The sequence below is a fragment of the Nelusetta ayraudi genome, unplaced genomic scaffold (genome assembly GCF_046127955.1).
Source record: "Nelusetta ayraudi isolate G7.1 ecotype Tasmania unplaced genomic scaffold, CSIRO-AGI_Nayr_v1 ptg000135l, whole genome shotgun sequence".
Taxonomy (NCBI): domain Eukaryota; kingdom Metazoa; phylum Chordata; class Actinopteri; order Tetraodontiformes; family Monacanthidae; genus Nelusetta; species Nelusetta ayraudi.
This window is the reverse complement of record NW_027466185.1, coordinates 8,257,285-8,379,358: the sequence shown is the minus strand read 5'-3', so window position 1 is coordinate 8,379,358 and position 122,074 is coordinate 8,257,285. Positions and strand designations below refer to the sequence as shown.

The window sequence follows — 122,074 nt, the reverse complement described above, 5'->3', positions numbered from 1 at the left end:
TCCACATTCACAAACACAGGCCCTAATGAAAATAAAAATACACCAAGTCAGAATAAAAGCTTCCTTGGGAAAGGATAAGAGAATTAGGAGATCTGCTTGGCGCCTAGCATAAACCCATAATAATACACCATACATATTCAGGTCATACAATGTGGATATATGGGGGGGAGGGGGGGGGGACAAGAAAAACAAACCTTACACAACAGTACAATACCATAACAACAAAGACAGGCCAGAGAACACAATTGCATTGAAGTTAGGCTCAACCCCCAAAACGGACTCAAGTTGTACCATGGACTCAATCAATCGACGCACAGGTCTAATGACCCTGCCCTCTGCATTTGATACCAGAGGTGGGTCTGAGCAGGCCAGCGATGGTTGCGGTGGCGAAGGGGAGGTTGGCAGGAAGTCCACGGCGGTGGTAGGATCATCTGGAGCGGGTGAGGCAGACACAGGGGAAGGTGGTGGGCTGTCCAAAAGAGGGGGCATATCAAAGGAGGACTGATCATGGATCCATGAGGCAGTGCGGCCATCATCCCAGTTATCAACACTGGAGAGGGACCCAGCAAGGGATGGGTTAACTGTTGCAGCTGCAGTGTACAAACCAGACATCTCAGCGTCAGTACAGTCAGTTGCAAAAGGTTCACTGATCACATTAGGAGCAGGCATGGACATAGGAGTACAACTCTCATCCAAGGTTGCAGCCAGGGCCAGGAAGTTGACCTGAAGAAGCAGGTTCCGGTGAACGACACGTTCATTTCCATCCTGATCCCTGATTCAGTAGATGCAAGGTGGGTTTTGCCGCCACGACAGTGTATACAGTGGGCTGCCATTTGTCAGAGAGTTTGAATTTGCCTTTAACACCTTTGTTCGCCAGTAGCACCTGGTCTCCGAGAGACAGAGACTGACCTTTGACCTGCTTGTTGTACTGATCACAAAGACCTCAACATGTTGCCTAGGGTGCGGTTAAACCTCTCCGTGCTGCTGTTCCCCATAGGATTCACAAGGCGCGTTCAAGGAATCACACGGTTTTCCTTTTGATGAAGGGAGACTCTGATGGCGGCGCGTACACACGCAGCGGCCCCTCTCGGTCCCGACAGTACGGTGTCTTCCTTTATTTGCGACAGTTCCTTGTCGGATAGTTTGTTGTGTTTGTCGCGTTCGTCTATGTCTGAATGCAAGTACAGTCGGCAGTTTCTGTTACACATCGGCAGAACTGCACAGCACAACTTTTTACAGGGTGCACAAGCGGAGACTCTGGGGGAGCTCGGGATACTACGCCAGGCCAACGTTACACCGGACCCTACTGCTCCTCCCCCCCCGGGCCGAAGACGCCGCAGGCGGTGCGAGAGGAAGCATAAGAGGGGCAAGCGCGGAGGTATCCGGGCTAGGTTAGCGGCTAATCCCAACCGGCCGGCTATTCCTTCCATTCTCTTGGATAACGTGCGCTCGCTGGATAATGAAATGGACCACATACGGCTGCTGAGGTCTGCGCAGCGCGAAGTCAGAGACTGCTGTGTTTTTGTGTTCATGGAAACATGGCTAAATGACAACACTCCGGACTCCGCAATTCACCTGGATCGGCTGACGTGCCACCGAGCGGACCGAGCCCTCGTCAACGGAGGAAAGACCCGCGGCGGCGGGGTCTGTGCTTACATCAGTGACGCTTGGTGTCGGGACTCTATGGTGGTATGCAAACACTGTTCACCGCTGGCTGAGTTCATGATCATGAAGTGTCGTCCTTTCTACCTGCCGAGGGAAATTACAGCAATCCTACTGGTCGCTGTGTAAATCCCTCCAACCAATAACAGCACTGCAAAAGCTGAGACACTGTGTGAACTGTATCAGGCCATCAGTGAGCAACAGACAGCGCATCCAGATGGATTTATCATCTTTGCTGGAGATTTTAATCATGCAGACCTCTTGACTGTAATTCCCAAAATATACCAGCATGTTGATTTTCCAACCCGTGGAAACAACACCTTGGACTTTGTTTACACCAACCACAAGGGAGCCTACAAAGCTTTCCCCCTCCCCCACATTGGCCTCTCTGATCACATCACAATCATGCTCAGACCAGCTTATAGGCCAAGGGTGAAAGTGATCAAACCAGTTTTGAAGCGCGTGAGGGTGTGGCCAGACAGGGCTTCCTCTGCACTTCAGGACTGCTTTGACACCACAGACTGGCAAATGTTTAAGCAGGCAGCCACATATGACAACAACACGGACATTGAGGAGTACACAGACACTGTTACTTCCTACATCACTAAATGCTTTGAGGATGTGACCCACACCAGAACCATCACCACCCCAGCTAACCAGAAGCCTTGGCTGACAGGAGAAGTCCACAAGCTGCTGAGAGCCAGGAACGCTGCCTTCAGAGCTGAGGACGTAGATGGCCTACGAACAGCAAGAGCCAACTTGTCCAGAGGCATCAGGAAAGCGAAAAAGGACTACACACAGAAGCTGACTAGTCACTTCAGGAACAGCAGAGATACACGGAGTCTGTGGAAGGGGATACAGACCATCACAGACTACAAACCCTCACCACCACAGACCTGGGACAACAGCATTGCTCTGCTCAACAACCTCAACAGCTTCTTTGCCCGGTTTGAAGCACAGAACAGCACACTTCCGCAGAAGTCTCCACCCCCTCCCCACGACCAGGCTCTGTGCCTGTCCGCAGCCAGTGTGAAGAGATCACTCACCACAATCAACATCCGCAAGGCTGCGGGTCCAGACAACATCCCTGGTCGTGTTCTGAAGGACTGCGCAGAGGAGCTCAAGGACGTCTTCACAGACATCTTCAACACCTCACTGAGCCAGACTGTTTTTCCAACGTGTCTCAAAGACACTATCATCATACCAGTGCCAAAGAAATCCACTCCAACCTGCTTCAATGACTACCGCCCTGTAGCACTGACTCCCATCATCATGAAGTGCTTCGAAAGGTTAGTCATGTCACACCTCAAATCTATCATCCCCCCTACCCTTGACCCGTTTCAGTTTGCATATCGGACCAACCGGTCCACAGAGGATGCAATCTGTTCTGCTCTCCATCCAGCCCTCACCCACCTGGACTCAAAGGACTCATATGTAAGGATGCTGTTCATCGACTTCAGCTCAGCATTCAACACAGTTATTCCACAACAGCTCATCTAGAAATTGGACCAGCTGGGGCTCAACAGCTCACTTTGTAATTGGTTGCTGGATTTCCTCACAGGAAGACCTCAAGCGGTCAGGATCAGCAGCAACATCTCGAGCACCATCACGCTGAGCACAGGGGCCCCCCAGGGATGTGTGCTCAGTCCCCTGCTCTTCACCCTGCTGACATATGACTGCACACCAACCTTCAGCACCAATCACATTGTGAAGTTTGCGGATGACACAACTGTGGTCGGTCTCATCTCCAACAATGATGAGACGGACTACAGGACAGAGGTCAGCCATCTGGTCAGGTGGTGAGGAGATAACAATCTCCACCTAAATGTGGACAAGACCAAGGAGATCATCATTGACTTCCGGAGGAACCGGCCCCCTCACCCCCCACTCTCCATCAACGGTGCTGCTGTGGACAGAGTGAGCAGCACCAAATTCCTGGGGGTGCACATCAGTGAGGATCTCTCCTGGTCAATCAACTCTGCATCCCTGGTCAAGAGAGCACAGCGGCACCTCTACTTCCTCCGCAAACTGAAGGCATCGAGAGCCCCCCCACCCATCATGCGCACCTTCTACCGAGGCACCATTGAGAGCATCCTGACCAGCTGCATCACTGTGTGGTGCGGAAACTGCACTGAGCGGAACAGGAAGGCCCTGCAGCGCATAGTGAACACAGCTGGAAGGATCATTGGTGCCTCACTCCCATCCCTCCTGGACATTTGCCACGCCCGCCTCACCTGCAGAGCAGCCAGCATTGTGGGTGACTACAGCCACCCTTCTCACAGCCTCTTCAGCCTCCTGCCCTCTGGAAGGAGGTACCGCAGCCTCCGGGCCCGCTCCACCAGACTCTCAAACAGCTTCATCCATCAAGCTGTCACGAAGCTGAACTCTCTCCTCTCTGCCCTCACAAAGCAGGCCTGCCTCCTAAACAGGAATTAACAGTCCTAATACCAACAATGCTGCTCTATCATTGCACTTTATCATCATTGCGCTTAAAACATCTGCTGCTGTTTTAAAAATACCTCCTCCTACATTTTATGTATGTTTTTAGTATGTTTTTATTATGTTTCTCTCTCTTTTTAACTTTTTAACGTATGTTTATATTTCTGCACTGTGGGCACGAGAGAAACACCTTTTCAATGAATCTGTATGTCTTGTACATACAGCTGAAATTGACAAATAAATTTACTTGACTTGACTTGAGGATGGGACGGCTCTATCTCCACCATCAGGCACCTGAGACAAGACCACCAAGGGAAGCATCAGTGGAGAGGATGAAAGGCCTACCAACGTCCGGGTGCGGCAACACCACACTGTTGAGGAGTTCAGTTTTAAGACCCTCAAATGCCTTCTCACAGACGGGAGTCCAATCCTGAAGAATCAGTTCTAGGAAGGGGCCAGCGCGCTGCCGACCAGGGCAACCTCCAGCTCTCCTCTTCTGTCCAGCAGTCAAATTGTAGAGCGGCTTTGCAATGGAAGAGCAGCCAGGGATGAAGTGCTGGTAATATAGCACCATTCCAAGGAAAGACTTGATCTTCCGTTGAGATGGAGTGCAGCCGTCCTCATTCATGAGATCCTCCTTACTGAAAGCTGTGATGACATTCACCTTCTCCCGGTCGACTGAGACGCCACTGTTGTCCACCACATGGCCAAGGAATCTCACAGACCTGCGAAGGAAGTGGCATTTCTTCTGGGCCAGCTTCAGGTTGTTGGCTCTGAGGCATGAGAAGACCATACCCAACCGTTTCAGGGCCTCCTCCTCAGAAGGGGCAAAGACAAGCAGGTCATCCAGATAACAGAGGAGACTGGAGAAGTTCAAGTCACCAAAGACGCTGATCATCATCCGCATAAAGGATGTGGGGCTGTTGCTTAAGCCCTGGGGAAGCCTATTATACTCGTACAGGTCTAAGGGTGTCGTAAAGGCCGTGTACCGCTTATCAGACTCATGGAGGGGGATGTTGTAGAACCCCGATGTGAGATCCATGGTGCTGAAAAAGGTGTTCCCACCAAGGGCGGCAAGACAGTCAGCCTGATGGGGCAGTGGGTGGGCATCCTTGGCGGTCTTACCATTGAGCCAGCGAAAGTCAGTGCAGATGACTTCCGCACATGGAGCAGGGAAGCCCCGCGGCTATGAAGATGCTGGCTGCCCTCTGGTGGCGCTGGGCACGTCTCTCGGTCCTTCTCTGCTGGCTGTTTTGGTGGACACAGACACATTCACACACACACACACACACACACACACACACACACACACACACACACACACACACACACACACACAGCGCTGCAAGTGAGCGAAGTGAAGGAAAAGCGAGCAAACGCTGTGAATGATGAACAGCCCCAGTATGGGAACATTTCGGCTTCAAACGAAACGAATGAGGTGAGCCCATGAACACGGACGAGCCGATATGTCGCATTTGTTCGAAAGTAGTGGTGGTGAAGAAGGGGAATACGACGAACATGCACGCGCACCTCAAGCACAATCATCCCCTCCAGTTTTCCCAACTGTGAAAAAAAAAAGTACTGCCCGAGGTTCCACGGAGCCATCGTCTCGACAGGCAACGCTGACTGAAGCGTTTGGTAAGCAAAGCAAATATTAAAAAAAAAACGGCACAAAATGGTGCGCGCTTACAGACAGCGTCACAGTCCTTCTTTCTTTCTTTCTTTTTCTTTTCTTTTATTGTTTTTAGTTGTTATCCTGGTTTTTAAGTGCTATTTTTGATAAAACAGAATGTGAGTCCATTTTATCTTTATTGTTTTTTTTTGTCTTTTATCGTTTATTATGTTCGTTCATCTTATTTGCAACCTCTTAATCTTGAGAAATGAAAGTTTATCGTTTTTGACATGGTGTACTTGCATTCTTATGTCATATATTATCATTACATATGATTTTACAAAAATGGTGTCAATAATATCGTTTATCGGCAATAATTTGTAGCACAATTATCGTCCAGCAAAATGTGTTATTGGGACAGGCCTAATACCTCACATGTCAAATTTTACTGTATACGTTTTGAAATAATCCTTGTCAAAAATGAGAACTAGAGTAATGTGAATGATAACGTTGCCTACTTTGAAGTCCCCCCAAATGGGCAAAAATGATTTCCCATGAAATGTCTCAGCTTATTGTAATAGTAGAGCTCCCAGGCTTTCCAATGACACCTCACATGTCAAATTTTACTGTATCATTTTTGAAATAATCCTTGTCAAAAATGTGAAATACAGTAATGTGAATGATAATGTTTCCTACTTTGAAGTCCCCCCAAATAGGCAAAAATGATTTCCCGTGACATATGTCAACTGATTGTGATAGTAGACATCCCTGGCTTTCCAATGATACCTCACATGTCAAGTTTTTACTGTATAATTTATTAATTAATGATAAACAAAAATGAGAAATACAGTAATGTGAATGATAAAGTTTCCTACTTTGAAGTCACCCCAAATGGGCAAAAAAGTAGTAGAGCTCCCAGGCTTTCCAATGATGCCTCACATGTCAAATTTTACTGTATAAATTCTGAAATAATCCTTGTCAAAAATGAGAAATGCAGTGTAATGTAAATTAAGTATTCTTGTCTTATTCCTTTCTTCTTATTATTATATGTTATCCATGTAATAATTGCTAGTGCAAAAGGCCGGTGAGCTTATTAATATAATGATGCGATCACTGTCCTGCTTACCTCCTGTCCACCTCCACCTCCACTTCCAGTTTCAGTCACGTTGATACGTTCCTGTCTAAATCTGTCTGTACGACTCCTTTGTTTGATCCCCGTTATGTTTGATACATGCTCACTGCCATAAGCACTGTAAGGGGCCAACATTGTCTCATGATGTTGCACAGTTGATGTTGACCCTCATCCTAAGGGCTGACCTCTCAGTTACCTCTCCTCGTGGTCCACCAGAGGAGGCTGTAAATGTGTCAGCTTGTGCGGATTCTCTGTGCTTTGTTTTCCTCTCTTCCTCTCCTCCCCTTTCCTTATCTCTTCCCCTCCCGGTCCAAGGTATAAGAGACCTTCATCTTCCTTGTCTCGTTGCACTTGCACTCGCATTCACTTGAGCGCCTGCACTTGTTGCATCTGTTGTGTTGTTTGTACTGTGCTTGTGCCTCGGAGCTCCGATCATTTATTTTCTGTTCATTAAATTGCTTATTTACTCAGTATTTCTGCATCAGCATCTTTACTCTTTTCCACAACAATTTGGCGTCACGAACAGGATAGCTGGAGACCCGTCGGTGAAACTCTGGGACGTCGAGGGCCGCGGACCGCGAGCCGTTTTGTTTCTACTTTGTTTTGGGGCCCCCAACGATGCGTTGCATCTGTTGCACTCACACCAGAGCGCATTTTTTTACTCCACACATTTCACTCTCCAAGGGCCCAGACGATGAGTGGAAGGATCTAGGTCCCTTTTTGACTGAATGCCTGGCGACCAATGACTGGTACCCAGACGAACGGGAGATGTTTTTACTCCCCCTCCCTGAATGTGCATAAAACTGACTTTTCACTGGAAACATCGGCTCTTCGCTCCCTGCATCTAGCAGACAAACATGACGGCGACAGAAATAACCAAAGTTTTACATGTTTCACTGACACATCCCAGCTGCCCGAAGAAGCGAGAAGAAAGCTGAAGAAGTAGCGAGAAGAAAGCTGAAGATAGAGAGGAAACCGAGAAAGGTGATAAACACCGAGCCGCCGCACAGCAGGTCACACACGGCCGCACAGACTCATCAAATGCCGATGGTTCAAGTGATGGGCCCGCAGGGGGAACCCTGCCACGTCTTCCGCCCCTGGACGGAAGCGGACCTAGCGGGCACCCTGGCTTTCCTCCCGCCTCTCGAGGCAAGTGGAGAAAAGTTTGCGGAAGCCATTGTAGCTTGCTGCAAAGAGTTTTCTCCCACCTTCGCTGAGCTGAGACGTATCCTGTCTCAGAAGATGGGACCGGTTGCGTATGGTAAGATACGAGAGAAGCTTGTGGGGGACGACAGAATGGTGTGCGCACTTCAAGGATGCAGACCCTGAATTGAGACACAGCAAGGGTCTGCATCCTTGAAGTACGCATTTTGAAAGGAAGTTGCGTCATCGCACTGCGCAAAGGCTTGCCCCAATTCCCAAGGGTGCTGCGAAAAAGATGGTGATGTAAAAGCGAGCTACAAATGGAAGTATTTTCTTAGTTAATAAAGATATAAATATTACGAAACCATTTTATTGTCTTAGTTTAAGACATTTTTATGGATTATTGACATCGTTGTTGCGTAACATTTTTTTTTTTACTTTACAATGTTTGTCAGCCGGACCGGCGGTCCTGGCTTCGCGTTACTTGTATACCTCGTTGTGTAGCGAAGGAGGACTTTCACTTTTTCTCCTTCTTCTTCATCGTTGTCGTCTTCTTGACAGACTGGACGTAGCTTTGGCGTAAGGTCGCCCCCCACAGTCTGAAGACGTAACTGCACTTAAGGGGTGTCCCATTTCTAAGCCCTTACACTTATTTTTGAGGTCCAAGATCGAGGGCCAAAGATTGAGGGTTAAGGGCGAGGGTCGAGATTGAGGAGTTAAGGGAGGAATTGGAATTGGCCCCAAGTGACTGCCTGACTGTGGAAAGATGGCGGCCAGTGCGGACGTTGGATTCTGCACCGTGAGACATCTAGCCTTTTGTAGATATCTATGGCCATACCCACAACGGAGGTGAAGCGCTGCTGACGTAACTTTCGTGCGCCGCGTGCTTACTTTGCGATTGCGTTTTCATTTTCAAATTTTGGTAACTCTTGTGCAGGGCAGGACCACAAAAATTAAAAAGCAATGCCCTCAGTTTTCTTTTTGATTGTGTCATAAAAGGTGCAACATAAATAAGAAAATGAAAATGCATATAAGAATATTTATTAATGATTATATTTATGCATCAGAAAATGCAGCCACGTTCTTAAAATGAAAAAGCATTCTGCTATTGCTTTTTAATTTTCAAATTTTACATTTGAAATTGAATTTTGGTAACTCATTGCTGGTGCATGTTTATAAAATTAAATCTCAAATGTCTTTTTCTTTTTCATTTTAATTAAGTACAAGAATGAGCAGTCTTGAATAAGAAAATGAAAATGCAGATGGATTGATTTATTAACGATTTTAATTAAGAGTCAAATAATGCTGCTTCATTCTTAAAATGAAAAAGTATTTCTGCTATTGCATTTTCATTTGGATTATGGTAACTATTTGCTTCCATAGTCGACAACAACGCCTGTTCAATCAAACCTCTCGTGTCTAGTGCTCTATTCTGATTGGTCCGATCTATGTATGTATGTATGTATGTGTGTATGTATGTATGTATGTAATGCTTTAATATTGCAGATGGACCACAAAGTCCCTCCATAACTTGTGTTATCGTTAGCATTTAGCATGCCATTAGGTCAACCCCACGTAAAAAAACAAAAACAAAAAAACTTTCCAGGTTTAATTATGCAACTTTTTATTTGCATGACAGTAACATATGCCTCTCTCTGTCAAATTCAGTTCCACCAAGATTTGCAGTTTTTTCCGATTATTGCAAGCAGACTTCGATTTAAACAATGACTGCTTTTCAACACAGATTACAATAGTAATCACGGCACATGTGCATTCGTTAGACTTTCAGCGCCAAACTGTGGCTGGCATCACTTGTTGTACAGTACGAGTTGTTTTGTTTTCCCTACTTTTTGGTGTTAAGTCTTAGCCAGGTGATCAGTTTACTCCAAAATCCTGGGTAGTATGCCATATAAACACAGTTATAGGTAACTTGTTAAATGAAAAATAATGAACTAGCCACATTCACTAACAATAAAGCCAAAGTGCTAGCTAAAACGTTAAATACTGTTTGTAGTTACAAGCTATGTCAGAAAGTTATGAGGAAGACGGCAAGTTTCCTTATACAGGGGTGCTACTAATTGGTCACAATTTCAGGGGGGGAAGGCAATATATGTCTTTGCTGAAAATATTAGTAAAAGGTAAGCACTAATATAAAAGAAGGAATGGTATGAAAATTAGTTTAAAAAACAGACAATCCTCATTAACCTATTGAAGAGACTAGTAAGAAAAGGCCACAAGGTTCACAGAGAGATAACATGAAACATGAGATGTTCTACAGTAAAACGCTTAAACAAGGCAGTCCAGCAAACAAATGTGCATTTAAATAGAAAGGCAAGTTTTACACTTATCACACACACACACACACACACACACACACACACACACACACACACACACACACACACACACACACACACACACACACACACACACACTTTTAATCATTCACATACAAGTTTATCTTCATTCTTTGAAAAGTTAGGTCCACATGTGGTAGCCAGTGTGTTTTTCTTACAAACTGTCTGGTTTCCTTCATGGATGTAGCTTTCAGACACATTAACTCAACAGCTTGTCATCACATTCTCATCAAGTTCAGTCATACCACTTCTTCTGAGCTGTACCTCACTTCACAAAATCAAGCCTTCAACATTACCTGGCACTTACCCAATACTCAACCCCTTTGATTTTTTAATTTAGCATATTTTTGAGTTAACTTAAAGGTGGATCTATTTTAAAAAGAGAGAATGAAAGGTCTTGGTGTGAAAAAAAAGGTATATTGCTGAGAGTATTTTTTTTTTTTTTTAGCAACTAATAATTAGCTCTTTTTTCCTGTTTAGATGTGGGAGGGAAGCCCATTGTCAGCATTTTCATTGTTTCCTTTCATGTGAAACACCATCTGAGACTTTGGATGGTGTCTTTTGGATTTTCAGCAGCCAGTACCCTGTGATTTCACATTACCCTGTCAGCTGTTGGGTAGGCCACTTCCAAAACAGTGCTGGGTCTGATTGACTTTTTTGTGCATGTGAGTGAGTGTGACAAGTAAGAGACACACTTGTTTTATTATTATTATTTTGTGTGTGGTCACAAATGTTTGAGAATAAGTGATTAGCTAGCCACTTCGACTAGAGTCCCTTCACAATTGTACAATGAGTTGGTAGAGGTTTACAGGTTGTACTCACAGCCTCATGTTGGATGCTTCTTTTGGTTGTGGAGCAACAGTCAAATCAAGGTGCTTTAGCGCCAATGCAATCTGGGAATTTGTTTCATTCGGTCAATCAAAAGATTGTAGTGAGTTCGATTTGATTAAGCCATGTTAGAATCAAGCACATTTTAAATAAATTGTAAGCAAATCAATCATTTATAAATTACAATTATAAAACTTATTAACCTTGAAAAACAAGAGTTGTGAGCTTTACGTAGTACTGAAATCCAACACTGTTTTGAAGATTCTAAAGCCACACCCAATACTCATTAAAGCCAAAGATATGGAAAAAGGTTCTAAAATTAGGTGGTCTGCAAAAAGCAATGCAAAGCAATAAAAATGTACTGTCAGAGGCGGAGCAGCGCTCAGCTTTCCCTTTTGTCTGCATCAAATACATTCAGAAAACCTTCGTTTATGGTTTTCACAAAGCAGGAACAAGAAATAATGCAGCTAAACGCCAAAACAAAAGTAGATAAACTAATGGCAGCAAACAACATATCTCGGGTGGGGAATAAAAATACAAGTTTAACAGTTTCAAGTGCTGTGGCCCGAACTGGCCCGGTGAATGGAAGTGTACCTCATACATTCAACTGCTCTGAGAACCTTTTTGAAGCTCAGCTGGTAGCGAACTAGGAGTTTGGGGTAATGGCCCCGGGCTTGACTTTCCACTATGGCGCATAGAGAAGGAAGACACTGACATCAATCCTTCAGGCTGTTGATGTGGGCGCAGATCTTGAGGGCGGGGCCCAGCTTGATGTTCATGGTCGACATGAGATGCTCCTCCTTCAGGAGCAGCAGGGCCTGTCCGTCAATCTCCTGCGACAGGAACTGGGAGGCCAGGTCCTCGCAGCCTGTGAGGCAGTGAGAAGCCGGTGGATGGATGAAAAAGTCAGAGATGAGAACAAAGACTTTCGACACAGCTGGGTGGGCCAAGGTTTTTACAGCAGAAATCCACCGACCTTGCAGAGAGGAGATAAAATGTGACACTTCCTCCACGCTCCACTGGCCGGGACTCGCAGGCGGGCAGCCTGGCGCGGGGCTCTCCACTGGGAGGGGAGGTGGTGGCTGGTGACAGGAAGCAGAGGAGGCGGGCGACAGCGACAAGGGGTCGTCCTCATCCTCCTCGCCGCTGGAGTCCTCCTCTGAGTGACTGGACTGTGCATGACACTGCAGACATGGGCAGAGGAGTTTGTGAGCTACGAATGGAAGTTTCACAAACAATAAGACTTTTTAATTTCTTTTTGGTATTTTCATTTTTTCTGATGCACGAATCGAACACTGTCGACTCAAAGGTGACTTCTGACTTTACTTTATGATGAAAGCATACTTTCAAACATTATTCTGCCTATTTTTTCACTCTAAAAACCACTTGGCAGAGATGCTAGCACCGTCGCCTCACAGCAAGAAGGTTGTGGGTTGAATCCCAGGCTTGAGGCCTATCTGTGTAGAGTTTACATGTTCTCCCTGTGTCAGTGTGGGTTCTCTCCGGATTCTCCGGCTTCCTCCCACAGTCCAAAAAACATGCATGGGAGACAAATTGGGAACTCTTAATTGTCTGCGTGTGTGAGTGTGAATGTGTGTATGTATGTGTATGTCTCTCGATGTGGCTATGGCTGGCTGATATGGGCTAAAAGTCATATCTCGATATAAGTGGGCTGAATATCTATATACGATACAGTATATGTCCCAATATTTTTTCCACAAAGTGAGAGAAAATGTTCAGTCAAAGTCAAAGTAGCTTTGAAACCGGCTTTTCAGTCAGCAGTGGCAAAATCAAATGAATACAGTAAATAATCAATAATAATAATTAATAAACTATAAAAAAGCTTATTAAAATAAAATTATAGATTTTCTTCTCCTTTCTAACAAATCCACAGATGCAAATGACGAACATTATAATTAAAATGACAAATCCTAGTGAGAGCAGCATTTATACACAACAAAATTTAAGTGCTCAGATTTTTCTTTCAGGTTGTGGATTTCACACTCTTCGTACTGCAGTTTGTGCCACTGTTATCGGTGGTGAAAAATATTTGTTGTGCTTCCACCCCATGGCTGCAACTTGTGTATGACACTACCTACAAATAACCTTTTTTGAATCCAAACCATCTCCAAATTACTGACCCACCGATTTTTCTTTAACCAACAAATTCCTCCTCCTCACGCTCTGCAGATGAAGTCACTTCCTCCATGTTGTTAAAGTGTGCCGGTGTACCAGTCTGTCTGTGAAGGTTCTCAACGATTCAAGTCATCTTAAGGTTAAGTGGACTCAAAGGCGTTTCTCAACTCTTCCACCTTCAGTGTGCCGGTTGGGAGTATCTGTTCCCGCACCTTCCGCCTCTGGGCATAAACAGGGAGAGGGGAGGGATGGGGCAGTGTTGCCAATTTGGGGACTTTCTCGCTAAATCTGGCGACTTTTCAACTCCCCATTTCGACTTTTTTTTTGTCAAAAGCGACTATTGACAAATCTAGTGACTTTTCCTGGTGTTCCTGGAGACTTTTCTGGTATTTTGGAGACCGACATGAAAGCACGTATTGTTCCTCAGCAGTTCCTGTTCTCAGCAATGATGCTGCCGCGAGCAAATAAAAGAAATCACTGGATTGAACCTAGACAGCATCAGTCACTTACTCAACCTTAATTCCAAGAATTTATAGTTCAACAACAATCCTCTTAAATAAGTAAGGTTGTTAAAACTAAAAGCTATGTGACACCCATAAAAGCAGCTGTGTGGCTCCGACGAGCCAAACCTCTTCACTAATTAACGAGCCAATGATACTGCGAGTTGAAACACAACTGAACCTCTCTTCGACACAATTCCAGAAAATGTCAATCATAAAAAACAATACTATGTTCATAAAAATAATGGGTAGGTTGTAGAAAATATAATTCATGTATTTTTTTTTGTCTCTCGCACGACGTTATCCATTACATCAAGTGCATATTGTCAATTATGCAAATTAGACGATTTGGCGACTTCTCGCGACATTTAGAACAGCCAATAGCGACTGTCCTCACTGAGGAGTTGGCAACACCGCTTCAGCTTGCCAGAAGCAGGGATCGCAACACAAATTTGAATTATATTGATATCGGCGGAATGGCCTAATTCCAAATCGCGTTTAAAAGAATGTATCGATATATTTCTCAGATCGATACATCGCCCAGCCCTGGATGTGGCCCTGCGATGAAGTGGTGACTTGTCCAGGGTGTATCGATGACTTTGCCCTATGACAGCTGGCGTAGGCTCCAGCAGACGCCCGCAACACTGAGTGCAGGAGCAAGTGGGTTTGGAAAATGAATGGACGGATGGATGGATGGATGGATGGATGGATGGATGGATGGATGGACGGACGGACGGACGGATGATGGATGGATGGACGGATGGATGGCTGGATGGATGATGGATGGATGGATGGATGGTGGACGGACGGACGGATGATGGATGGTGGCTGGACGGACGGACGGACGGACGGACGGACGGTCTTAAGCTCTTTCTCACCTTGCCAGGTATGGGCCTCCCTGCTATTTTAGCACTGGCAATCTCCGAGCTAGTTCTTCGCGGCACTCTCCGCCTGGCAATTCCCCCCTCGTCTTCAGAGTTGGAGAGGTGGCCTTGGCTGTGATCCCGGTGTGCCGCGCTAGCTTGACCTTGACTCTGACGTGCGCAGACGCGCTGACTGAAGCTGACGTTGTACCTGGGGAACCAATACATACTGTATCGTAGACAAAGAGTGACATATACGGTACTGAAGCCAAGATGAGCAACACATACAGTTTTTGGTCTCTTTGCGGCAGACACGGCGTATGTACCATACACATGTGGTGAGCAAAGAGACAAATACAAAGCAGGAGCAGAAATGTAAAAAAAACAAAAAACATATGCGGTTAGAAACAGTGCATACTGAGCATTGTTTCTCAAAGACGTAAATGATAGTAATAATTACATTTAAACATGGGGCAAAATCCAAAAGGAAGCAAAATAAAAGAATTGCAATTAACGGACACAGCTGGAACAAACAATACAACAGATAAAACATTCAAGCTGTGAAATATGCAGCAGAGGCCACTTTAGAACACACACAATTCCCTCATCATTATTATTATATCTAAATCTTTTTTTTTTCAACCTGTATTTCAGTGGGGCAGCCGTGCACAGCTACATTATACAACAATTACATAAATATAAAGGCTGCCACAAGGAGGACTCACTTCCAGAACTATAAGTTTTTTTTATCTGAGAGAAAGTTGAGGCTGTAGCCCAGTGAACATACAGTGTGTAACTGTGTCTAATTTGGCTTCGGCTGCACACACAACGTTTCATGCATGTTGAAGTACCTCTTGGCACAAGACATGGAGCAGAACCTTTTGGTTCCTCTGAACTGGGTGGCAGGAGCAAAGTTTTTACAGTACTCACACTTCAGCACTGAGGGGAAGAAAGGGTTTTTTGGGGGGGAAAAAACAGACTATGAGTGTATGCTCAGATCCAACTGTGCTGCAAAGCTACAATGACCACACACATTAAACACGTGACAAATTAATGAATTAATAATTATCGGCACTATTAGGCTGCTCAAAGGTTGAGATTAAAACCTCTATGGCTTATGTTTTGTTTTTGTTTTTTAGAGAAACCAGGGTGTGTTTTGCATGACCTCTGTGGTCATGTTGTTTACATTTTTATTTTTCAAGCTTTTATAATCAGTATTTCTTTTTTCAATTTTTATATTATCTGCCATCACGTTCAACCCTTGTTGGTTTTCATGATGTCTAAAATAATAATTGTCCAACTCTGTGGTACATAAACAACTCAAACTAAACAATAGTAGTTGCATTGTTCGATAGCAACGTGTGTATTGGCTGAAGCCATTATTTCGGCCACCTCCTCCATCCTCTGCTATGTCTGACAGGCAGCAGCTTGATCACACGACTTTGCATTTTTACCTGTCGCCGTGGTAACTATCTCTGCCTGGTTTGTGTCCGGACTCTCTTGGGTTGAATCCTCACCAGTTGAGTCTTTCACTGCACCACACACCTGTCAGCCAGACAATCAGGAGAAAAAGCAACTCAGACACGTGTCCGACACGATGAATGTTTAAGTGAAAATACTCCACGTATCCCATGAGCTCACTGGGAATGGCTCTGCCCCTTCCTGGATGACAAAGCCCTCTATGAGGTGTGTAAGAACACTGGGTTTAACCACAGCTTGGGGGGGAGGGGCTCTGTCACCCTGCAAGATCCCACGAGACCCTGCAAGCACCGAGGAGGGAGGGGAGGAGACTGGGGGTGAAGCACCTAAGTCTTGCGAAGGGAGAAAGGGACAAAACAAAAAATAAAAATGTTTCAAAGAGATGTACGTCTGGAAAAACTCCCAAACCTGGACCATGAAAATGTTTCTGGCCATACCTGCTTCGCTGGGATTGGCTGAAAGTGCCGAGGCGAGCTCTCGGACTGGCTGGAGCCGCGGAGGGGAGGGGCCTTCTTCGTCGTGGGGTGCGTTACTGTCAGATTTTCTTTTCAGTGTGCTCGTGGGTTGCTTTCCCTGTGATAGAAAAATACAAGCGTACGGTCTCCAACAACATGCAAACATTAAAAAGGAACTATAGCAAACTGAGGCACTTGCGCCCTGTGTCGCAAAATGGGGAACCCAGAACAAACTTTAGAATTCAAAATTCAGCAATTACTCAATTACTGCTTGTCTCATGGGTCATCAAAGGCATCCCTTAATAAATGGGTTAATAAACCCATGAAAGTCCTTACACACCGGGCAATAGGCGAAGCGATGCAAATATGCAATGCGAAAATGCTATTTTTTTCTGTTCACAAAGAATATGTGTGTACAAGCGCAGAATATGCATAATAATACGTATAAAATTCGCAAAACAAATAAAGTTTGGGGCTCTTTCTTTCACGCCGAAGGAGAAACGGTGGAGTCAGTTGACTACATCCTCAAGTGATGATGTCCTGGTGATGGTCGAATTGAAAAAGAAAAAGAAAAAGAATAGAAGTTAATATTGTTCTTGAGACAGGTGTTGCAGCCGTTAAATTAACGCAGTGACTGTGCGTCAGGTGGATGTATAGGTCAGGTGATGACGCGGCGCCGCAGAAGACACTAAATGTTTTGTTAAGAAGCGGCAGCCACAAACAGTTTTTTGACTCCATTATTTAAGTTCCCGTTGCCATAAAATATTTTTTTGTTTTTATTTGGATGTGCTCATTATTATAAAGCTTTCCTGAACCGATTTAAACAAAAGAATAGAAGATATGATTTTTTTTAAAGTGTGGCGAACGAGAAGTTTTGTTTGACATGCGTAAAACGAACCACTGCCTTCTACACCACAGCTTTTACAAGTACAAGCCGACATAAGAGGAGATGGGTGAGTTCACGATGACCAGGAGCTCTATTCTGACCCGGTGAAATCTCGCCAGTACTTTAGAATGTCTGTCGGACAATTTGAAGGACTGCTTCGTCAACTGGCTCCACGCTTGCAGAGGAAGGGAAGAAATTACAGAAGTTTTGATTTGACGTCATCAACATGCAAACATCATTTTGATTGGTCAGCGGTCCAGCTGGTCGTCTTTATGCCTCTGCAAAATGCGACACAAGAGCGAAAAAAAATAACAGCTGCATTTTTGCTACGTGGAAATATGCTGCCGGTGTGGAAGGTTGCATTGACTTTCATCGGTTTCAAAAAAAAAAAAAGAGCTAATTATTCATCTCGCGACACCGCTCCAGTGACCTTGAGAGTGCACTTAATCTTGAGTATCGTGCAGCCAGCAGCTGACCTGTGGTGTCTGACTTCCCGACGCTTCTCCGTTGGTGGCCACACTAGCTGCCGCTCCTTTCTGCTCTTCCCTGACCAGGGGGAGCGAGAGGGAGGATCGGGACATCGCCGCGGGAGGAGAGGAAATCGGGGAGGGCTGCGACGAGGCGGGGCCGGGAGCCGCGGGTCCATTCCGAGTTTGTCCCGAGCTCTGGCTGGCTTGCGGGTGCACCTGGGACACCTGGGACAAAGGCGGGGCCTCCTGAGGGGACTGGAGCGTCTTGAGTCCCGCGCCTCGAACGCCGCCGTCTCGGGATGCGATGGACGCCACCATGGTCAGCAGGCTGGAGGAGCTGCTGAGCACGGCGGTTCCGTCGGGGCAACAGTTCCCCCGCGCCAGAGCCAGAGCCTGGGTGTTCCCGAGGGTGCTCTGCCTCGCTCCCACGATCTGAACAGGGATGTGCGGTGGCGCCGGCTGCTGCTGCTGCTGCTGCTGCTGCTGCTGCTGCTGCTGCTGGGGCTGGGCAGAGCCGCTGGAATGCGACGGGGCGGGCAGGATGGGAGGAGGGTTCCTGGAGGGCAGCTGGAGGGGCAGGCGCAGCCCCTGCAGGGTTTTGGGCTGGATGGGGATGGGTCCGTTCCCGTGGCCGGGCTTCTCCGCGCCCAGCGAGCTCTTCTGCAGCGGCTGCACCACCAGGGTCTGAGCGCTCACAGCCGGCTTGATGGTCGCCGTGCCGACGGGGTAGCCGTGGGGCTGCGAGGCCGCGCTGGACGCCAGGACCAGAGTGTGCGCCGCCGTGGGGGCCGCGGTCCCGCTGGCGAGGGTCCGCGTGCTGTGAAGCAGGAGCTGAGAGAGAGGGATGGAGGACGAGGACGAGGACGAGGCGCCGGCGGAGGGAAGGTGGGCTTTGAGGTTGGTGGGCTGGGGGTAGGTGGGGATCTTGATGTGGGCCGGCTGAGGCTGGCTTGGCTTGGAGGGAGAGCTGGACTGGTGGGCGGGCTGGATCTGGGGGGTGTAGGCAGCTGAGGAAAAGACAGGGAGTTGCAGTCAATGTCTTTATGTTAATAGCCAAAGAGGAGAAATTAAAAAACAAAAACAAAAAAAACACCCAATTTCACTTTCTTGCAGTTCCTGCTTGTTAGCAGAAATGAGTCATTTGCGTGAAATTTCTCGTCATTTCACAACTAGAAATTAGAGGAAGCTCTTTTGATGAATAAGGCTTGGTGTAGGGGCAACACAAGACATGTATGTTCACCTAGTGGATGCTGCCCTGCCAAATTTTAGTGGAAGCACATCAGAAATTAATTGTTGAAGTTGTTCATATCTTTCAGTACAAAAATGCCAATGAGTCAGTACGACAGTCCTACAATCCTTTTAAATGCAGCTCAACTTGTGAAGACTTCCTGCTTCCAAAAACTTAGGAACAGGAGAACAATTAGATGTTTAATTCTGAGAACGGCTGATGAAAAACACTGGAAACGGGACCCAGATGGTTGGCTGAGGCTTGGCATGTGAGTGATCAGGCTGCACTATAGGGCTGGGACGATGTGCTTTTCTCCCGATTCCATTCTTCTAGCATTTTTTTTTCGGGATGCCAATTTTCTCGAGTTTAAGTCTGCTTTTTTTAACACCAGTGAAACAGTTGAATGATAATGAACGGAATGTTCGCGAAGCAGAATTGAATAAAAATATTTTGCCCTCTGCTGGAGAAAAGTGGGAACTATTTCCAACAGACTAAAATAAAGCATTTGAATTTGAACAAAAAAATCAATTTAAAAATCGTAAAACAAAAAATCCTGATACATGGGAATCGCTTTTTTCTCCCACCCCTACTGCACTACCTGCGTCGCTCCTTTCTGGGGCTTCAGTCTTGACCGCTTTGCTGCTGGAAACGCCTCTCATTGCTAGGTTCTGCGCCTGCAAACACAGAGGACATTGAGGAAGAAATCAAAACAAAAACAGAAAGGCGCAACGTTAGCACGCTAAAACTCCATTCATCCAAACCTGATCGTTGTCCGACTGACAACTGGCAGTGGAGGTTGGCGGCGCTTCCTGTTGCTGAGCCGAGGGCTGCTGGGTCACGGTTGCCACAGCGGCCGTGGCCGGTCTGCTGGGCATAAAGATGAGCTGCGAGGAGATGGGGGCCCTCAGGGAGCGGTTGACCTGCACGATGACAATATCAGAAAATATGTGTTTTTAAAGTTTATCACAATCCACACACAAACATGCAATGTCAGGCCCTTTGCTACAAATTTAGAATGACAGTCACCCTCAGGTACATTTGTCCCTGTCCCGCCGCTGTCCCACTCAGCAGGACCGATTGGCTGATTGTGGTTGTTGCCGAGGCGCCAATCGGACGGTTGCTAGTTGCTGACCCCGAAGCGGATGTGACGCTTACCTGTCAGGTGAGACGGTGGCAGAAGAATTATTAGACACTGTGACAAACTGAATTTTTAGCTCAGACGTGACACTGAACAACTGCTGAGCGGGGCATACAGCTGTGGTGCTGGTGGTCTGAGAGGAGGAGCTGCTGGAAGGACTAGATTGACGACTGGCGGCCAGAGTCGCCTGGAAGAGAGGGGGGAGATTTTTTTAGAATTAAAAAAAAATCTTACTGATCTAATAAGGAAACATATAATTTAATACAAAGGCCAAGAAGCAGCAGATTATAGGCAATTGAGATAATGAGCAGGACATCCACATCCACCAAATCATCACTTAAATGACATACTCCTTTGTGTACAAGTATTACTTTAGACATATAGAAATTCGGCATGATGACTAACTTGTTATTTCTAAGTCAAGTTTATGTTATGTTTGAATTTTGCCTTTAATATCAAATAACTCCACGCATACATTTTCTTCTGAACTAACGAGAGCAAGCGTTTCTGCTATGGTGGTCGCACTAATTCTAAAAGGTTGGAGTTAGAAGGAACGTACACACACCTTTACCTGTTGCACAGCAGCCAGGTTCTGCAACTGAGCGTTGTTGATCTGCTGCTGCAGCATCAGCTGCTGGAAGTACTGAGCTGCGTTCGGCTGCCGCTGCAACGCCTGGAGAGCCTGAAGGGAGCAAGAGGAAGAGCAAAGGGCAGATTTGAAAAACAAGGCACGACAAATTATGAAGAAACTTGGGAATCATCTCAAGGAGAAATAGAGAGAAAATAGAAGAGACGGATGGCAAACTCAAGGAGATGAGATAAACAGACTGACGCCACCAGTCAGGCCGGGGTCATAATTGTCTTCATTGAGGATGGACAAGACAAAGCCTTGATGAAACAGTACTCTCTCTTTACCACTTGAGTCCGCCAAAGTTGCAAACATACTTTGCTCGCAGATTTACATATTTCTTTCTTTTTTTAAAAGCAGTGGCCACATCAGACACACCAAGCCTGATAAAGAAGGTTTAAATTTTATATTTTCAAAAAAACTCAATGGACATCAGAAGAGATTGCATAATAGGTGAAAGAAGGAAGTGACGTCAAACTCTAGAACAGAAACTAGGGGGAGGAGCATCAGGGAGAAATGGCTGCACGCCCCAAGCCAGAGAAAGTCTTTACTAGCAAAGTGAGCATCGCTGTTGTCTTGCTGGTGAGAAGGGATAAAGACTTGATTTCTGGAAAGAAACCAAATGCTTTCAGTAAACAAACAACTCAGATTTGGTCCGTCCAATCAATTCTGCTGGGAACTCCATGTCTTCATCGAAACGCAATGATTTCTTTTTTGTATGACAGAGGCTGAGAGGGAAGTAAAACAGAGGAAATGTAAATGCTATAAAAGCAGGGTGGCGTGAAAAATGCAACAAGAAAAAAGTGAGTGGCGAGCAGAGGCAGCAGGGAGGAACGGCGCTGAACCTCCTGCCAGCTGCCTGATGTACGAGTGGAGCAGCGTGCAGCGGCAAGTCGAGTGTGGCTGGCAGGATTAAAGCGACGGGGTGAAAAAGACAGATGGCTCAGTTCTGTGACAGAGTGGTGTGAAAATTACAAAGCCTCCATCAACTCAGCACAAGTCAATGCCTCCTTTCCTGCAGCTCACTTTCACATAAATCATCAAGCACAAACACAGATACATAAACACCAACTCTCTTCACATCCTCCTGACAATGAGCAAGTACGCACAAACACACACTAACACACACTCATGCCACCCACCTGGACGGCCTGTCTTTCATACAGAGACATGGAATTCATGGCGGAGGGGCGGGAGCTTGTTCCTGATGATGGACTCCCATTGGTCGAGGCCCCCTGCTGATTCTGCTCACCATCTGTCTCCATGGCTGGACCACAGAGAAGATGTCACTCGACAACAAACGCTACAATATATCCTAAAATTCTAAAACAAAGTTTCACCGTTTTGTTTTTTGTCTACAAATTACTGCTGACCTATAATCTTGATTAAAAAAAAAAAAAAAAAAAAAAATGTTTTAATGTAAATTACAAGTAGAATTACAGATGTTTTGCGAAAAATGCGTATTGGGAACCCTTAATATTTTTTTGTAAATGTATTAATGGCTTAATACTTGTAATACAGCTAGACTTCACATTCAGCACAATAGGTCTTCAACACACCCTTTTGAAAAATACACTTATTATGATAAGATTATAATTCTAATTTATTCAATTATAAACCTCGCCATGAAATAGCTTTACCTGTTGGGCAAACAAATGATTTATCCATGCTGCGGAGACATTTCCCAAACAAACTAAAATGTTAGCACACTGCTGGAGAGGAAAAAGCTCTTTGTCTTCAAATATAATCTGATACTGCTCAGTTTCTTCACTAAAAACAGTAAGCAATACTGCGAGGGGGGTGGACAAAAAAACGCAAACACGACAATGAAGTGTTTTACCCATCCCGTCCATCATCATCATCATCATCATCACACACACACACACACACACACACACACACACACACACACACACACACACACACACACACACACACACACACACACACAAATAGCGCTGTGCAACAACCATCCTATTCCGCAGCTCCTACCTTCAGACAAACGATCACAGAGCGGCTGCTGGCTGGCTTTCGCCTCCGTGTTTCACCCCACTCCACAGGAGGCTAGACCTCCTAGCATCCAGCTACACGCCTCCTCCGTCTGGCTAACGGGAGGGAAGGGGCTGGTGGGCTGGTGGGCTGGCTCTCGGGTCGTCCCCGGCCTCCCCAGTCCGGCTTTCTCGGCCTCCTCCTGCAGTGGGCGAAGCGACCCCCCAGGCGGCTGAGCGGCCTGTGGAGCCAGCGGTAACAGCGCTTTGAGATATATATATATTTTTTTCTTTCTCTGCAGGACGGCCGCGGCGACAGAAGACAGATAGAAACGCTGGCGAGGGTGCCTTCGGTGTTTTGCATAAATTTGCAGCTGATGTGTTATCAGAGGGCAACGCCTCCTTTCTTTTTTTCTTTTTTTCTCTCTCTCGCCGCGTTGCCTTTTCCGGCGCGACGTGATGACGCAGTAGCAGGACGTAAAGCACGGACTGCAACGTTAACTGTAAAGGGTTTTATTTGATGTATTATAAAATGGTATGTTGTATTAGTAGCAAACTAATATTTTGTTTGAGTGACATATTGCTCAGTGTGTGACAATATGGCACATATTTGTTATTTAAATTAAAAAAAAAAAATCTTATCTTTCTTCAAAGTCTGTCCTTGTCTCTGTTTATTGTATTGCCTCGCTGTCTTTTTACGTGCTCCCACCCAGTGGTACCTCTCAGCAAATATTACAGATGTAACAACCCGGCGCACACACCCGTGCTCTGTGTGCTTGGTAAATACATAAAAGCACAGTGACCAAACCCCTCTGTATTTATTTATTGTTGCTTGAAGTCACAGACAGACTCTACCAACGGGTAGCAGCTGGGATGTTCTGGCTCAGTGTGATGTTATCCTGGAAGTATAGGTCCCATTTTTCTACTTCGATTTTTGTTTTTCTTTCTTTCTTTCTTTCTTTCTTTCTTTCTTTCTTTCTTTCTTTCTTTCTTTCTTTCTTATGTCTGGTGTATCAGAGCCAGCTTTACACCTTGGTCAATGAAACAGTACTCTCTATTTGCCACTTGATGCCGCTAACGTTTCAAACGTTGTTTGTTTTATGATCTCAATCTTCTTGACAAGCTCTGGTCATGTCTGCACACCATTGTTGCTTAATACCTTAGTGTTAAAAAAAGAAAAAGAATCATAGTTACTGAAAAAGGGAAACTGAGTCAGGGATGACGACTGACATAGAGTTTACGGTAAAAGTCTGATTTTTGTCAGTTAATCATGTCATATGATCAACTAAGAACACACGTGCTGTGTAGTTTTTGCTATGGAAAATCACAGTTCTCTTTTCTCTCTGCTGGTCTGCGCTCGCAAAATCAGTGTTATAATTATGTGGCAGTGAACATTCCTGAGCTGGTTTCATAACTTCTTGCTTCATTGTCGTGTGAATCCACAGAACACCTGGGTCACTGTTTTATGCAGCATTGCTGTATGGGTAACAAGAACAACCAAAGAGGAATAATAACGTGGTTTGGACAGTACAAATTATCCACTGAGTTTAGTATTTTTACATAACAAATACATTTTCAAAGAAAGAGTTTGTTTTTGTTTGTTTTTTTAAAAAAAGAAAAAAAAATAGAGAGCGCAGTGTGGCTGAGTTTGATTTTCATTTATTTACATCCCTGTTATTTTGCCTCTGTGTTAGTCAGAGCTGACACAGGCCAAAAGTAGAGTCACCGAGTCACAACCTCATTGTAAGTGATGTCATACACTAATTTTATCTCAGTAAAGTTCCCCATTCTTGAAAATGTGCTCAGCCTTTGCCGCAATCAAGTCAAAATGTTCTTTAAAGTCTTTCAGCTTATACAACAAAGAAAGGAGAGCCAAATAAATGTATATATTTTAAAATTGCTTAACTAAAATTCCAATCAACAATTAGGCACTGCAAAAGGATTCCTCCAAAAAAGTAGGAGTCTGGTTGTGCTCAAGAATTTTAAATTATGCGACATGTGAACAAATGATAGAGAATGATTCACAACACTTCGGCATCATTTTGCTATTTGACCTCATCTACTGACATCGAGAAATTGCCAAATTGATTAATCGGTATTGTGATTGAGCAACATTGGGAGACATTGTGAAGACTATCTGGATTGGATAGACTCCAGCTTGATCCTCCCATTCTCCTCCTTAGGGCTGCAGGTGAGGGGCGGAACAAACACAGGCAAGCTATATATTCTCTGCACGCACACGCTGTTTCTATCTTGCTGGACCTGAGACACTCAACACACTAACTCTTCAACGGGTGAGAAATATTTAGAGAACAATTTTTGAAGATTTTCAATGGTAGTTCATTCCTGTAACTCTCCATTTTTCTGGCAATCGTGGTGTAAAAGTGACTAGTTTATTTTGAATGCTTTCCTTTATCTGACAATTATCTATTTACTGATCTATTGATTTTATCAAAGGTGTTTTTTTCCTGGGCACTTTGCCAGTGGATTGATCTGTTTTATAAGACTCTCACATATGAAAGATTGCATTATAACAGAAAGTTAACTCGTATTTGAAATAACCCTTTCTGTATTTTAATGTTTCAGACAAGTATTTTACACTTAGCTGGGCCATCACCAACTAAATCCAACAGAAGCAGGAGGGACTTTTGGGAAGTCTCCAGGATGGGTTCCCAAGTGAAGCCAGTCGTGCTTCTCCTCACACTTTGGTGTTGCTGCTGTAAGTAAATACATTTGAAGGACAACAAATATGGAATAGATCAAAACGAAATGCATTGTGCAATAGTTTATATTTTCATTTATTTAATTTATTTTTTTAATGTGTCTTTCAGATGCTCAGCGGGTTAGCTACATTTGGCCACATCGAGGAAGCAGCAATGGAGCAACCCGAATCACCATTGTTGGAGAAGGTAAAGAATTGAGTATACAAGTTGAATGTTACTAACTAACTTTACTCAAAGTCAAATCACACTTCAAATCTGATTATAACTGAAACAATTTTAGATTCATGATTAATTTTTCCAACTTTTTTTCAGGTTTTGCCCAGGAGCGACAGTTTCAGTTGAATCCAGAAAATGAACATTTTGGTAACACTGTGACTCTGGTGTCCAGCACCCTGTCCGTCCCCTGTGATGTGGAGAGAGACTCAACACACAGCAACCAGATCATGTGTTACAGCAGGCAGGTTTTTTTTTTCTTTCTGTTTTCAGTTGGCTGACAAATAATTATATACTGAACATGTACATGTGACCTCAACAGCACGGGCATATAAAAATTCAATATAACAATTTTAATGTTAATTGTGTGCTTTGCAGAACCATGCCAAGGGATAGCTATTCGATCCGAGTCAGTGTGGATGGCGTTCCGTTTCCTGACAGTGCAATATGTAATGGAAATTTAAACTCTGGCCATTGCAAGTTCTATGTAAGTTTTCAGTTAATGCACCACTGCAGCGTCACGTGTCACAAGTTTGGAACTATTTCTTGTAAATCTTTTCTTTTCTTTTTTTTAATTAACTGTAACTCTCCTAGACTGTCTGGTGGAGAACACCTATTATCGCCTCCTTAGGCCCATTCACGGGCCCCCCAGGTATGATTCTTTATTTTGAATCGTTAATTTTTTTAAAAATTTTGATCGATTCCATTTCTTCGGTAAGTTGACAACGACTGAAAATCACCACAGGCACCTTGTTGACAATTCGGGGACGGATCTACACTGATGTGTATGGAAGCAACTCAGCAACGAGCTCGAATGGCCTCAATGTCCGATTTCTAAGGTGTGAAATTGATGGCATAACATGAGACACATAATATTTTGAGCTTACATCTTTTGGTACATTTCTTCAGGAAATAATAACTGCAACCACAAAGACATCTATTTGCATGATTTATATTTTCCAGAGAAGAATGAAGGAACAAAAAATAGACTTTTTAAAAGACTTGTGTTTGTTTTTCTACATAAACCGCTCAAATTATCTATTTAATCTAAAAAAAAAAAAAAAAAAAAAAAATACTTAAACGAGTGACTCCCAGTGAAATCAAGCAAGGTCACTTGCTTGACAGATGTTTATGTTTTAAGTACATAGATAAAGTAAAGACATAGTGCACTAGGTTACATTAGGTTGTTAAATTGAGTTAACTGTACCTTATGAAATATTATCAAACGGAAACTCCTAAAACTGAAACTTTAAAGCCCAAGGGCAAACTTTAAGTTTGTGCAAGTAAAAATTGGTAGAACATGTCAGATACTTTAACACACAAAATTGCTTTATTCTCAAAATTGTCCACAAACACAGGACAAGTCGTGAGATGTTGTTCATGAGGAACGTGTGTTTTCTGCTGATAGGTTGGCAGGGAACCAAGACCAGTTTTCACAAGCGTCTGTGTTACTTTAAGATTGTTTTTTTAGCCAAGGAATTCCTGCACTTTTGTGTTGTGATATGCTATTGTAATGTAGTCCAACTTGGTAACTTCTTCAATACATTTTCTGTTTTTAACCATCTGTTTTCTTACTTCCAGATCCTACATTGGCGGGATGCCATGTGAGTTGCTGAAGGCAAATTCAGATGAGCTGTAAGTACCTGTGCAGTGTTTGTGTTTATAGATGTATCCTAATTGACCTGTAATTAAAAATGATAGAATGATTTTTAAATTTGATGAGGTTAAGTAGTCATGCAGTAATTAATTATTTGCACCTATGTTTAGGTATCAGTTAAAACTGGACTCCGAATCTTCTCACTGGGGATACATGAGCTGTAAAATGACAGGATCATATGTCGGTAAGACGGTTAGGTAGCAGCTAAATCTGCCTCTTGTTGTTAATAATTAGGAATTTCTGATTCTTTTTCCTCTCTGCTTTATATTCAAACAGGACATCAAAATCTGAGTTTCATTCTTGATGCTGATTTTGGAAGGTAAACATCAGTTGTGAGGTTCTAAAAAGCTTTTGCTCACGCTGTACTAATGTGCTTCATTGCTCTATTCCAATACTGTGTCCCACCAATGATGGTGACACTTATTTTTGCAACTTATGTTGTTGTTTTCCTGTAGGAGTTTACCAAACAAGGATGTGTTCAAGGTTTTTGGCACAAACATTCAGGCCATGGTTCAGACATTTGCAGGTGAAGTCTTGTCACAGTGAACGGGATTACTTCCTGTAGCACGATTTGTTGTTAATGCATTCATCTTTGTAATTCAGAGGTGACGAGAGTGACCCCCTCCACTGGCAGCGTCATGGGTGGCACCCTGCTCACCGTCCACGGCCACTTCTTTGACCAAACTGAGCGTCCGGCACGGGTCCTCGTTGGAGGTAATCGCACGGAGGTTCAAAAGAATTCGGACAACATTGTTTGTCCCCATACCCATGACAACCCCTACCGATGTTGTTCACTCGCACAGTGCATAGCGTTCCTTGTGACGAGTGAGTCGCTTTTCTATGAAACAGAGCTCTCGTTGAGGCCCTCAGGACACGCGATGGTGATAATCCTTTTCAGCACCAAAGAATGGCGCGCATACCTATATTAAGAAAAGGAAGACGTTTGGTTGCTGCACGCAAACTGACAAACAATAGCAGGTGTCATGGGATTGTGTTGTTCCCTTGACATTGTGTAGACAGACTTATGAAAGATTGAAGAAAGTCCCTTGAATTGTCAACAGAAACTATTTGTCAACATATTTTCATTTTTATCAAAGTTTTCAATCAAAATATCAATGCATAATTCACTTTACCTGAGTTAGTAGAAAAAGCACACTAAGACACTAGTTGTTGTAGATGGCATCAAAATAAATAAAATTAATCACTTATAGAATTCTGAAATTCAAATTTGCCAAAAAATCTTTTCTGTTTCATAATCTTCAATGAAATTAAATTAAAAATAAGTAACATTCAAATGTTTTTGTTTTGTTTTGTTTTGTTTTGTTTTACAAAAAACTGTATGTAGTATGTATGTTGTTATAATATGTCAAAAAGTGGATACTTTCTCATAAACTACAAAGGCTTTTTAATCTTCCTTTTTAATGTTCCAACCCCTTCAATGAAGTCTTGTCACAACAGTTGGCCATTTGCTTTTAATTTGCTTTCAGTCTGGCCTTATGCTGCTGTGTTTTTCATGGACATGGAAGATTTAAGATGAACTATGACAACACTGTTCTTTCCTGTCTGCAGGCCTGCCTTGCAGAGTCGAGAGTGTCTCTGATGACATGATTACATGCAGGACTGCCAAACAGGATATGAAGAGCAACATGACAGTGTACCCAGGTGACAACACAACATCTCTCCTTTTGTCTCTGTGCCTCTTTATGTCACGCAACCAACGCTTGTCTCCGTCTTGTCATGTTGCCTATTTTTTTTGGGGCGCCGTCTGATTATATCGTTAACACAATGAGATAATCAGACGGCATGACCGCCGGAGGAAAAATTCGAAATATTTTTCCGTTCTGTTGTGAGAGTTCTGCCGTCAGAGCTGGTAACAACACTTTGGTATCATGTGTACTGTAATGACATGATATCTTGACAGGCTTTGACACACAAAGGCACATACCATTTTTTTTTTGGTGTCCTCCACAATACTAAAGGTGAACTTTCATCCCGGGCCGAGTGAAAGCAAACAGAGACATCAGAGGGTTTAAAGGGCTACTTAAGAATAGTTGCATCAGCATGCATGCAATTCCAACCACTACAGCTATTTGCACTGAAATGAGTGTCTGTCGAGGTGGGATTAGCAGTCTGACACTGTAACGACACGTCTGTAAGCATTAACTCCAATGACAGTAATAGTCCCGTGTGATAATCTTCCAAATCATTTGCAAATAGTTTTTCTTTCCCTTGAAGTACAAGTTTCGAGGCATCTCAAAAGGCCTTACAGTGACATTTGACAAGAAAGACGTTCGTAATAAAGATCCATTGTCATCTTCGGACATGCAGTTTCATTCATGTCCCTCTCAAATCCAGGTGGTCGAGGCTTGAGGACAGAGGTGTGGAATGAGATGAGACCCTCCAGGCTGGCGGACATCTTAACCTATAACAGCAGCAAACCAGGATACCTGGAGCTGTGGACCGACATGCCCCAGACTTTCCCCATCCAAAACCGTTTTTTTGCGAGCCGCACCAGGGGCTTTTTTGTTCCTCCGACAAGTGAAAACTACACACTTTACCTCCAGTGTGACGACCGGTGTGAGCTCTACCTCAGTAACTCCAGCCGCCCAGAAGATAAGGTCAATATAATATTATATATCACGTCTACAAAAATAAATCATGACACCAATAGGTGATACCAGTGTGTTAACTGGTGAGAACTGCTTTTGTGACATGACACTTTGTCTCCAGGCTCTAATCGCTTACCAGACGAGTTACACCAACAGTATCTTCTCAAGGTCGTCACAAAAGTCTGAGGAAATTCCGCTTGAAGCAGGAAAATAGTATGTACGAAACTCTGGGTGCCTTATAGGTTGTTAAGAGAAAATTCAGCGTGAGTGCAGAGCTCACAATAACTATTGGTCTTGTGACAATGAAATGAAATGTCTTCTTTCTTTTGTAGCTACTACATGGAAGTGTTGCATCAAGACTATGGAGGCCCAGCTTCTTTCAAAATTGCCTTGTTCAAGGGGGAGAGCTCATATACAAAAACCCAGTCAGAAGACGCCGTGAATGAGGAACAGAACCTCGTTGCTGAATATGACGTATTTGATGAGGAACAGGTGCGTAGCCATCCAGCTTATTAGTTATTATTTCTCCCCTCCAAGATATTTATCAATCATTATTTCAATTTCAATTTCAATTTCATTATTTAGAGTTTAGCCCCTAAAAAATGTCCCTGGGAAATGTCCCTGCTCTCTACAAAGTCAGCTATAGACAATTGCCATCATCTGCTAGACCCTCCGTTCTCCAAAATATTTTGAAGACCTCCCAAACTGTTCATGGAGACCCCAAGAAAAATGTTTGGGGGGATTTGAGGGAAGCTGTGACAAAGTGAACAACTGTTTTCTACAAGATGCCTTCAGTGTGAAATTCTTCCTTAATTCTCCTCTTCACTCTTTGTCACAACCGTGCAGGTCGTTACCCTTGAAAACTTGTCCAACAGTGTTACAGTCAATGAGGTTCAGAAGGTCACAGTGAGCAGCGACTGTTCCAGCCATCTCTGTGGAAACACCTTCTTCAGTCTGGGCTATGGAGCCGCCATGACTGGTAATGTTTTTATTTGTTCATTCATTTATTGCAAAAAAAGAAATAAAAAGAACTGTCAAGCTCTACATTTGCTGTCTGGAATACATGGCCTTTTCTTTTTAGCTTTAGTAGCAAGCAAACAACAGCCAGAAACTGTATGCCACTGCACCTGCGAGAACATTAGACTGTGAGTTTTGTCTTTTCTCCCCTCAGGTATGATTCCAGTCACTGCCTCGGCAGATGTAGTGGAAGCAGCTTTAAACAGCCTTTGGTCGATCAAACCCGACTCAGTCCAGGTCACCAAACAGGAAGACAACAAAGGATCTCACTTTACAGTCAAATTTAACTCTGACAGAGGTAAAGAAATGTTATTGTATGAATATCAAGTAAATTAGGATGACGCAATCCTCAAATGCACATTAAGGCTCTGTCACATAGAATGACATGTCCCATGAATATTTTTCAAATGTTCTTGTCAGTGTATGGTGCTCCACTGCTGCACTAGAGTTTAAATTATTCCTTTTGTTTGGGGGTCCTCAGGGGATTTTGAACCTCTACATTATGACGTTTATGGCTCTGACACCAACATCACTGTTGCCGAGCTCACAAAGGGGAGAAGCAACATGGAGACCTTTACCCTGCTTTGGGGGGGAGTGCCAACAAAGCCCATACCGGTCAGCGCCAATGAGACTGAGGTGTGTAGTAGGACATATTTTACTAAGTGTACTTGGTCAAAAATTTTGAGAATGCTAAAAATGTTGTGTGATAAACAGGTGCACTCTGCTTTGGAGGAGATGATGAGCGGCGAGTGTCCAACAGAGATCCTGAAAAGTGAAGGAACTAACGTGGCATACTTTAACAACTTTGAGAATGCCCCACAGGTTGGTGGTGGGGGAGGGGATGGGGATTAATTGAGGATTGAATGAGGCTGGAGATTCTTACAGTTCGCTGGTGTCTTTGCACTCATCAGTTTAGCGATGGCCAGAGCGGAACTCCGGTGAAGAATGCAGGTTTCTGCGGTGAGTGGTCGCTGAAGAACGCCAAGGTTCTCTTCAAGGACTCGTACACCAAAGACAATGGCGACTACTACGGTGCCGTTTCACTGGACAGGAATGCAATGGTAAATAATCCGAGTTCATCTCTCGCTGTTCATCTGAAGTATGTTCCGCGAACGGAGACAAAAGACTGACAGGCGACAAGCTGCCATTGTTGAACCGTGCCCTTCCGTTTCCATCCGAATGCATTTGGCAATCCCCTTTTCTTTCAGCTTTGCTTCGCGTACAAGGGAATGCTGAAAGATCACGTGGGTTTGAAGTTCTCATACGTCAACGCGAAAGGACGAACCTTGACAGAAATCGCAAAGGTCAACACAGTCTTCACTAAGAGTGACAAGTGAGTCAAATCCATGATCAGATTTTTTTAAATTATTTTTTTTAAACAATTCTCGAGAAGATTCCACCTGTAACTGCTGTGATTTGACTGCAGATGGGGATACAAATGCATGGACATGCAAAGTTCCCTGCAGATGGTTTACATTGGAAGCAGCTACAAACTGCTGGAGGTTTACCTGTACAAAGATGATTCTGGCGCAGATTTCTATGTGGATGTTGTGTACATGGGAAAGATGGCCACCACCATGGATAGCAATGGTAAATAGCTCGATAGCAATACAATCAGATTGTATTCTCTTGTTGATTCTACGCAGCATTTGTTTTGTTTTGTAGATATGTAGATATGTACATGTAGATATCGCAGTGTCCTCTGCCTTTCTTTTTTTTTGATTGACTTATGAATCGTTAACTGTTATCTCAGACCGACTCTGATTCTCCGTTTCCCTGCAGCTGTTCTCCTCAAGAGAAGGCCTCCACCCTTCGAGAGCTCCGGCCATTCTTTCCCCGCGATCCTTGTCACTAAAACCTCGACGAACAATTCCATCAGCTACAGGATCAGAACCACACCAGCCGACTGCGCCTTTGGTTTCCCGCTGATGAAAATCACCTTCATGGAGGTAACTTATACATTTGTAGTGCAGTTTTGTTTTAGCGTTTTGAAAGCCTGAGCGCCAATTGAACTTCTCAGCTCTCGTTTTTTCTTCATGGGACACACATGATTGTTAACAAACTTAGAGCAGACTGTACTGAGACTTTGACTGAGTCTCAGCACTGTGACTCACCTGTCTCACACAGAATGACTAAGGTTCTCAATGCGGTCAAAGTGTCTCCCAGATTCTGAAAAATATCAGCCAATCTGGTTTTATTTGGAAGGAAATAGACACCAAAAAAAAAAAAAAAAGTGATTTGGTCTGATCTAACTTTCGGGTCAGAATTCTGAAACGTTCATACAAAATACACAATGGTCAATGGAGAACAATTTAATGCGTACAACACAAAGAATTGCACAGTAAAATTCTGTTAAACTCAATAAGAAAAAAATCGAACAACACATCATTCCATTGTTCCAACTTTACTCGTCTTTCTTCTTCTCCTGCATTCCCAGATGTCCAACGGCAGCGAGGACACGGCCTCATACGTGGACGGAGCCACAAAGGCCAACATCACTCGGCTGCACAGAGCCACGCCCCCTCTGACCGGCACCTTCGACGCTGAGATTTACGGAAGCGGGGTGGAAGGTAGCTCCCACAGACATGCGTTGTTTTTACTGCGATGGAAAATAGCGCCCAGTGCGGTTTTTCACCACAAAGCTAAAAGCCTTCAGTGACCTCTGACTGACACCTGATACACGTCGTTGTCATCTAGTTTTGACAGGCAGTTATTACTCTGGACTAAAATGGTATTTATGAGGGTAATTAGACAACATGCCTCAAAACATGCCTGCAAGACAACGAGAGCTCATCACACACACCGACTTCAGTCTTCAATGGTTCATACGAGACAAAACCATTACATTTTAACTCACAGACGCAGACATCAAAATCAGCAATGATGACATGTCAAACACTGTCTGGTAAGGTTTGAGTCTATAAAATAAATACAAATAAATAAATACATAAATAAATGCATTTGGGCCCAGAACATTCATGGAGGAAAAATCCCAGGAATCTCTTGAGCAACAGGGATTGTTTTCACTTGTCTGTCAATCTGTCATGTACCATCAGTTGTCATGACTGAGTCTTAATAATACAGTATAATTAGTTGGCCGTCTGTGACGCAGATTGACAAAACCACATCCGTCTGCGTGTGTCTGCGAAAAATATTTGCAACAACCCCCCCATGCCGTCCCCACCCATTAGTGACAAAGTAAAAAAAAATCAATAAAGTTGAGCGATAAATTGAGCAGAGAACCAGTGTCTACGGAAACAGAAGTGACCCGATTGGTGTGCCCCCTTCAGGCCTCTCTGTGAACATCAGCGAGCAGGACCTGAAGTACGCCCTGGAGGGAATCCCTGGGATGGGGCAGGTCAGCGTGAGCTGGCAGGGAACCTGTAGACGTCCCAAGTGGAAGGTGGTGTGGCTCACCAGACCTGGGGACCAACCTCTGATCCAGGTCACAATGCAATTCTATTTCTCTGTCTATGTTATTCCAAAGTCTTTACTTCACATTGATCATTTGTGTCAGTTAACCCTCCTCAGCCCATTTGCCACTGCAGAGCTTTTTTTTTTTATTTAAACTGAAATGTATCCTCTCCCGCTTGGGATTGACCCTCCGTGTCTCTGAGTTTCATCGTGAGCTGAATGTTCCTTTGACTGTCCAAACCTCCTGTCAGACCATTAAATGTCGCACTCACACAAAGACGGCAGTGACTAAAGTCCAAATTGTTCACATTCCAGATCAATAGCTCATCCGTTGTTGGTGAAAATTTGGATTTCTCAGCCAAGGAGAGGGTCAAGGGAGGATTGCTAATGCGAAGTGCAACAGGAGATCTCTTCCGTGTCCTGGAGGACAAACCACAGGTGGGGCTGTGATTCACGGTGCCTTAGACGTGTCTGGTTTTGGGTCGTCAGCATTATGTGAGTGTTAGTAGTGTTCTTGTATCATGTTGAGTTCCAGAAGTCTCAGTCTGCACAACAAGTCTACTTTTATTCATTTCTCTATTTTTGTGCGCACGTGGTCGCGCGCGCTTGTGTGTGTGTGTGTGTGTGTGTGTGTGTGTGTGTGAGCAGATGCTTGACAACAAAAATGTCTGGCAGTCACATGGGACATAGATCGACAGACATGTGTCTGAGTGTCTTGTTGTTGAATTGTGTTTACAGGTGGAGGTGATCATTAATGGCATTCCCTCAAACTGCACTGGTGACTGCACGTTTGAATGGTCAGAAGGCTCCACTCCGGTTGTGACTGGAATCAGCCCGAGTCAAGGTGTCTTGCAAAATCTGACTCCACTAAACAGTTGCTTAGCAATTCAGTGGAACAAAAGAAACATTTGTGTCATTTTATTTATTAAAAAAAAAAAAACTGAATTATGGGAGAACATCTTAACAGAAATGGCAAGAAAAGCTGAAAAATCAGACTTTTTTTTCTTTCTACACTGCACATAGATAATGAAGACATCAAATATATGAACAAGATATATATAATTATGCAGCAAAGAAAAACACGCTACATAACTCTAAATATGCTTTTAATGAACAATGTCTATTTTGAGGAATTTAAATATAAAACACGTTAGAGTTATTTAACACTTTTATCATTTCCCTACATAATGCCATGTGTGTTCATACATAGTTTTGATGCATTAAGTGATAAATTGAAAAGTCAATAGTCATGAGAATGAAAGCAAAGACGTTAAATTTATAAGGTGTGTCCAAACCTTTGACTGGGAGTGTACAGGATACTTAAGCAACTTGATTTTGCAGGATCCAACGGTCTGGGGACTCTGCTGGTCGTCACTGGAACCGGCTTCGGCCATGAAAATGCCTCCATCCACGTGGGAGACTCTGAGTGCCACGTCGAGCAGGTCTCCAGTGAGTAGCAGACGTCCCCTCATCGTAAGCCAGTGTTCTGTTTGCTGTGCAGCGGCTGTCGCCGGCCTGAACGCGTCAACTGTATTCCAGACACCAGTCAGGTGTGCAGACTTGGCAGCGCCAGCGCCGGCACCTACCCAGTGATGGTCCGCTTCCCCTCCCTGGGAAACGCCCGCTACTCAGGTGGAAGCATGCTGTACTTCACCTACCAGCTGATTGTTTCCTCCTTCTCTCCGCTCTCTGGCAGCACGGCAGGTCAGACTTGCACAATCAAGTAGATAAAATGAAGAGTGAAGCAGACGGTCGTCATTTGTCTCAAGAAAAACTTTGGTTTTGTTTTTATTTCTTTTACCCTCAGGAGGCACGTTGCTGACAGTCAAAGGCTTCGGCTTCAGTGACAACTCCACGGTCTCTGTCGGCGGTCAACACTGTCACGTGGTTCACGCCAGTGACACTGAGCTGAAATGCAGAACGCCGGCAGTAAGTCCACAGAGCGCAGGTGCTCTTCATACGGATGATGTCGCTTCATATTATACCCCAGTCTGATGGGGTCTGGATAAACTTTACTTTATACTTTACTTTACTTTTAATCTTGTTTTAACTTGACTCTGAATAGATTGAGTGCCCTTTATGTGTCTTTTTAACTTGACTTGACTCCTTTAACAGCTGCAAAATTAGTTCCTGTGTGTGCACGAATAAATAGCAAATAAAAATCTTGAATCTTGAATCTTGCATTTCACCTCTTCTAAACGTTACATTCCTTGTTCTTTGGTTTCCTTCCCCAAGTGTTGAGTAAATCACTATTTGTTCAAGAGATGAATGTTTATTATTCCAGGGGGCTGCTGGATCGCAGAGCGTGACTGTGACGGTGGGGAACATGAGTGAGACGGCCAGCGCCTCCTTCACCTATGACGCCAACCTCACCCCTCAGATCACCAGTCTGAGTCCCAACTCTGTGACTGGGGTTGGTGAGTCAAGAGTTCTCCGTATATAACAAGCATTCATGCTCACGATGAACAATCATTGCCGTAAAATTGCTATCATGGGTTTCACAGTGGGTTTAGTCTGATGAAGTGGAAGTTGCGTTTGTTTGTATATGTAACTTGAAATATAATATATAGTCTTTATAGTAGTATATAGTATATAGTCTTTGTCCTGAATCAGACAACAAAGGCTGGAATCTTGTTCTCATGTGTAAATGGGAAGGATGGATGCTTCATTATAAAATAATACATATAATACAATGTATAACAAATTCATCAACAGTAAGCTTTTTTTCAATAGTAGCACCATCTCGCAAGTTTTTTCTATGAATGTTCAACAGCTCTCATCGAGCAATTTTAATTTTCTAGTGTAATTACAGTGAGTTTGAGTGACATGTTGTGTTTTCGGAGCATTGCACGTGCTTGTCAATGGCGTGAGTTTGCAAAAATGTTTATTATCGTGTCTAATGTCGGCCCTGCGGCCCCTTGCCATTTAAAACACGTGAAACACCAAGGATTTGACATGAGGTAACAGCCGGACATGTCACACTGTGTGATTTCTGTCATCAAAGCAGGACAGTCCACACTGGGGTATGTGTCAAAGAAGATGTCACGATAATTGTCCCTCACTGACAAAAGTTGCATTCCCCTCCCACTTATTTTTGTTTGTGCAGCCCATCACATGCTCACCGTACAGGGTTCCAACTTAGGAGCACAAAGCAATGACAGCGCGGTGTGGGTCGGCATGAAGGACTGCGTCATCGCACAGTGGACGCCCACAGACATCACCTGCCGGCTCCCCGTGCTGCCACCCGGATTCTATAGGGTCGACGTGCAGGTTGGAAACAATGGCTTCCCTCAGACAAGGTGCGGCAACTTCAAAGGACACTGATATGAAAAATGCTCATCAGTCAACGGGCCGCCTTTAAGAGGCGCTGATTTTATCGCAGGCCCGTTACGGAACATTTAAAATATCAACTCATCCAAAAAAAGATCTTCGCTAAGGGACTCACGTTGCTGCTTCACGTTGTTCTTTTTCTCAACCTTTGCATAATTTTGTTTAACACTTATTGACTTATTGCATATGTAATTTCATAGGACTAAAAAGCAACTTAAACAGCTTTTGAATGAATTGTGAATGTTTTTTAGACACAAATTATGTGAAACAAAAATATTTTTTTAAGAAACACATATAACGTTTAATGTAATTGTCAACTCTCACAGCAACGGTGTGAACACGACCATTGAATACATCCTGGAGGTCCACAGCGTCTCCCCCTTGCTTGGATCTCTGATGGGAGGAACCCGTCTGACCATTACTGGATCCGGTTTTAGCAATGTGACCGCGCACAACCAGGTGTTCTTCGGCAGCTCGCATGGTAAGACACAGACGCCTGTGGTACCACGGGCAGGAGGCATCTCGCCGAAAACATGCATATGCACAACTTTCTTCGCTTCTTTTATGGATGGAGCACCTAAAGGAGAAAGAATGTTCATGCACATTCGACCTTCCCTCATTCTTCTTTATCGAACAATCAGGCTTGACTCATTGTGTTAAGTGACTAGCATATTTTCTTTGACAACATAAAGGACAATCTTCGACAATCAGTTTGTTCTACAGTTTGTTTTTGTTTCTCTGCTATAAGCAGCAGGGCTGCCAGCTTCCTATTCTCCCATGTGACTGCACAAGCACAATAATGAGGTCCTGTAACGAAACTGCTGCGGGGCCAATTTTCACCAGCGATCTCACAGGTCTTTTGTTGTGGTTCCTTGCAGTGGGCGCTCAGTGCAAGGTGGAGGTGGCCTCAGAGAATGCGCTGGAGTGTGTTATGCAGTCGGCTGAGAAGACGCACTATGTCAGCAACCAGGGAGCGCACCCCAGTAGGTTCACACTCTTTTTGCTGCTGTCAAACAGAATGTGAGTAAGCCGGGCCAGGAACAAAAGAGTGAGAGTTAACTTACCGAAAAGTGCTGCGGGCAGGGAGGCGGTCACCAGGAGATTACAAGTGACACTCTGACAAAAGAAAACCCGCTCGCTGTGCATCTATTAGCCCCTTTGGGACACGGCTTAGCTTAATTTGCACCTGTTTTGCAGGTTACGGGGTGGGATACGCCTGGAGTCCTTCCACAGTGACAGTGTCCGTGGGCGACACGGTGATGTGGGGCTGGAACGCTCCAGCCTTCCAGAGAGTCGGCTACAGGGTCTTCAGTGTTTCCAGCCCGGCTGGCACCACCTACGAAGGGGGTCCGTTCAAAAGTGGCGACACCAAGACTGAAACAGGTGAAGCACCAGATCACTTTCTACATTGACCTGGGTCCATGTAAAAAGGTTCATTGTTATATCTGCAGGAAGATTTTTTCACTAAATATCAACGTTGGTCTGAGACTTTGTCCAAGTTTTACATTTTGGCCTACTGTGTATTTCAGTTTGACACCCCTGCAATAAACAGACAGGGAACATAAAAAACAATTCATAATGCGTAATCTCATAAGCTTAATTCTTATAATGTATAAATGTCCCCACGGCCTTAACTGAAGATTTCAGTTAAGGCATAGAACACCAGAAACTATAGAAACAAATGATAAAGTTGATCATTTCTGGCAGATTTTTCTATCCGCCACCCTTTTCAGCGTGTTTGAAAGATAAATGTACACCACATCTGGGATTCTTCCATAACAAACGCCTCTCAATCCTCTCAGGCACCTTCAAGTACCGCTTCACCGTGCCCGGAGTGTATTATTACAGCAGTGGGTACATAGACGATGCCAACGTCAAGGTGCTGCAGGGAGTGGTCAAAGTCCTTCCTCGAGAGGATGAGAGCAGAGAAATCACTGTCAGCGTGAGCGGCGTCCAAGCCCGGCTGGTGCCCGCAGGTAGATGCACATGACTGATGAAAGCTTCTTGTTTTGAGCAAAGAATGAAAGTCTGGCGATCTCATAACTGATGAAACCACCTCCCCGTCGTCAGGTTCTCGCCGCGTCTCTAGATCCGTCTCCCAGTGCGTCGCCTCGCCGCAGTGCAGTCCGAGCAACCAGAAGGACTTTGTTTTCGTCTCCTCCGCCTGCTCCACTCCCACCGTCCACTCCATCTCTCCCAACCAGGGAACCTACCACCAGGTCATCCACATTCAGGGCAGTGGCTTCAGCGCCACTTCCTGTGCCAATGAGGTGGGCTGCTTTTTAACCCTTCATTGTATAAGACTCATGTGTTACTGATGGTTCATAAGTGTTAAACTGCGGTTATGCAAGTATCCATCTTCTACCAATAACAAAACCTCAGCGTGCTGCTGAACAGAGAAATGAACAAAGATCTTTGATTGATTGATTGATTTAAATTTATTTTGAACATAAAGAAAGAAAACAAAAAAAATGAAAAAAAACATTAAAAAAAAAACATTTATAATATTATTACCATTAATAATAATACTACCAACAATAATATCAATACTAATAATCATAGCAATACCAATAGCACCAACAATAATAATGATAATGATAATCATCACAATAATCCCAATATTAACAACAAAACAACAGAAATACACACGTTTGCATCAATGACAATGAAAAGAAAAAGGAACATAATAGTCATAAAAAAAGACGAGCTCTGACTTTTTACATCTTTCGGTTGTAAAACGTCAGAAACTCATTTCAGGTCCGCTAATGTTAAGGCAAAACTGCTCCACTGGAATGTGGAATGAAAAATATTGATGTTTGAATGCATATAATATGGCTCCTTTAATTAAATAAAACAGGAGATGCAAAATAAAAAGCTATCATAATAAAACTGGAATAAATAGGATTTTTTTTGACACACCTCAAACAACCTGCTGTCTGTGCTTCCTGCAGGTCACAGTGGGAGGTCAATCCTGTCACCTGATCAGCAGCAATCAAACCGACATCGAGTGCCGCCTGAGCTCCGACAGCGAGCTCCGCGTCGGCGTGAGCCACCCGGTGGTCGTCCGCGTGAACAACCTGGGCGAGGCCGTCGTGGCCGTGCAGGGCGAGCTCGCCCGCCGCTTCGCCCTCCTGCCGTCCGTCGACTCGGTGTGGCCCGCCGTGGGCAGCCCCACCGGCAGCACCCGCGTCTGGATCGCCGGCTCCGGCTTCTCCGCCGGGGGTGTGGTGAGCGTGGCCGGCGAGCCGTGCGCCCCGGTGTCGCTCAACTACACCTCCATCGTCTGCGACACCGCCGAGTCCCAGCCGCACTCGGGCGAGGTCACCTTCCTGGCGGGAAGCATCCCCAGCTCCTGCCTGGCCAACTGCTCCTTCCTGTACTCCTCCTCCGTCACGCCCACGCTGACGGCCGTCTCCAACGGGAGCCTCAGCGGCCCGACCAGCGTCACCATCTCCGGCTCGGGCTTTGGGATCCGCGCCGACGACGTGGTGGCGTTCGCCGGCGCCGCCCCCCTGGGGGTCACCGCCGTGACCGACGGCGACATCTCGGTGGACGTCGGCGCCCTGCCGGCGGGCCAACACCCGCTCACCGTTATCGTGCGAAGCAAAGGCCTCGCATCCGGCGCCGTCTCGCTGACCAGCGTGGGCCAGGCCGCCCTCAGCCCCGGCGCTGGCAGCGTGGAGGGTGGCACCCCGCTGGTCATCGCCGGGAACGGCTTCGCTCCGGGGAACACCAGTGTGACGGTGGGCGGCCGGCCCTGTGCCATCCAGGCGGCGACGCCCAGCGAGCTCCGCTGCCTCACGCCTCCAGGGGGCGCCGGCCAGGCCGAGGTGAACATCCAGGTTCTGTCCGTGCGGTTCCCTCCGCTCAGCTTCAACTACTCTGAGGCCCACACCCCCGCGGTCACCTCCATCAGTCCAGCTACAGGTAGGTATCATAATAATGATAATAATAATAATAATAATAATAATAATAATAATAATATATTTTATTTATAACGCATTTTACATTTGTGGACAAATCTTAGATAGATAAACTTTATTCCAGACTCAGGTCCATATTAAAAAAAGAAATAAGTACAAAAAACCAGATGTACATAACAATACAAAAGTAAGTTTAAAACACATACAGACATCTATCCCAGTGCTTCCAGAGGTATGACAACGGTACATAAACTTTCTGAGAACAGCCTAAAAAGTAGGCACATTACTGCCACCAAACCTAAGGCTGGCACTTGACCTCCTTGGAACCCGGGCAGAATCGTAAATGCATCATTATTTGCCACCAGAAGTTTGTTTTATTTTTCCAGCACTCGACAAGCACCACAGGTGCTCTGGATACAACGAGGTACAATAGGACCTAAATAGAGCATTTAACATCATCAGTAGACTTGTTAAAATATGTGCAAGCATGTTGGCTTGTGCATAGAGTTTGCAGCACTGACGCTAAATGTCATCACATGTACAAGTGCACAAAATCGAACAGCAGATAAAGCAAACAAATCAATAAATACAGACAACAGATAAAATCATCATGTATCTTGAGGTTTTGCACGTTGTGGTTTTTATATTGTGCGCGTCCCTCTTGTGATGTCTCTCATGCGGCACTCATGCAGTTTTACACTCACTTTTTTTTTTTGCTCTTTCTTTTTATTTGCTCTTTGAGACAGAATGGGTCTGAGAAAACAGGCCGCTACCATTTCAGCAAACTTTGAATGAGGACTTTTTCCAGAGTTTTTCCAGAAACAACTTGAACCTTGAACTTCGCCTCTCTGTGTTTTTCCCTCGCAGGGCCAAGCGGCACCGTCGTCACGTTGTCGGGCGCCGGATTTGGTGCCGACCCGCAGCTCGTTTCCGTCACCATGAACGGCGCCGCCTGCAACGTGACCTCCACCTCCGACACAGAGGTCCGGTGCACCGCCGGGAACAACCCCGGCGGGACGTACCCGGTCGCCCTTCATCACCAGGTCAAAGGTCACGCCAAGTCGACCGTCTCGTTCGCGTACGAGCTGACTCTGAGTGCAGTGCAGCCCAACCAGGGTAAGACAGAGGCAATTCCACCCGAACTGAAATGAAACTTCAAGCCCAGTCGATGAGCAATCTCCAGTTAAAGTTTCATGATGAAACTGTTAAGAAATTTTTCAATCTTGAAATGTAATCCTGCAGAGTAAATCAGCCATGCGGTGTTGATACTACTGTAGTAAAACTAAATAAACTCTTGTGTTATTGCACTATCCCCTGTATGTGATCAGAATCGTTGCTTCTTCATTCCTCTCCTACTGTAATCCTCCTGAATCCACATTTTTCTTCTTCTGTTTCTGCAATTCAGGCAGCTTCGGTGGGGGGGCCCTGCTCACCGTGACGGGTTCTGGGTTCGACCCGCACAACTCTAACGTGACAATCTGCGGGGCAGAGTGCAGAGTGAACCGAGAAACGTCGACGTCGAGCCAACTGCACTGCTGGTCTCCCCTCAACAATGGTAATTAAGAAGCACTCCACAGCTTTTCCTCATACAGGTCCTCATTCAGGTCCTCATACAGGTCCTCATACAGGTCCTCATACAGGTCCTCATACGGTCCAAACCAAAACATTCGATGAAGGGTCCACTTCAGAAACGATATGATACTTTTATACTTTTTTGAGTTTGCATGTATTTTTTTCTCATGAGAACATGTGACTTCTTAATTATAGGCTTCTACAACTACTTGAGAGATTAGGAACTCAGAGCGCACAGCCACTGCTTTGTGATATTTTTGGCTCACACAAATGAGCCAAACAAGTTCTGTCAAAGGCAACAAACAAATTCTGTCAAAGCTGAGTCAAATCTGTCACAACAACGCTTTAAATAGTGTCGTTGTGACAGATTTCATGTCGTTGGAATGCTTTTTACTGCATGAGATAATTGCTGGAATGACACAGACGACAGTAGCGAGTCACGGGTGTCTCTTAATTCTTTTGCTTCTGCCCGATGTCAGACACTCAGTCGGAGGTGAGCTGCACGGTGGAAGTCAGCAACCAGCTTGATGCCGTCAACATATCCAGTGGCTTCACCTACAAGTCTCAGCTGACTCCGGTGATCTCGGAGGTTTCTCCGAGGAGAGGAGGCACCGCTGGGGGCACAACGCTCACAATCCAGGGCTCCGGTTTCAGGTGCAGCAAAGGAAAACAGCAGAACGGAGACACACGCCCAGATTAGATTCCAGTCGCTGAAAATCATTGACTCACTTCCTCAACATGACCTCATCGTTTGCACGCACTCATTGTCAGGCTTAAGGAAAAAATAAACTATAATTTTGTCCTTATGCTGGCCAAAATAGCATATATATTTTTATGTTATTTACTTTATAACAAAGTAAATAACATAGTAATAACATAGTAATAAATTATTATTTAGAATTAATTATGCATGCAAGAAGTAAGATTTTGATTAAAAAAACAAAACTATGCTGTTTTCATGAGCAAAATGTATTCAGCTGTATTGCAATATACTGTCTGTGTTTTCCCGATGTTTACACATGAGTGTACAACACATTCCATAATCCCCTTTTTCTCACTGAATCTCATCAAGTTCAATCCATCGTTGCAGCACCGACGTGAACGAAGTCAGCGTGACCATCGCCGGGAGTGTGTGTAACGTTTCATCCAGCACTGCCACGACCATCGTCTGCGTGACAGGAGCTCAGCGACAGTCCCAGGAAACCAAAGTCAGAGTCAGCATCGCAGACAGAGGCGTCGCCAAGATGGTGAGACGAGACGGACCTCCAGCCGCCGGCCATGTATCTTCACATCGAGCCGCGTGCGTGATCTTCACCGAATTCCTTCTTCTTCATTCGGTTTGCTTCCTTTTTTTCAGGACAATGCAGATTTCTTTTACATTGACGTGTGGTCATCGAGGTTCACATGGGGCGGTCTCTCCCCACCTGAGAAGGGCACCTTCGCCGTCATCACTAAAGGCCAGACCATCCTCCTGGACACCAGCACCCCAGTGCTGAAAATGCTCCTCATTCAAGGTAAGATTCCGACTCGACCGTGGAGTTCTGCGAACCACGTGAGCCGCATTTTCAGCCTGAAGCGCTACTTTACGTTGTGCGATTTCTACGTTTCCAGGTGGGACGCTGGTGTTCGATGAAGCGGACATCGAGCTGCAGGCGGAGAACATCCTGATCACAGACGGCGGGCGGCTTCAGATTGGCCAGGAGGGGGCACCTTTCCAGCACAAAGCCATTATCACCCTTCATGGAAACCTGCGCTCACCTGAACTTCCTGTTTATGGAGCCAAGACCCTGGCTGTCAGAGAAGGAGTCCTGGACATGCATGGTTTGTCACACGCAGGGGCGCATTCAAGAAAGACATATGAATTGCTGCAAAAATGCTTTTCAACAGCAGTGGAACTGCTGAAGTAGTAAAAGTAGTAGTAAAAGTTTAATTATCAATATGCCTAATTAATTAATTAATATTTAAAATATGATGATGGACCTAGTAAAGGAATTGTAGTTTTTATGTTTGTCCATTGCTTTATTATTACAAAAAATAAATACAGAGAGGATTAAAAAGTCCAAACTAATTTTTGAGTTGAGTTAATTTCTCTTCTCTTTTCATGGTTAGCTTTTTTTTTTTTGTTAAAAACAAAAACAGTTAACTTTTAGAGTTTTCTGTTGACAATACTAATGTATTTCTAGTTTGCTTTGTACGTGCTAATTTTTTGGTTATGTAAGGCCTCCTTCATTATCACCGTGAGGCTTTGAGGGACAGAACATTTACAAGTTAATGACCAACATTTTTTTTTTTAAAACTACCTGACTACATGTGCGACTGTCACATAATGACATAGTAACATGAGTCGTAGCCTCTGGGAGTTATTATTAGAGACACCTCATACAAAAACCCCTCTGGTACTGATGATTGTCAACAACCTGTTTCTCCAGGTCAACCGGTTCCTGTTCCCTGGACCCACTTGGCTCAGACGGCCACCAATGGCTCCAACACACTGACACTGATGAAGGCAGTGACATGGAGAGTTGGAGATGAGATTATTATCGCCTCCACTGGACACAGGTATGTACAACTCCTAGATTCATAGATGACAAAAAGCGTGAAAAAAGAGTGATGAGCCAAGTTTCAGAAACCTACTTGATGGAACTGGTTAAGAACACCTGCAAGATATGTTAAAGTTATGTTATCAAAAAAAATTATGAGATATTTAAGGATAAGTTAAAAGGTATTTTACAAATAGGTATTTAATAATTTTACATTAAACTTCTTCCAGTCTACAAACAAGTTCTTTCTGTCTGCAGACACAGCCAGAGAGAGAATGAGGTGAAGAAGATCGCTGCCGTGTCAGCCGATGGTTTGACCTTGACCCTGGATGAGCCGCTGGCGTACACTCACCTCGGCGTGAGCGTCATACTGGCCGATGGCACCAAGTTCGAGGGTCGGGCCGAAGTGGGTCTCCTCACCAGGAACATCGTGGTCCGGGGGTCTCAGCACCAAGAATGGAACGACACGATCGAGGCTTGTCCCGATGGCTTCGACACAGGTAATGTTTTTTTTAACATGACATCATTGACATAATACCTTGCACCTCTCGTGGATTATTTCTTTAATAATGTCATATTGCATTCATAGATGGTTACTAAGTTATTTTGCATAATAATTTTAGAGGTTAGCTAGGAACTAAAGGTTTCGGTATATAAAACAAAAACTGATCCCCTGCTTTATTTAAGGGTGTTGGAGATGAATAATGTAATTGGATGTAATAACATCATATGTAAGTAGGGGTAGTGGACTATTAACTAACTACTATGATTTTTATGTTCCTGTGATGCAGGTGAATTTGCAACTCAAACCTGCTTCCAAGGACGCTTTGGAGAGGAGGCCGGCAGCGATCAGTTCGGAGCCTGCATCATGTTCCACGCTCCTCGGCCAAATGAGAACCTTGCCATCGGCAGACTGGAATACGTTGAGGTGAGACGCTTCTTCCCACCTACAAGAAAGACCTTGCTGTACCTAGCAGGGTTGACCCAATTCCCTCAGTGTTTTTTGATACTCAGACATGTTTTCAAAATGCATCACACTATGCAAAACATGTCCTCAAGTACGTTAAGTACCTAAGTTTAAAAGAGATTGGCTGCACGGTGGCTAAACGTTGAGGTACGCATCGTGTTTGGTTAGACGTGTTCAGACTAGGGCTGTCAGCGTTAGCGCATTAATCACAATTAGTGATTAATGCGCATTCATTTTTTTCAATCGTATTTCAACCATCAGGCCGGGGTTCAAGCAGAAGCGCTGTGAAGTGCCGCGTAACGTAGACCGCTTCCTTTCGGTACCCTTGTTAACCAATGGTGTCGTTCACACCAGACGCGCAGTGGAGCGCACCTCTGCGGCCTGTCTCGCGCCTTGCAGCCATCGTTTTGGGTCTGGTCTATTTTATGTGCGAGCCGCGATCGATCCGTGTCAAACTAGACAGGAAGCCACTCAAAGAAACGAGAAAATCCAGAAAATTTTCAAAATAATGTACCGCGATTGACAAATGCGATTATGTTTGTCTATGTTATTTATGTTATTTGTCAGTATAACAAGTATAAACACAAAGGCACACATGCACACGAAAGAGAGCAACAGAGTGGACTGGCTACGGCGGTGTGAACCTGGTGTAAACCTTTTTGTCCCTTTTGCTAACCCGTAGTCGGCCCCTTTGGCTGATTTCTGGTAAGAAATACTTTGCATTATGGGGTTAAAACTGCCTTCAAAGGAAAAATAACAGAATTTCACACATGCAATTCCAACCGCGATTAATCGCAGTTGAAATTGCAGTTAACTATGAAGATCCTGTGATTAAACGCAATTAAAAAAAATTTTATCGTTTTTCAGCCCTCGTTCAGATAGATCCTAATTATTTCCTTTCAACTCGTGTGCACCAGATATTCCATGCAGGTCAGGCCTTCAGGCTGGGACGCTACCCCATCCACTGGCACCTGATGGGAAACATCGACTACCAGTCGTATGTCAGGGGCTGCGCCATCCACCAGACGTACAACAGAGCCGTGACCATCCACAACACCCACCGGCTGCTGGTGGAACACAATGTGGTCTATAACGTCATGGGCGGCGCCCTCTTCATCGAGGACGGCATCGAGACGGAGAACATCCTGCAGTACAACCTGGCCGTCTTTGTCAAGCAGAGCACCAGCCTGCTGAATGACGACGTCACCCCGGCCGCCTACTGGGTCACCAATCCCAACAATGTCATTCGCCACAATGTCGCGGCCGGCGGCACCCACTTCGGCTTCTGGTACCGCATGCACGAGCACCCCGACGGCCCCTCTTACGACCCAAACATCTGCCAGAAGAGGGTTCCCCTCGGCGAGTTTTACAACAACACCGTTCACTCCCAGGGCTGGTTCGGCATTTGGATCTTCCAAGACTTTTTCCCCATGAAGAACGGAGGCTGCCGCTCCTCAACCCCTGAGCCGGCTGTGTTCCGCTCCCTCACCACCTGGAACTGCGAGAAGGGGGCCGAGTGGGTCAACGTGGGCGCGGTGCAGTTCGTCGACTTTCTCATGGTCAACAATGAGAAAGCCGGCATCGAGGCCAAGCGGATCTTTCAGTGGGCGGTGAGAGGCTTCGGCGAAGACGGAGGGGCGACCATGTCCAACAGCACCGTCGTGGGCCACGTGGACGAGCTCGGACTGGGAGACGAGTACTGCACGCACCGGGGCATCATCGCACCGCTGGACGACGGCCTGAGCGTCCTCAATACCAAGTTCATCAACTTTGACCGCAGCTCCTGCGCCGCCATCGGGGTGACCAGGATCGATGGCACATGCATTGATCGATGCGGCGGCTGGTCGGTCAGGTTCGCTGGTATCCAGTACATGAATTCAGCCAACAAAGCCGCCTTCAGGTGGGAGCATGAGGTGCAGCTGGTGGACACCGACGGCTCCCTCACAGGTGCTCAGTCTTTTCTATTATCTTTCATCTTTTTTTTTAAACTGACTGCAGTAAAAGAAGGAAGAAAATCCAAGCAGCTTTTAATGCATCATTTTATACCCATGGTTATAGACTTGTGGCTTATTTTAAGATAATGGGTCAGACTTCAGTATGTTGAAAATGGACTGAAATCACGTCATTGGCAGTGTTCATTTTGACAGCAAAATTTTATTTAGTTTTAGTCACAGTCTTTTGACTAAACTGGTCTCCTCCTGCCACTTTCTTACTCGTCATGTCTTTCCACAAACGGAATGAGCTCCGATTGGATCTCGTCTCGTTTTTATTTGTCGACAAAAATGTCATCATTAGTCCTTGTGAATGAATTTTTATTTAGTTATCATCTTGTTTTAGTTCGTCAGTTAGTTGACGTTAACTACGATGAAAAATTTTCATCACTGAAATCAACACTGGTCATTGGTAATCGACCATTCAAACTCATCCTAATGCCCATCCGTGTCTCTTGTCTCGTGTATCTCCAGGGACCATCAACAACAAAGTCGTGCCCAAGAGCGGCCTGTTGGACCCTGCCCACTGCACCGACAGCCCCGAGTGGAGCGTGGGATTCCCCGGCGTCGTGTGCGACCAATCCATTGACTTTCATCGCTTGGCTCTCAACAAACCCTCGCCATCCTCCCTGGAGGCCAAGGACATCATCCTAACCAACCAATTCGGTACAAAATCTGCACTTTTTCCATAATATGCGTGGCAATCAAAAAACATCTGCTGCTGTCCATGTTTGCAACAGCGAATAGAGAATCTTTCAATCCATTGTGACAGGCACCAGTGCTGTTCCCTTCCTGAAGAAGAGGATTACACACAAGCTTGGCTGGATGGTTATGCTGCCCTCTGGAGAAACGTACAACTGGTTCTTCGAAAACATGGATCATCTCACCAACATCAGCTACAAAGCCAAGTTCTACGGCTTCAAAGTCAGAACCGCCAGAAATACGCTAGAGAAACAAAGGCCAAGGCAGGATTATGCTGACCGTACTGACGTTTCTTATTTTGTATTTCATCACACACAGTCGGATCAGTATGTGATCATCAACCACAACTTCACCCAGAGTCCAGACAGGTTTGATGTTATCGATTCAAGAAACGGCTCCACGTCACCTCTGAGCTTCAGCAACAATGAAAACGGAGACTGGTACTTCGACAACAGCACCAACGACCTCTACTACATCAGTAAGACTAAAGACGTTCCTACTGATTCATTCTAAGTACATTTCCAATCTCACCTGTTATTACTATATTATTGTATGTTATTATTGTTGTTTTGTGGCACAAATCTTAACTCACAGTCCAATATTTATAGTTTCGGGCAAGACGAGCCAGCGGCGGCGCCGTAACAGCGTTGACCGCTCCATGGTTGACACCGAGGTGAACTTGAAGGTTTTCCGCTGCTTCTTCCCAAACTGTATCCCACCACCACCGCCACCTCCAGCCACGCTCGCACCCATCCCTGACGGTCGGCCCGATGATTTCATGTACGTATAACCAGCAGGTCAACTGCAGAGGACTGAGTGCAGAAAATTTGCAAAGAATGAGCCTTCCTGGTTTGGTAGTGCATGATTTTGCATCAGCTGATAAAGGTCATCGCACACTTGATCCCACCTTCAACCTCTAGTTAAATGCTGTGATGGAGTGCCACTGACTTGCTTGAATGGTTTTTAGTCTTTATCGTTGCTTCCCGAGAGCCTAACATTTCCTCATGTCTGTATCTCACTCTCCAGTTTGTGGTCCAATAACTCGTACTGGGAAAGTTCAGCGGAGAATAACTTCACTGCGCCAGGACTCGGTGCTGATGTGGTGATCCCATCAGGTGATGTCACTGATGTGTTTCCTTGATATTGAGAATGAAAGGGGGGCCGCCAGCGGTCAACTCAGCTGATGTGCTGATGTGCTGTTGCTGCTCTCCACCTGGCCGCTGCAGGTGCGTGGGTTGTTCTGGACACCAACACTCCTCCCCTCAACAAGCTGACCATCATCGGAGTCCTGGAGGTGGAGGACACCTCAAGCAAGTCCCGGCAGGCTCGATCGACGCATGGAAGCGGCATCGTGGTGATTGACGCCGTCTACATCTCCATCCAGGTCAGTTTCATGGAGAATCTTTGACCTTCATGATGACGAGACAAGTTTTGCACCTGTCTTTAAATTCAGCAAACTAAACTAGATGTGCATCTCAAACGTGCTTTTTGTTGTCGTTGTTGTTTTTCACGGTTGATCCCTGCAGAGTTTTCTGACTGAGATGATATGTTTCAGGGAGGACGGTTGATTGCGGGACAAGTAGACGAGCCGTTCCAGGGCCATCTGCATATCACACTGAGAGGGGACCACAGCACTGCTGACTGGCCTCTGCCCGACGGACCCAACCAGGGATCCAAAGTCCTGGGTGAGAACTCACAAAAAATAAAATCCGTGAAGTAATACATAAAGTTTGCTTGTTGGATCTTTTTCTCTCTCCTTGTGTGACTTTATTTAACCTGGTTGTTGCACCACAGGTGTGTTTGGCACTCTGGAGCTTTATGGACAACCTCCCAACGTTTACCACACCAAACTGGCTGCCACCGCTGCCGCAGGATCCAACACCCTGACGCTGTCCAAAGCCGTCGACTGGAAGGTCAGCGCCGCTTCTTCGTACCTTCACATGGGTTGTTTGATCTGTCAGGCAACAACAGGAGTGATTTGTTTGTGTGTGTGTGTGGCAGGTGGAAGACGAGGTCGTCATCTCTACCAGCAGCTACAACGCGTCTGAGACTGAGAAACGACTGGTCACTGCCGTGTCAGAGGACGGCACTGTGCTGACCCTGGATCAGCCACTGAACCACATCCACATCGGTCAGTTCTGCCTGCCACGTCATTTGTTTCTCTTTTTTAAAGTGTCAGAAAGGTGTTTGAACTCAAAAGGACAACTCTGCCTCTCTGCAGGTGAGAGTCACTCCGTCGCTGGTACCACGCTGTCCTACACTCTGGCGGCTGACGTCGCTCTCCTGACCAGAAACATCAAGATCGTCGGTCAGGAGTATCCAAAGATGATGGAGGAGTCGTTCGGAGCCCGGCTGCTAGTGGGAACCTACTCCTGGGCTGGAATAGACTACAAAGGTCTCTGCTCTCATCGATATCGCCATCGTGTCATTCACTTTTGTGTGAATTCTTTCTTTTAATGCTGTATATTCCAGCATACAGCATGCGTATCCAGGCTGATCTTTGTTTTTTTGTTTGTTTTTTTATTACCCAAAAACAGGCCAGGCTCACATCAGCAACGTGGAGTTCTACCACTCTGGTCAGGAAGGCTGGATCGACTACAGTGACCCCCGCTACTCTGTGGCTTTCCTCAACCTGGGAGAGGTAACACACAGACATGCACACTTAAGGTCCCAAAAGGTCCTTACATACCAGGAGCAAATTGACAAGGCAAATAATTTGCTTTTTAAAAAAAAAAAAAAAAAAAAAATATGTTGACATGTCGATGACATCACATCGACGCTTATGTAATTTTTTTCTCTTCCTCTGCAAATGTGGAGCTAGCAGTCCTTCAAATTGTCTGATGGACAATCTACGCTACTAAGCCAAATTTCACTGGGTAAAATTTGAGCTCCTGCATGGTCGTGTTGAACTCACCCATCTCCTCTTATGTCGGTTTTAAAAGCCGTGGTGTAGAAGACGGTGTTTCATTTTATGCACATTAAAAAAAAAAAAAAAACTTCTCGGTCACCACACTTTAAAAAATCATTTCCTTTATTCTTTCGTTCCAAATCTGTTCCGAAGCTTTCTGAAGCACAGAAAACATTTGCTGGTGAAAAATTTGCATTTTTACATTCCTTATTGCTTTCGCTTTGCCTATTTCCAGGTGTGTAAGGACCTTTTGGGGCCCTTCCAATACCTAGAAATAGGAACATGAAAAAACTAAAATCGTAATCATCTCTTCTCAGGTCTCCTCAGACGAGTCCTACATCCAGGGCTGTGCCTTCCACGACGGCTTCTCTCCTGCCATCGGTGTGTTCGGGACAGCAGGACTGTTTGTTGACGATAACGTCGTCCATCACACTGTGGGAGAAGGTAAAAGAATACGCTGACGCTCATTTACAGCCACGGTCAATCCACCGGAACAGATTATTGAGGCGTTTGTGCGTGCCTGCAGGTATCAGAATCTGGGGAAACAACATCACCCTGAGGAGGAACCTGGTGATGCTGACGCTCTGGCCCGGGTCGTACCAGAACAGAGAGGAACCCTTTAACTTTGACTGGAACGCCGCCATTGAGGTCGGTCTTCTCAAACTGCAGCGTGAAACGCTTGGTCGCTTGAGGCGCTCTGCTTTTTTTTTTAACCGCTGGCTATATTTCCAGGTCAACGAGGGCACAAACGTCGTGCTGCAGCACAACATAGTGGCCGGCTTTGAGAGAGTCGCGTACCGTATCGATGGTGAACCGTGTCCAGGTACGACGGTGGACGTTGTTTCAATTTTTATATTTGGTTTTTATTAATAACCGTATGTCTCTTTGTATAAGTCACATCAGTCAAAAAATGCATCATAAAGAAGCAAAAAACAAATATAAGTCGCACTGGACTGGCCACACTGAGTCCACATGGACTCGCAGGTTGAACCGCCACGAACAAAACATGCCACCTAATGTACACGGAACACATTATTAACGCGCTAACACACACACACACACACACACACACATTTAACAGCAACATCGATCTCATTCCAAATCACTGAATCCATTCAGTTCTTCATCCTCGGCGTCACTTCTGAACAACTCAGCCAACTGCGGAGGTAGACGGAGCGCCACCTCCTCTTCTGCATGGCTGTCGTCAGACTTGGCATCAGTTCCAGCACTGTATACATGTTAATGTATAAGTCGCACCTGAGTTTTTTGTCACATGACTAGCCAAACTAAACTAACAAAAAAGTGTGAGTTATAGTCCAGGACAATATGGTAGTTTGTCCACTGGGCACTCAGATCGCAAGTGTTGTCTGCGCAGGCAGCGCCAACCAAAATGAGAAGTGGATCGACAACGAGGCTCACGGCGGCCTGTTCGGGGTCTACATGAACAAAGACGGGCTTCCGGGCTGCAGTCACATCAGGGGCTTCTTCATCTGGAGGAGCTTTGACCACGCCATCTACTTCCAGGTCTCAGAGCCTCACTTTCATTTCCATTATTTCCAACCCTAGCTGATTTCTCTGGTGGGAGTTTCCCAAACTGTTGTTAGCTTGTTGAGAAGAGTCTAAAGTGTTTTTGTCTTATTTCATTCTCCACAGACTTTCATGGACATTGTTATTTCGAACGTGACCCTGGTGGACAACGGCTTGGGCATCATGTCGCTCATCTATGCTCCTCCTTCCCTTTCTCATGTATTTGCCAACAAAACGGTCCACGTCCAGGTGCTCAAATAGCCACTTCTGACATTTTCTTCCTGTTTTAACATTGTGTAAATGTTTTAACAGTCTTTTTTTTTTGTCTGCTAGAATGCCTTGATTGTTGGCAGCAGCCCGAACTTCGACTGTTCGGACACTTTGTCCAACAGCGACTATAATCTTCTCATTAGCAGCAGCCATCGTGCCCCAAGACCTCTCAATGGTACAGTATGGGTTTCAATGCTGTTTTGTTTAGGGCCTTTTTAGCAGAAAAGAAGCTACTGCAAGCTTTTAAAAATGGTTTTATGATTTGGAAACAGTTGAAAGCTCAAAATGAAGTCTCTCCATAAAAAGTGTGATTTAAAACTTTCTTTTATCATTCATAAAATTCTGCAGGCGGCAGATCTGGAATCTGCTGGCCGAACTTTGCATCTGCACACAACACTGCTCCAGAGAAGCCGCATCATATCAACATGAACTACAACGCCATCAAAGGGCTGATGACAGTCAAGGGTGAGATAAGAAGCTTCTACGACTGCTGTTGTTCCCTCATGACCTTTATTACCTTGATGCTGATTTCAAGTCATCTTCAAAACATCTTCTTATTTTTTTTTTATTTTTTTTTTACGAACTAGATACAACGTTTGTTGGTTTCCGAAACGTCTGCTCCAGCGAGGCAAATTTCATGTTCATAACCAACCCCATTAATGAGGATCTGCAGCACCCGGTGCAGGTTTCACGTGTGACCATAGTTGACAGCACAGAGCCTGCCAAAGTCTTCATCCACCGGCCTGATGTCCGGTAAGTTATCACCCAAGAAACACCACCACAGCTAAACTACCCTCGAGTTTAGCAGGGTGATTGCTGAAGGAATAAAGGAATGCTGATATCTGTTAGTTTTGAAGTCTAGTGGAAGTCTGAAAAGTGAACCAGAAGAACTGAAACAGTGAAACTGTTGATGTGGAACATGAGAGCAATCCGCCCAGATGGATTCTGCTTTCTGAGTTTTTTCCTCACAGGTCCTGTAAAGACTTTTGAGAAGAACCAGTTACGATTATCATTATTGTTATTAACTTGACAAATAAAACACGTGCACGTGGTTTCCTTCGTCAGTTGCTCAAATAAAAATAATCGCTCGTCGTCCACTGCTTTTTCTCCAGCAAAGCGAACCCCTCTGACTGCGTGGACATGGACTGCGATGGCAAGAAGAAGACCATGCTGAGGGACCTGGACGGTTCTTTCCTCGGCTCGGAGGGGACCATCGTCCCTCAGTCTGAGTTCGAGTGGGGCGGCGATCCCAGGAGAGGCCTCGGCGACTACCGTATCCCCAGCGTCATGCTCACCCGCCCCGACGGCAGCCGCATCCCCGTGGAAGACATCGCCCCGCACAAAGGTCACACACGGGAAACGGGCGGGAGATAAGAAAGGAAACTGGCTGATGCGAGTGGGTTTGAAGGTCGGTGACGAAAACGTCCGTGCCGCTCTGCCTGCAGGTGTGATCAGGTCCGACTGTACGTACGTGAGGAGCTGGCAGGCCTACAAGTGCTTCGGCCTGGACTACAGGATGCTGGTGATCGAGAGTCTCGACGCCGACACGGAGACCAGGCGCCTGTCTCCCGTCGCCGTCCTCGGGGACGGCTTCGTGGACCTGGTCAACGGTGAGCGCGAGTGCCCGCGGCGAAACTGCAGATTCCCTCTGTGGTCTCACAGCGGGACTCAAAGATTCAAAGATTTTTTATTGGTTGCGTGTCACGTTATGTGATATGCCATTAGAATAGAGCAGCTCAGTGGTCTAGTGGTATAGTGTCCACCCTGAGACTGGTAGGTTGTGCGTTCGATCCCCGGTCGAGTCATACCAAAGACTGTAAAAATGGTGGGGTAAGATGACCCAATGAGTCCCGGGCGCAGCACTGCAGCTGCCCACCGCTCCCTCAGGGGATGATGGGTCAAATGCGGAGGAAATTTTGCATCCTTCGGGATGTGACAATCACTGGGACTTAGAATATATAATAATAATAACAGTTAACAGTAATAGTAACAATAATAAAGAATATTAGTAATAATAGTTGTAGTAATCATAGTGCAGTATAATATAATTTAATACTTACTTTACAAGTCATGTATGGACTCTTCTCTAGCGACAGATTTTCTTCCGATAGATTTTTGTTAAATCCGTCAGTGTTGTAAACTTGCCTTCATGTGGGACCTTTGAAATAAATACAGCTTCATCTTGACTGCTGCCTCCTTCCCTCCAGGTCCCCAGGACCACGGTTGGTGTGCGGGCTACACCTGCCAGAAGAGGGTGTCCCTCTTCCACAGCATCGTGGCCACTCATCACTCCTTCGACGTCTTCTTCAGCAGCGTCAGCCCCCAGAAGCTTCGCCTCATGATGCTCAACGCCAACCCCGCTGACGTCAGTGCCTAAGCGCGCAGAGCGTCCACCTGCACGTCAGACTCCCGTTGCGTCTAATACTGAGACTTTGTTTGTTTGTTTGCAGACCGTCCTGGTGTCCGTGTTTTACTCCAAGCCTCAGCAGTTTAACGTGTACGTGGACGACAGCCTGATCCCCCCGACCAACGCTCAGTGGAATGCCGATAACACTGACTACACTCTGAAGAGGCCGGTGTTTGCAGGTACTAATGCTCACCATATAATGGTGCATGCCCACTTTCACCACTCCAAAAACCAAACTCCCGTTTTATGGATACTGTCCATATTAAGTCTTTTCATCTCCACAGGCGTCCATAGGTATCTCCAACTTGAATTTGGAATTCCCGTATTGCCCACGTGAAATTTGGTGATAGTTGATCGCTGTTTTCAGACATTGTGCTATGTTAAGATTTTATACGTTAAGGGTCTTTAGAACATCCCCTTTATTGTATTTGTATGCAGCTTATAGAGCTAGACTCGACTCGATTTCTGGAACCCCATAAATCCTTTGAATCGCTGTGCTATCGTGGGTTCTTTTTCAATCTCGAGTTGATGCACTTCCGTAGTATGCTCACAGTAAGCACACTACATAAATACAGGGCTCAGTATCACATTATAATGTGAAAATTATCACGAAATAACGTGATATTTTCACGTTATAACGCAAAACTTTCACAAAATAAAATCTGAAACGATCACATTATTTTGTGAAGGTTTCATGTTTTTAACGTGATAATTATCAAGATATAATGTGATAATTATCAAGAAATGATGTAATAGTTTCACAGTATAACATGAAAATTTTCACGTAAAAACGTGACAGTTTCATGTCAACGTGATACTGAGCTCTGTGTTTTTTCTAGGGTGGCAGCAATGCGCTTCCATAAATTTGAACTATTTTATTTAAAGTTTCATATTTTTCAAGTCCGCACATAGGATATATTTTTTCACCTTGCTATAGGTCAGTATGTCCCTGAACTGAACGCCACAATGGGAACCAACTACTTCGACCAGGAGTACAAGATGCTGAAGGTTTTGGTGAGAGGCTCCGATCCGGTGGAGATCCGAATCGCCCCGGTCATCTTTGTCTCGTTCGAGCTCCCCGCCATGACCGAGGAGGAGTTCTTTGGGGACAACCTGGTGAGGAACCTCGCCGCGTTCCTCAAGGTGCCCTCCGACATGATCAGGGTCACAAACATCATCCGGGAGGACGGTGGCGCGCGTCGCAGGAAGAGATCCTCGGGTCTGAAGGTGGAGATCGAGATCAAGACGCCGCCCGTTCAGCAGACCACCAACACCACCGGCGGTGAGCCGAGGGAGTAGAGAAACTGGCTTCCTTTGCTTCTTGCCAACACGTGTGACACTTAACGCCTTTCTCCACCCCTCCAGACACGCAGGACTTCACGCTGTTGCAGAATATTGCTGACAATCTGGGCCAGGCAGCCGTTTCTGGAAACCTCAGTCGGTCCATTGGCTTCAACGTGTCTTCAATGGGTATCGTCTCGCCGCCTCCTCCTGCTTCCGACCCGGCGTGGAACGAGGTAACTGCTGCTTCAGCTTCAACCAGCATCCAAAAAAGACGCGGGTGAATCAATTTCGGCAAATCTGTGAACGTTTATCCCTTTTCCCTAAATTAGGAGGCCACGGCAGAAGTTACAAGGGAGGAGCCAACTGTGGCTTATGTGTCCACTGTAAATAACTTGCTGCTCATCGAGAGACCGATCGCCGCTGAGTACGTGGGCCCACTGCAGCAGCAGCCCAGTCTCATGGCCGTGGATGAGAAGGTGAGGCCAAAGAAGCTGAGATTTACAGTACAGTACAGAGTTCCCTTACTGAACATAATACATTTATCCCTCTGCTTTTTTTTAGAAAGTTATATATACCAAAATGGGTGCCAAAAGTATTTATATTGTTAATTAGATTTAAAAAATTTGACTGCATGTAGAGAATGTTAGAGGTTGTGATGAAGATGACGATACATTATTTCTTTTGATGAAGGACAAAGAAACTCATACTTTAATAACTTCAAAAGAGCTTCTTTGTCATGCATCAAAACATTTTAAGCAATCACGCAGTCAGATACATACTGAATTAAATTAAATAAATTAAACTTGCTAAAATTTGATTCTGTCAGCTATGAATTAGATTAGATTATATTAGATTAAAGATTTATTGCCATTTGTACAAGTTTAAAAAAGGTTAAAACAGGTACATTGGAATTGTTGTGCGTTTCGCTGAGTCAGTGTAAAAATACTGTACGGCAAAGGTGCAGACTCCTAAGACTAAGGTTTCATAAAGTACATTATGCTCATTGAAATTTCAGAAATTACTAAAATGATAAGGAAAAAGACCAAAAATAAATGGGAAAAGAACAATTAATGAAGAGCTAAAAAAAAGGTTTGACTTTTTAGGACTAATTAGATTCACGGTAGCTAAATATGCGCTGTGTTGTTGGCAGGGTAACTGCGTCTCGGTGGGAGTGACGACCATGACCGTCACAGCCACCCTGCAGGACCTCAGTGGGAACCCCATCAGCGGACTGGGCGGAAACACCACCATCCGGTTCAGCACGTGCTGGGCCAACTTCACCGACCTGTCCATTCTCAACAGCGGTACGTTTCCACTGAGCCTCACCGTGAATCCTTTCACGATTATTTCGACGACTGACAGTCATTATTTTTTTCCCTCCTCGTCTTCCTTCAGGTGAAAACATGACCATTGCGTTCACGCTGCAAGAGTGGAGCACCCGGGCGGGTGGCCTCACCGTTAAGGAAATGCCCACGACAGCGCCCCCTACCACCGCCGGCAACGTCACCACCACGTGCGACACTGAGACCACCACGGACGAAAGCATCTTCGGCTCAGGCACAGCCCTGTCGGCCGGCTGCCTGTGTCTGATCAGCGTCATCTACTCTGTGGCCTGCTGCTCGGACGGCATCCCCATCTGTTAGGCAGCAGGTGGAGGCTGCCAGGCTGTTTGTGAAGAATGACCCAAAGAATGTTGTGTTTCTCACCTTATGTGTCGTTCTCGACTTTTCGAGAGATTCAGGCACTTATGAATTTTTTTTGATATATTCTGATATATTCTTTTGATTTCTGCCACTTTAATATATTTATACATTGTGATTGCACAGAAGGTGTGAGTGCGTTGGACTTGTTTTGGGCACGGTGGGGATTACCAAGGTGAAGGACAATAATGTTACAATGACTCTGTATTTTTCTATCTATTAAATTCTATTTTCAATGGGGGAAAAAAATCAGAGCGTGTTGAGTTTTCCATATTAATCCCATAGTTTCCTAATTCCAAAACAAGACTCTGTCCATGGTGCTGAAGGAAGCTGATGGGAAAGAGTCTTGTTCCCTTTCTAAATCTGTGTCATGCTTGGAAGATCCTCCAGAGGGCAGCAGACTCGTGTAGTTTGTGCATTTACGCCGCGCAAGAACCAAGTAAGTGACATTAAAAAGAAAAAAAAAGAAACTTTGAGCCTTGTAGTAATCCCGTGGCAAAGACTTCCAAATTGAGAATTTCAAATACAGTCCCAGTGGTTATTTTCAAAGGAAGAAACCCACAAGACCAGAAGCTTTTCAGCGCACATCTGCCGGCCGGTAGAGAAGCGCCAGTCCAGCGAGGAACAATTGGCTTTTACAGCCATCATTTGCGCCCCTCCATTTAGCCCCCGAGACGAGCACGGTGGGGGCGTGATCGCGTCGCCCCTCCGTTTTAAAAAACTTCGCACCGCCCGTCCCTCGGAAGCTGTGCGCACTTTGCGGAGCAGCCACTCGCCGCCGCGCAGTGGATGCGGAGATCACCCCCTCCCACCCTCTCCGCCACCACCACCACCCCCTCCTCTCCCCACCTCTCCAGCTCAGGCTCCGGCTGGGACACCGCAGCGAGACCGGAGGGATGGATCTCCATCACTTCATCTTTGCGTTTGTCTGGGGGATCCCCTGCCTTCACGCTCTAGCCATCATCCCCGCAGCGGCGCCGAAAGGCGGCAAGGTGGCGCGGATTTATGACGGACAAGAGGCTTCCAGATACTTGAAGGAGTTTTACGCGTCCAGCGCGGCGACTTCCAAAGACTTGGTGGAGCCTCACGACTATATGCTGTCCATCTACAGGACCTTCTCCTCGGCGGAGAGGCTCGGGCTCAACGCCAGCTTTTTCCGCTCCTCAAAGGCTGCCAACACCATTGCGAGCTTTGTGGATATGGGGCAAGGTATGTGAAGATTCACTCGGTGTGTGTCTGTGTGCGTGTGTGTGTGTGTGTGTGTGTGTGTGTGTGTGCTTTCTCTGATTCCTCGAACTGCCAGATTCCACGTGTCATCTGCACATCTTTGCCGTGAGAATGTGCCTGACCCCCTCCGCTTTAATGATTTCCACAGATGACCTCCCACTCTCCCCTCTGAGGAGGCAGCGGTATCTGTTCGACGTCTCAACCCTCTCCAAAAAGGCCGAGGTGCTGGGAGCAGAGCTCAGGATATACACCAAAGTGTCTGGGAATTTCAGAATCTCGGAAACAGAACCCGTCGACGTGCAGCTCCTCTCCTGCCACGGCCAGCAGCTGCTGGACTCCAAAACGCTGGACCTGCAGGACTCCCAAGGGCCCAAGTGGGAGGTGTTGGACGTGTGGGAAATTTTCAAGGAGCAGCAGCAGCAGCAGGAGCACCTGAGCCAGGGCGAGCACTTCTGCCTGGAGCTCAGGGCCACGCTGGACAACCCCGAAAGGGAGCTGGACCTGCATCTCCTGGGCCTGCACAGGCAGGGCAGGCCTCAGCAGAAGAAAGCCATCCTGGTGGTCTTCACCAGGTCCAAAAAGAGGCAGACCCTCTTCAGCGAGAGGAGAGAGGGCAAAGCGCTGCTGGGCCTGGAGAAGAGGGTGAGGGAGAGGGGCGCCGGGGTGAAAGTGGGCCGGGGGAGGCGGAGGAGGAGGACGGCCGCGTCCAAAACGCGCCACGGGAAGCGTCACGGCAAGAAGTCCAAGTCCAGGTGCAGCAAGAAGCCGCTGCACGTCAACTTCAGGGACCTGGGCTGGGACGACTGGATCATCGCTCCGCTGGACTACGAGGCGTACCACTGCGAGGGCGTGTGCGACTTCCCGCTGCGCTCCCACCTGGAGCCCACCAACCACGCTATCATACAGACCCTGATGAATTCCATGAACCCCAGCAACATGCCGCCCAGCTGCTGCGCCCCGTCCAAGCTCAGCCCCATCAGCATCCTCTACATCGACTCGGGGAACAACGTGGTCTACAAGCAGTACGAGGACATGGTGGTGGAGTCCTGCGGCTGTCGGTAGACGCCGTGGTCACGCTCTCCCCGATGGGAATCAGGCAGCGGTGAATAGACTCCACAGACAACAGAGGGAACTGGCCTGATTTGCAGAAGTAATGTCACATTTAATACCTCAAAAAAAAATGTTGTTGTGCTGTTTCTGCCTGTGCCCTCTCTAATACAGTGAGTGCATATTTATTTTTACTTCATGATGAGAAAAACCTTTCTCCGGGTGTGGTCCAGATTGGACACCTCCGTCCAGAATACTTGGTATTATACCTTTCAAAGCTGCTCAAAGTGCATTCACACTTGGAACTATGCAAAGATGCGGTGGCAAAGTTGAAGTGGGTGTCAGAATGTTACATGATAATATTATAGTCTGTATTTGGTCGTGTACTATACTTCTAGTATGTTGATGGAATGATGTGATTTGGGACACAGAGTTTGCGTTTAAATAATGATGATGATGATAATAATATTGATTCATAAAACAGTCTCAAACATTCTGGCATATGCAGTGAAATTACAGTCTTGTACCCCTCTTGTGTGTACAAGTGTCTTCATAGGAAGCATTTCTCCTGGATATCTATTATATGTATTATCACTAGCACAGATACCATTTGAAGTACTTTTCACAATATTTATATGTGTACCAAGGAGTTGAAAATAGAGACGGCAAACCAGGCTGCCAGAGAGGGGACCATATTTGTTTTTTGTTCTTTGTTTTTCTGGGTCTTTAGTTTCTAATCTGCCTGTTAAGTTGGAACATATTTCTTGTTTGTTTGTTTGCTTGTTGTTAGTCTTTTGTATTTATTTCACATATTCGACTGTACAGAAGGGGAGACGGAGAGACAACATTTGATTTGATGCATTTTCTCTCCATCAAGCAGGCTGGTTAGATTTTTTATTGTGGAGTTGAGCCAGGCAGTCCGGGGCCTCCTATTGGTCGGGCAGACAGGCATTGCTGCTCTGCGGCCAATAAATCCTTCCTAAAGTCAGTCGAGAGAAAAGTGAAACAAATTAATGTCCAGGAAAGCCTTCAGTGCTGTTCTTTCTTCTTCTTTTTAATTGAAAATGCTGCTATATTTAACCCTATTTACCACTGTTTGGCATTAGCTGGGCTCAAAGTCACTTCCTCTTTTCCTTCTTTGTCTACTTCTGGATTTGTAATTTTTTTGAAGGTTTAATACCAGTTGAGCCAGTTGATCCTGTTTGCCAACTCTTTTTCGTAAGAAATACTCGCGATCCAACCGTCACTTATATAATTCTGATAAAAAAAATTTTAAAGATGGATGAGGTCTCACCCAGCAGCTCTGAGTACTTTTATCTTTTTATATCTCACAGCTACATGTGAGGAGTCTCTGATGTTGAGATCAGACGTTTTTAGGGTCATTGTGGTCATTTTCAAGAGTGTGCGTGCATGCCTGTGTGTGTGTGTGTGTGTGTGTGTGTGTGCGTGCGCCTGTCTAAAAAAAAAACTGCTACACAGATGAATTCTTCCAATCTGCCAGACGTCCACTGATGAAAAAGACTAGTTCAGTTGGTTTTAATTTAGACTGGAACAAAATGACACTTGTGTTTTTCAATTTAATTCGATCCCACATCCTTGACAGAGATCCTCGAGTCGAGACAAACGAGCACACGTTTGCTTGTTTTTTAACGAGACACTTAATTGTATGATGCACTGATGCCTGGGGAGTGACATTAATAATTATTTGATATCAATATCATAGTCTATGTTCTTCAAATAAATAATTCCACTTTCATTGTCTGCTTTGTTCACATTACAACTTCCAGACACTGTGAGTCCCACATGTGGTTGTCCAGCTTTAACTGAACACACATGGCCATTGTTTCAGTGACGCAACATGACAGCTACACTTTGCAGACCGTAAAATAAAGCGTTACATTCTGTGAATTTCTAACAATAATTACTTATGTGGGGGGAAAAAAAAATTCAGAGCCTAAAGCTTCAGCTACTTGTATCATATTGCACTCTGCTATATTATTGTATATAACAGACTGGACTGGCACTGTAGTGGAGTTAGAATTCCTTTATTGTCAGCAATTAGAGAAAAGATCTTGACCAGTTCTTGTTTTTCTCCTCTCACAAAACCATGCACAAACAGGAGCTTCGGTGAAGATCGAAAAATGAGTCTTGGTAAATGTAAAGCAAAGTGCAAAGTGTTGTGTACCTGCTGCTGCTGAACGCGTGGGCGTGGTGGGGAAACACTGGTTTGCCTGGCGTTTGAGGGCCAGGCAGGGTGAAAACAGGGTCAGCAGACAAGCGGAGGGAGCGCCATCTTCTATGGGTGGCCTGTGTGTGTGTGTCCATGGTCGTGGTATAATGTGACAAACAAATTGGAGGGCAGATGTAAGCCCCCCCCACACCCCCCTTCCCCGCCCTTCCCTCCTTTAGTCCAGAGCCACACTGGGTCCCCTGCCTGCCCGCCTGCCTGCCTGCCTGCCTGCCTGCCTGCCTGTGAGACAATGGCCGAGGAGGATCTCAACATCAGATTAAGCCTTCAGTTTTCCTCACCGGGGTCAGAGGTCAAGTGGTGCATTGTCTCCCGGAGGATTGAAGACACTAAAAAAAAAAAAAAAGTGTACGCGTCCCCTCAGAGAAGGGTGGCAATCAAGGAGGGGAGGGTGGAAGGAATGCGAGCGAGGGCCTCACTGTCACTGGCCAAACAACAAGGTGAGATATAAAAAAAAGAAGAAAAAGAAGAGGAAGAAGAAGAAGAAGAAGGGGGTCAGCTCGAGGCAGCTGCTCCGAAACAGCCAGCGAAGGACAAAGGCCTGGAATGCAGTGTCTCTATAGCGGCCCGCGGAGGCGTTCCTCCGCTGTGTCTCGCCGTGGCAGATTTGCTGTGAGATGGAGGAAAATATTTGCAGGGGGAACAAAAGACGAGTGTAAATCCAGCGCCGGATTCACCGGCTGTTATTGGAGGGGAGGTGCAGCTCCGGCTCCTTCTCCCCTCTGCATTCCTGCTGTGACATTTGTTTTAGCCTGCCGCGTTTAAAGGAAGTTTTTTTTTTCTCACAGGTTCCGGCGAGTAGGAAGAGGAGAATGAGGAGGAGGAGGGAGAGCAGAATGAGGGGAGCGGGAATGCCGAGGAGCTGGCGTCTCCTGAGTGTTTACCTGAGATAATCCCGACACTTGTCGCGCTTGTTTGCTCCGCGCCGAGGTCAGGAGTCCCCGTTTTCATCTTGACCCCCCGCGTGTTTGTCCCGGTTAAAGGCCCTCGAAGTGGAAATCCTCTTTGTGGTGTCAGGTGCCGACGGCAAAACAAAAAGAAGAGTGTCAAATGAGCGTCTGGCGACTCCTCTCTCTTTCACAAAGTCATTTCTCATTGCTCCCGGACCACAGCTGGCAACAGTATTCACATTCTGTAAAAGTTAAAAAAAAAAAATCAATCTGGTAAAAAGTAAAAGTACTGATTCCACTGCTTTACTCAAGAAAAAAATAGAGAGCAGGCTCTGCAATGTACTTAAATAAACATATATATTACACATATTTTATTTGCCATTAATGATTCAATACATTCATTGATAATTTTGAAAAAATGAAAAAGCTGTAACAAAAAGTCTTGACTGAACTGAGCAGAGCTCAGACGTCAGAGTCTTGCATGAGCATCTGAATCATTTTGAACAGCTTTGTTACCCTCAATACTTAATCTGTAATAATATTATGACCAGTTTTGAATGTTTACACTTCTTTATAACAATAATGTTTTTTTCTTCATTTTCATTTTTCTCTGTACTGAAAATGTACTGACTGGTGACTGGAAAGCTGAGGGACTGGAAAGTAAGGGTTTTTATTTGCGGCATTTCTGGTGATGTTTTCTATTTCAGAGTCACTTTTTCATTACTGTTATTCCTCAGAACAGTGATTCTTATTGTTACTTTTGCAAATAAAGATTATTTAATTTCAAAATTTGCTTTGTGCATTTTGGTTTCCTTCATCCAGTCCTGACAAAAAAGGGGAAAGGAAAAGATTTTGAGACTGGCAGTTGCTTACATTTAATTTCATGTGATTCACAGGTTTCATATTCAGCATAATTCATTTCATTTCAGTTTTTGCTTCAACACAGCTTTTCTAGGTCCAAACACTCCTGGTCAGTCTCATTTGTTGTTGTCCCCTCAAACATGTGATAGGTGCAACAAAACAACAATTTTAGTGGGAAGCCAAAATCAGGAATTTTCGAGAGAGGTTTTACGGCTACATATTGAAGGTTTTATTTCTTTGGACCTTGTGAAATCCCTGGGATGTATGAGGGGTGATGCATGCACAAAGTGAAGTGGAAGACGGGGCAAAGTGATGGAGGAGAAGGTCAGAGCTCTCATGCCTGGGCCGCCTGTGGGTCACCGTCGACGACAAACAGCAAACACAGACGTTTTCTCAGGGGGTCAGATTTATGACGCGTGTTTTTGTTTGGTCTTTTATTCGTTTTTTGCAGTGACAAAAACAAAAGCCTGGTCTCCAAAGCATATTCCAAAAAATATATATGCAAGGCACCCCTGAGTAGCAGCTGTTGGAGTTTGTGCACAGTAGCTGTGAAAAGATTAGCAGTGTAAGCGCAGCAATGCTTTCTCTTAAACCTATAATCACCATTGAGAAAAAAATGGGAAAAAAAAATGGAAAAAGTGAGGGTTGTACAGTGGAGCATGTATGTTTCGGAAAAGAATGTGAGAGGTGGATTTTCATGCTAATGTGCTTATGCATATGGCACAGTGACTTCTGGAGCTTTCTGTGCATGCATGGGTCTGTTTTGTTTTTTTACTAGTTGGGGAAACACAATGTCCCGACCGCTGGCAGATTTTGCCACACTGAGGCCCAAAGTAAACGCAGTCATGGGGCCCCTCAAAGTCCCGAGTTCTCCAGCAGTCGTTTTAAGACCCACCTGTAATGTCTTCCTCGGGCGTTGTTGCCTCGATCGCGCAGGTTTCCACTCAGAGCACGCGGATCTCGCCCACGGATTTATGCTAATGCATTAGCAAGTCGTGAAAAAAAGATGAAGACGAGTGAAAGAGAGACGTCTTCCTGGAGGCGTGCGCTAACGCGGACCCCTGAAGCTGGGGGCCCCGTGGCAGTTGCCTACTTTGGCCCTAATAGGTGACTCCCCTGGCTGGTGTTGGCAGATAGATATTGGCACAGCAACGAGCAAACACAACTGTTAATCATTAACAAAAAAAAAAAGAAGGAAATAAAGAGTAAAAGAAGACGCACTCACAAAAAGAAACATGTGTTACCCAGTCCATGGACTGTGACTATGAACACGTACAGTTAATTAACGACTTCCAACCCAGTGAGAGCTGGACGCTACGACTATTTCCCTGGTCTGTTGTTTCCATTTTTTTTTTCTTTTTATTATATGCACAATGCTCTTAAATCTTTTTGATGATTTGAACGTTTTCCTGCTGGACGTTCTGGCCGCGCCCTGCGGGGAACATCCATCAGTAAATCAGCCATTTCAGTGTCTTACACTTGGAGGAAAGGAGTTTGTTTTTATTTACCTTATTTATAGCCGTCGTTGTTGCCCATTTCCAACAACTCTCTTCTCACTCTCGTCCATCTCCACTCGAACGCATCGTGCAAAAAGATTACTCCAGTTTCTTCTCCTCTTCTTCTCTCCCACTCTCCATCCCTGCGGTCTAGCACTGGCCTGTGGCTTCGAGGGAACGCTTCATGAGATGATTCATATTTTTTCAACTCCACATTGTCTCAGAAGTTTTATAGAAATTGGTAAAGTCATTACGCCCCCCAGCCGCCTTTCTCAGCAATGGGAAAGGCAAGATTTAGGCCGAGAAATGTTCAAAACAAGACGCAGTCGTGGGCATCCCGCTCCCTGCTGCCTGGCCTAGAATCTCACACAGTGTCTGCACAGTTTAGGGGTTAATAAACACAATAATAATAAATAAATCCTCTTGTCAGCGGGGAGAGATCCCTGATGAACGAGGTGGGAAAAGGGTGAAAATTTGAAAATAAACTGAAGGAAAGTGAGTGAAAGAAAGGGAGGGAGTTAGACTTTAAATGGAGGAGAGATCAGTGTGTGTGTGTGTGTGTGTGTGTGTGTGTGTGTGTGTGTGTGTGTGTGTGTGTGTATGTGCCGAGTGTTTAAGCTCCCCGCTCCTGAGCCCCATCAGTCAGGGCCCTTTTGGCAGCAGAACAAACCGGGCTGAGCGGCGCTGCGGCGGGTGTTCCCCTCTCCTCCTCCTTCTCCGCAGCCTTTTACTGTCACACAGGGATCTAAATGATGAGGACGCACAGGACATGCAGATGTTTGCAATATCTCCCTAATATGAATTCTTCCCGCGCCGACGCAGCTGGCTCTGATTTGGTCCGAGATAGAGCGTGTAGCCCGCGTGCACTTGACATCAGTTCTTTTTTTCCTTCTTTTCGTGCGTGTGTGTGTGTGCAGAAAGATACTTAAAGGAGAGGGAGGGAGGGAAGAGGTGGAGGAGGAGGAGGAGAAGAGGGGTCGGCGGTGGGCGGCGGCTGTAAAGTGAAAACAGAGGAACTGTCGCTCACAGGATGATAATCAGGGCCGAGGCTGCTTTCATACGCGAGCGGCGTTGGGTGACAGCGCTGGTCGTGTTGTCTTACAGTCGGCCCCGCAGTTTGGAAAATAGGAACCAGACGTGGGACACACGCACGCACGCACACCCACCCACAATCAGCGCCCCCTGTGGTAATTAAAAGTGCCTGCTGAGGGCTCTCTGCTGCACGCGGCCACGGCGCTGACGGTCGTGGGCCGCTCGCAGGTTGGGTGACCTGTGATGAGTGAACGATGAGCTACTCACCCGAGTTCTGTCGTCTCTGCAGCTTCTCACCCACCAGGTGGAGCGGGGTGGGGTTGGGGGGCGTCACTTCTATTCCCAAACCCTTAAGATCGGAAGGGGAAAGTCCACTGAGCGATTTGATGCGACAGCTATCTTTTTGTTCTTCTGATGCGTTACTGAACATGTCAGCAGCTACGTTTCCACGACAGGTTTTTCGCAAAAAAAAGCAATATTTCTAAAGTTTTGTCGAAGTACAATTGTGATTTGCAGGTGTTTCTATTAAATGGTGCAAAGTGCATCGGCCGCAATTCTCATAAAATCTTGTCCCGTGAAAATTCTCGTAATTCTCGCAGGACATAATTCTCTTAAAATCTCATCCGAGATTAACGAGATTTACGTTTGCTTTTGTTTATTTACCTTTATGTTCTGTCAAGAATGGTTGTAATATTTCTCTCTTTGAGTGCTTGTAAAAAATATTCTGTCTCCTCCTCCGTCCAAACATAATGCCCCATTTTCACCTGAAGTGAACTGGTCACGTGACCCTGCACATCCAGTGACGTGCAAATGCGAAAAAAGTGTTTCCATGACCCTTTTGCAATATACCTTCATATCGATATGTCTGAAAAAGCACCTCCTGAGAGCGTCAAAAACTTTTAGTCATATTTCAGAGGTTTTTTGAAGTTTAGGTGTTTCCATGGCCAGTCTTCTATTGTGATATTTAGGTTTTGCGCAATTCTAGGGGTCATGGGAACGCAGCTTATGTCAGTGTGGAAGGGGGGCCAGGTGACAATAGGACAATTAGGATGACGAATGTGGGCGTGGCCATGGTGACACATTCAGGCTCAGTGGTTAAACTGCTCCCGAACCAGCCGGTGCTCAGGTCACCCAACAGTCGAAAAGCTTCCTCCTCGCTTGAAAATACTGTCCAGTTCTGATCTCTATTAGCAGCAGCAGCAACTCACTCAACTCTTCTGTCATTTTGAAGGGCAACTTGTGGCTCTTTTATCCCAACTGAAAGGACACTGACTGATTCCTCAGTACAAACTGGAGCTTTTCACCCCGATTAGCAAGATTTCAGTCTTGAAACAGTCGAGATTTGTGTTCCTTTTTCCACCTTCACCCATTTTATTCTTCTTTTACCCAGATTCAGAGTCTGTTCTTACCAGAGTTTGTTTACGCCTGTTGGAAAATTGCGGCAATGCTGTGTCAGACTGCAAGATGACCTCGGCTGCACACTGCAGCAGACACTTGGCCATCGTCGGAGATGCTGAGTGCTGGACATTTTTTTTTTTTTGGAACATCTTGGTCAAATGAATCGCAGGTGCAGTGGGCGAGGCAGCGCGGCCCGCCGGCCCCGGTCTGCCTCCTCGCTGCAACGTGCGCTTCCCCTTGAAGAAATGCGGGGGCGGGTGGTCAGGTTTTGCTAAGGGAGGGGCGGCAGAGGAGTGTGTGTGTGTGTGTGTGTGTGTGTGTGTGTGTGTGTGTGTGTGTGTGTGTGGGGGGGGGGGGTCCTTGGGTGAATAAAAATCAAAAAAGCAGTTATTGACTTTGAAGCCCTTTTTGCCATTTGAGGGAAACCCGAAACCGGTCCAATTGCGGCGAGCTGCTCTGGTTGAGTCCGGAGAGGAAATGCAGTGTGACACTAACAGGCTGGAGGAGGAAGTGTTGATGGACTGAATTAAAAAGGGAGGGGGGTGGGAGTTGGGGGGGGGGCTCGCACTGGCTGGGTTTTCGGGGGCCGTGACACTAATGTTTTCCATTGACAAGGGGGGGAAAAGCCCCGCTGCTCTGCCACACACACACACACACACACACACACACACACGCAGACTCATAAATTCATGCATTTATTCACAAGGCAGCCGGACCAGGGGCACTTTCCCATGCATACTTTGATGAAAACATACACAAACATTTGCTTTAAAGTGAAAGCTGGAAGTCTGATTGCGAGCCGCTACATCCATCCAGTTGACGTTGACCAAACGGCCCCTGAAGTTTCCCAGAGCGTTTCAAATAAAGCCCAAAAATGAGCGTCACTCCCCCGGATTGAAAGCAAAAGAAGTGAGGGTCCAAACATAAATCAGGCTACTGTGACTCAGAAGGTACACAATCTGCCTGTTTCCAATTATGGCCCTCGGACGCTTTCAGGAAAAGTGTGGTAACGTGGAGAGGAAACATTTTACGTGTCACGGATGTAATAGGGCAGCGGTTTGCTTTTGTGTAAACGACCAGAATCTGGGTTTTATCTGGGCACAAAAGGAACCCTGTCGCGGTGAAATAGGTAAATGGAGACAAAGCACACGTTGAAGGAAACAGGAACGCAAATAAAGGGTCTTTTTTTCACCGCCCCTTTGTAGTTTCATCACTCAGGACACTGATTGGTCCCAGTGAACTGTTCCATCTCGTTTGTCAAGTTGTGTTTATTCGTGTTTCATTTTGAAAAATCGAACTCTTGTCTTGTGTCAGGCAACTTGCAACTTTCTACCTGTGTGTTTCCTGTTGGTCTGATTACCAAGCCCCACCCTGATTGTGTCCACCTGTTCTCTGTTACCGTGTGTGTGTGTGTGTGTGTGTGTGTTTGTGTGCGTGTGCGTGTGCGAGTGTATGTGTGTGTGTGTTGTAGTTTAATATTTTCCTCTCTGAGAGTGATTTGACTTTGAGCTTGTTATAATAGAACTTCAGCTGGGTTCAGGTCCAAGCTCAGTCATGGCATTGTCCACCGCTACACCACCCTACACGTTCCACAAGCATTTTGACCTTGCAAAGCAGCTGAACATCAAATGTAAAAACTCATCCCACTAGTGCAAAGCCCCAGGCTGTAGTCAACTGAAAAAGATGAAAGATAAGATGAAGATCGATAAAGATAGCAGGAATAAAAATCTGATTGGTCCGCTGGAATACAGTAGACTGAATGATGGTCCAATCATCATCAATCAACACTTCCAATTTGCTCTTTATCTGATGAATACTTGACATAAGTCCGTACTTAAATGTTCCATTTAGCCTGTAAAGTTACTAGAGCTGTAGGTCACAGTGACTTCATGCAAGTATTCATGCTCTGAAAACTGATAGAAGTAATAAAATAAAAAGGACCAGATATGGAAAGACTCTCTGCAGCCCATGTTTCAACATGCTTCATTTACAATTTTCTCATATCTTAAATTGTAATGTTTGGGTAACTTTTGGTCCTTGCTCTCTCTCCCCCAGCCCTTATCAGCGATGAAAACCTTTCGTGCGTGGATTTGGTAGCCTCATGGCATGGGAGAGGTCAGCGTCTGACGGCCGTCAACAGCAAGTCAGACGGACCTCCCACCACGCGTCACATTCATCGCAGAGAAGTGGGTTCACTCCAGGTCCTTCACTCTCCGAGACCTTGATAAGGTTGTCCATCAGCTCCATGTTTCTGCAGGCTGCAGCAGCCTTCGTGCACCACAGTCACCCAGCCAAAATCATTTAATCCTCCGTCCAGCCTCTCTTTTGAATCATCGGCTTCATACGCAGTGTTATTCTTTCCTTTGATTAACGGAACTAGACGGAACTTTGACCAATATCGCCGGACATAATGACTTGTTGTCAAGCCTCAGTTAATCCCTCAAATCTGTCAGACTGTGTCACGTCTACTGATGAGAACCTGGATTTGGAAGTTTGCTCGAAATCATAGGCTGAGGCCCTGTGGAACGGAACATACAACATGGCCACTGGTAAACATTCAAGAGGCATAAATGAGATGTTTTTTTGATAGATGTATAGTGAATTGTAACTCTAGTAAGGTCACAGCGCTAACCAGGGCAAAGCACTCATTTCCACATCTTCAACTGTCTCCGGTTTGTTGAATCTCAAAGCATGATTCATTTTCCACCATCTACAGAATGGAATTCACACTCAGTGGTATAACCACTAGAAAAGGTTCCGAATTACCGTACAACCACTAAAAAAAATGCATATGAGTATGTTTCAAATACAGTATGTTTTTTGACACAGCGTTTATTTTCCCATTTAAAAATGTTTTTAAAAGGATGTTTTATATTCTGATCTGTTTGAGAGTCAGCCATTGCTTTGGTGTTGCTTTAGAGAATTTATTTGTGTTTTGCACCACTTTTTGCACTTGATCACTACAACTTTAACTTTTTTATATATGCATGTTAATTTTTTTGTTTTTTTCAATCTTTACAAGTTTGTCTCGTGACTGCTGTTCATTAGGTAATTAAAGTCCAGTTAAAAGACCATTAAAATCACAGTATACCCACTAGCATAAAACTAGACTACTCCACTGGTCACACTGTTAATTGAAAATACCACCTGCCCAAATGTAAATCGATGTCATCACTACAGCGGGTCTCTATTTGAAATCAACGCAGACAACAATGCAGGTAGAAACAACATGCAGCAGGTCACTGCGACGTGTTTGTGTTTTAAAGCCTGGAGTGCAGTGTTGACTCAGTGACTAAACTGTAGCTACTTGGCAGAGTCTGAACCCGTGATCCTCGCCGCCTCTCTTCCCCCGGACCACTGGATCGCAGTCGTCTTCTGCCGGTGACCCCGGCTCCCCTCCTTCACCTTTAGGTGTTGATTGCCGCTAGAGCCCTAAGTCTAGATCGAGGGCTTTTTTTTTCCCATGGAGATTAGACGATCTGGTTTAAAGCTGTTTCAACAGGTCACTTGTAAGGGGTCAAAGGTCAATTACATAGTAGTGCCTAATGGTAGCAAATAACGTCAATCACTTTAAATGGACCGGCGGCGAGACTTGTGCCTGACTTTGGACTGGAATGTGGAGAATCCAGAGGTTAAGTCGGTGCCGTGGACTGACTGGAGGCTTGCGCGCGTGCGCGCGCACACACACACACACACACACACACACACACACACACACACACACACACACAGACAAATGCGTACGCTGTCTGAGATTTCTCAGATTAATATAAATACCAAGGCATATGTAAAGCTTTGCTAATTAACTTCCTCCAGTCTGCAGATGATCATGTGTCCTGTTACCATGTTATTGATGTTAATGATGTCTAACAGTCTGTTTATGTAAGAATACAAACAAAGCTACTGAGCACTTAGCTAATTAGCTGCAGAGTATTTTTCCTGTTTCGCAGTAACCACTCGTTCCGAACATTGCGTCACAGAGCAACATGATGGGGGAGTTAGCAGAATGGCCGCGACAGCTTGTTCGGATTTGAAGTTTGCGTACATATGATTTATTGTTTCCAATACTAGAAACTATACTAATAACAATACATAATTCAGTTTGTCAGTAGCTGGCCAAGCTCGAATCCCTGCAGCTTTCCTCCACCTCTCCACACCTCTTTCATAGTAGCTGTCACCTCTTCATCCACGCAGCTGAGCTACAATGTTCCCTGCCAGCATGGAAAGACCGAACTCCTGTAAATTAGAGCTCGGCCGGCACAAACGTCTGCGTTTACAATTACGCGCGTGATTTGTGTGAGCCTGGCTGAGAGCGACCAGGCCGCTAACGATCTCGGCGAGGGGGCCGCGCAAACACGAGAACCAATGAAAGCAGAGATGACTCATACCACATCCACAGCGAGTCCTCACCTGGCCTCAAGTGCCGTCTCTGCCAAATGCAGCATTTCCTGCCCACAGGCTTGTTAAAGGTGCAGTGGCAGTGAGTCCACCACAAACGGCACGTTCGAAACAACTCGGTTTCAAGGGGCTCGTTGTTGTGGGTTTCTGGCAAACGTTTTATTACATCTAAAAAAAAATAATTAAAAAAACGGCTGGGATGAGCCCAGAAATAATGAATCAAGTTGTAGTTTCTGGAGTATAAGTAGTAGTAGTAGCTCCTGCGTTTCATTGGTGGATGGATACTTAAAATCAATTTGAGATTGGACTTCAAGGGGAAGAAATCAATCATATCTCAGATTATACGATTACTAGTCTTAATAGTCTCCTTAATGTAGCAAAGAAAGACGGACCATTTGGTTACTGACAACCCTAATCTATAGCAGAGGTGGGGAAACTTTTTGACTTGCCACAGTGGGTTCTAAAATGTGACAGAGAGGCCGAGGCAGCAGCAGATGGATGGAGTGTTTGGGTGACCCACCTCACTGGAGGAAAAAGTATATCATGGGATATGTAGAAAACGTGTTTTAATGTCAATTGAAAATTAACAAAAAACAAAGTTACAACAAGATATGTGTCTTTAAAGCCCGACGGCATTCAGCTAGTGGCTATATTATTGAAATGACTCTTATAACACTGAAAGAATGGGTGAAATACAGCTATTTCCTGACTTACTTAGTTTTAATACAATTTCTTCAAGTTTGGCGGGCCGGATAAAAATAAAGGTTGCCTTTTACCTACCGGTTTGGGATTGCAGGACCACACTGACTAAGTGAAGTGACAGCGCCCTCACTTTCCCACCACAGTCTCCCCACACATACATTGTTTGTTTCTATGCCTCCCTTAACAACATGCTGCAATTAGGCCCCCTTTATGGCAGCCAATCTGCCATTCAGCGGGGAGGAAGATTGACGACGCCTGTCCCAACTGAGCAGCACTCAGGGCGACGTGTCCGACACACACAACACACCCATAAACCTCCGCCAAACACAGTCGCAGACAAACACAAAGATGTGTCCGTAAATTCTTACTGTTTTCTAAAAAAAATAAAATTAAATAAAAGTATGCCAGAGTAGAAGAGAAGTAAAAAACAACAACATGATACTCTGACTCAGCTGTAAAAGGGAATGTGTTCATCACAAACGGCTGTAAAATTTCCCCCCTGTCCTTGCATTTTTCGATCAGGCGCCCTTTTGACCCTCTGACCAGACTTCTAACACTAACTAGACACAATGAATCCTCCCCTGAATGCTGCGTTAGCCGCCGCAGACTCCCTTTGACACTGGAGCGGAAGTATTTTTACGGCTCCCAAGCACCAGTGAACAAGTTTAAAGCGGCCTAATTGCGGCGTTGACCTGATTGGCAGCTAGGTGAATGTGTTTTGGTGGGGAAGAGGCCACAGACTGTTGCTGCAGCGAGGTGCAAAGGAAAAGAAAAGGTTAATGAGGCAAACGCAGGAGGAGCAGGCCGCCTTTCAAGTCGGGATTCATTTCTTTGCACAGACTTGTAAATGTGTCTTACGGGAGATGTGTGGTGGCGGTGAAAAATGCAATGTAGGGGAACACGTTGACTTGACACACTGTCACTACTCATCTACTTCATCTACTTATCCACATTATGAAGCAGAGGAGTTAGTGTAGTGGGACTTGTGATTAAGCATAGCATGTCACACAAAAGGCAACGTGCATATACGATGGCCAATGGGAAAGTGTGGGTGCAGCTTAGGGCCGTGAAGTTAATTAGAAGACACCTCAAGTGGCCAATGGAGGAACTGCAGTTTTTTTTGTTTTTGTTTTTTACCATTGGTTTAATTGTTTCCGTTTTCAGTTCATTCTTTTCTCTGCAGGCTCCAGTTATAAACTGATGACTTGTACAAAATCTACTCTTGTGACCCCAAGTGAGATGAATGGTTTGGTCAAAAAATAGAACAGTTGCACTATGTAATAATAGATTTATTATGTTCAATAAAATGTAAGGTGATAAAAGTCATGAAAAAAAAACAAATTTAAAATCTTACAGAAACGACATATTAGTTTAGTTGATACATTTATTAGTTTTCTTGCTCCTTTTATTTGTAGCATTTTAAAGTTTGGGTTTTATAGTAAACCGGATTCAGAAAATGGAAAGACTTTTACTTGAGAAATTTAAATAGAGATACTGCAAATGTGTTTTGTCTCAGTTGTTCCATCCAGTGTCACCACTTTCCATCTCACAGCCACTTCACGCGGCTGCTGCTGACTGACTTTTCACTTTCGTTTTCCTCCGACGGCAGAAAAAGCTCCGTGGGTTAATGTGACAAACGCTGCAAACTTTACATGAGATTTAAAGGCTTCTCTGGTACAGTAGAAACAGGAAATGAGGTAATGAGGGCCTCTCTCACAGCATGCACAGAGATGCACTGACCCATGGCAACCCAGACAGGCCCACTGAACTTTAAAAGTGAATCGGATCAGAGCCCCCGCCCGGCTCCTGGGCCAAAAAAGCTCCTGATGAGGGCTTAGCGGTGGCAGTGAAAGAGACCTAATGAGTAAAGAGACATCAACACTGTTGCCGGGCCTCCCTGTTACACCCTGACTTCAGGCCAGCAGCGTGTAATCCAGCGCAAAGCCAAACTGCGGCCAAGCCAATTCCCTGTGTGAGTGACTAATAAGGAGAGAGGAATATTAGGCCATTTATAAATCTATAAATCTTTGCAGTTGCTAAGCGGAAGGGGGACACGCATTTGATTAATAAGCTGAAGGGGATTTTTTTTCTCCCCCCCTACACAGTCTGTTTGCATGTGGGGCTCTACCTAAACTGATGACCTAACTACTTTTCATTGGCTGCGGTCCATTCTGTGGCAATCAAACAACGGCGTCAGTGCTGCACAGAGGCCATGACGAGAGTAAAAGCGTGCAAGGAGCAGCATGAAGTGAGACGCCAGTTACACACGTCACCTGCGCCTTTAATTATTTTCATCACGATCATTGGTCTCATGCTGAGATGTACATACATGCTGGAAACACACTTAGCTGAAAAATAGTTAGCTGAGTAACAAAGTTGTAATAAACAAAAATTCTGACAATTCCTACAAAACAAAAAGACCAGACAGTCTGCTGATGAGTGTTAGCAATGTTCTCCAGTTTGCCCCTCAGCAAATCCAAAAGTCTCTTTGGTTCTACAGTGATTTTCATCCGATCACGAACATCTTCGCAGGTGGTCTGCGACTGCTCTTTGTCGGGGGGGGGGGTTTCCCCGTCGCTCTTGTTGGATATTTGTAGTTATTGCAGAAAATTACAGCTTTGAGGGCTGTTGAAGAACGCTCGAGAACGAGGAGGAACGTTGCCAGACATTGTTGGAGAAAATGTCTGAAGCGTAAGCCAACGATGACGCCGAACCCACTCATTCGCGCAGAAACTTCTCGTTTCTCTTAATTGTGTTGATACAGCTGAGGAAAAAAACAAAAAAGTGCAGTATTGGCAAAGGCCTACATTATGTTTGCGAGCAGATCCCGTCGTCTCGAGGCCTCCCCCGTAACAAAAGTTCAAAAGTTTAAACTCGGGCCGGATCAGTCACTGGGTCGCTTTAAGCAACTTACGGACTTACGAAGCCGTAATCCTTTGTGTGTAACTGATTTAATGAACAAAGTAAAAACAGAGGGTTGATCTTCTAATCCGCACCCCCGCACACAAGCTACTTGAAATATCGTACCACATTTCTTTCCCTTGAAGTGAACAGGGCCTGTAAATCCGCAAGATTTTAAGATTCGGACTGATCAATCTGCGAGAGCGGAATGAGACAAAAGCAAACTGCTCGGAGGAGGATCTGCAGTATATCAAACCGCATAGTTTTCGATGGAATCTCTAAAGTGGTGCGTGCGTGTCTGCACACGCATGTGTGTGTGTGTGTGTGTGTGTGTGTGTGTGTGTGTGTGTGTGTGTGTGCTGGACTCTTTGCCATGTGAAAGAGATTGAGTTTCATAAGGAGATCTGGTCGTTAATTCGCCTGTTTATCTCGATGCCGAGCTCTGGACTAAATTTGAGCGCATAATATATGATTCCCTCAGACACATTTTAGCCATTGCCAACTTCTCTGCCGGACTCCTCCTTCTCTCCTCGGCTTCACCCTTAACACTGCCCCCTCCCTTGCTCTTGCCTATACAGGCACGCATCTCGTCAAGTCCGTCGCTGCCAAATACCTCCAAGTTAAAACAATAACAACACCGCAGCTGAACGGAACAACACTCCGTCCCTGCAGCTAATCCCTGCTCATCGCTGCGTTCACTGCTACGATTTTACAGGATGCACCAAAGCTTTCTGTCATTTTTTTCCCCTTACAACCGCAGGACAAAAAAAAAGATCTCTTTGATTTGAGGCATCACTTCTGATCAGGGGGAAGCGTTGATGCTCCGCAGCTGCGACGGATGTAATGAACCAAAGGAGGGCCTTGCCAGGTCTGGTTTCAAACGGCACTGATGGTTTATGTTGGCCACAGATCAGGATCCAAAAGTTCCCTTCTCACACTTTTTCACAATGCATTATTTTGATTTCTCCTGCACTTAGCATCAAAGGGCGGCCATTGTGAGGTTCACAGTCTGGAAGAGATTTCCCCAGGCAAATATTTTTAGGGTATTAAAATATCACAGGGGTGTTTTTTTTTTTCTTTCTTTTTTTCTTTTCTTTTCTAATGTAGAGACACACGTGTAGATGCGTGAAAAGAAACTTTAGCTACTTGGAAGTGTATAGTGCCACCTTGTGGTAGAACATGTGAACTTGGATTATTAGCTTACGGCCAAAATCACTCAGTTAAAGTTTGGAACAGTTAACTTAAATATTGTATAGTAAGTAGTTTGACTTAATTCACTCGAAGATTTTTTTTTTTCTTTCTTTCTCTCTCTTTTTTTTTTTTTTTTGTCTTTGTTTCAGTTTCAGTCTTTCTTGCAGAGAGGTTACTGGCGTTGTCTCCCGGTCGGAACCTTTCTGTCTGGGTCATCTGTTCCCCTCAACATCAGCCACGTCATCGTATTCATCGTCAATTTCCGAGTCTTGGTCTGGGCTCACTGGTGAGTAGAGGGGGCCGTCATCTTCATCATCTGATTAGGCGGAAATGGCAAAGATCAACACATATGTTCTCCATTTTTTCCTTGAGAAACATCTGATAAGATAGGTTTACCACTTGTTTGGTGCTGGTCGTCTGTTTGTGCTGATGGGGGATTGCTGTCAGTCCATGGAGGATTGCTAGTGGCCAAAACCTCATTAACAGGATCTGTATATTTTGAGAGAACACAGATTTTGGTAGCTTAATTATTTTCAGATTCCTTTTAAATCACTCACACATAACAAGAGTAAAGAATAGCATAGCTCCTTTCCTAACTAGAGTTAAGAAGAACGTCACTCCTTTCCAATTAAATTAAACAACCCTTTTAGTTAATTGTCAATTGATTAACTAAATTATTAAGCCGATGGAGGCAGATGACTTGATTTTTACTGACCAGGTGAGACCACAACATAGCCGTTGGTGTTCTCATAGCATTCCTCGGAGGAGGTGCTGGACGATTCAAAGGAGTCCACAGAAATCTTTGACACTCTAGAATACTGAGGCTCCATGTCCACATCTCCACAGTTTAGAAAGGCTGCCACAGCTTTGTTTCTAGCTGGAGGTGCTTCACAAGAAAAACAGAAGGGAACAAAGTCGGAAAGTTAGCACACTTTTTAACTTTTCCAGACCCAGGGGCGTTTGAAGAAGGAAAAGAAATATTCATTTCAGCTTCAGATACAGACACAGATATTCCCGGCCATAAAAGCAGCCAGTTTAATTAAAGACAAACAAAAACAAACCCTTTTTAGGCAGGTTAAAAACTCTGATGAGTGTTGAAATCTACCAGTCAATTCTGAAGAATGTGTACACCGCAACAAACCACAATGATAAAACATAGAGACTAACGATATGTGTGTGTGAAAGTGCATGAGGGACATATTTAAATGAAAATCCGCAATGAACATGATGGAATGATAGTCACGTGTCACTGCAAACCTTTGCAAACTAGAACAATCACCAACCTTCCTCAGCGAGGCATTCAAGACCCAAAGAGTTCAAAGGGTTCGAGTCAGTTTTGTACCTCTGGGAATCTGAAAATAGAACGACGCATTGGGTTAATCAGCCTTGCAAACTTGCAGCACATTCATCTCTGCGCGCGCACACACATACACACACGCACACTCAGACACACACACACATTTCAAGACACCCACACACTGTGCAAAGTTGCAAACATACTGCAAAAAGCTGCTGCAAAATGACAGAACCACGGCTGAGAAACCAGGACTAAACAAGAGTGAAGAGACGGAGGAAAAAAAGAACGTAGCTCACTGCGGAAAGTCGACAGAGTGACAGACGCCCCAGTGCTCGGCTCATACATGTTGTCAACACTACTAAGCTGGGTCCATTGATACCTGGGATTGGAGGGCGCTTTTTGAGACAGACAACACAACAGAGACAAACAACTCTTTGAGATGACCAGCAGCTTGGTGTACGTGACACAACTAGGCAACATAGTGAACACTGGCCGCAAACAATATATGCCGGGAGTGGGCAAACTTTTTGACTGGTGGGCCACAGCGGGTTCTAAAATGTGACAAAGGCAGCCGGCCGGAGCAGGAGCAGATAGATGGAGTGTTTTGGTGGAGAAAAAAAAATATCATTGGATATGTAGGAAACGTGTGCAATTGCAAATGAACAAAAGCATTACAAGAAAATATGTCTTTGAAGCACCCCGGGAATTTAAGTCTGTAATGAAATGACTCTTAAAACATTGAAAATATTGATGAGACACAGCTATTTTCCAGCTGCCGAACAGCTTTCTTCAAGTTTGGCAGCTGGACTAAAAAGCTTAACGGGCCGCATATGGCCCCCGGACCGTAGTTTGCCCACGCCTGATATATATTTTCAGTGTAAAGTGCAGGGGAAAGTGCATTGTTTCCGCATCATCATTTCTGCTCATGCATACACGTTTTACATCCACTTTAACATTTGAAACAGTGTTGACGGGATGCTCCAGCACTGACCATCTGCTTCACACGCGTTGCTGGTGACCTTGGTCAGGTTGACATTATCCGGGTAGCGTTTCTGGTGATGTTCTGAGGGGGCCTGCGGGTTGCTGCGGGTCTGCTGCACCAGAAACGCTGCGGGCACATGCAGTTCCAACCACAGGCATTATGAAAGAGAACAAACTGCTTTCAGCATGTGAACGATCAACGCTGCACTGAGATGTAAACAGGATACTTTAGAATCTTCAACATTATTAGGAGGTGCTGGTTTTAGTTCCAATTGTCACGCTACTGTTTTTAGTGCCTTTGACAATTTGTTTGGACAGAAAAAGAAACAGCACACCAAAAAATGTGATATATTGACTTATTTTATCATTACCTTTCTTCATCATAGTTGTTTTTCTATTTGATCCTTATTTTACTTCTATTTTACTTTCTACTCATTTTAAGTCATTTTTTTCATTTTTGTTTATTGATTTGATTAGACAGAATATTGCATTAGATTGTCCATTGTCTTTCTTGTCATCTGCTTGCTGTTACACTACACATGGATGGTGCTATATGATATTATCATGATTATTACTGTTGTTATTATTGTCATTTTTTCATAATTCCCAGCTGTAGGATCTGGGAAAGAAGATAAGATGATAGAAGAATAAGAACTGTGCCAAAATTCTTTGGAACAGTATTTTGAAAACAGACCACAAGAGATTCCTCATTAAAACTGCTTATTTGCTCCACCTGTGCCTAATCAGCTCTCTGACTTTGTCTCAATACGAGTTGAGTCTGAGTCTCTGAGGATTTCTTTTTAACCCCAGCACTTTCCTAAGGAGTTTATTTTTTATTTTTTCAGTCCCTTAGGAAATATTTCATTTCGTACATTTATATTTTAACCTGGTGGTGAGGCACACTATTCAACATTGCACCGGTAAGATTGAACAAATGAGAGTATTTCCCGAGAGCAGAACCAACCATGTCTTTTCCTGTAGTGGCAGCAGAGCACTGTGTTTGTGATCAGAAGCACCAGCAGCAGAAGACACAGAGCCATGGTGCTGAGAAGCTGTATGGACAGCAAGGACGACAGGCCTCCAGTATGGACAGGTGAGGTGGTGCTTTCTGAAAAGAAAAAACATCACTGTTACTGCTGTTACACCGTTACATTCTTCTTCCATTAAGTTGCTATTTTATATTATATTATACATGTTTTATATTATATTATATTATATTATATTATATTATATTATAATATTTATGTGTTTTACATAAAAAAGGAAAATATTTACCGAATATCCAGCTGGTTGTGGCAGGTGTAGTTGTGTTTGGTACGGTTATTGTGGTGTAATGAGGAAACCCACGGGAACCTGCAGACCGAGGAAAAAAGAAAAAAGCGTAGTACAGTACTGTTAGGATGTGAACTGACACAAGAGAAATTTTGACTTGAGTTCCATATATGAAGGAAGTGGTTCTATTTTATTGTGATGCCGTAGGTCCCAAACCGCAGTCAGTTGCACAACTCCGCGGAAGCAGTTTGTGGGAAAACATCATGCTCAGCCAATAAATTAAAACATATCACTGACTTAAGACAACAGGAAGAATACGTGGGCGAGATGGGGGTCTAGAAATACCGTAGATACATTTAAGGAATATAAATTTCACGAGCATACAGAGAGAAAATTCAATGCAATAAATGTTGTTATTTAAAGTTAAGAAGAATAATGATATCCAAGTGATTACTGGTGCAGCAAAGAGGTAAAAAGACAGTAATGTATTTATTGTCATCCTTTCCTTTTCAAAAATATGAATATTAATACTATGTATATTTATCATTTGAATACTAATATTTAAAAACAAAAACAAAACAAGCCTCATATTTTTAATTTCTCCACCTCTTGTGATGTTGTGTTAAATCCCATTTAACACAACATCACCACTGAGGAACAAAAACATTTTCCATCAGGGGCCCAAAAGCAGACGAGGTGTAATGCCCACCCACCGTTGCAGACGACTCCCGATGCCTTGGACGATAAGCACAGGTAGGGGTTTGTGCTGCCCTCCAGCTCCGTGCACTGCCAGAGTTCGCGCGCGTCGGGCTGGCATATGTAGAACCACTGGGCGCCGTGGTTGTGGGCGAGAGGCGGGTTGAACTGCGAGAACATTTCCGGCGTGGTGCCGCAGCCGAGCGTGGAGCACACCAAGGAGGCCATGCGCTCGTTCCAGCAGTTGTCGCACACCGTCCCCCAGCTGCCGTTGCGGTGGATCTCCACTTTACCAGAGCAGCGGTCCAGACCTCCAGACAGCCTGATGGCCCTCATCTCTGCGTAGATAAGATGGAAAGTGTGAGCAAATGATGGAGATAAATATAATTTAGAAAAACACACCACTGCGGTATGGTGGTTTTTATTTTATTTTGTTTTTTCCCCCCTGTCCAGTCTGGCCATAATGACAAGTAGAGGTGTGTCTGAATGTTTTATGATGGCTGACAGATTTTATTGGTAGAGCTTGTGAGCCGAGGGTGTGAATCACACGGGTCGGTTCAGGAACTACCTGATGAGTGGTTTTGCTATACTTTAATGGATGTGTGATATTCTGGCCATGACCTGACTGAGGGTCATGGCCTCAATAATTAATTATTATAATTAATTAACTCATTAATAAAAAGAATAAGATTAATACACATTAATACGGACAATAAACTTGTGTACGTGCGCATGAGTGTACAAATGTACAGTACATGTGTGTGTGTGTGTGTGTGTGTGTGTGTGTGTGTGTGTGTGTGTGAATGCTTGTGCGTGTGAAAGTGTGTTGTGTGTGTGTGTGTGGTTGTGTGGGTGTAAAGGTGTGAGGGTGTGTGAGGGTATGGACCTGAACAGACGACCCCTGCGTCCTCCTTGTGGCCGCAGTCTGTCTGCCGCCCCTGGGACGGACACTCCCACAGGTTCTCCTCCCAGCCGGTGCAGTTCAGCTCGTCCAGATGGATGGGCCCGCTGCCAGGTGGGAACGAGCCTCCCTGCCCCGTCACGTTGATGCCGTAGCCGCAGCCGAGCTGGCCGCACACCACGTGAGCGTCACGCACGTCCCACTCGTCGTCGCACACCGTGCCCCACGCCCCGTTCTTCCACAGCTCCACGCGTCCCGCACAGCGGTCCGGTCCACGGGCCAGCCGCACCACCTGGTTTTCTAGAGGGCAAAGGTCGCGTCGTTAACTCGCTCTTTTTTTCCTCTGACTACACCATGACAGAGGAAAACACCATCAGACAGCAAACACTCATGTCAAGACTTATTAATAATAAGAATAACAACAATAATAATAATAATAATAATAATAATAATAATAATAGTAAAGATAAAGATAAATAAAAGCTCCACCCCCCACCCCATATGGACCCACCCCCATAACTCCCAGCGTGGAGGGCCCCCATGAAGGAAAAAGTATAAATGCAAAGTAAGAGAGAAAAATAATAAATAAATAATAATAAAAAAATAAATAAATAATAGAGATTTGAACAGTGGGATAAAAATAGGCAGACATTATAAAAAGTATAAAAATCATTAAAGACAATAAAAGGCATAAGAATAGAGAGAAATAAGATTTTAAAAAAATAGATAGAAAGGCCATAATTGTAAAAAGGACTAAAAATCATTAAATGCGATAAACGGCATAAGAATAGTGAAGTAAGAGAGATAAGAGTAAAAGAAGTCAGTTAAACGCCAGATTAAAAAGGTACGTCTTGAGCCTCCTCTTAAAAATATCAACAGTCTCTGCGGCCCTGAGGCTCTCTGGCAGGCTGTTCCACCGAGTAGGGCCGTAATGGATGAATGCAGCCTCACCGTGGGTTTTGCTTTTGACTCGTGGAACAGTTAACAGGCCGGTACCAGAAGACCTCAGGTTCCGCGAGGGTTGATATGATAAAAGTAGGTCAGATAGATAAGATGGTCCAAGACCGTTAAGACATTTAAAAACGAATAAGAGAATCTTAAAATCAATCCTGAAGCGGACGGGGAGCCAATGCAGCGACTTTAAAACCGGTGTAATGTGATCCCGTCCTCTGGTCCTCGTCAGCACACGTGCGGCTGAGTTTTGTAATATTTGTAGACTGTTAATACTCTTTTGGGGAAGACCAGAGAGCAGGGCATTACAATAATCTAGTCTACAGGAAATAAAATCATGGCCTGAGAGAGGAACGGGCGGACTCTGGCTATATTCTTGCGGTGTTAGAGGGTAAAAGATTATTTTCAGTCATCTCAAAATGTAGAATGTTTTTTTTTAAAACATAGATACAATTAGTTATTTTAACTTAATTTAGAATCATGCAATGTACAGAAAGTTAGCGCTTCAAGTTAGCAACTGTCAAAGTAAAGAGATTTTTGTCTTGACATATCAGTTTATGGCTTTTATTAACACAATAAGTTTAAAAATTGAATGAAAGAATGAAAGAAAAGACATTAAATTCATAGGATGTGTCCAAGCTTTTGACTGGTAGTGTACATATGCATAAATACATACATAAACTCTTTCAGGGTCGGTTGCCATTCAGGTTGAAGTTATGTTAACGATACATTCATAAAAAATTAAGAAGAAAAGAAGAGATGGTGCCTCACCACAAACAGCCTCGGTAATCACGGTGCAGTTACTTCTCTCAGTCTGCGAACAGTTTTGCAAACCAAGATCAGCGTAATCACAGTTGTGAAAGCAGGTGGTTTTAGGAAGGGGGCTGTTTTGGTTGACATGATGGACGCTTCCACAATCCAGATCCTGACAGATAGACTTCAGTAACATCCCTGCAGACTCTGCTGGCAGTGCCACAATATCACCGCTCCTGTTTCCAGGCATCGTGAGCGTGAAGCTGCATTTACCAGCCAGTCTGTGAACATCGAGATCATCTAGGGAAACAAAAAGTAAGAAAAAATTCATCTACCGATACCAGTTCTTTTTCAACAGTCACAGTTCTTAGATTTTAAGAAGTCTAAACTTATAGCTACAGTATATTATTGATTTTGAGAAACATCAGCATTAAATTAAAGTGCAGCTATGTTTTTCCTGTTGAGACTGTTTTGCATTTTCTGTCGCTGCCTTCCACTGGTCTAAGGCAATGATCTTCTATCACACTGAAAGAATAAGTGATATTATTCTCCACAGCGTTCCACAAAATAAGATTTCAGAGTCTACCACTTCCTCAAATTTGAGACTGCTTATCATAACATTTTTGATTAATTTTCAAAATGATGTTCACTTAAAGCATCCGTATGGATGGAACTCAACATTTGGCATTTATAACTTGTTATTTTTTTCTTTTTTAAAAAACCATTCAATTATAGGTCATGTATTTTTCTGTGTGGTTGGACTTGCTTAGGTAAATTCCACAGCATGTGGCTTGAATAAGTTCCGCACTAATATCAACCTGTTCTTTTAATATTAATTCAAAATACACAATAACATTGCATTCATTTGTAGATTTCTTTTCTCTGAATGTCTGAGTGTCTAATGTAATTCTCTTTTTATTGTTTTTATTGATTAGATAAAATTACCTAATTTTATAAACAAGTCTTAATAAGAAGGTGAAGGACCTTCCTACAAAAACCAAAGCACCCAGTAACTAGTGCACAACATGCACCATAATTTGACATTCATGGTTTTCTGAGCAGGAGGATCTGTCTGACGTTGTATCGCAGTGCAGTGGAGGTCGCAGCAGAGTGCGGCGACACCACACAGAGACAAAGGGGGGTCGAGGGGGGAGCAATTGTGCACCTGCAGATTTCACAGTGATGTGTTTTATCTGTCATACCACATCCTGTCAAAATATGAGAAAGGAAGATAATCTACGTGCTGCATTAAGTGTTAAATCTGCACAAAGAAAGAACAAATGGGACTCAAAGCACGTCATTCCTGAGAGAGCAATGTAGAAAAGTGTGTCTTCCTTCTTTAAATATTTGTAAGAATTTGTTTTGCTTAAAATAATTCAGAAGAGCATGTCCTTACTGATGAGTTCCTTCTCCTCTGATCTCGGCAGAACAACAGTTGGGTCTGTTTGTGTTGACAGGGTTTGCAACGCTGAAATAGACATGTTGGAGGCTTTCAATGATATTTCTACATGGTCAAGACGTACACCACAAAAAAAAAAGGCAAAACCATCAGTGTAACCACTTGACAAAGAATTCTTGCATGAAGGAGGTCAGTGTGGCTTTTATATGAACATGAAATATACAACAGTTATACAACAAGTTACTATTTATTCTCCTAAAGTTTTTAAAAATGCACCTTAATTGTTCCCTTTCTCAAACCATTTTTGCTTCTTTGAAACTAAAATTAAGATTATTTATATGCTATTATGTTTTAAGTCTTTTCTGCATTTCGTTGAAATCCAGGGATGATAATAATAGAAAAGTGTACTGTGACCTGTTCTCAGGTTGTTCTCAAATTACTAATTTATAAAGAATCAGATTATCAGAAATGTCAATAATTGTTAATGTAAATTTTCTTATATCTGTATTTTTCGTTTATTAACAGTTTAAGCATATGCCAATATATTTTGTCCAGTGCATTTTGCTCCTCGGTTAGTAACAAAGCATGAAAAATATTTGTGAAAAATGATCAAAGTAGCCCAAGGAAAGCAGTGCGTTTAATGTTACCTTCTGAAAGAAATGAATTGTAAAATACACCCTGTATCCTTTACAAAAGTACAAAAATATAACAATGTATTTAAATATACATTTACTGTGAAAGACGCTACAGTTAAATTAAAACAACACTTTAGCTAAAACAATTTACAATAGCTTTTCGTTTTTTTCTATATATAGTTTAGTTTATTATGTTTTAATGAGCACATATTACCTTGACTCAAACAGTTCAGCAGGACCATTGAAAAAAATGTGACCGGCTCCATGTTCCAGATTGTGGCAGATTGACAGTTGTAAAGAGATTCTCCTATGGTTGTTCTGTCTGTTTGTTTGCTGCTTGTTCCCTTCGCTTGTGACTGACATGACTTCCGATTCTCCCCAGCATGTATAGTGGAAGGAAGTAGGCTCAACAGTTGTATGGCTGATAAATGACTGACTGTCGTCACTGAAGTCACATTTGGAGCGTTTTCTCTTTCTCTGCATGAGTAATAAATGTCGTAAAATATAAATATGACATTTAAGACATTTATTGATCTTCTTTTTGTTGCAAGTGTAAGTGCATTTCATGCACAAGTGTTTAGATTCAGCATAGTTCGCAACAGCCAGATAAAGTGAGAATATTTCGTATTTTTCTGGTCTATGCTGCAGTAATTCGGGGGTTCAATGATATATTGTGTATTAATTTTACTGAGATGACTAAAATTACCCAGCTGCTATGGTACTCTGTTAATTTAATTTAATGTAATTGTCTTTATCGAGCTACTTTTACCAACTCTTGTGGCTGCTGCTGCACCTGCGGCTGTTGCTGCAGAATGTGAATCGACCTCACTCGAACAGGAAAACACTAAATGTCAGTTATTTTCAACAGTGTAAAATATAATCCTTGACGCTTTATTGACTATTTTTTTTTAATTTTGCACAGCGTATTTTAACATCAACGTCAATAGTGTTTCATCCATTGGCTCCGGTCTGTTTCTTCGTTCCCACACTCCACTCCCATCTCTTGCGTATTTCGCCGTCTTTCGGAAATGCATGAAAACTAATACTCGAATTAAATTTAGCTAAGGTAGAACACAACGGGAGGCAGCAAAGTTCGGCTGTTTTGAGCTGGACGATATGAATGCGGAAGTGCTTTTCACGACGAAGTCAAGCAGTACGTCGACTTAATTACGTTTTCTCTTTATCAAAAGACAACAAAAACCGTAATTTGTAAACATTTTAACCTTTTCTTGTAAACCGTACCTACACCATCAGCTGTTTGATGCTGTGATTCCTTTGTTTTATGTTGAAGACCTACAATTTTGCCAAGTTTGCCCATTATTATACTTTTGAATTGAAGATTTTCATTTCTGTAAACTTTGCAAATCATGAATAAAGTGTTTTGTTTGTTTGTTTGTTTGTTTGTTTGTTTGTTTGTTTTTTTTGCGGGCGTATATTAATGCATTAGTTTATTTTCGCAGCCATAATCTGACAGCTCCATGCTTTGTTTACATCCTGGTTATGGAGCACGCGCTCGACTGAACTCGCACTCCTATTGGTTGTTTTGTACTGTAACCCCGCCCACAGCCGTCTGGCCGGAAAATACAAGTGACAGACAGGAGGACAATGTAAAATAAAAACAATATAATAAGTTAGCGTATGAATCCTGACAAGTTATCTTTGTTTGCTGTTACATATTTTTTTTCTACTTCCTAAGTCAAACAAAAGCTTTAATATACATTCACTCTTTTTCGGGAAATAATCATTAAAATTGTCTTTCTTATTTGTCTCTTCTGTTTTACTTTAACTGTTCACAAAAGCCAGGGAATGAAAGTGTTACAGTGAAAATGTATCGCGCAAATAGTGGGAAAATTATGACAATTTACAACCTTCCGGTTAAATTAATTAGGGTGGAGATTATACACATGCGCGAAGTGACGCAACCGTATTAAATTGGCGCGAGCGCCAAAGAGAAACTCGTTCAATTTGGGCTCGGAACCGAGGAAGGTAAGCCTGTCGGAAATATTAGCCATTATATTTCTACAAGTTTCTCTTGTTCGCTGATACATTTGCGCTTTGCCGACGGCTTCAAACATTGTGTGTGTGCGTGCACGTTCTTAGCTAGAATTGAAGTATCATGTATTGTTTTCCTGGTACATTTATGAAATCGATGCGAGGCTAGTGCTCAGCCAAATCAGTAGTGCTTGTAATATAACAAAAGCCTCGTCGCACATTACGTCTAATATACAGAATATACACACAGTGGCTGATGGTGTAGAACGTTGCAAAAACTTCTCTTTGCACTGAACCCGCAGATGAGTGACTTTTCGGGGCGACATGAAGTGTGGAACCCAAGTTACTTTGTCATTGTTGCTTTGCACAAAATGTCCTCCCCGGGTCTTTGTGTCGCTTGATAAGGAGACGCTTTAAATTCGGATGGGTTTCTATTTGTGTGTGTGCTTGGTTCATGGTTGATGTGCGTTGTTTTGCCGCTAGCTAAATGTCTTGAGGTTTTGGAGGCTTGAAGCGTATCAAAGTATAGTTTAGGCAGGTACAGTTTTCGCGGGAGCGGATGGCTTTGTCCGCGAGCCCTGTTACACACATAGAAGATGATATTAGAAAAAAAAAAAAAAAAAAAGCTTACGTGGTCAGTGCTGTACAACAAATTGAAAGGATCAAATAACAATTATTCGGTAAGTATATTTCGCAAGATCAGATAGGACAAGTTCGCTTCAGCCGGTTGCTTACTTCCTGTTTTCGTTCAACTAGAGCTAAAGGTTTTCTCTTGAAATTCTTTTGCAGGAAAAAAAAAAACTACAATAGTCATGACGAGACGACGGTAGGTACCCCCTTTGGTGTCTTAATTAATAATTGGAATTATTAATAATAAATAATGTGAATGAATTTGATTTTGCAGCGGTCGCTCGAAGAAAAGATGCGAAGAGGCTGCGAGAAGGCAGTTAAAGGTGGTAAGAGACCTGGAATTCTTTACACTCTTGATGTGAATTAATGTTTTAAATGGTTCGAAATCCGCAGTTTCTAAATCTTCCCGGTTGAACGCTCTCTTCCTCCAGCAAAGCAACAAGAAAAGGGTCCGTCCACTGTCAAAGCTGCGGACTGAGAAGGTATGTCCCCCTTTTTTTTTTCTTGTTGGTGCTTTTGCCTTCCAGAGGTTTGGTTTTTGGGAAAAACAAGGTCGCCACAATATTCTCCAACTTGTGTCCTGTGTATTTACTGAATTTGGGATCAGTAACCTACACCTATTCTATAACTGTGCCTGCAATCATCATCATACCCCCGCCCCCCCTTTTCAGACCCAGTTGGTACGACAAGGTGTCCACCAGGCCTCCCTTGTCATTGAGACTTCTGACAAGGCCGTTGAGGCGGAGTGTCGTGAAGCTCACCAGTCGCCTCTGCTTCCTTTCAGGTGATTATCGCAAAGCAGATGCGTCGTGTCAGTCTTGGGGTCGCTATTAAAATATTTGGATCCGACAGGTGGGGCTCTCCACGAGAGGCTCGCGCAAAGATAATCGTCGAGGAGCAGAGCTACAAACGGAGTAAAAGCTTTGTACAAAAGCACCCACGTTTACAGCCTAACATGAGATCAGTGCTCCTGGACTGGTTGATCGAGGTACGTCTGCAATTGTCCTGATTTCACGTTGCAGATACGTGAATATAATTGTTTCTCCTGAAATCCTGAATCCAAAGTTCTTTCCATCTTCATTGTTCTGCTAATTATTATTATTTATTTATTTTAAAACAAGGTGAGCGATGCCTACACTCTTCACCGGCAGACGTTCTACCTGGCTCAAGACTACTTTGATCGGTTCATGCTGACCCAAACCGATGTAGAGAAGGGCATGCTGCAGCTCATTGGGATAACTTGTCTGTTTATAGCATCAAAGGTGGTGGTGAGTGAGATGAGAAGTGAAACCTGTAACACAAACAACTTTGATACCTAAGGAAACTTTTTCTTGCAGCGAGACCGGTCATGAAATTTTTATGAACGCTTCAAATTTTAATTTCCACTTCCTGCAGGAAGCTTCTCAGCCAAAGCTCTCTCAGATGGCCTATGTAACTTCAGGAACGTATTATGAAGAGGAGATCCTTCAAATGGAGTTAATTATTTTAAAGGTAAGACAAATTTTGCCACAATGATGCATTTTCCTAATTTTTTAAATTATAATTGTGTCACTTTTTTTTTTTTTTTTAATGAGTGTATTCAATCTTTTCATATTGCAGGCATTGGGGTGGAATCTCTGTCCAAAGACGGCCATTTCCTGGCTGACGCTCTACCTCCAGTCGGCATTGATGAAGAAACGGTCTGATGTGCTGGAGCCGCAGCTTCCGCAGGATGTTTTTTTGCAAATGACATGTGTAGGTCTTTAACCTTGTTTAAGCAAACACAATGACCAAAAACGCCAAAGCTGAGTCTGAGTATCGAGTACCAGAAGTGTCTGCTTGTACCCGGCGAAGAGTCACTTGGTTAAATCACCAAGATGCCAATTTACACCTATACAATATTGACGACACTAACTATTATTTGTGTTGGCTGTAGTCTGTTTCATGAGTTGCAATGTTTCTGCTTTATCTCAGCTTCTGGACCTCTGCATGCTTCACATGAACTCTCTGGACTTCCAGTATAATGTGCTGGCTGCCTCCGTACTCTCTCATTTTGTTCAACAGGAAACGGTTGAAAAAGTTTCAGGTAAGAGTTTCTAAATTGATTCTGTAAAGTTGCAAACTTGCACAATGGGGTCATGCTTTCCAGTGTAAATTAAGACTGCTGTGCCTGTTTCAGGGCTGTCAAAAGACGCTATCCAGCTGTGTCTGAACTGGATGACGCCCTTCGCAGAAGTGGCAGGCTTGTTGGGCGTTCCAAAGCTGAGAGAGTTTGAGCGGGTTAAGGCTGAAGACAAGCACAACATACAGACACACACGGACTACTTGACCATGTTGGTCAGTATCTTCTCTTTTTTTATGGCTTTCTTGTGTGTGTGTGTTTTTATTTTATTTTTTTAATTAACTTGCTAAAGTGCATTTCCACTGTCAGGCAAAACGACACTGTTTTTAGGAAGTTCAGCCCTTTCCCGAGAATTTTAACCTTGTCCCCAAAGTCTAATGACAGTCTGACACAAAAGCAGGAAAATTCTGCAGTCATTTTACCTGTCAATGTGATTTCAATCTTGGTCTGACTCTCAACTTGTGTTTCTTTTTTAGGAGTGTGCCAGTAAAAAGGAGGTTTTCAGCCACTTTCCTACTCCCCCTAACAGCACTGAGAAGCAGAACACACACTGATTTCTTCAGGTTTTGGCATGAGGAGAAAAGAGGAAAAAAATGTAACTTGGATGCTGAAGCTTGTCTCAACTGCTCAAGCGAAATCTCACTGGATTCATTTTTAAAGCTATGTAGCCTAAAACATTTGAACCCTTTTTAAATCTTGACCAAAGTTTTTTTTTTTATATTCATGATTTTTAGGTGTTTTAGCAACCAGGTGCTATAATTTAAGTTTTTGTTTATTGAAAACTGATTGCTGTAAATTAGTCTCATTTCTAAGAAATGTTTAAGAAAAGATGTGCAACTATTAACTCCAGTTGCACATTATGCGTACAGCTGAATTAAACATCTCAGCATTACTTCTGGGTCAGTTTAAAATGGGGGCATTTTGAAATGGGTTTCCATCAACTGATGAAAGCCATTTCACATCACACTTTCACAGTATTTTCTTTTTTTCTGCAACTTGAAATGATCAGAATTGTAAAAGTAATGAATTGTATTTATTTTGAAATGTACTCTATTTTCTACCATTAAAAAAAAAATAAACTATCCAACCCCTCCAAAAGTCTCACACGTAGCCCTAGAAATACAGCTTGGCCATCGTCTGCAGGAATTTCTTCTTTCGTTTTTGTGCAGCCAGCTGCAGCACTTCCTCTGGGTTGCTTGTGTTCAGCTCCGTCTGGCCGATGGCTTTCATCTGAGGACCAAACACAATGTTACTAAATGATGGTAATATTTAGAACCCATTGAGAAGTAACAGAAAAAGTGAGGTTTTTTTTTTTTTTGTACGTTTTAAAGTCCAGTGTGAAGGTTGGGGGTGGGGCACTCGAAATACTATGATCTCATGTCAAGAAGCTACTTTCAATTAATATTTAAAAAATTGCAATTTTTAGTAGAAATCAAATTGTAGTAGATCTTACAGCAATTTGTCTCTTCTCAGTTTCTCCTCGTTTGTGGTGAATATCTGAGTTCAGTTGAGGAACACAGACATTACAAGTTAGGACTTGTACATTTACTCAGTTCTTCTGCATCACTGAAGGATGAGATCTTTTCAAGGATACGAGTGAGGTACTCCAGAATGGTCACATCCCAGATGTAATCATAGAACGAGTCCATGGCATCGTGACTGAAATTAAATTGAAAAGTTTTTTTTTGTTTAAATATACAGCAAATATGTACAATATGCAGTAATCAAGGTAGGTCATGCATATGCTATGTACTGTACTGAACCTGTTCTGTTCTTGAAGAGCTTTAAAAGCTGTCATGTAATCCACCTCGCGGAGAAACTGGCAGAGAATTGCAACCTAAAGACAGCAGGAAACAACTTGGTCTGAGAAAATATCACGAGTGGACAGTTATGTCAGAAAAACCAAGAGTCACATCAGAGTAAATCTTAGGATAATATGCTATTTGGGACAAACCTGTGTGTGACAGTTCATCATAGAACAGCACTTGATCATCCTCTTCAGGACCTGGAAACAAGAGTTTCCTATTAGAAGATTCATCCATCTAAATGTCAGCAAGAAGTAAAGAAGCTTGACCTTCATCGACAATGCAGTGAGTTCTGCCTTAAAATCAAATGTACACACAATGCAAGTGGTTGTGATTTAAATTTATTAAGACACTATTTCCAACAACCGCTCTTTTCCAGCGGTTGGTGTGTGGAGAAAGGCAACCTGCCTGCTCGGTGTAGACATCAGGGGGAACAGCTTTGGTGAAAAAGTCTGAGCAAACGGCTCCAGCCTGAAGGTAAAGGTTGAGCGCAGCCGAATACTGATTGGTCACTGTAAATAGAGCCAGAGTGTTTGGATTACTGTGAATGCATATACTCTTCAATGAATCAAAATACCCCTGAAGTCCGTGATTTAGCACAACACTAAAAAAACATTGCAGTGGAAATACTGAAATGTTCATCATCATCCACATCAGGGGCTGAAACAATAGAATTTTCCCCTTTAGTAAAAATCCCTCCTTCATCCTCACCAAAGTAGATGTCAGCCTGTGTGATGAGCCACGACTGGTTGTTGGCGTTGAGCGTCAGAGCGTAGGACACCAGCTCTTTGACGGTGACAGCAACAGCTTCCACGTCCACTGCCTGGATGCTGCTCCGCGCAAATCAACATGTAAGTGTTGTACACAAAATTTCAATTTACTGAAATAAATAAATAAAAATAAATAAGATCACACAAAACAATCTTACTTTGGAAGGGTGGAAGGCCAGATGGAAAGGTGTTCCGCCGTCACTTCATTTACAATGTCGTCCTGTAGAAAGACACAGTTTGCTACTCGTTCATCCTCCTTTTTAACTCTTTGCAAAGTCCGTCTAGCGCAAGTAACGTGCCAGCTTCTGTCGTGTCAGTGTGTCGTACCCGCACGATGCTGTGGAGCCTCACGAACAGTGAAATGAGGGTCGTCAGCACCAGAGGTTCCTGTGAGATGTGGCAAAAGCGAGCTTAAAAACATATCACCCAAGGTTAAAATACAAGTTCCTTCTTGGGGCACTGACCCGAAGTTTCTTGATGAAAGTGATGAATTTGCTCCTGAGTGGGTGAGACGTGGAAAAAAAAGTAGCGGAATGAGCAACATGACCCATTTGGTCTCAGATTCTCTACAGCGGCGGTGGCGGCAGCGTACCGGTAAAGGATGCCCATGGACGACTCCCTGTGTTTGATGAGTCCCACCCGGCCGTCGCTGTTCCTCTTGTGCTGGATGGACACGCTGCAGATCTGCACCACCACCTCCCAAAGCTCCTTGGCCGTGCGCCGGCTCTCTTTCGGACCCGGGAGCTCCTTGCAGGTGGAGGCCAGGAGCTGCCCAAGCTGTCGGAGAGAAGCAGAGGCACGGATTTGATGAGATTTGGCCTCCAACAGCCGCCGTTGAAAACTGCCTCAGATTTGTGACCAATCAGCAATAACGTGATTATTGGACAGGACGGAGCAGATTTTTATTATTGTTTTTACCTTGATGTAGGGGTTGTTCATGACCAGGGACGGAGGCACTTGCAAAGTCAGGTAATCGTTCTCCCTCCAGTTCAACATGAAGGCGACGCACTCCTCCCCGACCACCTGACGCAAAGGCACATCTGCACGCCAGCAAACACATCAGCCACGTTTGAACGAGACAATTCCAGAAACCGCACGGCAACCACCCACAAAACCTGGAGTGGCTCGATGGTCAAGACGTGCAAAATGTTTTGTCGTTTTGATTCTTTCGACGCGCCGGCAAACTTCTGGTCTCACCGTGGATCCTCATCTCCAGGTAGCCTCGGACCCTGCTGACCAAATCGGGGGGCGGCCGCTCTTTGCTGCCCTCGGCCGCCATCGTCTCGTGCGCCCGGACCTCCAGCAGCAGCATCTCGTTCAGCATCACCTGCCTGAGCTTGGGCGAGAACTCGGTGACGAGCTCCAGGCAGGCCGAGAAGAGCTGCCGCGCGTGGACAAAGTCCTGAGCAAACAGGGGGAGGAAACCATTTTTTTTTAAAAAAAAATGTATTTCCACCTCTGGGACACATCGCAAACAAACTCGGTGAAACATTTTCAGGTTTCATTTTGTTTTAATGAGGCAGCTGTGTTGCTTTAATGCACACCTTAACTGATATACAGTGGAGTCCTTTGGCCATGAGGATGTAAACCAGGTCCTTGGTCAGGTTGTCTTTGATGGCCAGGATTACATTAATGTAATCAAAAGGTACTTCCCACTGCACAAAAACAAACGGCACTATACATTTCATTCAACAGATCTTGGACTTTTTTTGTCTCACATGCATAAATCAAAATGTGTAAATCCCGTCCACGGCTGTGCATGCGTCAGCTCATTGACCTCTGACCTTGCTGTTGATCCTCCAGAAAGGTCGCTCGGCCATGCCGTGCAGTTCGATCAAGGTCTGCCTGATTCTCCGGGGCTCCAGCAAGAGGATAAGCTGCTGCTCCAGCTGTCCGATGTTCACGCTGGCTGAAGCTGGTGAGGGAAACCAAGACCACCACCAGATCACTTTCTGAAGGATTGCATTGTTTCTCTTTTTTTGTCATTTACTTTTTATTGTACATTTTATTATTGTACATAACAAACAAACAATGAACGTATAGACCTTTAGACAAATGCAGTCACAGGGGAAGTAAAAATGCACAAAAAGAGACTGGTGAACACCTCCTGCCAATAAAGTAAGCCATAAAAGCAAAAGTGAGGTAAAGAGATAAGTAAAGACATACGGCATATCCAAGTGTATTAGCGCTAATCTGGTCAGAGGTTACCTGAAGTCTGGTCTGATGGTAGAGGTGTATGTGATCCATTTTAGCCAGTTTTCAGTCAATACCTCCTTTTGTGCTCTTAGGTTAAAAGTAATTCTTTCCATCACAAAGATCCTGTGCACAGCATCAACGCACTCATCTACAGTCGACAAGGTGCCTCCCTCTTCAGCCACTTCTTGGCTGTGGACTTGTTGCAAGCTACCAGTAATATTCTCAGCAAATGTATATCTTTGTTACTCCACTCCCTTTCCTCCAGATCAACTCGATACAACAAATTCAAACGTACAGTTGTTTTTGTTGACAACACGTATATGTACCCAAAATGGGGTTGAAACAGGGCGACTCCAAAAACATGTGATAATGATTTTGCCTCTTTGCTTCCATTTCAATTTCTTTATTTTTACAAAAAGGGACAAAGTATATTAATTGGACATTTTCTTGCGAAAGTAAATATACCCGAGTTAGCTGAGGGCTGGTTTCCATCGGTAGTCCCTTTGCCAGATGTTAATAGACGATTCAATAAAAATACACAACATCTCCAGCATTCTGGCTAATTGGAGTATGTGGTGTTTTTGTTGATAAGAGGATTGTACTGTTTTCCAACTGAGCGCAAACAAAACAAAATCTCACCGGGAATGTCGTAGAAGGAGGGCAGAGGCTTGGCGCTGAGATTGATGGTGGCCGACCTCTTCCTCATCTGCTCCACCAGCAGCTTCCGCTCCTCTTCCTTCAGCAGCTCCATGAAGAGCTTGTGAGACGACACCACGAACAGCAGAGGGAGCTCCTCCAGGCCTTCGCACAGCATCCTGCCGCGCAGACGACAAGTTGGCGTTAGGTGTGAGGAGGACATTCCACCGTTTCTTAACCGAGATTGTGCTTTCGATGCACTCACTTCATGAAGGTGGCCATGTTTTTCCTGGACGTCTCAAACTGACGATCCTTTTCCAGTGAAAGTGTGCAAACCTGCACGAGGGAGAAGTGTCGGTTTCAAATCAGACGTGTGTTCTGCATGTCCTGAAGTTTAGTTTTTTTTCTCAATATACTTCCTTGATACTGTGGATATTTAATATTCAAGTTGTCTATTCTCAGATGTGTGGGAAAGTGATTGGTTGGTGTCACACTGGCTGTGTCTCAATTCAGGGTCTGCACCCTTCGAAACGAGCGTCCTCCGTCTGAAGGAAGCGTCCACCCAGGACCCGGCCGAGAAGGACAAACCAAACCCTGCCTCCCCGTAACCACACGGGACGGTCTAGCCTTCGGAGTATTTCCTGGTTGCGTCACCACCGTTCCCTCCTGCTGGCCAACCCCGGAAGTGACGTTTTTATAGCATCAAGCTAACCATTGGTTCGCCATCTAACAATGTCGTTCGATATTCAAATAAATAGAAACCCGATGTTAAAACTGCATATTTTATGTGGAATTTCAATACTTAAATTCATATGAAGTGTCTTTACCAGTACATGCAGCTAATTTCAGCTGACTTCCCAGGAGGACAGAAGGACGCGAAGGATAGTAGCGGTGCATCCTTGGAATCGGCAAAAGGTAGGGCGCATTTTCGAGGGCGCATTTGGAGCGTCCTTCGGACTTTTGGGAATTGGGACAAGCCTTCGCGCAGTGCTATGACGCAACTTCCTTTCAAATGCATACTCCGAAGGGTGCAGACCCTGAATTGAGACACAGCCACAGCCACTCCGATTTAAGATGGTTTCCTGTGTTGGCGCCAACATACCTCCAAAATAAAGTCCACCATTCTTTTATTGGGCTTGAGAAGCAGCTGCTGAAACCGAACACTCAGCACTTCCCCTTCCAAAGCGTCTCGCACGGCGTTACAGATGCACAGCTTGTGGCAAACCTCATCCAGACCCGACTCTCTGCAAGTGGAAAGATGGAGGGGAGACAAAGGGAGTTTTTGCATTATGATGCATGTTCAAACGGTAAATGGAGTGCACAGACATGGCGCTCTCCAGCACCTTAGCGGTACCCTAAGGCGCTTTACCGCGGCCTCTCATTCACACACACATTCATGCACCAATGGGTGGCTGCTGCCATGTAAGGCGCTGCAAATTGGGGATGAGTGTCTTACCCAAGGACACTTGGGCATGTGGAAAGCTGGAGCCAGGATTTGTACCGCCAACCCTTCCATCGTTGGATGACCCCCGCCCACCTCTACCAACTCTGCTTTCCAGTTCATTTTTGCTGTGAGCTCACCCTTGTTGGACTTTGTAAAGGAACTCTCGGAGGACGGAGCGTCTGAAGTGGCTGGGCAAACTGCGGGACACGTTGTCCCTGATGAAGGCCTCGATGACGGCCTGTCAGAGAAAAGGACTTTACATTACATTTATCAGCAATTTATGGACTTGGACTTGGTTTGGCAAATTAAATGGGGCCCGTGCTCTGACCGGGTAATTGCGCGTCCTAATCAGGCTGTTGATCTGATTGTAGTGCGTCGTCTGGGAGTCGGAGTCTCGGTCCTCAGTCAGAGACTTGCAGGCATTCCAGTAGCCAGCCAGACGTTTCTCATCTAGATGAACGTGCACGGTGGAGTCCAGCTGAAACAGCGGGAGAGACGGCAGAGCTCTGCAATGTTTTTCGGGCTTAAACATTTTTATGATACAATTTTGTTTAGAATAAAAAAAAAAAGAAAAGATAACAAAGATACCTTCTTTAACAGGTCCCTTGTTTGCCTGAAGTGATCCCGGGCTTTCTGGTAGGCAGCCTGATCAGTGCAGCCTTGCTGGAAGAAGATACCTCCCACATCGTAATGTACCTGAATTAAAAAAATAAATACAAATCCAAAACAATTTTCCTACATTCCAGATGTGAAGTCTTGTGACTAGAACACAATTGTACTTTTCTGAACTCTTTAGTTCCATCACCTCTGCCTCCACTAACCTGACAGTGCAACTCGTCTGCGCTGATGCGAAGCCCCGCAGTCGACGACTCCGTCTCTCCGTTGGCAGCGGCGTCAGCGGCCAGCAGGTCCAGAGTCCTGACCGTGTGGACGTAGAAATCCTTCTTCAGCTGCAGAGCTCCTTCCAGGACGCTGATGGAGTCGCTCGCCTGCTCTTTCAGCTGCAAACGCCGCGTTTAAGTGCCGGGAAGAGGAATGGAATTGTTCAGGCAAATGAATTGTATTACTTCAGATTTGTGTGTAAGAACTCCACTCACCACACCAAGGATATTTTCTGTCATCTCTTTTTCCTGTTGCAAAACACTTAACCTAAGAGGGGACACAAATCAATCACTCAGTCATGTCACTCGCACGAAAAATGAGCACAAAATTCCTCCCGTTTATACGAATGCATTTTATCAAAAAGAAAATTTACATGTTCATCTGGTGAGGTCCCGGTTTGTTCTGTTTCTCTGGGAAGCTGCTCAGTACAATGGTTCGAATGGCCCTTTACAAAAGACAGAAAGGTTTCACTCTAAAAATTCATTATATTTCTACTTTTCTTCTACTGTTTCACATAAAAATTCACCACTTACCATCGATTGTATATGACAACAGCCATGGCTGTTGTCGGAGGCAGAGTGGACAGGTCCAGATCCACATGTTTGACACCAGGCGGCACTTTGCTCACACACAGGAGCTCGTTCAGTAACATATTTAAGACTGGAATGGTTAAACTGGTGGGGGGAGAAGTAGTATGTTGTGAAGTGGTGCAATTAAAAAATAAAAAAATCAGCAAAATAATTGCTGAGACCTTTAAAGATATGATTTTCTTGTCTTCGTGTCAAGACAAGAAGATTTACTTGATTATTAACTAAATAAAGTTACTCACACACAAACACTTACCCTTTCTCAAGAACATCCAGATCCCACTTTAAGTGAGCCGCTACTTTCAGTGCCAGCAGCTTCAGGGTGTGATTCCTGCGGTTTTCTGCTGGTGGCTGGACCTGGTTCTGCTCATTTACTGAGGGCTTGGATGCCTGCTCCAGAAACTGGATGATCAGCTGCACTGGTGTAGGGTCTAAGAAATGACAGTCACAAGAGTTATTAACAATAACAAGCATTCCAAATTACAATTCCCACCATTACAATTACAAAAAGTGTATTTCTTGATTTTATTTGTTTATTTGAAAATATGAGAGATATTTTTGATGAACCGCGCAGAACAAATCCACCAGCGGGTGTTGCGGATGATGAGAAACAACAGGCTGACCTGGGTATGTCTTCTGCAGGTGTTTTTCCAACAGGCTGCTGTCCAAGAGGAACTCGAACCACGACGTCTGCAGAGGCGTGCTGGGCCGACTGCTGGTCACAGCAGCGACCCGGTCTGCTGCCTCCGCACTCATCCTCCCCTGGCAGAGGATGACAAACATGAGCAAAACACCCAGCGCCTCAACAGATTCGACGGAGATCAACAGCTCAGGTAAAAGATAAAGGAATGAGTCCTGGAACGAAAAGTCGTTCATTATGAGAAGTGACTGGACAAGCCCAACCAAACTGTGCTTTCAAGATGAAGTCGCTACTTGTGATATAATTGCAACTCCCTGTGCATTTGTTTATGTTCACTGATGGGACCCTGCAGTTACAAAGTTGTTAGAGAAGCGTAAAAACCTCTACTATGTATCCAGGCTGTACATTGTTGACATTTATCTTTATCAATAGTTCCGTGGTGACGCCTCCTTTCATTGACAAAAACTAAATATTATAACATGGCTTGTTTCACATATATTTTTTTATCTTCTGCCTGTAGCAGGAACTACACATGCGCTGAATGGCAGCGCTAATTTTCTTTTAGCCACCCTGCTAAACTCTGAATTCTGGCGGAAACGCCTGTAGAATTATAATCTTACCTTTAGTGGCCGAAAACAGGACTGAAAACCGTGACAAAAATGTCACAAAGATGTCCCGGTTAAATTACCCATCGGGTATTGAAACGGAACGCAACACTGGCGTGTTGATCCTCACATAATGCATTCTGTGCTTGTCCATCCCTCAAGGCACACTTCCGGTTCCGCCGGGTCCCCAAGTAGACACGCAGTGCGCCATGATTGCGCATATTTAAGCTCCGCGCAGTCGTTAATTGGGGAAGGTGAAATGTTAAAATTCAGCGCGGAACTGATTTTAGGTGTCAATACACTTTTCAGCAGACTACCGTGCCCTAAGTAAGTGGCATCGCAAAAGGATGATTTGTCGCGTTTATTGCGCATCCATTGTATTAGCTGTTGTTGTCCTGTCAACAACACAAAAATAAAACTACTGCAGCTGAAATAAGTCAATGACGAACAAACAAAGTTGTCAGACGAGTCACAAAACCCGTCCCAAACACTTCCCTGCAAGTTATTGCTAATACTCCACTAGAGGGAGGCATTGCAGCACAACCAGCCTCGTCGCTTCTCATTAAACATCTGAGGGCAGACGTTGCAATATCTGCATAGACTCACACATTGGTACACTTGGGGGGGGGGGGGGTCACTCAGATGATTGATCTTGACTGAAATCACACGCAATAAAAGCCTGCGTTTGATTTCAACTGTTAAAAAAAGAATGAAAGAAGAAAAAAAAAAACATCACTGTGCAAAATGTGTCCCGTTCTGAGCATCTTGATTAATCCGACCACCACTCCCTTGCTTTGTAAAGAACACACGCCACCTTGTCATAGTTCACACACGCTGCCTTGGTTTAACCCACCCAAACAGACGGCTGAAAGTGGGGGGAAAAACAAGGTGTCTCGCTGTTTTAGTCAGAATCAGATAAAAACCTCACAGACCTTTAGCTGAAATTGAGAGAAAAGAACAAAAAGATAAGAGCAGAAGAAAGGAGCTGTGCAAACACACGGCGCACAGCTCCGTGTGTTTGCCGAGAGAAAAAGACCTTCCTTTTCTTTTTCTCTCTTTTTTGCCGGGGCTCTGCAAATTGTTAAAGTGGTCCCCGGAATCAAACGTCGCCGCACGCTGTTTCGATCAAAGGGGGGCTCCTTAGATTTGTGTTATTTGTAGAAAAAAACTGATGTTGGAGGAAAAAACAAGTTTTAAAAGGCGTGTTGCAACATCGGCCAGCAGGAGGCACCACCACACAGTCACCCACCTGGCAGCCAAGGCAACCGGTAAACAACTCGAAGGACGTGGTGTGGTGGTGAAATTGGTTTGCGTGCAGAGAACGGAGCAGAAACAAGATATTGTCAATCTTTTTCTCGTTATTCGCCATTCTTGACGCGGAATTTGTCAAAGCCTTACATCACATGATTAAAAGGAAAACATATACCACTTGAATTGTTTGGTCTATTTTGAATATTTTTGGGGGGAATCTCTATTGTCAGTTTGACTCCAGTTTAGTCGTTTCCGCTTTGACTTTGCGCGCTCTCGCGGTGCCACCTCATACAGTTGAACCATAATATGGAAACGGACGGCGAGCCTCCAATTCTCCCCAAGGAGTCTGCTCTACTCGAGAGGGCTCTGCAGCACCAAAACCGTTGCACGAACGCGACGACGGAGGCGGACATCTCTCCGGACAGCAGCAACATCGACTGGGTCAGCATCCGAGACTTCACGGTGGACGTGGGGAAGGAGCAGATCATAGACTACATCGAAACCTGGGGGTTGCCGCCCGCTTGGCTCTACTGCGTGAACGTCCTGTGCACAACCGAGGACGAGCACCGCAGCGTCCACCACTACCGGGCCAACTTCAGCACCCCGACCAAGGAGAAGCCCATTGAGACGAGGGCGTGCGTATTTTTCGCCGTGAACGTGCCCAAAGTCGCAGCGCGAAGCCGACCAGTGGAGGTCCTGTTTATGATCGAGTCCAACCGGCTTGTGCACACGCCCGGGACGACCACGTTCAGGGAGCAGTGGCTGACGGACGTCATCGAGAGCAAGAACTTGCTCCGGGAAGCGGCGGACCTTTGACACCGTATGAATGGATAGTGACGGGCCAGCAGCAGAGAGCGCCGTCTCAACTTATATCACCCCGTGAACTGATTTGGACACCTGTGAATCACCCGGTGTCCCAATAAAACAATACAAGCTGAAGCAGGCTGCTCTTTTCTGTGACACGGTGCTAACTGGCTAGCATACAGTCACTTGAATCCAGTGACTGAATCACATTGAGCAGCAGCATTTGACGTTTTGTTTCACCACAAAGCAAACAGGGACACGCCATAGTTTAATTATAAAGTCGTGCCAAATCCGCACTTCACATTTCCAGCTAACACGTCCTGCTACCATGCTAAGCTGACTGCTCTAACGGGGTTGTATCAAACAGCCCGTTAGCCTAACCGGCTTGTTGATGAATAGCGTCTAAATGGGGCAACAACAACAAAAAATCCCCTTACCTCACGACGCAAAAACTGTCAACTGCGAACCCAAAGAGTTCATTCAGAGTGATGCTGCCACGGTAGAGATGGGTGCTCCCAAGGAGGGAGAAAAACAATAAACAGGAAGAGGAGAGGAGGTGACGTCAGGCTCATTATTTTCTTTAAATACGTAATCATCTAAATCGGCCACTAGATGCCGACAAAGCGTGCCTTTGACAAAGGGTGACTTTATTATAAACATACACTTCGAAGGTATTCATGAAGATGACTTTTAATTATTTTTACAACCACACTTTATGTTCCACGTGGTACAGCTCACAATGCGTCAGTAGCGTTGGTCCGACTTAAATTGAAAATAATAAAAACAAAAATATAAATAAATATAAAGCACCGTACACTTCCTTCGGGTTGGCTCTTCCCCGCTGTTGTGTGTAACATATGAGTCACCATTAGACCTCTCACGTGTTTCATAACTGTTGAAAAGTTTCTCGTTCTAACTTTGTAAGTATGACTTGCAGGTGCGATATATATAAAAAAAAAAAAAATGGAACGCGCGTCTTTTGTGTGTTCCCCCTTGTCCCCCCTCCCAGCCCGTCCCTTTCTCCACGTGCGCAATATCCGCACCAATCACAGCAGCGGGAGTCACTGTATTGGGAAACGGACCAATGGCGTTGCGAGTCGTGTTGCTCCGTCCTCGGAATGCACTCGTCATCGGCTGGTGGCTTTCGATTCGCATCAGCTGGGGCTGCTGTTGGCGCTGACCGAGCTCTCTCAAGGCTGCTCGTCACCCACTCTCCAGGTAAGCTCTCGCTTTAATCTTCCATTTTGCGTTTTACTTTTATCCTATGTGTGTACAGTCGAGCTATGGAAAAGGATTATAGGAAAGGGGGGCGAAATAACATCAAGAAGAAGAGTTTTCCTGATGCTAACGCCGCTCCAAGGCAAACATTAGCCACAACAACATAACAACAGCGGCATTAAACACACCTTGTGCTGCTGCTTGAAAATTAAGCGAGCTTTTCTCCAAGTGGTGTCGTTTTTTGGGAGGGGCGTCTCTAGGGTGTTGCTGAAACTCGGCTAACCGAAGCTGTCAAACCGCTCTTCTCACAGCCGCAAGAAGAGGTGCTAAGAGAGAGAGAGAAGACAACCAACCAACATGGCCACGGCGCAGTCGGTGCTGTTGCTGGCGGTGTTCGTGCTGCTCATCTCCGAGTTCATCCTTGCCAAGAGGGACTACTACGACATACTCGGCGTGGCCAGAGATGCCACCGAACGCCAGATCAAGAAGGCCTTCCACAAGCTGGCGCTCAAGTATCACCCCGACCGCAACAAGGGAGCGGACGCCGAAGCCAAGTTCAGGGAGATCGCGGAGGGTAAGTGGGTCGGTTTGCAGCCAGCTTTGGACCTGGTTTGCGCATGTTGTTCGCCTTTCCTGGTCCCGTAAAGGAACACTTGTCGTTTGTCCTTGTCTCTTTAGTTCCAGCAGCGGAGCTAGAAAATGTTCCTTGGAGGGCAATACAGTAGATGCCTGAAATGTCTACATGGCTGTTTTTGTTATTCTGTTACTGGAGTTGTTTGTATTTATTAAATGATAGTCGACCTGTCACCATTCTATTGAATGAGAGAACGGGACCTCTTCATCAATGTTGGTATTAACCCTTTAGGCGCCATGGTCGCACAATTGCGACAAGCGTCATTGCTGAATTAAACAGGCCCTAGCGGCAAATATGGTGCTAAAAGTAGTTTCCACTTTACACCAGGAGGTGGCAGACACCTGTGGCTTCAATCTGAGCAGCATTTGTGGGGGTGTTGATATTCAGATTTCGGAGTATAAATAGAGAGAAAGCCTCAGTCGAGGAGACGAGGAAGTGGTTGTAGTGGGAGCAGAGAGAGAAAGACAGCGAATTTTACCGAGAATACATCGCCGAGAGGTTTGTTCGTTGACGAAGTACTTCGTCAAGTAATGTCTGACTCAGATAACGAAGAGGAATATTCGCACTCTGACGATGATGTTCAGTCGTCCCGTGAGAGCCTGTGAGTCTGCCGGTGCGTCTGTACGGAGGCAGCAGGGATGTTCGTGGTCACCCTGTAAATTACAGTGATAATGGCTGGGTCTGTTTGAGATATGTGGAAAATTATCAAAAGTGGATAAAACATTTTTGATGAGCCTGTGGGGTATTGTGGAGACTGACATACAGATCCCTGACATCTGACATAATACAAAAAAAAAAAAAAAAAAAAAAATGTACTCCTTTCACAAAGTTTGGGTCATACTGAAGGTTTTTCCCAATTACATTATGGCTGTATCTCTAACAAGTTTGAAGTCACAGCCATTTGAAATCTTGATATCAAACTTGAATATTATCTTGAAAAGAATTCTGGCGCTTAAAGGGTTAATACTAAACCTTTCTGAACGTGTTCTTAGGACTAGGGTTAGATATCATGCCCTGTTTATCTTATTCCCCCCAGAAATACATTTAAAAAAAAAAAAAAAAAAAAAAAAAAAAAAGACACTCCACATCAATCAACACAGATAACTTGAGATGCTGCAGTGTGCAAGTGTAAGGCCATTTGTCAAAGTACCCACCACTGGTCACCACATACTATGTGCTCGAGTCAAACTTTTAGAAGATCAAAAAATGTGCACACCTTCTTTTATTGTCTTCAATCATCAGGGACTGTTATTCATTCTTGGATGATTGTCCTTTCCCCAGCATATGAGACGCTGTCGGACAACAAGAGACGGAGGGAGTATGATCGGTTTGGCCACGGCCCATCACCAGGGGAGGACCACAGAGGAGGTGGTGGTGGCGGAGGAGGAGGAGGAGGAGGAGGAGGAGGAGGAGGCCATGACAACTTCAGACAGCACTACCAGTCGTTCAACTTTGACGACCTCTTCGGGCAGCAGCAGCAGCAGCAGCAGCAGCGGCACCAGCACCACTTCCACTCCCACAACCAGGGCGGCCACAAGAGACACTTTGACAGCCACTTCCAGGCCCACCAGGAGGCCATGAACAGACATAAGAGGCACTTTCAGCAGGGCGGCTTCGGCGGCGACGGCGGAGGACTCTTCGATGACATGTTTGAGGACTTGGAGAAGATGTTCTCCTTCAACACGCACAGCTCCAGGAGCGAGTCCAGGTTCCGGGGCTCGGCCAAGCAGCACTGCAGGACAGTGACACAGCGCAGGGGCAACATGGTGACCACCTTCACCGACTGCTCCTGAGACCGACGACAGCGAGATGTTGCCCTAAAAGCCCATACGGACACTTTTCCAGGCTTACCAGTTGTGGAATTGAATGCTAATTTATAACTTGACAGAATGGAGAATGGTTGTGTGTGGCTTCAGTGACCTTTTTTTTCCTCTTCCATGTTATTTTTCATCTTGGAACAAATATCCGAACTGGCTTGACAAACGGCTGCCTCCAAGCAATAGCACAATCTGTTGATTTAGACAATGTCATTTTCTCTCTTCTGAACAGTTTTTTCTTTTGTTTGAACTTTGTTTCCTTTTTCAGTACAGTGAATGAGACTCAGGTATGGTCCAAAGTCAGCGGACAGTTTTTTATTTTATTTTTTATTTTTTATTTTGGAACAACTAAACTGTTCTCTTCTGCTCTTTGCTCATTTAAAATTCATTTTTCTTATCTAGCTGGCCTTCTACATTCAAGCAGCTTAAAAAGCAAACTTATTTATGACATTTGCACCAAGTCTTGCCGAGGAAACAGAGCCTCAGACCTGACCAGCAGTCTCAGCTGTTTCATTTATTTCACTATTTGCTCGACCATGGCGTACTCTCCTTATGAACTGTTACCTCAATTTATTTCCCTCAATTTTTTTTGTTTTGTGTTCAACAGTGTTGCATCCACCTGACTTAGGGCTGGAAAGTGATGTTCGTCTTGGGAGAAATGCAAGTTCATGAGGCCACTGGCAAATAGTAGTAAGTAGCAAGTAGTTTGAATGGTGCAAAAAAGGTTAAAAAAAAAAAAATGAATAAAAAAGAAGGTTATCAAAAAAAAGACACTCTTCTAGAATGGATCCTGATGTGCAATATTCAATATTTTGCTCTTATGTTGCCTCTCTTCATGGACACGACTCTGTAAATGTCCCTGTCTAACTGTCTGCACTTTGCGTGTTTGTGTGTGTGTGTGTGTGTTTGTGTACGCACAGAGTGAATGTCAGTTTCAGTGTTTAATGAATGAATAAAATGTTCTATGAGCATTTGTATTTTGGATTGGATGATATGTTCATAAAAAAAGGATAGTTTCAGTTCATTGAATGGAAAGATTTTTTTCTCCAGAATAATTTTAAGCTACATTGTGCATAATGTTTTATTCCTGAGGTCTCCAGGGGACATCTGACCGTTTGACGGAACTTGTCAGACGCTGTTATTTCTCTAAATGTCCAGTAGAGGGCGCATGTTTACTAAGATTACAAAAGGGGATTGACAAAACTCGTCAACACGGTGGAAAAAGATTAGAAGAGGATTATTAAAAAAAAACAAGCATTTATGATTCGGCAGAGGTCACCAGAGGACACCACCACAGTTGTGGAAATATTCTGACCTGCAGGACATTTAACATTTTACTTGCAATAATTAATTTACTGGTGGAACACAGCAGCCTTTGCTCCCTCGATTCCCTCTGTATTGATAGAACAAGGTGATAAAGCGCCCTCTCGATAGAACACGCTGATGAAGCGCCCTCTCGGCTTCTCTTTCAAGTGTACATAACTACAGACTTTCTTTGTTTTAAACATCAACGCTTGTATTTTTTTTTTTTCTTTCGTTTTTGGTAATAATTTGGTAATATATATTCCACTCCACTGTTTCATTCCAACCGATGAAAACAGGTTACAGAGTTGAAACTGCATTCCCCATTTTATTTTATTTAGTTAGTTAGTTAGTTAGTTAGTTAGTTAGTTAAAAGAGACATCACATAACGAACATCATAAATATGTTAGATTACAGTCCAAGGCTAGTTTCCATCAGCAGTCCCTTGGCAGGTTGGTGTTTACAACAGACTAAACACAAAACATAACAAAGTGAAAGTGCAAATTTAGATAAAAGAGGGAAAAAGGAAAGAAAAACAAGTCATACACAATATAGGTAAACAATTAAAACAAGACATTCCCGCCAGAGCTCAAATAGTGCAGTGCCATCTGAGACTGAGTGCAAAAGGAAGAGGCAATTGCCTTAAAGGGGAAGAGTATATAAGGTGCTAAGGTAGATAAAAATGTTGACTCGTGTTTACAGACCTAGTTGGTCCGAATCCACTCCTTTAGGAGTCTAAAAAGCTTCAAAGCTGGAAGATTCTCTGGTTGAGAGAGGTAGACTATTCCACAGCTTGCTGCCTTTGTAAGACATTAGAATTTGACCTATTGTGGAGGCAGCTTGTGTTTTTCACATTGTGGAACTATTAGTTCTCAAATTAATAAACTCTTTCAATGGTGGTAGTGCTAGACCATGTAACACCTTATAAATCAGGCACACAATTTTGAAAATTCTAAAGTTTTCAAAACTGAACAGATTGTGTTTTTAGTGTTTAGTTTTGCTGTTTTTAACTAAAGGCAGAAGGTAATGTGAAAGAAAAGGCACATGACCAGGTGGGGAGGGGTTGGGGGGTTGAGGTGTTCCAGAGGCACCAGGCATGTTTGTTCACGAGACATGTCCTTAAAAGCTACCGTGCACTGAAAGCATATGGACAATCTCAAAAGATTTCACACTGGAGAAGGGTTAATTGAGGCTACTGGACTTGTCATGCAAAACTCTAGAGTAAGATGGCCTGGATGTTTAAGAACCATCACAGAGAAGATTTCACGCCATTTTGACTGTTCAGTTCCGACGTGACTCACTCGACAACAATGATGCAACAACTGCAGAACAATAACATCCAGAATTTGCACAACTTTTTCACGAGTGCGTTCAATAATTAGGTCACAGCAAAAGGTAAAATTGCTTTTGCTGTATTCCGGTACATTAAGCTATGATCAAGTAGGAAGAGTGAACTTTCAGCCAGGCTTTAGCATCTTGCCAAACAACCTTTGTGGCTGTAAACCTTAAACCAACAACAGAAGTGGAACTCAAAGCTCTAAGATCAGTTCTTAACAAACACAAACACTGCAGCGCTTAAGCAAATCTTATGTTTACAGCGTTTACAGCCTTTGGTTTTGAAAAGACTTTTCAGACGTTGGAGATCATTTTGGAGAGCTGACAAAGTACCTTGGAAAGCAGAATAACATGGACTGGTAATATTCACCAAACAAAAAAAAGATATATGGACAACACATTGCCTTCATTGGGACAGGTTTTATCACACAGGGAAATCGCTTATTTCCCTACATGTTAAGCAGTTTGCTTAAAACTCTCTTCATGAAGCATACAACTGTTCACAAGGCACGAGTGCATCTGCCGGCCACTTTGTTCGGGGCAATGTTCAAAACTTTTTCAATACTTCCTGCCTTCCATCTCCAGCCATGTGACATCATGTGAAAACAACCTATTGCTTGTCAAGAAAAACAGCCAAACAGCCATCCTAACGCACTTAGGCATACAAATGTGGCGAAGATGACTTGCCAAAGTTCAAAGTGAGTGTCAGAAGGGTGTCATTGCACCGTGGCCAATATCATTAACATCAACACCACTCATCCCTCAGCCTCCAGCTATATGAAGCCTGATTTCCCCTCGTCTTTCAACCTCTCTCTCTCTCTGTCCAACTAGTGCTGAGGGAGCCTGCAGACTGATCTCGCTGGGAGTTGGACCACTCAGAGGTTCAGACATGGAAACAGTTACACTCAACAACGGAGCAAAAATGCCCCTGATAGGCTTGGGGAGGACGAGGAAGTTAAGGCCAAACATTTCAAATTTCAATTTAGGATCAGGATCTGATGAGCCATGTTCTTTTTTTCCCATTAAAAGAAAACAAAAGCAAACTGTCATTGAGTGTCAATATTAATGGTCTAAAGATTAAATTAAAGAAAAAAACTTAAGTTGAGGAAGTCAAATTTTCTCAGTGAGGGGCGTGTACATTTAAGATACTGTGCTGTGCGCTCATGAAACTAAGACAAAACTCTTGGAGTCTTATGATAACATCCGCTGCTGGCCAGTCTCACCCTGGCAGGGTCAAGGAGGCGGTGAAAGAGGCCATCTCGGCCGGCTACAGGCACTTCGACGGGGCACCCAACTACATGAACGAGGCTGAGGTGGGAGAGGGTGTTCGGGAAATGATTGACGCCGGCGTGGTCAAAAGAGATGAGCTGTTCATCGTCAGCAAGGCAGGTTATGCCTTCATAATAGGAATCAGGCCTATTGTTGTATTGAGAGTTTTTTTTGGTCTTTTTTGTACAATGAACATCATTTCCTCACAAGTTCACGTTTGTGTTTACGTCACAGCTGTGGTGCACTGTCCACGAGAGGCACCTGGTGAGGCAGTGCTTTGAGAAGTCTCTCAGTGACCTGAAGATGGACTACATAGACCTCTATCTGATACACTGGCCAATGGGCTTCAAGGTGAGCACAGGGACAGATTAATCATGGAGATTAATCAATAGATTGATAGTTAAAAGCAGACTATTTCATGCCTCTCTGTTGTCCACCAGGCCGGCGACGACATGTTTCCGGTGGACAGCGACCAGGAGACAGTAAGCGACAACACAGACTTCCTGGGAACATGGGAGGTGATTGATTCATGCTTTCATCTGCTTCTTAGTCAGTTTTATGTGTAATCTAGATTTGCTGGGTCCTCTTTTTCTTTTTCTCTGACGATTTGGCTGTTTCTTCCTCCAGGCTATGGAGGAGCTGGTTGATGCCGGTTTGGTCAAAGCCATCGGCGTCTCCAACTTCAACCACTTCCAGATGGAAGCCATCCTCAACAAGCAGGGTCTTAAATACAAGCCTGTCAACAACCAGGTGCAGTTGGAGTCAAGTTTGTCATTGATTTGTTGATTTTTTTCTTATTATTGCTACTCTTCATCCTATCAGGTTGACAGTTCCTCCAGCAGACTGGAGGTGTCAAAGCGGTAGTGCTGCCCTCTGCAGGCCAACTGCGGAACAATGTCATTTTTGATTTTCTCTGTTCAAAACTGGGACTTGTGTCACATTTAAAGATCATAACGATTATTTATTACATTTCATTGATCGACCTTAACTCTTTATTCGCACATCCAATGAGCATGACTACAGTTCAAAATGTTTGGGGTTTTGAAAAGGAGTCATCAGACAACTAAAACAGAAAAGAGCAAATCAGGGTGAGCCGTTGCTGCAAAATGTGCATGTGCCTTATGAATGTGCATGTGCATACAGCTCTCTCTCTCTCTTTACAATAAGTTGTGACAAAGTATTGAAAATCTAGAACTATGAAATTTACACACAACTATGCATAACTTCTTTTGTATAAATCATTCTTAAATATATTGCTCATGTTTTTTTGTACACAACACCACATACACAGTGTACCTGAGCTTCAGTTCCACGTTTTTCCTGTAGGTGGAGTGTCACCCATACCTCACCCAGGAAAAGCTGATCAGCTACTGCCACTCTTGGGGCATCTCGGTGACAGCCTACAGCCCCCTGGGCTCCCCTGAAAGACCCTGGTCAGTCAGCCTGTTAAATCACACTTACCGGCAACACACAGATTTCATCGCCACATCTGCTATAGAAGTGGGTCACTTCTTTTTCCTTTCGTGAACAAGAAAAAGGCCAAATCATTCTTTTTCAGCACGTTAACGCCGATCACGTTTTCTTTGCGGTCCGTCTAAGCTTGTGACCATTGTTCCTCTTTGTCTACACGAGGGAACATTAATGTAGAGCACGTTTCATAACAGCCGGCCTTATAGGCCTGGTTGAAATTATGTGTGAAAACCCCCCCCACAACTTTTAGACAGTCACACTAATCATGTTGCAGTGCGTTTAAATCTGTCAGTCAGCAGTCTATGTTTTCGCAAATTTCTAAGTTTCTAGGTAAAGCTAAGAAACTATCAGCTACAGAGATCTATTGAGGGGCATCAGCATTTCTCATTTGGGGAGTTAGCTGACAAACTACAGACACATGTTTCGAAACAACGGTAAAAATGAATTTTACATAAGATTTAAATTGATTCCTTCAAATTGCAGGGCCAAGCCTGGGGAGCCAATATTGCTGGAAGACCCCAACATCAAAGCCATTGCTAAGAGGCACAACAAAACATCAGCCCAGGTTAAGTTCTACCTTTTCCCTCCATCTTATATGAAAATGCCCCTCGGGTTCAAAGTCACAGCGCCATTCCCCCCCTTCCTGCTTACAGGTCATCATCCGCTTCTTAACCCAGAGGAATGTGATCGTGATCCCAAAGTCGATCACTCCTGGCCACATTAAGGCCAACATTCAGGTGAGAAGACAGGGGGTCATTTTTTTTTTTTTTTTTTTATCAGATTAACCCCCCTTTTGCTCACATGCAACATCATATTTCAGGTGTTTGACTTTGAGCTGGGCGAGGAGGAAATGAAGACCATGCTGGGATTTAAAAGGAACTGGAGATTTCTTTTCTATGAAGTGGTGAGATCATCCGTCCTCACTCATTTTAAGTGTTGTGGAATGCAGCAGCTGTTGAAAAAGAAAGAACAACAAGATAGAAGCAAAGTGACAAGCCACCAATGACACGTTGACTTTGTAATTTTCAGATTAATGAGATTAAACTAAGTGCCCTAACACTTCCAGAAACTCTTTAACCCCCCTGTTAGTTAAAATGAATATCCTTCTTCCTCTGTTTCTCTGTGCAGGAGTACAAAGCACAAGGACTACCCGTTTCACACTGAATTCTGAAATATTCTGACTTCAACTTTCATCCTCTGCTATTCTGTCGTTTCTCTATAAAATGTTTGTGTAAACAGACAAAAACAACCCCATGCAAAGTATTAAAAAAGCTTTACTTAACGAGTATATGTGTGGTGTCATGTTTATTCACGGACCTTGATCTATTTTTTTTTTTAAAAATTAAAGGACAAAATTTGTATTCAAGATACAAAATAAATATCCTGTATAAATGAGAAAATGGAACGTGTACCTGACGCAATAACAGACAGAGCAAACATACAAAGACCTGCATCCATTTTATATCTAATCCACCGTCTTGAGCACGGTAGCTATCCTGGAAATGTATGGTTAGTCAGTTGTACTTTCCTATCACGTGATCACGTCGTCGTATGACTTTCACATCCTGTTTGAGCCGCTGTGAAAACTTCCATATAGCACCTCTGCTGTTTTTCATCAGTTCTTCAGGGTGGTTGTGATGCTACATAGCGCCACACGTAAACCGGTGTGCTAAAAAGCCCCACCACAATTTAAAACGGGAAGTCTTTTTTTTTTTTTTTTTTTAATATATATATATATATATATTTTTAAAGAAGAAATACAATCTCTAAATTCTTTTGAATTTAGAGATTTGAAATAATATCAAAGGCCACATCACAGTAATTTTCAGATGTTTCTTTTTTCCCCCTCCAGATATTTTCAGAAAATTTGACATGTACGTGAACTGTGCCATTATTAAGGTGTCAGTGCCCCAAGTGACATCACAAAAGGATGATTTGTCGCGTTTATTGCGCACCCATTGCATTTGCTGTTGTTGTCCTGTCAACAACACAGAAATAAAGCTACTGCAGCGGAAATAAATCAGTGACGAAAAAACAAAGTTGCCAGACGAGTCACAAAACCCGTCCCACCCAACCCAACCCCGTTATTTCTAATACCTCCAGTCCGCCACTAGAGGGAGGCATTGCAGCACAACCAGCCTCGTCGCTTCTCATTAAACATCTAAGGGGAGACGTTGCAATATTTGCATAGAATCACACATTGGTACGCTGGGAAAAAAAAAAAACACTCAGATGATTGATCTTGACTGAAGTCACACGCAATAAAAGCCTGCGTTTGATTTCAACAGTTAAGAAAGAAAGAAAGAAAGAAAGAAAGAAAGAAAGAAAGATCATTGTGAAAAACGTGTCCTGTTCTGACGCATCTTGATTAATCCGACCACCACTTCCTTGCTTTGTAAAGAACACACGCCCCCTTGTCATAGTTCACACACGCTGCCTGGCTTTAACCCCCCCGCCCCCCTTTCCCCCAGCAGACGGCTGAAAGTGGGAAAAAAACAAGGTGTCTCGCTTCTTTTTCAGTCAGAATCAGATAAAAACCTCACAGACCTTTAGCTGAAATAGAGAGAGAAAAGAAGAAGAAAAAGATAAGAGCAGGAGAAAGGAGCTGTGCAAATACACAGGCACACACGCTGACAGACACACACACACACACAGGGAAAAGTTGTCGGAAGTGGCAGCCACTGTGTACCTCACAATGGTTCTCGCTCAAGTTTGTGTCTCTTCTGATCTTCTCCCAGCTGGACGCCGCCACACTTTTTTTTTCCCGGTGCCCCTGCCCGCTCTGATCTAACTTCAGAGACCAGAAAGGGGGCTTTTTTTTTTTCCTTTTCTTTTTCCCTGTTTTCTTTTTTTTTTGCCAGGGCCCTGCAAACTGTTAAAGTGGCCCCCGGAATCAAACGTCGCCGCATGCTGTTTCGATCAAAGATCCGCAGGTAAACCAGACGGAGGCGGCAAAGACGCGCGATTGTCACCTAGAAAAGAGGCGGGACTTTCATTACAGAGGCTCCCGTTTGGCATCTGCGGAGCGAGATAGTGGCTTTTGCATTGGTAGCACTTTTGAGTGTGTGTGCGGTGTGTGCGTGCGTGTGTGCGTGTGTGTGTTTCTGTGTGTGTGTGGATTGGTTAGAAGTCAGGTGGGAAAAAAGGAGATGTTACAAAGCAGTTGAAGAACTGCAACGAGTTCCTCTCGAGGAAACTTTGAGACAGAGCGGCTCGCTGCGAACACTTAAAGGACCCAGTGTGGGATGTTTGGGACCACCTAATAATAAGAAAGTGTATTGCAAAAGGCAGATTTTGCTACTTTTTTCTGCCGAAGATGTCCAGATGTGTCCGAGAGGTCGCATTTTTCTGGCAATAAAAATCTTTGTATGTAGCCATAGCTGCTGATTTTTTGTGACTTTAACTGACTAAAACTTGTAAATACAAAACATTAGACACGACACGGCAGTTCTTTGAGGGGGGAAAGTGACGAATAAACATGCAACACACATTTCTATTTCACCCATTCAGCGCGGCCATTAGAATTCCCAGCGCTTCTGCCGGCCTCTATTCTGTCTGAGGCTCCGACACCAGATCAGACACTGGGCCAGAGAGACCCGACTCGTCCCGGGGAGATCAAAACCCTCATTTCATTTCATGCCTGCGCCCCCTCCTCCAACACCATAGTCCCACCACTTCTTCTCCACCTCTCGTCTCACTCCCACCAGCCCCCCCGGCCTATGCTGGGTCTTTCTCTCTACTCCAGCCCCCGGAGCGCCCCGGGGGCCGTGATCTCTCGCCGTAAACATAATGTCGAGTGTCAGCTCCCGCTGAGTTCACTTGCACGGCCCCGCATTCTGCGAATTCCACACCGTCCGAAAACAACGGGATCAGCGGGAGAAGTAAATCACCTACGTCATGAGCACGAGCGAGTCGGGGTCGTAGGCTCTGATCCTGCGGCACGTTCGCTGTAGTTGCGATGTGATAAAATGTCCGTTAATCTCGCTGGTATCTGGGCAGCGTTCATACAAACAGGACCTGAAATGTCAGTGGTGCTTGATGATCAATATTCAGATCTTAATTGTTTTCTTTCCCGATGTTCTGTGACTTTCAGTTAGAAAAGTCTGGTTAGTCACTCAAAGCAAAGACGGCCTTCAGGTCAGAAACCTCCAGAATGAGGCTCGCTGATTACAACTCAACTTCACCCCCCAATGCTAGAAAGGCAAAAAAATACCCCCCAAAAATTCGAAAGACCGATTGAGACTGACCGTTGCTTAAAAAAAAAATAATTTAAGATGGGTTTTCACCCTCTCATGGGGGGGAATACGAGAACGCTACGCTAATTCAGTTTGTTCAATTCGTCACTGTTGGAGCTCTGCGCCGACACAAGGGGCCGGGGAAGTGCGTCATCGGCCGCTTGGATGTGCGGCAGCGGCTCACTGATGTCGATGCCACATAATTTCCGACTTGTGCGGAGAGCCGAGGCCAATACCACTGCTGCGTGGGCGCTCCAATTGCATTAAAAGCATGTCGAGATGTTAATTGGGAAGACAAGAGAGGCTGGATGGAATTCATTCACTTACTGTTGGAATGTTCCCGAGGAGAGAGCTCGGGATCACTCGGGGTTGAGCTTTTCTCCTTTTCTGTGCTGACTTGCTGTATTGCTTTGATACTTTGGACACAAACACACACTTCTGAGTTAGCTGCCCTTTTGACACTGCAAGGACAAACACAGCACCGAATAACAGGGTAACTTCTGATGGCAGTGAAACCCCCTCCTACCCCGCCATTCATCTTGTCTAACCTCCCACAGAAAGCTTTTTTTTTTTTTTTTTTCATAATTAGACTAAGGATTCACTTTCCAATAAGCTCCCTTTAAGGCTGCGTTTACACGAGTCAGCACTTTTTTTTTTCTTTTTTAAATTGTATTTATACGAGTCCGGTACGACTTTGTCAACATGTCCGGAGCCCTAAAAATTGATTTAGCCAATAAACGTGAGCAAATCTGAATTAATTTCATTTAAATTTTCATCCCAGAATGAATTGCAATAAAAATAATTTGGTCACTTGCTGTTAGTCATGGAGCAATTCTAAGCAAGAGACACTCGGTTCGTCTACCAAAGTTGAATAGTTTTATTGATTTAATTTATTACTTTCCTAAATGCCAACGGAGGGCCTTCATAGACATTGAGCCCATCCCACTCTAATTCTCCCGTGGATAATTTAGAGTTGCCTGTTCTGTGCCTAATATGCTGGAAACCAGGGGGAGGGTCCAACCTTTGACCTTCATGAAACATCTCACTGTACACTGTACTCTACTGGGTAGCAGAAATGGAAGCCAAATTCAAACCAAAATGTCGTCTTTTCAAATGTATTCTTTGCTGTCTGTCACATATGCAGTGACAACGGAGTAGTAAAATGTTTACCGGTCAACTCCTAGACTGGCCCACAATAAAAATAAATAAATAAATAAAAATGAAGAAATGGACACACCTGGAACACACACACATGAGGAAGTGGGCACATTGTGATTGATTATCCCGCACAAAAACACACTTGTGACTAATGACAGTGTGAAGGCAACCCCTCAACACCCTCCATCCCAGTCTTAAACACAAATTATTCACTGCTGAAGTGCCCAAAAAAAATCTTCAGATTTGTGCCCTCCAGGAGGCACACCTTTAAGGGAGAGCGGGTCACGTCTTCGATGAAAGGTCGTTATCCCAGCAACCCCCCGCCTTCCGCCCGGGGTTAAATATTTCAGATTTATGTGCGTGCACGTCACACGAAGGCGTCGGTCCCTTCACAAACAGCACTACACCTCCACCGTGGGTATCACAGGCGTGCACAGCGTGCGCGCAGGCCTCGGCCCCTCAGACCCTCAGACGGGCCTTTAGTTTTTTTTTTCTTCCCCCCCCCCCCGCCTCCCCCTGTCTTGATTAACCACTTAGTTCGGTCTCTCAGACACAAGATTGCAGGGAGAAAGCAGGTAATGAAGTGCTTTCGAAATCTGCATGGGCGAGAGCCACCGGCGGACGCCTTGATTTCGTGCTGCCCTCGCTGTTTGTTCCGCCGCATCGAGTGGCGCCCGCCGTTCCAGCGGGCGGCGCGTTAACGAGAGTCCATCCAGCCTCCTCCATATTGCCCCCTCATCAACCTATCTGCCGTGAACAAACACAATCAGCGTGCGCCTGAGAGGGGGGACTGGATCTGGACTTCTCAGGGGAAGGAAAGAAAAAAAACCCACGCTGCTGATGGGTTGCTCGTCACCGTCATTATGCAGATTGCAGCGTGACCGCGAATGCGATATTTGAAGTCCTTCTTTTTATGTCGAGAATGAAATGTCACAGATTCCTGCGGCTGCCCTTAAAATGGAAGAAAAAACACTCTCTCTGTGTGTTTTGATCTTCATAGTTATGGTAAAAAAAAAAACTCTCTCAAGAATGCAAAATTGCCGTCATCCAGCCTGCACTCAAAATTTGAGCCTTTTTTCAGAAACAACTGCTACAACAAGTGCAGCATCGTCTCATCACAGCACAATTTAGTTCGCTTCTCATTTATTCTATAAAACATGAAAGTGAAATGATGCTGTGACCTTGCATAGAGAAAATTCAATTCTGCAGTCTGGAAAATTCATCGCGACACTATCCCACAGAAAGCACTTTTGACCCGTTTTGCTGTGTGTTGGCAATCAAGCGATCCCTTCCGTTAAAGGCTGCAGAAGAAGAGCGTGTTGATAAAAAGCCATGAAGGTGCCAGATTGATGAGCGTTAAAAGCATGGACCAAAACTCTGACTGGTCCTACTTTGGTTCTACTTTCTTGGGATTCACACGGAAACAGTGTTTCCTCCCCTTTCACATGTTTTCTGTTGGATTGTTAATCATATGGATCCGTTAAATAAACCCAAAAGGATTCAGGAAACGTTTCATCAGGTGTACTGGGGTAACAACAACGGATCAAAGACTTTTCCTACCAGTGTTTAACATCCTTGCAATTATTTATGGGCATCGCCAATTGCGAAACACGATGACTTGCAAGATGGTTTTGCGTCCCAGATTTTGGCACAGCTGACGCGAGGGCTTCCGTTTGAGTCCGAAAAGAGGAAACACAATTGGCTTTAAATCTGGGGCCCTTTCACAGAGGCATACAGAGGAGAAAATAGCTTGACTGGCAAAAAAAACCCCAACAATTTGATGATCCAAAGTTGAACATGGTTCCGATTGAAAGACGGCCGGTCCCCCACAGACATCAAACCTCAGGTAAGTGCTTCCATTGTTGAAATGTAAAATACTGCTTTTCAAAGTCTATAAATATTCAATATGGCCTGCTTTCTTTTCTTTCTTTCTTTTTTTTCTTAAAAAAGGGAGAATCTGTATTTGCAATTAGTAAATAATGCGCTCTCTCACTTGGAAACATCCTGTTTCGCAGGAAGTTTGACAGATGCAGGTGCAATTTTGTTATATACTGTAGACCAAAATAATGGCAGAATACAGATTGCATTTATTCATAGATTTGCGTCTGATAGGTCACTTGAAAGAACAATAGGCCAAAGACAAATTATTGCACAAGTGTTTTTAATTTAACATTTTTATAACTTTGAGAACGTTTTTCTTTTTTTAAAATTAACGTGACTTTCCAGTGAAGGAATTTCACAATTGCATGGAAAATTACATTTTATTAATCTAGTCATTAATTCATTTATTTATTTTTTGGTCATATTGTTTTATTTATTTATTGCAATATTATTCCCCCCAAACACATTGTGCATGCCAAACTCAATGTGATCATATAAAACTCATGTCAGAGTCACGTTGCAGAAAAAAAATAGACCAATGAATATACATTGTTTGCATGCCTGCTGTTTAAAGTGCCCCATTTTTAAAGTTTCCCTGTTGTCATATCCTGGCGTGGGCATGTTGTATAAGATCCGACTCTCTGCAGCTTTGACTGATCAGTATGACACAGCAAGGAACAAAAAAAGTTCCTCATGGGCAAGTTCCTCGTTTTGAGTCATCTGATATTATTTACAATACAGATCATCTATAGAAGAAGAAGAAGAAAAAAAATTAGCCCTGAACTTCTCTAATCTTGCATCACGGGAATGTGTGGGGACGGCCGTGTTCGGATGGGGGGGTGCGGGAGTGTGTGCAGAGAAAATGCAGTAACGGGTGTGGAAAGGCCTCATGCGACAGTGAGTCATAAAGAAGATGACGACAAGCATTCTGGAAAAGAAAAAACAAAACAATGGACAACTACATTAGACGCACAACTCAAATTGGATTAGCAGCTTTTATGTTTCCATTTTCCAGGAGAGACCGTGCCTTGCATGTGCTTCACAATTAAAAGGCAAAAAAACACGTGAAAAAACATCAAGCAAATGCCACAGCTTTGTTTTCATGAAGCGATTCTGTGAGGCGTCGTCACGTTCCATACATTTTCTTGTGCGTTTAAAATTAGCATTTTAAAGGACAGAGGTGTGCAGTTTTTGCAGTGACACTGGGAATTTTGCACATGGTGCTACAAGAATAAGGCAGAAGAAGAACACACACACACACACACACACACACACACACACACACACACACACACACACACACACACACACACACACACACACACACACACACACACACACTTATAGAAACACACTTTTTCCTTTTTGTAAATTTTGCATTGGAGGCAGTGTTGTAAGAGGAGAAAGAGAGGATTACGTTGCAATAAACAGCACCATC

General features: G+C 44.4%; 9 protein-coding genes across 19 annotated transcripts; 6 read left to right on the top strand and 3 right to left on the bottom strand.

The window, feature by feature from the left end:
* Positions 1-9,595: 9,595 nt before the first annotated feature.
* LOC142876954 (polyhomeotic-like protein 1) lies at positions 9,596-23,371 on the bottom strand. 8 transcript variants are annotated; one of them, XR_012923758.1, is made up of 16 exons: positions 22,949-23,369; positions 22,099-22,223; positions 20,894-21,010; positions 20,444-20,515; positions 20,217-20,345; positions 19,952-20,110; positions 19,789-19,864; positions 17,969-18,969; positions 16,589-16,724; positions 16,314-16,483; positions 16,127-16,217; positions 15,524-15,611; positions 14,688-14,901; positions 12,150-12,357; positions 10,370-12,041; positions 9,596-10,331 (listed from the first exon to the last, which is right to left on the bottom strand). XR_012923758.1 is itself a non-coding variant. In XM_076011238.1 (15 exons), the coding sequence occupies exons 2-15, from the start codon at positions 22,219-22,221 to the stop codon at positions 11,890-11,892; spliced, it is 2,736 nt and encodes a 911-aa protein (XP_075867353.1). In that variant the 5' UTR covers positions 22,222-22,223; positions 22,949-23,369; the 3' UTR covers positions 9,596-11,889. The 8 variants fall into 8 exon arrangements, 7 of the variants coding, with proteins under 7 accessions (XP_075867353.1, XP_075867355.1, XP_075867354.1 ...); XM_076011238.1 differs by having other exon boundaries at positions 9,596-12,041; XM_076011240.1 differs by having other exon boundaries at positions 9,596-12,041; positions 14,688-14,883.
* A 1,778-nt stretch (positions 23,372-25,149) lies between these two features.
* LOC142905148 (fibrocystin-L-like) lies at positions 25,150-59,947 on the top strand. The gene is made up of 77 exons (XM_076051658.1): positions 25,150-25,238; positions 25,531-25,663; positions 25,776-25,853; positions 25,980-26,124; positions 26,259-26,367; positions 26,475-26,532; positions 26,626-26,719; positions 27,462-27,515; positions 27,648-27,721; positions 27,814-27,856; positions 27,993-28,063; positions 28,141-28,251; positions 29,107-29,199; positions 29,893-30,155; positions 30,268-30,359; positions 30,479-30,638; positions 30,993-31,125; positions 31,318-31,461; positions 31,645-31,799; positions 31,878-31,985; positions 32,075-32,224; positions 32,372-32,496; positions 32,590-32,753; positions 32,946-33,112; positions 33,601-33,733; positions 34,454-34,608; positions 34,893-35,015; positions 35,316-35,421; positions 35,919-36,026; positions 36,117-36,281; positions 36,385-36,506; positions 36,862-36,994; positions 37,684-37,876; positions 38,234-38,388; positions 38,786-38,890; positions 39,105-39,290; positions 39,710-39,883; positions 39,978-40,177; positions 40,859-41,834; positions 42,698-42,946; positions 43,236-43,385; positions 43,882-44,056; positions 44,493-44,649; positions 44,760-44,916; positions 45,014-45,223; positions 45,832-45,961; positions 46,201-46,442; positions 46,734-46,870; positions 47,827-48,856; positions 49,375-49,566; positions 49,673-49,824; positions 49,921-50,080; positions 50,211-50,382; positions 50,629-50,717; positions 50,829-50,986; positions 51,158-51,287; positions 51,397-51,515; positions 51,604-51,733; positions 51,824-51,997; positions 52,140-52,243; positions 52,828-52,954; positions 53,037-53,158; positions 53,243-53,333; positions 53,886-54,034; positions 54,164-54,286; positions 54,371-54,482; positions 54,656-54,772; positions 54,895-55,060; positions 55,420-55,652; positions 55,753-55,917; positions 56,515-56,672; positions 56,758-56,893; positions 57,652-57,996; positions 58,080-58,231; positions 58,328-58,474; positions 59,149-59,302; positions 59,394-59,947. The coding sequence occupies exons 2-77, from the start codon at positions 25,609-25,611 to the stop codon at positions 59,639-59,641; spliced, it is 12,642 nt and encodes a 4,213-aa protein (XP_075907773.1). The 5' UTR covers positions 25,150-25,238; positions 25,531-25,608; the 3' UTR covers positions 59,642-59,947.
* A 456-nt stretch (positions 59,948-60,403) lies between these two features.
* Positions 60,404-63,728, top strand: gdf6b (growth differentiation factor 6b). The gene is made up of 2 exons (XM_076051657.1): positions 60,404-60,907; positions 61,074-63,728. Exons 1-2 carry the CDS (start codon positions 60,595-60,597, stop codon positions 61,985-61,987), a joined length of 1,227 nt encoding a protein of 408 aa, XP_075907772.1. The 5' UTR covers positions 60,404-60,594; the 3' UTR covers positions 61,988-63,728.
* A 13,529-nt stretch (positions 63,729-77,257) lies between these two features.
* Positions 77,258-88,444, bottom strand: LOC142876943 (T-cell differentiation antigen CD6-like). 2 transcript variants are annotated; one of them, XM_076011227.1, is made up of 13 exons: positions 88,189-88,444; positions 87,337-87,408; positions 85,959-86,240; positions 84,222-84,536; positions 83,353-83,673; positions 82,643-82,720; positions 82,332-82,475; positions 81,378-81,494; positions 80,683-80,781; positions 80,373-80,441; positions 79,805-79,975; positions 79,486-79,578; positions 77,258-79,405 (listed from the first exon to the last, which is right to left on the bottom strand). In XM_076011227.1, exons 1-13 carry the CDS (start codon positions 88,238-88,240, stop codon positions 79,302-79,304), a joined length of 1,917 nt encoding a protein of 638 aa, XP_075867342.1. In that variant the 5' UTR covers positions 88,241-88,444; the 3' UTR covers positions 77,258-79,301. The 2 variants fall into 2 exon arrangements, with proteins under 2 accessions (XP_075867342.1, XP_075867343.1); XM_076011228.1 differs by lacking the exon at positions 80,683-80,781 and having other exon boundaries at positions 88,189-88,442.
* A 2,319-nt stretch (positions 88,445-90,763) lies between these two features.
* Positions 90,764-93,779, top strand: LOC142905222 (G1/S-specific cyclin-E2-like). Of its 2 annotated transcripts, none has more exons than XM_076051787.1 (11): positions 90,764-90,792; positions 90,871-90,919; positions 91,028-91,078; positions 91,268-91,380; positions 91,449-91,584; positions 91,718-91,864; positions 91,992-92,087; positions 92,196-92,330; positions 92,550-92,661; positions 92,755-92,912; positions 93,174-93,779. In XM_076051787.1, exons 1-11 carry the CDS (start codon positions 90,779-90,781, stop codon positions 93,249-93,251), a joined length of 1,089 nt encoding a protein of 362 aa, XP_075907902.1. In that variant the 5' UTR covers positions 90,764-90,778; the 3' UTR covers positions 93,252-93,779. The 2 variants fall into 2 exon arrangements, with proteins under 2 accessions (XP_075907902.1, XP_075907901.1); XM_076051786.1 differs by having other exon boundaries at positions 90,871-90,922.
* Positions 93,709-102,427, bottom strand: ints8 (integrator complex subunit 8). The gene is made up of 28 exons (XM_076051785.1): positions 102,278-102,427; positions 101,641-101,779; positions 101,274-101,448; positions 100,964-101,104; positions 100,804-100,875; positions 100,646-100,697; positions 100,370-100,549; positions 100,137-100,244; positions 99,877-100,026; positions 99,686-99,786; positions 99,207-99,348; positions 98,370-98,440; positions 98,108-98,283; positions 97,057-97,187; positions 96,817-96,927; positions 96,470-96,674; positions 96,191-96,312; positions 95,865-96,049; positions 95,737-95,770; positions 95,600-95,659; positions 95,431-95,492; positions 95,214-95,332; positions 94,911-95,014; positions 94,652-94,702; positions 94,461-94,534; positions 94,292-94,356; positions 94,151-94,194; positions 93,709-93,927 (listed from the first exon to the last, which is right to left on the bottom strand). Exons 2-28 carry the CDS (start codon positions 101,771-101,773, stop codon positions 93,811-93,813), a joined length of 2,985 nt encoding a protein of 994 aa, XP_075907900.1. The 5' UTR covers positions 101,774-101,779; positions 102,278-102,427; the 3' UTR covers positions 93,709-93,810.
* Positions 102,428-103,736: 1,309 nt separating this feature from the next.
* On the top strand, positions 103,737-104,452 carry akap14 (A-kinase anchoring protein 14). Its single transcript, XM_076051788.1, has one exon. It carries the CDS (start codon positions 103,820-103,822, stop codon positions 104,327-104,329), a length of 510 nt encoding a protein of 169 aa, XP_075907903.1. The 5' UTR covers positions 103,737-103,819; the 3' UTR covers positions 104,330-104,452.
* Positions 104,453-105,386: 934 nt separating this feature from the next.
* LOC142876978 (dnaJ homolog subfamily B member 9-like) lies at positions 105,387-108,755 on the top strand. Of its 2 annotated transcripts, XM_076011273.1 has the most exons (3): positions 105,387-105,535; positions 105,847-106,109; positions 107,451-108,755. In XM_076011273.1, exons 2-3 carry the CDS (start codon positions 105,893-105,895, stop codon positions 107,960-107,962), a joined length of 729 nt encoding a protein of 242 aa, XP_075867388.1. In that variant the 5' UTR covers positions 105,387-105,535; positions 105,847-105,892; the 3' UTR covers positions 107,963-108,755. The 2 variants fall into 2 exon arrangements, with proteins under 2 accessions (XP_075867388.1, XP_075867387.1); XM_076011272.1 differs by lacking the exon at positions 105,387-105,535 and having other exon boundaries at positions 105,566-106,109.
* Positions 108,756-111,512: 2,757 nt separating this feature from the next.
* On the top strand, positions 111,513-114,526 carry LOC142876991 (aldo-keto reductase family 1 member B10-like). Its single transcript, XM_076011291.1, has 10 exons — positions 111,513-111,567; positions 111,833-112,008; positions 112,127-112,243; positions 112,333-112,410; positions 112,520-112,642; positions 113,219-113,325; positions 113,846-113,927; positions 114,016-114,099; positions 114,183-114,266; positions 114,491-114,526. The coding sequence occupies exons 1-10, from the start codon at positions 111,513-111,515 to the stop codon at positions 114,524-114,526; spliced, it is 942 nt and encodes a 313-aa protein (XP_075867406.1).
* The last annotated feature ends 7,548 nt before the right edge of the window (positions 114,527-122,074 follow it).

Bases quoted from the DNA above. Each gene is read 5' to 3' on its own strand.
- LOC142876954 (XM_076011238.1), bottom strand. From the start codon at position 22,221: ATGGAGACAGATGGTGAGCAGAATCAGCAGGGGGCCTCGACCAATGGG. The intron at 18,970-19,788 runs GTAGTGCAGTAG...TCTTTTCCTCAG, and splicing joins CCCAGAAAGGAGCGACGCAG to CTGCCTACACCCCCCAGATC. The intron at 16,218-16,313 runs GTGAGCTCATGG...TCTGGCTGACAG, and splicing joins AAGGGGCAGAGCCATTCCCA to GTGTGTGGTGCAGTGAAAGA.
- LOC142905148 (XM_076051658.1), top strand. From the start codon at position 25,609: ATGGGTTCCCAAGTGAAGCCAGTCGTGCTTCTCCTCACACTTTGGTGT. The intron at 40,178-40,858 runs GTGGGCTGCTTT...TGCTTCCTGCAG, and splicing joins CCACTTCCTGTGCCAATGAG to GTCACAGTGGGAGGTCAATC. The intron at 56,894-57,651 runs GTACTAATGCTC...ACCTTGCTATAG, and splicing joins GAAGAGGCCGGTGTTTGCAG to GTCAGTATGTCCCTGAACTG.
- gdf6b (XM_076051657.1), top strand. From the start codon at position 60,595: ATGGATCTCCATCACTTCATCTTTGCGTTTGTCTGGGGGATCCCCTGC. The intron at 60,908-61,073 runs GTATGTGAAGAT...TGATTTCCACAG, and splicing joins CTTTGTGGATATGGGGCAAG to ATGACCTCCCACTCTCCCCT.
- LOC142876943 (XM_076011227.1), bottom strand. From the start codon at position 88,240: ATGGAGCCGGTCACATTTTTTTCAATGGTCCTGCTGAACTGTTTGAGT. The intron at 87,409-88,188 runs GTAATATGTGCT...TGTCTATTTCAG, and splicing joins GCTGAACTGTTTGAGTCAAG to CGTTGCAAACCCTGTCAACA. The intron at 82,721-83,352 runs GTGGGTGGGCAT...CTCGGTCTGCAG, and splicing joins ATCGGGAGTCGTCTGCAACG to GTTCCCGTGGGTTTCCTCAT.
- LOC142905222 (XM_076051786.1), top strand. The intron at 91,585-91,717 runs GTACGTCTGCAA...TTTTAAAACAAG, and splicing joins TCCTGGACTGGTTGATCGAG to GTGAGCGATGCCTACACTCT. The intron at 92,913-93,173 runs GTCAGTATCTTC...TTTCTTTTTTAG, and splicing joins CGGACTACTTGACCATGTTG to GAGTGTGCCAGTAAAAAGGA.
- ints8 (XM_076051785.1), bottom strand. From the start codon at position 101,773: ATGAGTGCGGAGGCAGCAGACCGGGTCGCTGCTGTGACCAGCAGTCGG. The intron at 100,698-100,803 runs GTAAATTTTCTT...GTCCCCTCTTAG, and splicing joins GGACCTCACCAGATGAACAT to GTTAAGTGTTTTGCAACAGG. The intron at 94,535-94,651 runs GTTTGTCCCAAA...TGCTGTCTTTAG, and splicing joins TGATGAACTGTCACACACAG to GTTGCAATTCTCTGCCAGTT.
- akap14 (XM_076051788.1), top strand. From the start codon at position 103,820: ATGGAAACGGACGGCGAGCCTCCAATTCTCCCCAAGGAGTCTGCTCTA.
- LOC142876978 (XM_076011273.1), top strand. From the start codon at position 105,893: ATGGCCACGGCGCAGTCGGTGCTGTTGCTGGCGGTGTTCGTGCTGCTC. The intron at 106,110-107,450 runs GTAAGTGGGTCG...TCCTTTCCCCAG, and splicing joins GTTCAGGGAGATCGCGGAGG to CATATGAGACGCTGTCGGAC.
- LOC142876991 (XM_076011291.1), top strand. From the start codon at position 111,513: ATGGAAACAGTTACACTCAACAACGGAGCAAAAATGCCCCTGATAGGC. The intron at 111,568-111,832 runs GGACGAGGAAGT...TAACATCCGCTG, and splicing joins GCCCCTGATAGGCTTGGGGA to CTGGCCAGTCTCACCCTGGC. The intron at 112,244-112,332 runs GTGAGCACAGGG...GTTGTCCACCAG, and splicing joins ACTGGCCAATGGGCTTCAAG to GCCGGCGACGACATGTTTCC.